Source organism: Vigna unguiculata, chromosome 2, assembly GCF_037176805.1.
Source record: "Vigna unguiculata cultivar grain cowpea cultivar isolate G323 ecotype 2 chromosome 2, ASM3717680v1, whole genome shotgun sequence".
NCBI classification, from domain to species: Eukaryota; Viridiplantae; Streptophyta; class Magnoliopsida; order Fabales; family Fabaceae; genus Vigna; species Vigna unguiculata.
Genome location: NC_140793.1, coordinates 20,777,172 through 20,921,350, shown reverse-complemented (window position 1 = coordinate 20,921,350; position 144,179 = coordinate 20,777,172). Strand labels below are relative to the sequence as shown.

The 144,179-nt window shown below is 33.0% G+C and overlaps 8 protein-coding genes and 1 pseudogene across 10 annotated transcripts; 4 read left to right on the top strand and 5 right to left on the bottom strand.

Annotated features, from left to right (window-relative positions):
* The first annotated feature begins 43,884 nt into the window (after positions 1-43,884).
* On the top strand, positions 43,885-46,869 carry LOC114168262 (phosphatidylinositol 4-kinase gamma 5-like). The gene is made up of 2 exons (XM_028053018.2): positions 43,885-44,248; positions 44,454-46,869. Exon 2 carries the CDS (start codon positions 44,617-44,619, stop codon positions 46,543-46,545), a length of 1,929 nt encoding a protein of 642 aa, XP_027908819.2. The 5' UTR covers positions 43,885-44,248; positions 44,454-44,616; the 3' UTR covers positions 46,546-46,869.
* A 16,068-nt stretch (positions 46,870-62,937) lies between these two features.
* LOC114173444 (transketolase, chloroplastic) lies at positions 62,938-66,806 on the bottom strand. Its single transcript, XM_028057853.2, has 7 exons — positions 66,248-66,806; positions 65,543-65,633; positions 65,343-65,448; positions 64,983-65,265; positions 64,629-64,777; positions 64,384-64,537; positions 62,938-64,146 (listed from the first exon to the last, which is right to left on the bottom strand). The coding sequence occupies exons 1-7, from the start codon at positions 66,695-66,697 to the stop codon at positions 63,187-63,189; spliced, it is 2,193 nt and encodes a 730-aa protein (XP_027913654.2). The 5' UTR covers positions 66,698-66,806; the 3' UTR covers positions 62,938-63,186.
* An 18,188-nt stretch (positions 66,807-84,994) lies between these two features.
* LOC114168651 (S-adenosyl-L-methionine-dependent methyltransferases superfamily protein) lies at positions 84,995-87,873 on the bottom strand. Of its 2 annotated transcripts, none has more exons than XM_028053558.2 (3): positions 87,679-87,873; positions 86,078-86,145; positions 84,995-85,971 (listed from the first exon to the last, which is right to left on the bottom strand). In XM_028053558.2, the coding sequence occupies exons 2-3, from the start codon at positions 86,078-86,080 to the stop codon at positions 85,201-85,203; spliced, it is 774 nt and encodes a 257-aa protein (XP_027909359.1). In that variant the 5' UTR covers positions 86,081-86,145; positions 87,679-87,873; the 3' UTR covers positions 84,995-85,200. The 2 variants fall into 2 exon arrangements, with proteins under 2 accessions (XP_027909359.1, XP_027909350.1); XM_028053549.2 differs by having other exon boundaries at positions 86,078-86,195; positions 87,679-87,872.
* Positions 87,874-88,597: 724 nt separating this feature from the next.
* Positions 88,598-89,258, bottom strand: LOC146888421 (pentatricopeptide repeat-containing protein At2g22410, mitochondrial-like; annotated as a pseudogene).
* A 15,847-nt stretch (positions 89,259-105,105) lies between these two features.
* LOC114173116 (GDSL esterase/lipase At2g03980) lies at positions 105,106-107,074 on the bottom strand. Of its 2 annotated transcripts, none has more exons than XM_085669687.1 (5): positions 106,741-107,074; positions 106,544-106,668; positions 106,236-106,457; positions 105,693-105,945; positions 105,106-105,476 (listed from the first exon to the last, which is right to left on the bottom strand). In XM_085669687.1, exons 1-5 carry the CDS (start codon positions 106,985-106,987, stop codon positions 105,259-105,261), a joined length of 1,065 nt encoding a protein of 354 aa, XP_085525813.1. In that variant the 5' UTR covers positions 106,988-107,074; the 3' UTR covers positions 105,106-105,258. The 2 variants fall into 2 exon arrangements, with proteins under 2 accessions (XP_085525813.1, XP_085525814.1); XM_085669688.1 differs by having other exon boundaries at positions 105,106-105,464.
* A 3,492-nt stretch (positions 107,075-110,566) lies between these two features.
* Positions 110,567-112,733, bottom strand: LOC114174534 (uncharacterized). The gene is made up of 5 exons (XM_028059370.2): positions 112,357-112,733; positions 112,170-112,227; positions 111,992-112,075; positions 111,467-111,608; positions 110,567-111,381 (listed from the first exon to the last, which is right to left on the bottom strand). Exons 1-5 carry the CDS (start codon positions 112,679-112,681, stop codon positions 111,103-111,105), a joined length of 888 nt encoding a protein of 295 aa, XP_027915171.2. The 5' UTR covers positions 112,682-112,733; the 3' UTR covers positions 110,567-111,102.
* Positions 112,734-122,288: 9,555 nt separating this feature from the next.
* Positions 122,289-124,504, top strand: LOC114178750 (uncharacterized). The gene is made up of 2 exons (XM_085670096.1): positions 122,289-122,973; positions 123,030-124,504. Exons 1-2 carry the CDS (start codon positions 122,289-122,291, stop codon positions 124,502-124,504), a joined length of 2,160 nt encoding a protein of 719 aa, XP_085526222.1.
* Positions 124,505-125,186: 682 nt separating this feature from the next.
* Positions 125,187-126,096, top strand: LOC146888420 (uncharacterized). The gene is made up of 2 exons (XM_085670095.1): positions 125,187-125,567; positions 125,662-126,096. Exons 1-2 carry the CDS (start codon positions 125,187-125,189, stop codon positions 126,094-126,096), a joined length of 816 nt encoding a protein of 271 aa, XP_085526221.1.
* Positions 126,097-137,957: 11,861 nt separating this feature from the next.
* LOC114174348 (UDP-glycosyltransferase 89A2-like) lies at positions 137,958-139,622 on the top strand. The gene has a single exon (XM_028059185.2). The coding sequence runs from the start codon at positions 138,074-138,076 to the stop codon at positions 139,457-139,459; it is 1,386 nt and encodes a 461-aa protein (XP_027914986.2). The 5' UTR covers positions 137,958-138,073; the 3' UTR covers positions 139,460-139,622.
* The last annotated feature ends 4,557 nt before the right edge of the window (positions 139,623-144,179 follow it).

The following is a 144,179-nucleotide window of genomic DNA, read 5'->3' as shown; positions in this document are numbered from 1 at the left end:
AGACATGTGAAGAGATCTCAAATCCAAGTTCTTTCATGGAAATTCACTTCATATATCTAAAATGCAATCAAAAGTTTCTTCCCTTAAACAAGGAAATTTCTTTGTGACTGAATATTTCACTAAGATCCATGTTCTTTGGGATGAGTTAAATAGTTTTCGGCCAAATTTAACTTGTGATTGTTCTGTTAAATGTTCTTGTAGTTTGACTAACACCTTTCATCAGAGAAAAATGAAGGACCATGCTATGCAATTTTTGAGAGGCCTAAACGAATAGTACAATAACATCATTTCTCATGTTTTAATGATGGATCCTATCCCTCCTATTTTGGAGATCTTCTCCTACGTGGTTCAATAGGAGAGACAGATTGGATCAAACAATTTTTTGAATGGAGCATAAATCACAATAAAAAATGTCACTATGATTTGTAGTTATTGCAAGAAAGTTGACCACATTGAATTTGTTTGCTTCAAAAAACATGGCTTTCCTAGCAACAAACACAGACGATAAGAATACAAGATAATCAAGAAGGTTTTCTCCTTTTACGATTGAAATTTTCATACCATTGACAATTATTATAAAAAGCATGGTTTTGCCCCTAAGTATAAAGCAAGTTGTAAGACTAAAACTATGAAAAATATAGATACTAGCCAATAAAGAAAAAAGACTGATTTTGTTAGTGAAGAATATGACTTTATACTGTCACAACAACAATTCCAAGCTTTAATGAGCTTACTGAAGCAGACCAATGGTAGTGACAATGATAATGTGTCAGCAAATCATGTTAGTCCTATTGTATCTTGCATCATGAAAAAAGGTAAAGTCAATCATATCTCTTTAATTAGTTTCAATAGTCATGATGATTGGATTATAAACTCGAATGCCACAGACCAATATGTTGTTCCCTTTCAAATCTGATATCTTCTCATCAAATATCACCTATAAATGTTAGTTTTCCTGATGGAACTAAAGTTCAAGCTACTCAAATAAAATCTTTCAAAATGTATACATAAAAGATGTTTTATTTGTTCCTACATTCTCATATAACCTGATGTCTATCTCTAAACTAGTCTCTCATTCCAACTGCAATCATGCTTGTACGTGATAAAAGGGTGATACTAAAGTTAGAAAAAATTCTCCTTTGCACTTTTGTAATAATGTTGTGAATCAAAATACTTGGCACATGCGACTCAGTCACCCATCCCATCAAAGGATGGCATTCTCAACAAGAGGTTTCCTCGTATATTTCTCCTTGACAATTCAAGTTGTGATGCCATTTACTAAACAATGAAAAATTATCTTTTTCCAATAGTACCTCATACGTTGTTTCTATTTTTGACTTGATACATATGGATATTTGGGGCCTGTGTTTTTTATTCCATGAATGGTGTAGGTATTTTTCTCACTATTGTTGATGATCAAGATTTACTTGGTTATATCTTATGAAAAGTAAGGTTGAGACATATGTTCACTTAGTGAGTTTTGTTTCTATGGTTAAGACTCAATTTCAGAAAAAGGATTAATATAATTAGGAAAGATAATGGTTTAGAATTTAACATGTTGCAATTCTTTAACACCGAGGAATCATTCACCAAACTAGTTTCATAGAAACGCCTGAGCAAAATGGTTTGGTTGAGAGAAAACACCGATATATCTTGAATGTTACACGTCCTTGTTGTTTCAGTCAAATGTTTCTCAAAACTTTTAGAATTATGTTATTCAGTATATTGTCACTTTGATAAACGGTTTGGCTACTCTTGTTCTTAAAAGTTCTAGTCCTTTTGAGATTTTGTGTGGTAAGTTCTTTGATATGAGTCAACCGCATGTTTTTGGATGTTTGTGCTACGTTTACCATCACTGCCAATCAAACCAAGCTTGACCCTAGGAAAGATCAAATTTATTCCTTGAAAATGTCAAAGGTTATGTCGTGTATGATTTAAAATATCACTACTTACATGTTTCTAGAAGTGTTATCTTTTATGAAAATCAGTTCCTTTTCAAGAATGAAACCATGAAAGTATTTCTAATAATGGGACAGGTATTTCAAAAACCAACCAATAGTTTCAATTTAAGCCTTGATGTCCATGTCCCATGATCTAGTATCTCCAATGATAATTCTAATGCCAAAACTGATGTTGTTCATAATCAAAGTGATAATGATCATGCTGATTTTACTGAATCCGATGTCATTACTGTTGAGAAAAATCTTGACTCTATTATAGAAGAAAATTTTCATAGGAGATCTTCTAGACACAAAATGACTCATGCTTATTTTAAAGACTTTCAAACTTCTTTTGCTATTGAAAATTAAAGAAGAAGCCTAGGTACCCCATTAATAATTATGTTTCCCTAACATGGCTTTCTCCTTCTTTCAAATATGTCATTGGCACCATTGATTCTCATGAAGAACCAGATTCTTGTGACATTGCTTCTCAACATGAGCACTAGCAGAAAGCCATGAGTGAAGAGTTGGCAACACTTGAACAAAATAAAACTTGGACTTTAAGTTCTTTGCCAAAAGAAAAACAAGCCATTTGATGTAGATGGGTATACAAGGTGAAGTACAAAGTCGATGATAGCATAGAACGCTATAAAGCACACATTGTCACTTGCAGCCAAGAAAAAAACTATCAGGGTTCTTTTATCCTTAGCTTCCATAAATAATTGGCATTTAAAACAATTAGATGTCAACAATGCATTTTTGCATGGTGAGTTAAATGAGGAAGTTTACACAAAATTATCTCTAGGTTTCAATAATCATGATAAAATCTTGTTTATCGTCTTCATAAAAGTCTTTGTATGGCCTTAAGCAAGCTAGTAGACAATGGTACTCTAAACTTTCAGAAATGCTATGTTCTCATGGATATATCAATCTTTTGCTTATCATTCTTTATACCTCAAATTTAATGAGTCCCGCATCACTACCTTGCTCATATTTGTTGATGATGTCTTCTTAGTAGGGGGCGATATAGATGAGATCAATGTCATTACTAACCTGCTCGATTGCACCTTTAGAATAAAAAATTTAGGAAACTTGACATACTTTCTTATTTTTAAGATTGCAAGGAACAGTAAAGGAATTCACATGTGTTAATGCAAATACACTCTCGACATTTTAAAAGAGGTTGGAATGCTTGGATTTGCTCCCATAACAACCCTTGTGAATTTTTCCAAACATAAGATTACAAACACAGGAGAACATCTCTCAAATCCAACTCCCTTTCGAAGTCTTGGACGTCTCATATACATCACTCACACTTGACCATATATCACCTTTGTTGTTCACCATTTAAGTTACTTCATTATAGCCCTTACAACTCTGCATCATCGTGTTTCTATGAGGATTCGTCATTATCTTAAACAACATCCAAGACAAAGGTTCTTTTTTTACTCCACTAGCAACCTTCAATTAAAAGCTTTTTGTGATTCTAATCGGGTTGGATGCCCTATCACAAGGAGATTTGTAATGGGGTTATATTATCTACAGGGGTGGTTCTCCCATTTGCTTGAAATCTAAGCAACAAACTATGTCTAGAAGTTCTTCTGAAGCAAAGTATTGTGATATTGCTTCCACAACTTACAAAATTCAATGGCTTCATCACCTTAGGCAAGATCTCAGGATTCAACATCAACAACCTTCTCTTCTATATTGTGATAGCCTTTTAGCCATACAAATAGCTTCTAATTAAGTTTTACATGCAAGGACTAATCATATAGAAATAAATTGTCATTTGGTAAGAGAAAAGATCAAACAAGGCATCATCAAGCTTCTTCATGTCAGCATTCATCATCAACAAGATAATATTCTAACTAAGGCTTTATCCCCAACTACTTTCAATAATCTTATGTCCAAGTTGGGGCTCCTTAGCATATATGCCCAGCTTAAGGGGGCTGTCAAAGTAAGCAATTAAACTCTTCGCCCGACGATCCTAATCAAACAAAGTCTCTGCTTGACTATCTTGATCAAACTAAAATCGTTATTCTTGTTTAGGTTATTTTCCTTTCAGAACATGTATATATGTCTCGTTTCTGCTTCCTTGTAACCTAAATTTTCTCTTTCAAACCCTTAATGAATACAATTGTTTCCTTTCTTCTATGTCTCTCTTTTTTGTTCATGAATCTCATCTCTGTTACACTTCAAAAAATGATAATGGCATCTTCTTGCACAAAAATCAGGTTAATTGAGAGTCATAGTATCCTACTTTTTTTTACAAGTTATGGAAATTTAGTGTTCTTTGCAAACTACCCTTCCACGTAAAATATAAATGATGATCATTCCTTCGACTATAAATGATTGAACATGAAAAAATATGATTAATAATTCAATCAATCATGTAAAAGCCAACAAGGCACATGCTAACATCTTCTTTAATGATAGTGTCATCCATTATAGAATCTTCTCACCAATACTCTAAGGAGGTGATATTTTCTAAAATGGATTGATTCATTCCAAACTTTCTCAACAAAGTTCAAGGCATGTGTTATCACACTACGCCAAATTTGGCAATAGACAGCGTTTTTTCCTTAATAGATAGCGCTTTTTAGGCGCTATCTATTGGAGCGGTATCTATTAATAGACAGCGCCTGTAAAAAAGTGTTGTCTAATGACACTTGATAGATAGCGCTTGTATGAACAATTGTTATCTATATATTTTTTAATAGATAGCACTTTCTTTAGAAAATGTTGTCTATCAAAGCTCTCATAGACAACACTTGAGATAGACAACACTTGACTCAACAAACGTTGTCTATGAGAGTAGTTTTTCATCAATAGGTACCCGCTTTTTCAATTCATTAGTAGATAGCGCTTGTTCAAATAAACATTGTCTATTTTTCATTAATGGATAATGTTCCTGCAGATAACAAACAAGATAAGTTAGGCACAAGCGTCACCTTACCCATGTAGTCCGCTATCTCTCCAGTTGGCCTCTTCTAAGTTGGTACATGTCGGTTTGGACCTAGGAGGGGTTACCTGCAGAAGGGACTCCGAAGCTCAAATGAGTCAAAACTCTCAAAAGGTCAAATCAGTGATTAATGAATGTGTACCTTTAATTACTGGGGTCCACGTGTATTTATAGAGCATTAATTGTGTCTGGTTATCCCATGGGTCGGGCCTTGGCTTGGGCTTTAGCTTGGGCTGTAAGTGGGCCTGGGCCCTAACCCAGGCCCTTAGGACCTATTGAACACGGGGGGCTTCGATTTTACTAAGTACATTGAGGTTGTCAGCCTAAATCGACTACTTTCCTTGGCGGTTTGTGTTGCTCATGTGCTGTCTTAGGCAGGTTATTCCTCTAGACGTCTAGGTTACCGATTTTGGCCGGTTAGGCCAGCCTAAGCCGATTACTTGAATGCTTTGGTATGGTGATCGTTTTATCATTATTTTGTTAAGTTGGCTTGGTGTGGTACACATAACTCTTTCAATTCATCAATAGATAACATTTTTTAAAACAAGCGATGTGTATTGGTTTGATTATTTTTTATTATAATTTATTTAATTTTTTGTTCATTCTATTCTTTGACTCACATGCCAAGGCTAAACAGTATGTCCATGAAACAATTTGGTCTAATAATCTTATCCCATCTTCTAAATTAAGATAGATAGTTTTCATAGACAACAAGAGTCTAAAGAAATTTTGGTTTTGATGAAAATAAATAATGTCTAATTTTGATGAACTAATATTTTAATTATGTTCATTATGAAAGACTATAAGATTGTCTCTATAAGAAGCTTAAATGTTGTTAAGCCTGATGGGGTGTTTCAGTAATTAGAGATGACCTAGACGATATGTCTAAAATAATCAAATCTCATAATTTATTCATGATAAACTAGCTTATATATCATAACATAGTCTTGATAAGACAATCCTATGTTTTGATCATTGCAAATGATATTAAGTTTTGACGAACTAATACTTTGTTTTAATTAGTGTTATAAACATATCATTCAACAATAGTGTAGTCATCATCAAACTATCAAACATCAGAATGTTCAAACTTCAAGCAAGATTCATGCAATGCTACATAAAAAGCTTCATTAGTCAAAGACATAATGCTCAAGATTTGCTTCAATATACAAGATATCAATTCTCTTTGAATTTGTTAAACCATGGGAGAGAAATTCATCCCTATGAAGATTATGACATAGCAAACTAGACATTTCTCTAAGAATGTTTGCTAAATTTGGTGTTACTGATAAAAAAAATAATGTTTAAAACTAAAGGTATTTCATCCATAACAAATTGAGCATATGGAATATGTTACGAAAATTGAAAGGCTATCAACTCTAGATAAAACTCTCATAGGTGTATCCAAGATCTACATGAAATGTCCCACAATCTTATTTAAGACACTTATGAATAAAAGTCTTATCATTCACAAGTAGCTAATGATCTTACACATACTTATGATATGTTTTTTTTTATTGACAAATAATTTTAATTAAATGAAGCATTTGGGATACAAAAACTATCATGATTTTTACACAGTAATTAAACATACCAAAAACGAATTTTGATCAAACTTCCTTTGCAGGAGATAGCATAACTATCATGATGTATTTATTATTCATGAACTATATTGTTTTAAGTGCCTATACTAGATCATATGATAAAGGAGTTACCTTAAAGTGATAAAATATGCACTTAAGAAATTTAAACGTAACCTATTATTATAGAATATTTGTTTTCTTTATCTTCTTATTATAATATAACTCTTTAAAGAGATAATTGGACGTAGGAACGTACCGGTTTGAAAAAGTTTTTATCATCTTCACTATTACACATTTACTTGCCCTTTGTTATCCTTTCACAATTAGTAAAATTATTTTCAAACTTTGTTTTCTAAATTAATAGACAACCCTCTCAAACTATCTATATATTATTCAAAAGGATTTCATATTTTTAAGCTTTATTCAACCTTCATTCTTTTAGAGCTAACATGTATTTTTAAGATAATTAAGTGAAAATGGGATAATATTGTTTACCCATTTACCACAACCAATGAAAATATTTTCAAACTTTATTTTCTGAACTAGCAGGAAATTCCTGACAAATTCTCTATCTATAAAATCTTTCAAAAGTATTTTATAAAGCATTTTTAAACTTTTTTTCAATCGTCCTTTTAGAGCTAATTTATTTTTTAAGGAGATGCTTTAGTGAAAATTGGATAACATTATTATTGAATTTTTACCCATTTACCGCAGCTCGTGAAGGAACATGTTATAATCTTGATGATAACAAACAATCAATTAACCTAAGGATTTTTATCAAAGAGACTGTAATTTATTATGTGTCTCTAACATTATATTTGTTTGAGATTGTAGATTCATTTCTTTATTTTGGCAAACTCTACAAGAAGATTTTGAGAAGATTAAGAATATCATCCTCAAATATATGGTCGCTTTAAAAGGATAATCCAAACACTTTAGAATTCGTTGAAAACATGTGCTTTTTTTATCATTATGAAAGTTGAGATATGATGTTATCTTCGGTAAAATTCACCTATAATAATAATAATTATAATGTTAACATCGACGTGACATTATTTAAAGTTTTGCATGAAAAAGTGTAAGAATTGTTAAGATTCATAAAATCTTTTAATAGAGTGAAAGTTATTGTGATAAAGAGATAAACAACAAAGAAAGTAAGACATATATAAGATAAGATAAAAACTTCAGTAATTAATAGAAAAAAAAAGTCATATGATAATAGAGTTATTAAGTTTGATAATAATTTTTAATTAATTAATGTTACACTATAAGAAAACTCTCGTTAAAAATTAATTTTAGTAAGAAAAAGAAAAATTAATCATTATAATGACCAATCTAATATCATTTTATAAAATAAAAAATTATTAAAATAATCACTATTATAAAGAAAAAAATTATAATTAATTATTAAATTGATTTATAAAATTTAACTATAAAAGTTTTGATTAAAATTTTTTTAATAAACATTAATTAATAAAATTTGTGTTAAAAGAAATAATTTTTAAATTAGTCTTAAATTAACTAATGATTAATGTAATAATATTATAATTTTTTTATTCATAATAATAATAATAATTATTGTAATAACTAATAATTTTTTATTTTATTAATCTATATCTATATCATAATTATTAATAAAAAATTATACGCGCACAGGATTTCTTTCAAAAAGACGAATATTTATTAGATTATTACTCGACCAATATTTATAATAATATAATAATATACTTAACTGTCATACTTCTAATCATCTGATACCATTATACCATTTTTTTTTTAATTTTACAATTTTGAATGATTTATACAATTGCATTATACATAAATTTACAAAATCTTCTTGCTGGTAAAATATCCCATATGAACTAAGTTAATAAAAGAATTATTTATGATGAAATTATTTTCTGCTAACAATCTTGTTTTGTCAGAAGGGATACAGATAATAAAAAAAAAAAAAATATGTGTACCCTTGAAATAAGACATTACTTGAAACTACAAATCATTACTACAACTTTAATTCAGAACAGTGAGTGGAGCCTACAAGGAAAATATGATGTGCTATTTCTATGTGCAAGCCATTCTAAAGGTGATAAATACCGCAATCTTCGCCCATTGGAATGAAAACAAAAAAGGTTAAAATATATTTTTAAGTAACCCAAGAACCTGCTCTGTGCCGATAAATAAATAAATAAATAAATATATGAATTGAAACTAGGTATATATACTATACTATGGAAATTTCAAATATTCTGTTGACAAGTTATGGCATAGATAGTCAACTTCACTATAGTCAGTCAAAATATTGATTGAGATATTTTGATGTTTTATTAAAGGGATTGGGCTGGTTGGTATAAGCCTTGAATAAATCATAGGGCAGAAGTATTGTTCTTGTTATATGTGTAATATTTAGATTTTAGATTTTGTTCCCATCATGAATACTTTCATTGTTTTTATAATTGACGAAAGAAAAATACGACAAAGAAAGTGAGAAAAAGACAGTTATAACAAAAAAATAGAGTGAGATAAAATACTAAAATACATATGTAATGAGTATGTGATCAGTTTTTTATAATAACAAAAAATAATAAAATATTATTATTATTATATTAGTAAAAAAAGAGATTTTGACATATTTTTAGAGTTTTATTCTAGTTCTCTAATCAAAGTACATTGAGACAAGGTAAAAAAAGTGAGGTTTTAGATTTCGATTCTTAATTGAAGAATGTCTTTGATAGATATATTTTAGTTTTGGAAGCAATCAAAATTTATATGTGATATAAAAGATTAAAATGATTTAAATACAAAAATGAGAGCATGTTTCGAATAATGGAATTCAGAAATGGGAGGCTACATGTGTATGGGTGGGTAACAAAATGAGCAATGCCTAAATAATGAAAGGAGAAGGTGTGAGCAACTAAGGTGTCAATAACGGAACAAGGCACGACCTGGACGAACTTATGACAAAAACTGAAATGTGTCATTGTGTCTCCTTTTTGCAAACAAACATTAAACATACCAAAACAAATGCAAGAAAGGGGAAAACAAACCTCCAAACAACAAGAGATGGTTCATGGCAACCAATAATAAAAATGGAGAGAAAAGGAAAATAAGATGCTTCGTGAGGAGAGGAGATGAGAACAAGATGTTTCGTGGTGACCAACAATAGCAATGGAAAAGGGTTTTGCATGGGGAGGAGACCAACCATGGCTTATTCAGTCGTAATGGAGAAGAGAGAGTGTGGGTTTTGTATGTGCTAAGGGAATACAAAGGTTCTAGAATGACCCAATGTTGTGCCGGTGAATTAACTTTTCTAAAAATTTAATCCTAGGCAGAAGAATAAGCTTTGTTTCTTTATAGAACTGAAGTCTACAGTTATGCAAATATTTTCAAAAATGTCACCACGTCATTGTAGGCTTTGATTTTTTAAAGAACCAAAGCTTATACCAATATAGACTTCGGTTATTTTAGAACCAAAACTTATAGTTGTACAAATAATTTCAAAAAAGTCACCGTGTTTTGAAAATTTTCATTTTTCTTAAAATTGAAACCTATTAGGCGAAGTTAAATCATCTTCTTGTACTAATGTATTATAATTATGAAATTAAATATAAATAGTTTTTATAATTTTATTGTAAATAATTTTTATTTATTTTATAGGTAGTTTTATAATTAAAAAAACTTTAAATACTAATTTAGTCTGTATTTTTTTTGAGTTCATTAATGTAGTCCTTTTTTTTATGAATGAAGTCCTAATTTCATTTTTATCAATGAAGTTCTAATTTTCGTTAATTTAGTCCTTTTTGGTAACGTCATTTAAATAGTTCACAGTAAAGTGAACATGGTATGTCATGCATCAATTTGTGATTTTTTAAATTTTTTCTTAATTTAAAATAAGATTGTGCATATGTCATGTCAACATGTCAGTGTCTTATAATTAATTTAGTCCTATATTTATAATTTTGATTCAATCCAATCCCATTTTTTTAAAAATGGAGCAATTTCGTACCCCTTCAATTTGATAATAAATTTAATTTTTATATAATTGTTATATTTATTTTTATATTAAAATTCACATTTTTATTAAATATTTCTAAAATTATTTTTATACCAACTCTAACTGTATTATTAGACTATAATTATTAGATTTATATTTGATATTTGCTACCTATAAAAAAATAGGGTTAGAGTTTGGTTTAGGATTAAAGTTGATTTACAATTAGAAGGAAAATTATTCATTTTTTAAACCAAGTCTAACCTTATTTTCTATGGGTAGAAAAATTCAAACATATATCTAATTATTATATTATAATACTATAGTTGTTAAGTATTTAAACGGCGATACCAAAAAAGATTAAATTGATGAAAATTGACAAAAATTAGAACTTCATTAAATAAAAAAAAAAGAGGCTACATTGAACTAATTCAATAAAAATAGAGACTAAATTAGTATTTAAGTCTTAAAATAATTGGTTAGGTTTAAAAAATAATTAAGTTAAAAAAACATTAAATTTTAAAGAAATCATAAAATTGATAAAATAATTATTTTAATTTAAAAAAACTGTTATTTAAAGGATAAATTTAGAAAATAAATGTGAACACAAAAATGATGATTCCCCTTTATATATAGGTATATATAGGTAAAATAATATATTTTGAACATAAAATGAGATGTAAAAAATTGAAAATATAAAAAGATAAGATACACACTAAAATAAAAGGTATATTAATTAAGGTAAAAATTTAAAAATTCTTAAAATGTATTTATAAATTATTTATTTACATTTCATATCAATATGTTTTATTTTTAATTTAATTTTTGTTAAAATTATAATACTATTACATCTTATTCTTATCTTTACAATAATAATAACGAAACTAATATTGTGTTATTAATTATTCTTATAAATAATTACTTTTCAAACAAAAATATATTTAATATTTTAATTTTTTAGAATAAAACATTATTTTTGTTCTCATTTATGTTTGCTCATATAAGATTAAAGTAATGTGTAATCATTATACTTATAACTCTATATACTTTAACTACTTTACATACTTTAAGTGATGTGGTGATCATTCAAGTAACTAGTCATGTAACTTAAGTGATAATTTGTAACTTAAGTGAGATAGCTTGTTGAGATGATTTTCTTTCTTCTAAAAGCATATGGCTTAAGTGTTGAGGGACATTCAAGATATGGTTTATTCTTCAAGTGTTATTTTTGAAAGCTTATGCATGACATAAAGATAGTGTACACATGTTAACAAAGATATCACAACTTCACTGTTATCTAGTAATGAATATAAGACTTCAAGTGATGAAAAAGTTGATGGAAGCTTACATCTAGATTGGTAGTAGGTGTACATAAAATTTAGTATTAGATGTTTTATGTCATTAATTAATATCAAGAATGTAAGTCAACTACAATATGGTGGATTTAGGATATGTCAAGTGTCATTCTATGGTGAAACTTGTTTATAATTGTTTCTATGTACATGTTTATGTTTCTATTTGTCTGTACATACGTATATGTTTGTGTCTATTTATGTATTTGTTTGTTTATTTGTGTTTGTCTCAATGTATGCCTATTTGTTTATTTATGTGTTTGTATTCGTTTTCTGTGTATATATTTCTATGTGTTTGTGATTTTGTCCTTGTGATTTTTATCTATCTTAAAAGATTATGAGAGTTTTTTTTTTATATCATTTCTTTAAAAGTACTACTTTATATTATCATTTTATGTCATGATACTACATACATTTTATCTCAACTACACATTAAAGAAAAACATCTTTAGTGTTTAAGAGTATTTTATTTTGAAAAAAATATTTTTTATGAGTTCTATTTAAAAAATGATAGACTTAAATTCTTTTATCTTATTTTTTTTATTCTTTTATTTGTTACCAAAGAGAAACTAAAAAAAAAAAACAAAGAGATAAAAAAACCATAATAAAAAATGGTTACATAAATATCATATATTTTTGTCAACACATTTTTGTTCTTTATTCTACTTTATATCCCATTTTAAATAAAATTAATAATTAAAATTGATTTTACAAAATTAATTGTGTATTAAATAGTTGATACAAAAAGGGAAAATATAGTAGTATATAGGGAAAATATTAAAAAGTAATATTTTTACAAAGTATAAAATATTACTGAAACTTTTATTTTTAATACTTGTATCAAGATGGTAAACTATCAGATAAAATATAAACTTATTCGTATCAATCAAATAACTATTTTTTAATATGGATAGGTTTAATAATTAAGTGTAAGAATATGAAGTGATGGTAGTATTATTTTTTGTTTTGGATGTTTGTATTTTGGGATTTGTGCAGAGAGAGAGTAGGTGAGACATTAAGGTTCAGCCATTTAATCAGAAAGAGTAGGTTTTTGCAGGAATGGTACATAATCTGATTGGAGTAGATTCTGGTCCTTTGTTCGCCATTTTCACACATTCATTGTATCTATCCATTCATACATACATACTTCATGCATCACACTAATTCTACCATGTTATTTTTTATTATACCCATACTTATCCAATTTCCAATTCTTTTGTTATTTTTATTTCAAATTTAATTACACCTATCAACATTTTTAAAATAATATTCATTGTGAATATTATTTTTAACCATTTCCAGGGTTTTTTTTCTCGGCAATTAAATAAATAAAGAATTAATTAGATATTTAACCTTTTTATAAAAAAACATATATACATGTCATAATAGCATAAATTACATAATCTAACTCTGGACCTCGTCAAACTCTTATAACTTTTACAAAAGAAAAATAATACTTTAAGAAAATTTTGTTTGACAGACTTTGATAAACGATTATTTTTAGTTAAAAAAACTCTCAAAATTTATTATTTAATTTTTGAAATTTCCATAAAAAAATGATAAATTACTTAATTTAGTAACTTTGTCAACTTTGTCAAGAAGATACACTATAAGAAAATACTTCATTAGTAATCGATTTTAAGGATCAAAAGTTGTTAGTCACTATAATGACCAATTTGGATACCAATTTACAAAATTAAAAATTATTGATTATTAAAATAGTTACTATTATAAATAAAAAAAATTATAATTGGTCGCTAATTAATTAGAGACCAATTTAGTAACTAAATCAGTTTGGTAGCCAAAAACCTAGGTAGCTAATTTTTAGTGACCAATTTCCTATGGTAGCCAAAACCATGATAACTAATTTTAAAAACCAATTTAGTGACCAATTATAATTTTTTATTTATAATATTAACTATTTTAGCAACCAATAACTTTTTACTTTGTAAATTAGTATCTAAATTAGTCATTATAGTAACTAACAATTTTTTGTCACTAAAATTGGTTACTAATAAGGCATTTTCTTGTAGTGATGTTTGTTAAAAAATCATTTTCGTTTATAAAATTTTATTATGCTTGATACACCTTTTATTACTATTATCTATGATGCACTTGTTAATAATTTTAGAATCGGTCTTCCATAGTATTGCACATGTAATCCTTTTATGGTTGTTATTATGATATTTTAGACCAAATTCTTCATCTATCATTCCTAATACATGCACACAACCAACAAAAACATAATATAACAGGGTGGTAGGCCTCTACCTCACACTGAAGCTAAATCTAAGATATAAAGTTATTTTTGAATACTTGTAATACAAGTTTTCAAGTATAGACACCAATCGGAGTATGAGAAAGTAAGTTTGAGGATTTTGTTTCTAATCCAAGCTCATGCTTTCAGTTGTTACACATGCAAATATTCCACCCCATCAACCTTTGCATTTCTAAACAAAACTTTATTTCTATGATCCTATATACTTCTCATTAAAGCCATTTAATTAACCTTCTAGATTTCCTTTTCTATTCAACCCTAGCATGTTAAAATGAGGAAAATTTTGCATGACTTTGTTGTGTAAGACTGTTATTATTCCTATCCATTTATAACAGCGACCCAAAACCGAATTTTCTACCTTACATTCAAAAATTAGATGTTGACATGACTCTTCATAGTTTGTACACAACACGCACATCTTATATGGAATTAGTATATTTATATGTTGGAGATTTTTCTTAGTTGCCACGCTACTCAAACCCACTCTCCAAATAAAATGCTTGACATTAAGGATTGCATTTGTCTTCCATATCATATAGAAGAATTCATTAGAATTTTTTATGCAAATTTTACAATGTATATCTCTAACTCATCCCCTTTCCATTTTCAAGAATCATGTCCCTTGTATCCGTGGTGCATACTTTACTAATACTTGTCTTAACATATTTACCCGTGTTAATTCTCACGCAAACCACTCCACCCTTCACCTTATTTTCCATTCCCATATATAATTGTTCCATACATCCATTTATATATATATATATATATATATATATATATATATATATATATATATATATATATATATATATATATAAACTTGAAAGCAATTGTAGCTTAATACAACTTAAACTATATCTTATAAAATCATTCTTACAATAAAGATATTTTATGTAAGGATCAAGAAAACAATAAAGAATAGTAGTGGTTTTTAAAAAATGAAATTCAATTATTTTACTATTTAAAATGTTATATTATAAATAAAATTTCTATTAATATGAGTTTTATTTTATAAAAACTACCATTTTTCTAAAACTTCTCTATGCTTTCTCTCTATATTTTTTTATCTCATCTTCATTTGTTTGAATATCAAAGACCATAGGAAAGATCTTTACAAAGAGATTTATACATCCAACTGATTAGAATTCAAAATAGAATCTCTTTGTTCCTTTTTTAGTCAGGGTATTGTTTTGAGTTGCACGTGGCTATCTGGTCCTATCTCCAAATAGCTCCAAGTAAATCTTTGTTTGTTTTTTGTCATAAGGATGTGTTCTAATCTTTGATATGTGTTTTCTTGTGTAGTTAGTTTTGGATTTGAAGTATACCCGATCAAATATGTCATGTTAGTAATGATAAAATTGTGTTTATGATTATTATTTATTTCATTGTCATATTTATTTATACCATACGATAACATCCTTGATTAAAATTAAAGATTTGTTATTATAATAAAGATTATAATAATGAGAAATAAGTCTTATATAATTTTAATTTAATTTGTTCTTGATTATATGATATTAAGGATAAGACATCGTTAATTCGAATAGATCAATATATGTGAAGTTATCTTTATTAAATAAAGATTAAAAGATCTCATTTTCTAAATTATACATATAAATTATACATATGGAGATATGACCATTGAACTGTATCAAAAGATAATTCCTAATAGTTAATATTACCTTTAAATTGTCAATGATAAATTCTTTAGAAGGAAAAGTATAACTTTCTTTGAACTTGAGATTATCATATAATTAACAAGTTGTATATTATAATTTGATATTAGATATCTAACGCTTCGTGATATTGTTTGAATGATTATTGGGTATTATTAAATTCATGTGAGATTAGTGGTTAATCAAGAAAGGATCCACCCTCAACTCTTGATAATGAATTTGAGCTCTACAAAAATAAAGACATTGGTCAAGGTGTTATGAATGAAAGAAGAATAGAAATAAATCTACAATTATACCATATTATAGAGTTAACTTAGAGTTGTAAAGATGAAAGGAAATAATATATTAATCTTCTAGTGGTTCTAAAGTAAAAAGATACTTCATGATATGAAGTCGTTAAGGAGTGTTTCTAAATGTGAACCTTGATTAGTAAATTAATGGGTTAATTTATTATCATTTTAGTAATGAATTTAGGGGGTCACACACTAACAAGTTTTCTCATCTTTGTTGGACCAGAAAATATTTTTCATTAAATTAACGAGTTTAATTTTATAAATTTTCTTTAGATGGAATGTTATCATACTTTTGCTAACACCAAAAATATAATTAATATAAAATTTGAGAATCTATAAAATTGATTAAGACCGAATCAATTAAGTTAGTAAACAAGTAAATATATTTTTAAATTAGATTTAATAAAAATACGATTTGTTAGGAAAATAACATACTTGAAAGAGAAACAAAATGAGTGAGTGGTTCCTACTGGATAGGAAAAATAAATATTAAAACATTCCAAAATTATATACCCAACCGGATATATATATATATATATATATATATATATATATATATATATATATATATATATATATATATATATATATATATATATATATATAATGTATGTATAGATAATTGCTTCTAAGAGACACAATTTATTGGCAAAAGAAGAAGATGATGGAGATTATTCTTCAAGAGTAAATTTTGATGATGTTAAAAGCAAGTCCAATAACTTAAAGTGATGGCAAAAGATATTTGAAGTTTTGTATTTTGTTTATGTATCATGATTAAGCCTTTTTAATAAGTCATATATTAGTGAATAATTTGTTTATAGGACTTAGCTTAGAAAGTCACAAAGCAACATGTACAAAGATTATTCATGAAAGTTCTTGATTGTCAAAAAGCTCTGTGATAATCGATTATCATTAATGATAATCGATTATTCAATTAAAATCGATTATTCAATTAAAATCATTAATGATAACCGATTATCACTTTCGGTAATCGATTATCATAGTGAAAAGATGTTTTTAGAAAAGCTTTTGTGACAATCCATTATCTTTTGAAATAATCGATTATCAGCGGTAGTTGTGACTTGACTCTTTATATTCTTACCTAATTTTCAAATGAGAAATTCTATATATTTTTGGAGAAACCTATTTCGAAACACTTTTCATTCAAAGGTTTAGGGTTGTGATTGTTGGAGAAACTGATTGTGTTTGTGCAAAGGGGCTTTCAAAAACCTAGTGTTTGTTGTTGCTAAGTTGTGCGACTCAAAAGAGATGTTTCATTCCTTGTGTGATTCAAAAAATGTGTCTTTCATCTCTTGTGTCTTCAAAAGAGGTATTCTCTAGACCTTAAACTCTTTCTTCTATAATTGTAAGTTTGGTTTATTTTTAATGGTTTAGTTGATCCGTCTTTAGAGAGATTAAACTAGACATATGGTCTTTTGATCATAACCAATATAAAATATTTTTATACGAATTTTCTATTCTCTACTCTCTTTATTTTACTAAAGTTATTAAAATACGAAAAAAGGTTTTAATTGAATGACAAACTTTTTAGGGAAAATTTTAGAGCACATTTTTTATTAAGAAACCAATTCAACCCCCCTCCACCCTCTTGGTTTTTTGTCCAACATAAATATTCCACTGCACGATTCTAACACAATCTTCAAAATCTCTATCAAAAGGGCTTTTATTAAATTATACAATGCTAGAAAAATTTGGGGTTCTACATGCCAAGCGTAGGCACAACAGGATCAATCTCAATATGGATACACATGTGAGAGATCCATACATTTGAAAAAGAAAATTTCTTAGAACCATCACTATCAACTAAGGTATTTTCCTTAAACATTTTTTTCTCCTTATTATTTAGTATGCATGATTTATCTAAAATAGATCATTTTTTTCTGGTGTGATGCGATTTTTTACCTTCAGTTAGAACATCTTGTAAAAACTAGAGCTTTAGGAGCAACCTTTGAATCAGGGGCTTTTATTCCAAGTAAAGGAAGCTAGTTTATTTATATTGATTAATTTATGTTTGAGGAGTTGATATTGATGATTAATTGAAACTATTGGTATATTGAAGTGGTTGTTTGTTTGAATGGAAATCTTATATGTGGAATTGGTTTGGTTATAGTGGGATTACTCAATTTGCTTTACTTGAGGTCTATTTTGAAAAAAAACATATTATTTTGAACTAAGGAAGAGATGGAATTGCCTAGATAGGCAAATTGGACAACCTATTGTATAGTAATCAAAGTTTGGATATTCGTATGGCAGTGAGTGGTACCATAAAACCGCTGAAGTACAAGTTTACATTTGAAGTCAGAGAGCTCTAATGGTCAGGATGCTTGGGCGCTACCCTGAGACCGTTGGGCGCTCACTTGACAGTGAGTGTTAGTGGTCTAGGTCACTGGGTGTCACCTTGAAACTATTGGGCACTCACTTGACAGTGAGCTCCAAAGGATTTGGCGATGAGCACCATGAGCCTTGCATTGGGTGCCATGAGCCTTGCATTAGGCACCTTGCTCTTTGCATTGGGCATCACCTGAAATTAAATTCCAGGGATTCTAAGGGCTTTGGGCGCTAGTCACCAAGGAGTTTCCACCGAGCATTACAGTTTATATAAGATTAATTTCATGTTTTAGATTGTTTTTTTATATACATATGTGTTGAATTATTGATAATAATGAATGAGTTGATATGAAATGTATGATGCATAGTTGTATGGACGATGAGAGTGTAGTGATTTCTATGGAGTAAGTGCTACACTGATATTGAGTTTAGGGTGTATTGAATGCTAATTTTATAAAGAGATTGTCTTGACTCTGATAGTATCTTACTCATAAAGAGAAATATATCTAGAGGTGAGAGTCGATCGAGGTTCCTATAACGAAATAGGTGTGAAAGAGCACCATTATGACGAGCTATAATGAATTAACCATGTCATGGTGATGAGGACAAAGGTCCTAATTTGATGAGTAAACATTGGGTAGGATTGCTAAAAATCAACTATGTAGTCAAATGATAGGTGCACAATCTTTGAGTTTACTTAATACACATGTCTTTTGGAAGTAGAGTTAAATGTCTAAGTCTTGATGATTAGTGGGTTATGATTTCATATGTATGCCATTGAAAGCAGGTTTTGTGTTATATGTTGATTAGTCAGTTATAAAGTTGAGAAATTTACCCCTGTTATAAGAAAATGTATATTGTGTATGATCTCTTATAATAACACTACCTTACCTTATTATTTGTTGTGTTGTGGTTTGTCCACTTGTTATGATCTTTACACGTGAGCAAAAGATACTTTGGGTGGGAGAGTTGTGAAGCAATAAGACTATTGATTGTCTTCTAAAGAAAGTAGTTGTTATTATTAGGTAAATAACTTTTGTATTGAATATATCTCCTAGTTGATGAAATATTAATTAAGATTTAATTGCTCGGACCGTCCCCACTTTGGTAGGGTTGTGCTAATTTGGTTCTCGCTTTTAAAAAAGTTTCAATTGCATCCCAACTTTTGAAAACATTCCTCAATCATGTCCCTTTCAAAAAAAATCATTGATGTTGTTAATGGCGTGCCACGTGCCAATATGTGATTTTTTTAATTTTAATTTTAATTTATTTTTTATTTTATTTGCAAAAAAATTTTGGTTGCCACATATCATGTCCTTGTTGTGACACATGGCACCTCAAAGCCACGTGACAGGACAATACCACGTGTCAGTATCACTACTAAATGTCATTATCTTGATTTCAATTTAGTCTTAATATATATCTCTTTGATTCAATTTAGTCCCTACTTATGTCTCTTTGATTCAATTTTTTCCCATTTTTTTAATAGTTGAAATATTTTTTTGATCCATTTTTTATAAAATTAAAACTAATTAAGTATAAATATTTTTACAAAATTAGGTATTGTTTATATTAAAATTTAATGGTAAAAAATGTTATACTAATAGATTAATATATGTTAGTTTTGAAATGGTGATTTTACCCTAGAAGGGAGGTTGAATTGGCTTTATAAAACTTTTTCAAAAGCTTAAACCTCTTTTCAATTGAATCAAATAGATTGAAAAGTTTGGATGTAAATGCAGAATGCAGAATTCGCAAATTCAACTCAAACAACAATCTTTTACATACAAGACTTGTTCCAATCAATATTTATAACAAGTATAAAGCCTCAGATTATACAAGAACACATTAAATCACACCAAAGAACGAATTGTTTGGTTTTCTTGAGTTTTTAAACAGATTCCAAGTGAGTGAGATGAGGAAGAGAGAATTGCACAATTGTTTTTATATTGGCTCACTCAATCACAAAGCTACATACAATTTACCAAGACAACATGAGCCTAGTTTCCACTATATTCAAAAGTTTTACAAATCACACACCAAGATTACACTTTCGAACAAAGAAACTCACAAGATTTTTGACTCAAAAAAATCAAGACACATACCCTGCAAGAATCACACTTACAGACCTGAAATCACATCAGGCAAACCAACCAGAGGCACAAGAACATCCAAACCTGATGGTGGTTGTCCCTAGCCAACCATACATGTGTTCTTCAAGCTACTCACAAGCCAAAATGCCTCCAAGATCTTCAAAACACGAGTTGCAGCTATGTATTGCAGAGAAAGAGAGAGTTTTCCAGAGAAGAATGACAAAGTTCCGTGCTCAAAAACTCATATTCGCACCTCTGCTCGCGAAAACACAACTTATATAGTCTGGTTTAAGTGAAAACAGTCGATTGAATTTTTTGTACAGTCAGCTGATTTCACTTGACTTAAGTGAAATCAATCGATTGAAAAATAATTCAATTAACTTAATGCATTCATACTAGAAACTATATACAACAAGTCTTTTAACTTGTTAAAACCCATTTTAACAGATTAAAAGAGACACATTAAGGCATACAAGACATCTAACCTATGTCATATAGCCTACCAACATGATATAACACAAACACATTACATTTAACATGTTATTTTCATATTTAACACACTAAAACTTAATCTTTAAGTGGATCTTCATCAATCTTCATCAAACACCTATGATCTTCATGCACATGACTTTATCAATTCTTTGCTTCAAGCTTGCTTATGCCAACAATATAGTCACCCAATTCCTTTTTTCAAAATAGATCAATATTGTCTCTCTCCAAGCACTACTACAGTTTTGACTTTTTAACTCAGCCTTTATGTCTCGGTTGTAGAGCAAACGAGGCGTATAAACACACGGTGGCAATTTTGAAATTTTTGCAACCTTTTATGCCTCGGTTATCATAATACCTGAGGCAAAACCTTACATTATGCCTCGGTTCACATAGACTCGAGGCCTAATGTCTGCCAGGATTTGTAACTCTCCCGTTATTTTTAATTTTTCAATTGAACGAAAATAGTTTTGTCTCGGTTGTCTAACTTTTTATCTGCTTCGATTTTATTTGCACTAGAGGTAGAAAGGTTAGGTTAAATAAACCAAAATCAGCAACAATCTTCGTGTTCTTCTCCGCACCGTGAGGTTCGTCTTCCTCATTTTCTTTAACATAGACCCCTCTCCAAAATCAAACCCAATCCTTTCCAAAGTTTCAAACTTTCTTTCTCCCCAACATCTTAGATCCAACATGCAATCTCAAAGGTAAGATCTTTCAATGAATGGATTCCTTTAATTCGTAAGGAGAAACCGTTCATCATTTCTCTCCTCGTCGGGGCACCTGTGTTGGACAGGGCTCTTCTTCCTTGGCCACCGTAGTAAGTTTCGGTTTCTCTACACGGCGCCACCGGGGTTCGACACTTATCACCTCTGGTTCGCCTTCATTGTCGTCTTCGCCTTCTCCATACCGTGACTGGCTGCGTCTCCTCCCTCCATTTGAGTCTGCCACAACGACGCCATCATCCTCCGTTCGAAATTCCGACTTGCCCATGACATTGTCGTGGGTGATTATTTCTTATCTATTTCTTTAGCCGTCCAATCTTCTTCTTCCTCTTTTTCTTTGTGATTTAATACAGCAGAGTATGTGTGGATAATAGAAGTTGGAAAACCCATGTGCGTGTTTTGTTGGTGACTCATGTGTGTTTTGATTCTACAGGATGTGGATGATGGTGACTCGTGTGTGTTTTGTTGTCTCTGGGAATATGACTTTGAGGTTTTGGATTGTTGGAAAATGAAGTTGAAGCTAGGTGAGATGAGGCTTGTTTTTTTTTTTTTGTGATATCTCTATGTATGCTCGATGGAGGAATTTGCTTTCGAGCATGTGAATATGTTGAATGAATGAAGTGAGGTGCGGGTTGGAGTTGATGGTGTGATTGAGAAATGATGTGAGAATGAGGGTGAATATGGTGTTTGTGTGTATTTTATGTGTGTAGGTTGAAGTGTAAAGGAGCAGTGGGTTTGGGGATTTTGTGTTGGTTATGCATGACTGGTGTTAGAGATTGAATGGTTAAGAATGATGGTAAAATGGAGACGATGGTGGTCGGGAAGATGAAGATGAGATAATGGTGAAAAAAGGTTCTGAAATGGCCCTTATTTTTGTGCTTTGGGTGCGTGGGTGTTTATGTGTAATAGACATTGAATATGATAATGGAACTGAGGTAGAAAGGTTGGGTTGTTTTAATTTTTTTTAATGTCTAATTAGGCCTCAGTTATTCTAGAATTGAGGCAGTAATGATTGAATATGCCTCAGGTGTGAACTGAGGCAGCAATGTAACATTTTTTACCTCGACAATATATGCATCAGGTCTTAAATCAAGGCCAAAAGACTAAAATAATTGCAGCAGAAACTCTCTCCTGCATTATAGTGAATTTCAGACCAAATTTATTATTTGTATAAATGTTATACTAATATTTTTTTATTTAAAATGAGTTTGTAACATATTACATTATTGTATACTATTAACTCATGTTTTGTTAATTATTACTTTTTTTCAAGATAGAACAATATTGTCTTTCTCCAATGTGAGACCAAATTTATTATTTGTATAAATGTTATACTAATATTGTTTTATTAAAAATGACATTTTTAGAAAAAATGGAACAAAATTGAATCAAAGAGACATAAGTAGAGACTAAATTGAAACAAGGAGACATACATGGAGATTAAATTGAAATAAAGACAATAACATTTTGTAGTGACACTGACATGTGACATTGCCCTGCCACGTGACAATGACAACACCACGTGTCACACTATGGACCTGACATGTGGCAACCAATTTTTTTTTGGAAAAACAAAAATTAAAAAAAAAAACACATATTGACATGTGGAACACCGTTAATAATATTAATAATTTTTTTTTTCTGAAAGGTGCCTAATTGAGACATTTTTTCAAAAATTGGGACACAATAAACATTAATTTAAAAACGTAGACAAAATTGATACTCTCGTACCAAAGTGTGAATCATCCGAGTAATTAAACCTATTAATTATATTTTAAATTTTAATTTTCTCCTAGAAAATCTGTAAATACATTATTTATGTTTTTATTAATTATGTAATGCTTTAAATTAATAAAGTGATATACTAAATTAGGGTAATACATTCCCATATATTTTAATTGTTTTTTGGATTTTTTTTTCATTATCCAAAGTTAATTACCTGCATAAGTTGATTTAATGAGTTTATAAGACACCGATGGACTTTTAGACTTTTCTTATTTTAATTGTCTATTTAGGTTAAAATTAAGATAAATTTATTGAAATCAGATAAGTCACCAAAAATTTTAATAGATACATCGATCTTTAGTCTTTGTACGGATTAAGGAATAGCAAGTAAGAGAGTTATCAAAAATTATACAAAAAAAAAAAAAAATACTATTTGAATAAAAAAAGTAAAATAAAAAGCCAATAGACAAAAATTTAATAAATTGTCGATTCGAGTGATTTGGTAGAGAGAATAAAATAATTTAATTTATAAATTACTGTATTTAAAAAATAATTAAAATTAAATTTTTTATTTATTGTTTTAAGATTTTTAATTTAAATATTATTTTATTATAATAAAACTTCAATATTATTAAAATATGATATATATATATATATATATATATATATATATATATATATATATATATAAATGTTTCCTGAATTAAACTTAATTGTAAAGAAACAAATGTTAATCAAATTAATAAAAGAAAACATTTATTTTTTCAGATAATTAATTGTAAATATTAACTTAAAATATGGAATAAAAGTTGGGTCATAAAAAAAAATAAGACGAGGGACTATGTAAGAAAAAATAAAGTTTTATCTTATAACTTTAAAAGTAATTACCCAACTTCATAATCTTGAATAAATAGAGTAATCAAAAAAGGCATAATGGTTTTGAAATTGGTGTTGGTGGGTGAGATTAATTTCATTTATGTCATTAATGCAACCTTTAATTTTGTAGGAGTTTTTTTACCAACGTAACACACTTCATTAATAACTGCTTGTAGCACACTTGATTGCATATAAGATGAAGAAAGTGTGAAATTAATAGTTAGTAGGAAGCATTTGATATGATTTAAAGAAGAAGCATTATTCATAGACAGTGATATGGCACTGACTAAGCCTAATCGGAATGGCCAAAAATATGTGGCAATGGATATAGATATAAACTTGCTTCTGTTGTATCAAAAGTAGTGACAAATGCGCATACCTAACACAGTTATCAACAAAAGAATCATGGTCATGCCAAGTTTCATCAATATTTAATAGCATTTTGGTCCCTCCACGTGTTATGCTTTTTCATGTGCAATCATGCATGCTTGTTGGTGATGCAATGTATATATTCAATAACCCTCTCCAATAGTAGTGTTCATAGCTACACTTCTTTCATATTAGGGTTGGACAAAGCAGTGATGAAAAAGTTACTATAAGATTATTGGTTTAGACTTTAGGTGTAGATTATCTCTCAAGTTAAGATGTTGTTTTCATTACTCAGTTCTGTTCCATATTTCCATCCAACACTCTGAACTCTGTATGTAATATGAAACAATCACTACTGAATTTAATTAAACGTGTATAAATAGTTACAGATATGCATGACGTCTTCGTAAACATTATTGTAAATGCATAATTTTTTTGAATGCATAATTGTAATCTTTAAAATTGTAAATGTAGATTTACTTTTTCCGTTTTCTAAAAATAATAACTTTATTTGTTATTTAGGAAACATCCTCACAAAACTTTGTGATACGCATTATCATGCTAGTTGAATATTATTGTATACATACAAAATTCATATTATTTTAAAAATTATTACATCTGATAATTTGCTCGGGATTCCACTCTTATTCGGACCAAAATGTGTTCATGTACAAATGAGATACAAACAAATAAGTAAGAGTTAGTCACTATAAGAAAAATTAATATTATCAACAGTGATAATGTTAACCACTATAAGAAAAATTAATATTATCAACGGTGATAATCTGTCGGTAATACTTAAAATTTGTCGATAAATTAAAATTATTGACAAATTTTCGAAGGTAAAAAATCTTTCGGTAATACCTTCGTAGATAAATTTTAATGATGGATAATAATTTCATCGATAATTACCGACAAAAATATTTGTCAATAAAGTCCATAATAGTTGTGGTTTACTAGTTTTTCTTTTTTTAGTACTGATTTTTTTTTGTTCAAATTTAGATTTTTTTTTCAAAATTAAACTTTTTCTTTGGGTAGAATTTATTATTTTTTTGGTTAAAATTTAGAAATTAGATTTTTTAATTGAAATTAGATTTTTTTTTCTTTTTTGGAATTTAGAATTTAGAACTTCTTTTGGTTAAAATTTATAATTATTGGAACTTTATTTGTCATAAGATGGCAAATCTTATCACTTCCATATGATTAATAGTCAACTTCATCATAAATAATTCTAGATTGCTTCACTACAAAAAATCACTTCCACAAACCACTATTTTTCTAGAAAAATAATACATACCACCTGCACAAACAATAAAAAAATGAAAAACAAAATCCACCACAATAACAACATTGTAGATCCAGAAAAAATTAAAAAAAAATACAAACAAAAACCCTCGCTCAAAACCAAGAAGAAGTCGTAGAAAACAAAAATAGAGCAGCGATGTGACGTGGTGGATGTTCACGAAGATGAAACTGATGAACAAACCCTCACTCAAGGGTGAGGCGAAATGGCGCTGGTGTGACTAGTCGACAATGCTTCCGGTCACATAGAGAAGGTGTTAGTGACGAAGGTGTGAAACATCATTGGAGAAGATGAGATCCATAAAGATGAAGAAACCTCGTGTTGTGAAAGAAAAAAAGGTATTTGCATTGGTGGCAACGTTCGAGGGATTCTCGTAGTGGTGGCGAGGACTGGGTTGGAGGGCTTCCCATGGTGGTGAGACTATGTTGGAGAAGGAAAGAAGGGGCAAGGAAGAAGTGACACAGAAGATTAAGGTTGTTTTAAAAAGGTAAGAAGTGGCAGAGTAGAAGACGGTACCTTTAGGAAGTGAAAGAGTGAATTAAGGTTTATGAGAAAGGAGAGGCAATTAGGGTTGATTTAACATGTTCACTAACATTGTAATGGGCCAACCAAATTAGCCCAATATCACACTACTCTCATTATTAAATTATTATTAATATTAATATTTTACCTTTGTAAGGATAAATTTAAATACCCATGATTTTGATTAAGTGATAAAAACTATTATGTATAAAATATGGTCATATTTTATTTGTAAGATGATAATTTTAGTTCAATAATATGTAACATGCAAGTTTTTGTCTGTCAAACAATACAATACCCATCAGCACAAAACACACAAAAAGAGGATGATCGCGTTGATCCAGCGACAACATTGTGGACCATGCTTATTGCCTATATGCAAAGCTCGTTTACGTCAGCTAAATTGGGATGAAGGTTTACTGCTTACTTAATGTTGGCTAAACCAACGAAAAAGCATAAAAAGTATAATAATAATTCTGTATGTTAGGGTCAAGCCCACAAACAATTGAAATAACTGAAAAACTTAAAACAATTTTCGTCGGCCAAGACGATGTAAATGACAAAAATTCAATGCATTTGACTAACTTTTGCATAGGCTAAGTCAACGAAAATGCATAAAAATATAAAAATAACTACTTATGTGTAGGCCAAGCCCACAAATGTTTGAAATAATTAAAATCTGAAACAACTTTTAAGTGGGTTTTGCGTGGGGTTAGCCGACGCAAATAATTTGAAATTTAATCGTTGGCGTCGGCCTATTGTGGGCTTGGCCGACGTAAATCCTATGAAGTTTGACATGAAGTATTTGTTTCCAAGCACATCCCAAAACCTACATCAAATCTCAAAACCTGCATCCACACACATTTCAAGCAATCCAACAATCCAGGATGTCATTTCATTCATTTAGAACTGAAATTGAAAACATAAAATTATGTACATTGTGACTTTAATTAGATCAAACTACAATAGTCACACAAAATCCATGAGTCTAACATCCAAGTAAGACAAGTCCTGAAATTGCCATTATAGTCACATTGGCATTTCATTGTATGTTTTACTACTTAGACTATACTACTCAACCTATAGAACCTAGTCGCAACCATATACAAGCCACAATCCACAATGGAAAAGAGAATGATTGCACTGAATCCTAAAAAAAAGAAAAACTAAAATGTAAGAGATTAATCTCTAAAGCCACTTTATGAGTATCCTATTAAATAATTAAGAAAGTAATTTTTTTGAAAATGTATACAAAATTTGAACAAAAACAAAGATGTACCATATTCAAGGAACAAGTTGATCATGCAAGTCTTCATCATAATGCAGATGCACGCGACTAATACCTCTTGAAGTGTTTGTATCCTGTTTCTCTAACATCATGGCTAATTGTTGCTTAATCAAACTTCATCAGTTCTCATAATGGCTTGTTTTACTTCTTCTAGAAGTCTCTCTATCTCAACCAACTGTCTTGGTCTTGGATGAATTGTGCGGGCTAAAATAGAAGGTTGAGTGAAGGATGACACACCATGATGAATGTTGGCAGCCAAGTCACTAGTGCCATAAACTTTGTCTCTACTTTTCCCTATAGAAACTTCTTTCCAGCATTGAATCTTTAACGTTGTTGTAGTTCCTGCAGAACTCTCTGTCTCCATGTCCCGCACACATTGATGATATGTCTCCTACTCATTCATAATATTTGAAAAGTGTTAGAATTGTATAGAACGAACAAAACTAAACCAATTATTGACCACCTACATATACTTCACATGCACATGTATCTACCTAAGCATCATCCTTCTTCTTATGAGTGATAAGTAACAACTCATCTGGATTCACAAGACGACCATGTTTTTGCTCCTAAGAAAAGTTATGCAATTTGTGAGATTATATCACCAGCCACATAAATTGATCAATAATATTGTATGTAAATTTGGCACATGTGTTATAGAAAACTTACGAGTCCCAATGCAATCTCAAGGTGAGATTTGTGTCCTATAGAGTGTAGTGTTCCACCTTTAGTTGAAGCTCTATTTGTTTTATTCTAAGAGGATATATCCTTGAACTCTTTAGTCTCCCAATTGTCATGCAATTGAGTTTAAGCTTTTTCACCCATCCAACTAGGTTTCTTCATTTTCTTCCTAGCTTTGGTGAGCATATCAGAAAGGCTTTTTCGAATTTTGCCTCATACACCTTTTGAATATGCCATTCATGGTCAAGTTCCCAAGTAATATGGGTATGCAAAAATAGAAAGTAATAAAGTGATAAGTGTTATATAATATCATAATTCATAACAATGAGGACATGCTAATTTTCCTTTTGTCCCCCAACTAGACAACATGGCCTAAGCAGGAAAAGCATTTATTGTCCACATCAACAAAGGTCACATTACAAAGTTTTCTTTTGTGGAAACATCATATGTCATGACACCTTCATTCCACAATTTATTGAGGTCATTAATAAACAGTTGCAAGTACACATCAACTTTTTTGGTTGGTTTGTTGGACCTGGTAGGAGACATGTCAAAAACAAGAAAGGTTTAGTCATACACAAATCAAGTGGTAGATTATAAGGAGTAACAAACATAAGTCAACAACAGTAAGGGAATGTTGAAGCTTGAACGTAGGGAGTGAAACCTTCAAAACATAAATTGGGTCTTATATGTCGTGGGTTAGCAGAAAAATCTGCATACACATTGTCAAAGTGTTTCCATGTTTTTTCCATCGGATGGATGTCGCAACACATCATCATATCTTCTATTTTAATAATGTCATCTTATTTGTATAGTAGTTTCCATTTATGCATATAGTCGTTGTAATCTTGGGATTAATGGCAAGTAGAACATTCTTTTTACTAAAGCACTCTTGTGTCTTCCTGTGCCACCTTTATGAGGTAAGTACCTAGAATTATGACAAAACTTGCATTCTATTAATTGGTCATCAAACTTGTAATAACATGCAACCACCTTCACAACAATCAATCTTTTCAACTTTCAACCCAAGACTTAACACAATCTTTTTTTCTTCATAGTAGTTCTTAGGTATGCAATTATCTTTGGGAGCGACATCAACAAACATTTGAATAAAATAATCTAATCATTTTTCAGTAGCATGCCAATTGGTTATGGCTGCTAGAGGTCTTATAGATATTGATAATCTTGACTCAGATGCTCTTTCATAAATGGGTTCATTTACATTATTGTGCATGTCATAAAACCTGTGTGCTTCAGATTAACATACTTTTTAGACAAGAACCAATTATTAGATTAACATGTTTCATGTCTTTCATAATTTCACTAGTCAATTACTCATTCAAAGAACATTCTGTTTTAAGGGCCAACATAAAAGCTCTCATATTTCCCATTCATCTAGATCAATTGTCAACATCAATCCTACGACTCTATCCAACCAACTCATTCAAATCTCGGTCCAAATGACTCAAACAACAAATTATTCATTATCAAAACCATACTAATAACAAACAATTCATATTCATCAAATTAAATACACTAGTGCAAAAAATACTTTTTGCATTGGTTAATTATGATTAATTACATCAGTTTTGGACCCAATGTAAATCACACCAATGTAATAAGTTCAAAGAATTTTACATCGGTTGTGGTTGAACCAGTGTGGTATATGAACTTGGAAAAGATGAAAATGAGGGAATAAGTCTACATCTGGAAAATAGAGTATTGTGTGGTAGGGAAATAAGGGATTTTTGAACCCAATATTATAGAGATTCAAAGATTAACCAATGTAATACATGTTCTTTTATTACGAAATTGCCACAACTCAATTTATCACAATGTTTCTTCAATAACTGATGTAATATCTTGTTGTAATATCTTTATTTTGCACTAGTGATATTGGGTATCAGCCCATAAAGCTCCAACAACATACAACTCAAAGCGGGTTAAACAACTCATGAGACTTTGCACCTGTCACACTTACCACCAATTTCTTCATGTTATAATCATATCCATGAACCGATGTTCCTCATCAAGTCATGAGAGGGTTAATTTCACTAACTCCCTAAGTATATCCTCTTTAATATCATATCGTATGCTTTGTGAAACCTCATTCGACTCTCACCACCTAGTAATCTTAAATCCCCTTCAATACACTTGGACTCACCTAAGATTAGAATTTCACCTTGGAAATAACTAATTTGACAACTATAACACACTAAATTTTCACAAGTATTCCTACATAATCAAACATAACTCAATATAATCATAATATAATTTGTGGCATGCAAAGAAAACTATTTAATAAAATATAAACCACATCTAGTACGTCTAACGCCATAAAGTCAAGGTCTCACTGTCTCGCTAGTGCTTGACAAGAGCTAGGCATCGCCCAACAGCGAGGCCCCTCGAACACCTCTGTTTGGAAATTTTAAAGTGGCGCCTTACGATGCTTTGTTAACTCCTAGCGATAATACATAATTAACCATTAACCACAATTTACACAATTCCTAAAACAATGTCTTTCATCGATTAAAATAAATTCAACATAACAACTAAGTTTTACTTAAATTTGTCTATGCTCGTAATCTCTATAGGCTATAACTTTCGAGAAATATAAAGGTTGTAAGTACAATCACAGTGCACATCAAAGACGTACAAATCATTCAAACATAAGGTCTTCAGTTTACTATACCATCATCAATGTAATAGTTTTAGATACTATATTTATTCAATACTTTCATCTACACTAAAGTACTATTTGCCAATCATACAACATCATTCAGATAAGAATCAATTTAAATTGTTCAACATATCAAATCCTATTCAATGATTCTCATAGTAGTGCACATTTCTTATACATGTTTAATTCCATTGAGTATACTCCATTTCAATATCATTCTTGATATAACATTTTAGCAAGCCTTAACCCTCTCAATACCATTTTCATTCTGCATTGATACATTAGTCAATATGATAAAATAGACTTTCCATTTATTCTTCAACGATTTCACAAAAATTCAACCTTTACACAGTTAACCATATACACACAATATATAAAATAGTGTAGTAAAAATCCCTAATTCACATTCAATTTAACTTCATCTTAGTTTCCATTTTCTGTAGCTATAATTATAAATTAGAAGAGCCTAAATGATTAATTTCTCTTACCTCGAGGAAGATTCCTAACATTGTTTTTCTCCTACACAACTTCAAAATGTATAGTTGCTCTATCTAGACAAACAAAAGTCCAATCAACAATCAAAGCACAATTTCATGACCACAAACAAATGGAGATCCATCTAAATGGTAGAAAAATTACATTCATCGGAAAGAAAGTCTCATGCAAGGGAGAAAACGTATTGCTTTAATAAAAATAGATAGAAATTGAACTTAGTCAAAAGATGAAATTATCACTCCAATACATTTCTTAACTCTTCAATTTCAATGTTGTAGTTAAATTTTGAAAAAGATGAGAAATGAAGAAAAAATTGAGAGTAAAAGAGAGAAAATTAAATATGGTTATGAAAATAGACTTACAGAAAAAAAAAAATATACGTACCGATGTTTCTTTTGCATTTCTTATTTTCTTTAATTTCATAATTTATTGTTATAATAAACTTCTGGACAATTTACACTATAATAAACTTAAACGAATTCTTATCAACCCAAAATCATCTCTTTTAACCATTCATTAAAAAAAAAAGGTAAACTTAAAATCCCAACATTAATAAAAGTACTTTGTAAAACCAAATTCTTACAAGTAAAACTTAATCTACGGGTACCAGCCCAAACATACAAGAAAACCAAGATAAGAACTCACATTGTGATAGGGAAAATGTTGTGGAGAAGAAAATTTCTAAGTAGTGTTGTAAGTCCCTTTTCAGTGTTATAAAGATTTGGGCCTGACCTTTTCGAAGGCCCAAGGCCAGCCCTACAGTAGAACCCCAATACCCCATTCAGTTGTCTCATTTGACTCTTGTCACCTTTTCAGAAACAACCCTCCTCTCCATCCCACAACTCAAGCAAGGAGCTCTGCTAGGGCACAGAGAAAACTCCATCTTCAAGCTAAGCTTAGTGTTCTTCTTTGGTAAGTACCCCGAATCTATTTTAGTCTTTCCTTTTTCTCCTTCCACCTTCTTCCAGTTGGCGTTTTGTTGCGGTTAGGGTTCCATTTCTTACTCTCATTGTGGGTCTTGGGGTTTCCGTTTCAGCTCACCTTTGTGGTCCGTAGAGCTGTTGTGCCAGGTTGCATTTCCTTGGATTGCTGCTCTTTTCTCGTGTCTAGAAAAGGTAAGGGGAGCTAGGTTTTTCGTCTCTTTTTGCTGCATGTGCTAGTTTCCACTACTGTTATGCATGAGATGACTGGAGGATGCGTGTATTTGTGTAAAATGGAGTTAAAATGCTTGAGGTGGTTTGTTTTTGAGGTTGCATGCGTGGAACAGTGGGGGGGGATCTGATATTCTCGCCCAAGCGGACCCGTCTCGCCTAGGCGAGAATATCAAAGGCTCGCCTAAGGTTCTGCCTCGAAAGCTCGCCTAGGCGACCAGTTCGTGTTTTGAGCGACGCCCTGTCTCGCTCAAGCGAGAAGGCCTCGCCTGGGCGAGAGTTCGTGAAATCCCCTTGTCGCATGTCTCGCCTGGGCGAGAGCCCGCTGTTTGAGTGAGGCTAGTCCCTCGCCTGAGCGAGTTCGTGAATGTGTGCTATGTTTTCTTGACTGTTTGGATGATTTGTTGCATGTATTGTTTAGATTATTCTTCCTAAATATGATGTACGTGAATATGCTTGGGTGTTTGGATTTTATGAACGAAATTGGCATGCTTGGTATGAGATTGATCATGGGTTTGTGGCTTCGTAATGTTTAACATGAAAATTGGATGAATGACCAAAAAGAGGTGGGAATTGTATGATAAACATGAAATTTGTATGTGATAGGCGTAATTCCATGAGTCTCGTGGGGAGATCTCATGGTGGTGTGTAGTGTATATATTAAGATATGGATTCAAGTAAGGATTGCATCCCGAAGCTCTAAAGGGGTCAGTGAGTCTCAAGTAGAGCAAGCTGACCCAAGTGGTGAGAGTAGCGGGAGGCCCTAGTCTCTGGCAGGATAATGGCCTTAGACGCTTAAAGGCTAACCTTGTGCGTGATAGGGTGAAACCCATTGGCAATGGCTCTGCAGAGCAGTAGAGGCCACCACGAGTGCAAGTGTCCAGTGAATCCGATCTTAGTATATGTATCCGGATAATTGAGTCATAGTGTCTTGCTTGTTTGCCATAACATGACTTATGTGTCTCTACGTTGTATGCCTGGGAATGCTTATGTACTTGTTCTTTTACACTATGATAAGTTTCACATTACACTAGCTCACCCTTGCATTTTGTGTATGTTCCTGTTGTGTTTTCTCTTTTGCGATGATCACCATTGGTGGGAGCAGATGGAAATACTCCTGGAGGTAGGCCTGATGGTGGTAGCAGTGCAGCCTAGTGGGGCCGTTGATATGGTTTTCGAAGAAATTCTATGGCCCTAGTGCCTTGTAATTCCATGCTCTTAGAGCATTTCTTTTGCATAACTGTTAAACTTTAGACTTGTTTTTTTGTTTATGGCATGGATGTATGCCCAGGTTTCCCTCTAAGTACTCATATGGATGACTGTTAAAGTACATTCTTTAACTCTTGTTTTCTTTTGTCAGCTTTGCTCCTTAATATTATAACTATGCGATGTTTTGTTTTAGTAGATTAATCTATTTAAATGGGATGTCACAAGTGTTATGTTCAAGATTTAGATTTCAAATCTAAAAGAAACATGGATATTAACCATTTATCCTTCTATTTCAAAATCATATATAAGCATTAATATTATATATATATATATATATATATATATATATATATATATATATATATATATATATATATATATATATATATATATATATATATATATATATATATATATATATATATATATATATATATAAAAGTTGTCCCTTTTAATTTAATCAAGAATGGCTTTTTCTTTTCTTTCTTTATATAAACTTTAACATATCTAACTGATGCGGTCCTTCATCCTAGTTGCATGAGTTAAAAAGGATAAAGGCACTTCATGGTTAGACAAAAGTGCAAAGTAATATTTGTTTGACCTAATTTTTTATTATGTTTTATCCTTTTCCCTTTCTTTTTACCTTCCAATTTTGTAAGTAAAAAGAAGGATCAATTATTAATTTTTTATTTTCAAGAAGAAAAAGAGAAAGTAGTTATTGCTACTACCAACATTTCAATCCCATGGGACTTGTAGTTATGGTAACATCATACACATTGTATATGCATTTAATGTGACATAGGTCACACAACCTTTTATAAGAAAATTTCAACCTTTCTCTAATATACGTGATACATTTTAATGAAACATATAACATTACAGCATTTGATTAAAAATAAAAAACAAAATTATAACATATTCAGATTCCATGTGTGCATGCTTTTATATATTTAATTTGTATGATTTAAGTTGTTAACTTTTTATTTAGTGTTGTAGTTTTACATTCTTAAGAGTTTAATTAACTGTCCAATAATAAAATTATTACATTAAAATTTGAAATAATTATTATGAAAATACCAAATTTATCACATACAAATTTGTATTAAAACGATAACACAAAAATTATTTAAAATATAAAAGCGTCTGACATTAGATTCTACTATAATTAAAAATTATCTTTTGTATCAAAAAGAAACAAAATGTAATATGTATTATTACACCATTAGCATTAAATTAAATAAAACACATCCTTAAAAGCGAAATTTTAACCTTTGTCTATATTCATATAGATGGTTATGTAGACAATATGAGTTTTTTTTTTTTTTTTATAGCATAAACAATATGATATTTAAACCTTAGTTTCGTCATCAGTCAAATTACTAGTTGTGTTTATTTTCATGTAACAAATATTGTATGTTTTCAACTGCTTTTAATTATATTTATTGGAAATAATGTTCCCATTTAGATTAATTTAAGAATATCTATTTTGAAATAATAATATTGTATATTTTTTTGAATTAATTAAATTTGATTATATTAAATTATTTTTTGTCCATATTTAATCCATAAGAAGTATTTACATCTTTTCATACTAAATGATTAAAAGAATGTCTTATTCGGTGTTGTTTTCTTTTCCTTCTTACTTTTTCTTTTCTTATCCCTTTCTTCTTTCTTCCTTTCTTTTTCTCATATAAATATGAATTATATTATTATTTATTGTACAGTGAAAGCAAAAGTGAAGCAGAAAACCAATGCACAGTGTTGTCTTCTACTTATTATAGCTTGTCTGGGCACACATGGGTTCAATCAGCCCACAGTTCATAATATTGATTCCCACACCACTTTAATAGGGTGGGTGCCACCACCAAAATCTGCTTCTTCTTATTCAAGATTCCTCCCATTTGTCTTAATTCTTTAAAACTTAAATAGATATAATTTATTTGCACCGTTATTTTTTTATACTTTAATATTATTTGTGAAATTATTTAGACTATTTTTAAAGTTGAATTAATTTAAAATTTACTTTTTAATATAAATTAAAATTATAAATTAAAGTTTATTTTAACAAAATTTATTATTTATTTAGATTTATTATTTTAATTGTTATCGAATTGAAATCAAACTACTTAATAAAACTTTTAAGTGATTTTTTTATATGATAAAATTAGCAAATATTTTTTTATAACGATTAAGTTGAATATTTTAACTTTATCATATCAAGATGGTAGTTATTAAGATAGAAATCGAGAAAATTTTAAAATTGATCTAAAAATTAGACATATTTAACAATATGTCCGTATTGAAATTAACTTACCTTAAAAGATAAGTTTAGATTCTTTCAAATTTTAACATATTGAAGATATTTTATTTCTTTATTAAAAATATTTAAATTATTGACGGAAATTATTGAAGGATGAAAATTTGTCAATAATAATTATCGATTGAAATTATGAATGAATTTTGATATTTTATGTAACAATGAAAGTTTTTGTCAATTTATGAGTTGGGTTATTGTGATTTAATTATTTGTCAGTAAATTTGATGGATAAGATTATCATAATTGTTTAAGATGCTAGACATTAATAATTGAATAGGAGAATTAAAATGAAATATCTCCAAATTCAGAGAAGGTGTTCCTCCATTCTCATGTGGAGTCTTGTCTTCCCATTCTCCTCTTTCATAAAATCTTCCATTTCCTCAAAATTCGCCTCAAATTCATGTCACACATCGTCCCAATTTCCAAGCGCATTCCCCACTCAATATTGACTTTAAAAACCCTCTTCGAGTGTGTATTTAGCATTCTGGTGCTACAACACCTCACCACCCTCGTTGTTTTCGTTGTTTGCTGGAGCGTCATCGTAAGGAGCAAATTCCGCCAGTGTAGGGAATCTTATTGTTAGAGGTAGATCTTTGTTGAGGTTTAAGGGGCCATGGCCCCCAACTTTTTTTAATATATGTAGTATATAATATAAATAAAAATTAAATTAGATGGATTTTTATTTTGTATAAAGTATAATATTTAATATTAATGGATAATAAAATATAAAATTAAATATAATAAAGAATAACAAAATTTATTGAAATAATTTTTATCTTCACCTTCATTGTTGTATAAGTTTTTCACAATATTCATCTTCCACTCTTTCATGTTTTTTTTCTTTCTTTCTTTGCTTTTTCCTAAAAAAAGGTAAAAAAATTGGATACAAAATCATTCTTTTTATTTTCATTTTTCATATGTTCTCTTTTGCTTTTTAAGATAAAAGAAGGTAACACTTTTTTATATCTTGATAATGAAATATTAGTTTAATAATTAGTATTTTTTTCATATCATTAGTTTTTTTTTGTATATTTTTAAATGAACATAGAAGGAAAAGATATGTAATATGTTTTTTCATAACCAATTTTTAGTTGTGATTTAATTATCATAAATTTTTCTTTCAGTAATTATGTTTTTCAAATTTCCATTAAATTTTGATAAATAATTTTGTAGTCTTAAACTTTTTGTTTTAAAAATAAGTATATTGATGAAGAATAAAATGATAAATTCACTTTTTTTTAAGTGATAAAAAAGAAGATATCGTGATGAAGATGAAAATAATACAAATGTACCTATTTACATATTTTCAACTTCTATACTAAGGGTCCAGTTGTTGAATTAGATGAACTCTTTCATATTAATTCTTTGAAACTTATAGCAGAAAAAATATTTTTAAATATGAGAATATCCATTTAATAAAAGACATGAAATTAGAAAAGTTTATTTAAAATAGATTTCCTATCAAATACAACTTCAAAATTATTATTTTTCTAAGGACAAACATACAACGAGATTCCAAATATATATCATATATACTTTTGTTATATTAATGATAATATTTAAATATATAAATTTTTGGTATATTATTTTGTTCTTTCAAAAATTTTGGTTAAAATCCGCTATTATTTATGTGATTTGAAATGTACAGTGATGCTCTTATTTTGTTCTTGATTTAGGATTTAAGGACTGCTATGTTGTTCATTTTCGTGTCAGGTTTTGTCTTGGAATTTAGCATTGTGATTTATGTGAAATGCAACCCATATGCATTTTCCTATTGGGTTTTTTATATTGCATTTGCTTAATAAAGTTTTTTTCTTGAATTTATGGTTTTCAATATTTCTCGTAGTCACGTAACGAAGTTGTGGATCTGTTGGTTGTAATCTACATTAATACTATTGTTGTTTGTCTGCAATTTCCTATGTTCGACATCAAACACTCAGCAAGATTTTAATTAGATATACTTCTTAAATATATATATATATATATATATATATATATATATATATATATATATATATATATATATATATATTTTGAAGAATCTAAACCAATAAAAAATCTTAATCTTCTTTGAATATGTTTCACCTTATGATGTGATATCACTTTTAAGTGACTTCAAGAATATTTTTACTAGTTTTATTTTAACAAGAAGAGTTTACGAAAACTGAAACAATAAAAAAATTATATTCATATTTCAATTTTTTTACAACTTAGAAATTAATTTATTTATTAAAATATTTTGTTAGTGTTAAGACCTAATTCTTAATTTAAGAAATATTTCAATGAGACGAGTCACTATAATAAAAGTGTGGAGTGGAAAAAATATTATTAAATTTAAGTTATCTTAGTATGTTTTCATGTCACATATTTCACTTATATATTCCATGTTATCATTGAAAACATATGTTTTATAAATATATATTTATTTTTGTAAAAAATAATAAAATTATTAACATTAATATTATTATAATTATAAAATTAAATATAAATAATTTTTACAATTTTATTATGAATATTCTTTTACTTTGTAATAATGTTTAAATTAGAAAATAATTAAATTTACAAAATTTATCAAACTAAAAAAATGTTTAAATTTAAAAGGTCACTTTAATATTTAATTTAAAAAACTTTTATTTAAAAAGATGAAATTAAAAAATAAATATAGACAATTTTTTTATGTGACATTCATTTAATAGAATTATTCTAATAAATAAAACATCAAATATTATAATATAATAGAGGAAATTACATAAAGTATATTAAAATCAACCATTATAGTCATCCAAAATATACTGAATAAACAGAAGCATCATGTGCGTAAAACAACCCAATAAACACCACTAAGAACATAACATATGTGCAAAAGGTGCTCATGAGAGCATAAAAGACAAAAACAATTCTTCAAAAGATGCTCAGAAAGGAGCAAAATCTAAAATGTCTACTATAGATAGCAGCGTCTCCACTATCCTGATGATCCACGGGTGTTTTCACATGCTTACACTAATATTGGTGATCATTGCAAAAATGAAACACAACAAGAAAACATGGCACAAAAGAAGAAGGGTAAGTTAGTGAAAACAATTTAATAGATAAATAAAAAAGTTATGAGCACAAACAACATGTAATAGCAACCAATAGAAAACTCTCTAACTTGATTACCAGGATACATGTAATGAAATCAGATTCACTAGAAACTTGTACTTGTGGTAACCTCTATGCTATGCAAAGTCGGATTTCACCCTACCACACACAAGGTTAGTCCATGATTATTTAAGGTCATTATCCTACCAAAGACTAGGACTTCCTGCTATTCTCACCACATGAATCAGTCTACTCTATTTGAGTCAGACTGATCCATTAGAGTGTCAAGATGTAACCTTAAGTCATTACATACATTACTTTATTACCAAAAGAATTTCTCCATGAAATCCTCACATACTCTACATGTTATCTCATAATAATTACCATCACAGGTTAAACACATCAAAGACAGTTCAAACTATCCCCTTATAGATGCATAAACATATACTTCATGCTTTTAAAAGGAAATTAGTCAACCACAGATTCAACATGAGAATTAAAACAAGTCTGCACCATTCTCGCTTAGGCTAGGTCTCACTCGAGCGACATGGTTCTCCCGCTCAACCTAAAAATTTCTCACTTGAGCGAGAACTCAAACAGAAAGCATAGTGAACATTTGTGAGTTCTCACTTAAACTAGACTTTCTCGCTTAGGCGAGATTGCTCTTCGCTTGGGCAAGAATTCTCGCTTAAACGACAACTCAAGCAAAAACAAAGGTGAGGCTAGATGCTCCTTGCTTAGGCGAGAACAACAGACTCTTACCTACTCACGCATGAACAACCATAATCCTAAATCAAACAACATACAACTTGAAGCCATTTGGTCAATTCATTCTGAGGAGGACTTCACAATGGTCCTAGTCCAACCTCTCTTTAAGAGGAGAAGAGGAGTGAGTTGTTTGTGGATTGAGAGAAAAGTTGAGAGAGAAGGTAAAGAGGAGTTGAAAGGGTTTGGGAGAATGGAGTGACTCTTTTCTTTTTATTTGTTTGAAGTACAAATATATTAAAAAAAAGAAAGGGTTTTACAACATTATATTATGAATCATATAAAGATAATTTCTAATTTCGATATTTTCTTAATTAGATATTTTTATATTTTATTAAATTAAAATAATTTATTATTTGATAAAAATATAATTGTTCAATCCTTTTATTTAAAGATAATAGTAAAATATTTTCAACTAAAAGAATAATGTTTAACTCTAATTTTTTCAATATTATTTATCATTTATTTTTTAAATTATATTATTTTAACATGCAGATATAGACACCAGACTAATTCAAATAATAAGATGGTTTAATTAATCGTATAGTACCCAGTTTGGGGCTAGTGTGTCAAATAGGTATCCGGTTTTAAAAAAGTGTCAATTACATCCCAACTTTTGAAAATTGCTTCAATTAGGTCCCTTTCAGACAAAGTTGACTAACGCCGTTAGTCAACGTGCCACGTGTCAATCTGTGGTTTTTTTTATTTTTTTTTAAATTTTAATTTTTTTTTAAATTTTTAATTTTTTTTTAAATTTTTAATTTTTTTTAATTTTTTTTAAAAAAAAATTAAAAAAAAAAGCCACGTGTCAAGTCCCTGTGTGTGCCACGTGGCATTGTCAGTGCCACGTGGCATTGTAATACCACGTGTCAGTGTCACTATCAGATGTCATTGTGTTGATTTCGATTTAGTCCCTATTTATGTTTTTTCGTTTCAATTTAGTACCTATTTATGTGTATTTGATTCAATTTTGACCTAATAATTTTTAATAATTAAATTTTTTTTATAAAATTAAAAGTAATTAAGTATAAAAGTTTTACAAAAATTAAGTATTTGATATTTATATTAAAATTTAGTGGTAAAAGTCATTTTATTAAGTCATTTTTAATAAAAACAAATTAGTATAACATTCATACCAATAAAAATTTTGATTTAAAATTAGTAAAACACAATATTGTTCCATTTAAAAAAAAAATTAACAAAACATGAGTACTTAATAAAAAAGTAATTAATAAAGTAATATGTTAAAAAGTCATTTTTAATAAAAAATATTAGTATAACATTTATACAAATAATAAATTTGGTCTGAAATTGAGAGAAACATTATAAATATTAGTACTTAGTTTTGTAAAACTATTTATAATTAATTAATTTTAATCTTATAAAAAATGGATTACAAAAATATTTTAATTATTAAAAAAAAATGGGACAAAATTGAATCAGATACACCTACTTAGGTACTAAATTGAAACAAAAAGACATATATGGGGACTAAATCGAGATCAACACAATGACATCTGATAGTGACACTGACATGTGGCATTACAATGCCACGTGACACTGACAATGTCACGTGTCACACACAGGGACTTGACACGTGGCATTTTAATTTTTTTTTTAAAAAAAAAATTTAAAAAAATTTAAAATTAAAAAAAAATTAATTTTTTTTTAAAAAATCAAAAAAACCACAGATTGACACGTGACACGTTGACTAACGGTGTTAGTCAACTCTGTCTGAAAAGAACCTAATTAAAACAATTTTCAATAATTGACACTTTTTTAAAACCGGGGTACCTATTTCGCACACTAACTCCAAATTGGGTACTATACGATTAATTAAATCTAATAAGATTTAAGGCAAGAACCTCATCCATGTGAAACATAACCGCCTACCCAAAATTAAATAAAGAAACCCGAGTGGCCAAAGCTAAATTTATTTATTAATTTAATTATTAATTTTTTAGTATGTATTTATTATTTTCTGAACATTATTAAATAATTAAAATTAAAAAATTTATTTTATGAGAATTTTTGGGCTTGACTCTATCATCACATCATGTTTCTTTCAATCAAGACAAAGTTTGTGCATGCCAATTCAGGAGTGAGTCAGTGCAGGGAAGCAATTCCCATCTTCTTCACATAACAGTTAGATTGAGAGCGACCTGGTCCAGAGAAACCGTCTGATCCTCTGTTAGGGTTTGATGAACTTTTCTAATTAAAATTTTATTTCAATAATATTTATTTTAATTAATTATTTATAATGTAATTTATCAAAATTAAATTTCATTTTGTTTGATTAAATAGTATACTTTTTGCACCAAAATAATATTAGAACTTTATTTAACCCGAATTAATATCGTCACCAAATTCCCTGTCAATCTGTAAATGAGATTCGATCAGTTAAAAAAAAAGAAAAAAAGTACGTGATAGATCTAGATACAATTCTTACACTTAATCTGAACCGTACAATCTTATCAAGAAACCTATGATCTAATTTTAGGACCCACAACAACATGATGTTCTTACTTTTGGTCAAACTATTTTAATTTGACTCATAATTTCTTTTCCTTTTTAACTTGAATTTGGTAATCTTATCTTTTCAATTATTTGATCTAATTAAAAATTTTCCACTTTTAAGGTTCAATCAATATGGCCCCCTACTAATTTTGTCCTGGAATTTTCACTTAACCAAGTTAATTCAAGTTGATTATACCTCCTGTTCAAATTTTATTAATTGAATAATTAAATTTATTTAAAGAGTACAGTATATTTTATATTAAATTTTAGTCTCCTCAAAATATTAAACGAAAACTGTCCTTACATGGTAGGTTATAATATTTATTTAATCAATAATTATTTTTTTAAAGATCTAAATCAGTTCATTCTACTATATTATGTGCATTAACGAAACTCTATGTAACAATCTGTATAAGAAGAATAAAAAAAGGTAAAAGGTGCAGTATGTATATATTACCGGATACACGAGTTGTATGCTACTTATGTTTTTTAGGAGTTATGGTAATTATTTCATCTCTTAAATATACTTTAATTATTTAATCTTTGAAACATATTTAAGTTATATCAAATTATTAATTTGACTTATAGATAAACTAAAGTCACATAATTATAATGAGCTATTATACAAGGTAAACATTGTATATTATAATACTAAAAAATGTATTAACATAATTAAAATGAATTATTAAGAGTGTATAATTATAATAAACAAACTAAAATGTAATAAAGCAGTAAATGAAAAATAAGTGAGATGTTGAAAGAAAAGAATTAAGTGAATGCTTATCCATAATAATGAATGAGCATTGATTAGGCGTTAATATTTGTAGGAAAGGGTAGTTTTGACATTGAAGAGGCGCACGTGCGAGAAACGCGTGAGCAAGGAGAATCGACGATGCAAAATCACCGCACAACATTGCTGAATCGCTTCCCTCCTTCGCTAACTGCATTCCTTGACGGTGACTCCTCAGTCGCACGTCACCCTCCAGTTCCTTATCTCCACGTCATTCTACCCTCACACGTGTAGTTATCGCGCGGTAAGATCCAACGGCTCTCATTCCTGGTTCTAGACCCTTCCACTCTCTCATCACACACAGACAGAGTAGTCAGCTTCTAACCATGGTTACTTTCTTAACCGGCCTCCTCTCATCGGGTTAAAGCGAGAAGAACACTTCTAGCGTGAGCAAGTGAGAGCGAGAAATACAAAGCACACGGAAAAAGAAAAATAAAAAAGAAAGACAAGAAGAGAGATATAGAAAGGGAAAGTGAGAGAGAGAGGGTTCAAAGGTTCAACAAGCTTTTTGCGTGTTGTTGAGAAGAAAACCCTCCGAGTCAACTCGGACGAGTTGCCTCATCGTACGGTTTCGTCCTCGGGCCCTGTCTTCTTCCCCTTCCTTAATCCTCATTTTTCCCTCCCGGAATCGTCGTTTGCTGGGTTTTGCACTGTTTCGCTTCGATTCGTGTTCAGATCTCGCATTGATTTCAGGGATTACGAATTCTAGTCTCAGCTGAATCGACGCTGTTCAACTTCTCTCCCTTGATAAGGGGTACTTTCATTCCTTCTGTTCAATTTGTTGTCATCTTCTAATTTTCCCTCACAGTCCTGATTCATGATGCTCTTAACATTTATGTGTTTTTTTTTTTTTATTAACAATAGCTTCCAAAGTATATTGAAGCTGATTTTTTATGATTTATTTGCACATGGGGTTTATTTATGAATTGTAATTCAGCCATTTTGTAATATATATGCAGATTTTAGGTGAAAACTTGAAGTCATGGTTTGGTTGATGTGAGAAATTAATGATCGTTGCGAGACATTGGAATAAAGCTTTCACTGTAGTTGACAACTACTTGGGAGGGAAGAGAACGAATCTTTCTTCCGCTGTTGTCTTGTGCTGTGGTTGTTGTTCTGTTGATGTCTCGGAAACTCGACAGCCCTGTGCAGACTCAGATGGCCGTGGCAGTGATAAGGAGCAGTCCGCTTGGGAGAGAGTATCATGGGAAGCAACCCGCTGGGCGAAGGCGCGTGTTTGTGCAAACAGAGAAAGGGTGTGTGTTGGGTATGGAGTTGGATCGGGGTGACAATGCACACACTGTTAAAAGGAGGTTGCAGCTTGCTTTGAATGTCCCCATTGAAGAGAGTAGTTATCTGACTTTTGGGGATATTGTGTTGAAGAATGACCTTAGTGCCGTTCGGAATGATTCTCCCCTTTTGCTCACTAGGGGGAATCACATCCATAGGAGCTCCTCCACGCCGTGTCTTTCTCCAAAGGGGAGGGACATCCAGCAAAGGGATAAGAGTGGCCCTATTGAGATATTGGGACAGTCGAATCGCCTTCATAGGATCAAACACATGATCAAGGACATTATGAAGGCGATTAAGATGGGGATTGATCCGATTCCAGTGCATAGTGGACTTGGTGGTGCATACTATTTCAGGAACAGTAAGGGGGAGAGTGTTGCAATCGTGAAGCCCACTGATGAGGAGCCTTTTGCTCCAAATAACCCAAAAGGTTTTGTTGGGAAGGCACTTGGGCAGCCTGGGCTGAAGCGATCGGTTCGGGTTGGGGAAACCGGGTTTAGGGAGGTTGCAGCATATCTTCTTGACTATGATCATTTTGCCAATGTGCCGCCGACTGCACTGGTGAAGATTACACACTCGGTGTTCAATGTGAATGATGGTGTGAATGGGAACAATTTTTGGAGGAAGAGGTTGGTTAGCAAGATTGCGTCTTTCCAGCAGTTCATTCCTCATGATTTTGACGCCAGTGATCATGGTACATCGAGCTTCCCGGTTGCTTCTGTGCATCGTATAGGGATTTTGGACATTAGGATTCTTAACACAGATAGGCATGCTGGGAACCTGTTGGTTAGAAAGCTTGATGGCATTGGGAGTTTGGGTCAGATGGAGCTGATCCCCATTGATCATGGCCTCTGCCTTCCTGAAACTTTGGAGGATCCATATTTCGAGTGGATTCATTGGCCACAGGCTTCAATACCATTTACGGAGGATGAGCTTGCCTACATTGACGATCTTGACCCTTATCGTGATTGTGACATGCTGAGAATGGAGCTTCCTATGATCCGAGAGGCGTGTCTCAGGGTGTTGGTGCTGTGCACCATTTTCCTCAAGGAGGCTGCGGCTTATGGCCTTTGTCTTGCTGAAATTGGTGAGATGATGACTAGGGAGTTCCGCAGGGGAGAGGAGGAGCCCAGTGAACTAGAGGTTGTTTGTTTGGAGGCGAGGAAGATGGTGGCGGAGCGGGAGGAACCATCTCCCAGGCCCTCTCCCAGGGCTGACATGAAAGAGGATGAGTTTCAGTTTGATATAGATTATGAAGAAGTTGGACTAGATTTTACACCAAAGATGGCAATGGATGACCCTTTAACCAGAGCAACTTTTCAGCCTGCAGTTGGGAACGGGTATGGTCGCAACCCGCTTTCCAAATTGGATGAATGCATCGAGGAGGAGGTAGAAGGTGAGGGAGAATCTCCTCAGGAATTTGTTACCTATTCTGCTGAAGAAAAAATCCCAACTGTTTCAGAACTTTCTGCCACACTGAAAAATACCATTTTAGATGGGAAAAACCAGAATCAACAGAAATATTCTGGAGGAAAGGTGGATAATGGCCATTTTTCAAATTCATCATCTGGTCATAAGAGTGCCAATGAGCAGCTTCCTGCAAGCATAAGCTTTGTGGATGTGGCAGATATGACTGATGATGAATGGACATTGTTTCTGGAGAAGTTTCAGGAGCTGCTGTATCCGGCATTTGCTAAGAGGAAATCGATAACCTTAGGTCAGAGGCAGAGACAGAGGCTTGGTACTTCGTGCCAGTTTTGAAGTTGAGCAATACAATGGTATGATAGGGAGGACCATAGACGAAGAAGAATAAGGCTTTGTAGGTTTTAGGGAAATGCATTAAGGGTTGTTAAAGATAGTTCTGGTTTATGAGATTTGAATGAGTGCTTTGGTTGGAGAGAGAACCTAGGAAAACCTGCTGTAAATATGCTTGGCATCAGCTAAGTGGTGAGCCGATTAGTTTAGTTGTTTGTATTTTGATTTCATGATTTCATTTCTTCTTTACCCCTCCTTCTCTTTGTAGGATAAAATTGTGAAATGAAACTTGTGTATATAATGAAATGGCATGTGCCCTTTTTTCCGTCATCTTGTGGATTCATTACGTGCCTATGTACTGTGACGAATTGTGCGTAAACGTGATAGATGCGGCCACAATGGTGGTCTCAAAACATTTCAAAATCTTTGATGTTGCAGACGAACTTGCGCTGATGTTTTTTTAGACCTTCATTCATGCATATGTGCATGTTTTTTTCCAAAAACCTTCATTCAGCTGATTGCATAACTATCTGCGCACTGAATTACTTGTGTTCGATGATTGAGTTGGTGAAATGAGAAATATTCTATATGGTTAAATTTTCCAAAATAGACCCGTCATGTTTGGTTCGATTGGCTTGATTTGATTAAATATCAAGTTTAGAAGTATTGACATTGAAAGAATGATTTAACAATGATTTAGATTAGGAAAACTAGTTTATACTTCAGAGTGATACTTGAAAATTTTTGTGAGAGAATCGGTTTCTTTTGGTTGATAAAATAAAGTATCTAGTGTATGTCATGTGAAATAAACTTTACTTCACATGGAAGGTAGTGATTTTTTTTACTGTAACATTAGTTGATTTACTGTGAAAGCCCCACTATTAATTACAACAAAGTATGGGGAAAAAACAGCCTACAGGACATTAATTCAATAGTCAGTTTTCTGAAAGCCAGATTCCTACTACAATATTAATATGTTTATGGACTGGTTTGCAAACAATTCAATAATCTTGTAGGGATTAATTTAATTTACTTACATACTTATCTGTATGCTTAGTCTATGGTTCAATATCCAATAATTGATTAAGAGTAACATGTTTGTAACTTTATGTTGATACAGGTTAAGAAATCATGATATCTAGATAACTTGTGTCTTAAAATTCAAAAAGTTTGATGCATTTAGTCACTTCCTTATCTTTGAGATGTTGATGACACTCGGTTTCTTTGAAAAAGACATCTTGAGTGGTGGGTGTAGAGTAAAGGAATCCAGTTTAATCAAAACCGTGGATCCTTTTGTTGCATTGTGGCATGATGCTTCCGAGACCTGCTAAACCAGACACTTTTGTCATCCAGGCACGTGAGTACCCATGCTAATGAATGGATAATTTTTGTATCTACATACTTATAAGTTCAATGTGTTTTAGTATGAAAAATCAAATTTTGAAGTAGAATTAATATTGGAGAACTTGATCCAATCTAAATAAAGTAAATTCTGGTATCATGGAAAAAAGTAAGAACGGGTTTGCACATTATGAAATTTCAATAATAATCATTAAGGTGAAAAACTGAGAGATCTCACACTGTTGAAGTCGGCTTCTTTTCTTTTTTTCAAAATGGATGTGATCAATTATCTGAATTATTTTTCTGCCGTCCCAAGTATTCGAATGTTTTAATAATCTTTTGTACGGTGCTAAGAAGACAAGAAAATAAATAAATAAAAATTTAAAACCAAATCTACCTCGGTTAATTTGTTGATATGTAACCTATTTATGGCGTGTATTGAAGTGGACACGAGTGTAACTTATATCTGGTTGTTTAGATTAATTGGTAACCAGTAAAGGCTGAAGTGGTAGAAAACAACAAAGGTTGCGTATGATGAAGCAGCAGATGATGCAGTGATATTAGCAAGTAGTAAGTAGCCACCAAACCAAACCGAACCAACGTAGGAAGATCACAAGAAATGGTCCCACTGAACCATTGGACAAGAATGTCTGCCTTTTCATTATGTCGAGAGGCTCAATCCTCCTAATCGATTTCAAGTAGTTATTAATGCAACTTAATATCTCTTCAATTCTCCTGTCTACAAGAAAAGGAGGCAATAACAAAGCTCTTTTCTCTTGTTTCCTTTTCACCAATTAAAACATTCAAGAAAGCTAAAATCACATTCTTTAGAGAAATTTATGCAAATTAGATTTAAGAATTTAATTCTAATAAACTATTAGATTAAATAAGTTTTATATTTTCACAAAATATATTTTGGTACATGTAGTAATAGTTCTACATTATTTTAAATTTGAAGATCAAAAATAATTTAAATACACTTTTCATTTTAAATTGTCTCAGATATTTACAAAATAAATTCTTAACTCTAAAATAGTCAATTATGTGATGATTAACTAATAAATCTTAAAAAACTTGAAGTCAAAACAATGACAATTCATAATTAAAGACTAATATATTTTTTGATTAAATAAATTCAATATGTTAAAATGAATATTTTCTTAAAAAAATAAAAGAGACTAAAGGTTGATTTAAACTAAATACAATATATCCTATAAATGTAGTAATAAATAATTTTTATTAAAGCTTTTGTTCCAATTTTTTTTAGTGTGTTTTCTTACTTTTTTTTCGTACTAATGTAATTTTTATTTTTGTTAAAAAAATCAATACAATCTCTTCTCTTGTGTTAAATTAATGTTAACGTGATTTAGACGAGGACGATTAGTATAAATGACATATGAATTTGTATAATTTCAATGACATCGAAATCACCTTGGTATTATGTTATTATTTATATAGTCATATAATCTTTTAATGAATGTCAACACTAATTTAATGAAATAATTAAAACACTACATTGAATAATTCCAAAAATTAGAATAAAAGAGAATAGTAAAGCTAGTAAATAATAGTAATTGGAGGTCTAAAGGCACATATAATTCTACCAACAATTCTTAAAAACGGGGTTAAGCATGTCATTTTGAGTGAGTTAGATAAGCGTAGAGAGAATTGGTGAAAGTGTTGATGAGCGACAATCTAAGTTGCAACAACTTTTGCTGTGGATCTGATAGGATTTTGCATCTCTCATAATGTTGGTAGATTAATAATAGTTGCCATTAAGGGACATAACTTAGTATTGAAATTGTAAGGAAAATATTTGTTAAGGTAGCGTTAAGAGATTTGTCTGATTGTCCAAAGTGGAAAATGACTTTTTGATGAAGTGGCATCCTAATCGGTGCCTATTTTTTCTTTTAAGTCTTCATTGCCACTTGTTCTCAGACTTCACCAATGCCAAGCATTTAATGCTTTGCATTGCATTGCAAGTTAGAATGATGCATCTAAGAGGAGGAAAAGACAACAACAAGAGTGCAACTCAGACATGTCCCATTGTCCCCTTAATCACCATCCCAAACCAAACTCATAGTAAATCAATGATTCAAACTATTATTATAATTAAGTTTAAACATGTTTTTTGTTTCACTATTACTTCTTATAATATTTCGTCTTTTTAGTTTTGATTATTACTTTTTAGCTTTCCAATATATCTATTTTATTTTACTTTTTATAACGTTTTGTTCATTTTAATTGTTTCCTTTCAAAAAATGTTTTACAGAGATTCTAAAATAAACAATCTATAACTCTAGAGACTAAAACAAAAATATATTGAAATGTAATAAAACTTTTTCACAAAATCCAACCGTTTTTAGAAGATTACAAAACAAATTATGTCTGTATTTTAGAGGGGAAAAATAGTATATATAACCCATTTTATTTTTATTGATATTAATGGTATTTTTATGGTAAAACCCTACTATTGGAGCAATAAATGGTTAGGTGATATCCAACACTTCACATTTATGAACTTTAAATAGTGAGACATATTTGGATTTTTTTTTATCTTATATTAGAATTTGATGTTTTTTTTTTCATATTAAACCTTTTTTAAAAAAAAAATATTCAATTAAGCTTTCCTCATATTTGATGTTTCTTTAATTTTTTGTTTTTGGAATGGATTTATTTTATAAACAAATTTAGCACTTAATAGCTTAAGGGGTTAGATTAGATATTTACAATTAATCCATTAAAGCAAGGCATCTTCTAGCCACACACACTTGTAAGAACAAAGAGTGATTTGTGTGAATTGTTTGTGAAGAAGGGAAAGTTAGAATACAGGTGTATGATGTAAATGTAAGTTAGAGTGAGTTAAGAGCACTTTCTGACGTGAATCACAGAAAAGAATAATGCCATAGCTGTAGGAAACAGAGCAAATGCTTCTTCTCTTTCACTCAACTTTCATCATCAACTCATGTGGTTTAATCCAATTTTTTTTAGGAAAATAATTCTTCTTTATTCCTGACACACAGGAAGATTATCACACAACGAATATCTACTTTTCTTTAACTTATAATTTAAATGAGTTTAGTTCTGAAAGTTTGATAATATCACCACATTGATCTTAAGATTTAAAGTTTTAGCTTTCAAAATAGTTTAAATTGTTCACTATAATATTATCATTATATTAACTACTGAATTTGAAGTTATCTTTTTGTAAGATATGTGCGAGTACACCAATGGTGATTGAAAATCTCTTCATGATGCACTGCAATAAAGCATGGTTTCTTATCATTATTTATGCATATTCCTATATGTGCTTTTCTTTCCAATGGGGAAAGATAATATTTTTCGAATTGTTAGTTTTGTATCTCTTTCGTGAGTTTTTAGGACATAAATATTTAACTTTAAATAGGCATTATTTTGCCCTTAATATGATTAATATTAATCTCAAAACGTTTGATATTCTTTTCCAAATTCTTTCCTCGAGTTAAAAGTACAACAAAACAAAGGATGATAAAATTATGGAACACGGGCCATTTCTTCCTGCACCTTTATAATTTCAAATTGCACCCCATAATTTTTTTTTCATTTCAAATTGTATAATTTGAAATGTAATGTTTTCATTTATTTCGAATTTTATATTTCAGCAAAATAAAAAATTTATTTTAAATTGTAAAATCTGGAATAAAAAGTATTTTAGATAGTACAACTCAAAATATAATTTTTATATTTCAGACTGTGCTTTTTGAATGTAAATTTTTTTATTCTAATTTATATATTTGGAATATAAAATAAAAAATAATTTCAGAATAAAAGATTTACATTCTGGACTACACAATGTGGAATGAAAAAGAATATATACGAAAGTGAAGGTTGAAATTATGGAGGTGCAGGAAGAAATTGTCTGGACTACATAAAGCGGCCCAAGGGATTATTTGTTCCGGACCACATGATTTCTGAACTGAGCCTTTTTCTTTTAGTTTTTGTTCCAAAAGGCATGTTTATCTTCATGGCATAAATTTTGTCTTCAATTTCTTGAAGTGGGAGTGATCTTTATTACTTCAGCCCTAGAAAAAAAAAGTTTTTAAACCATGTTTGAAACAAGTTTATAATGATACTAATTCAATGAAGTACGAAGAAATAATGAAGATTTGAAATTCTACTCTTTTGTTATGTACGGTGATGTTTTTTTTTTTTTTTATGATTGTTGTAATTTGTTTCATTGTGCTGTTAAAAGTAGCTCGAAAACAAAAAATAAAATATTTATATGGAGGAAAACGATGACGAATATAAAAAATATAAAAGATCCATTTATTTTTCTGCCCTAAATGTTTAAGGACCTACCTCAATCTGTTGGGCCTAAGGCTGGTCTATAGGGTGTCTAAAATCCCTAAAGCAGCCTAACTCTCTCATTCTCCTGTTTTCCAGAAACGAATCAGCTCCTTTTCCCCTCTTAGCAAACTGCACCCGCAAGCTCTGCTAGGGTTTGGTCTCTACCCCTTGTCAAGTTCACTCAAACTCATTTTTCTCTTCCACGTAAGTTACTTCTCCACTGTACCTTCTTTATTTCCAGCTTTGTTGTCGTGATTCTAACTAGGGTTCACCTTGGTAACCCGTTTTGAATCTGTTAAACTATTTTCTAGCTCACTAATATGCTCCTAGAGCTACTATGCTCAACTGTTTGAGTGTACGAGTCTTTTGCTAGCCTTTTTCCAGGTAAGGGAAGCTAGTGTTTTCGTATCTTCTTCATATTTGCTTGTTTTGGCTTTATTTCGTGTTTGATATGCTTAGGTGCTGTTGTGATTGTTTGGATTTTGGATAAATGTGTTGTGGTTTGCAAATGTTTGACTGTTGCACGCGAGAACAATGGTGGGTACTGGTTTCCTCGCCCAAGCAAGCATGCCTTGCCTAGGCGAGATTAACAACAACCCGGCCAGGTTTTCTGCTCGAGCTGTCGCTCAGGCGACGAGGCTTCATTTTGAGTGAGGGGTAATCTCGCTCAGGCGAGGAGGTCTTGCCTCAACGAGAAATCGCAGAAGCCATTGTTCCCCTATTCGAGCTCTCGCCTAGGCGAGAAGGGCTCGCTTGAGCGAGAGAATCTCTCTTGCCTGAGCGAGGTCTTCTAACCTAAGCGAGATTGGGGCAGGTTTGTGCTCTAGTTCTGTTTGGTTCTCTGATATGGTTGCTTGCTCGTTTGATAGAGTGTTTTACCACAAAAGCCTGATGTATGATGCCATGTACATTGCATGAGATTTAAATGAGTAAGAGATGTTGCCATGTTGGATATGAAGTGGAAAGTATGAATTGATTGGTGGGTTGGTTGAACAATTACATGAAACTTGGTATGCATGATAACTTTATGATTGGTTGGTGAAACATGATTTTGGTATGATTTAGGACGTAATTCCATGAATCTCTAGGTGAGATCCCATGGTGGTGTCTCATGGTCAGGACGTAATTCCACGAAGGTTTTGTGGTGGTGCCTCATGGTCAGGACGTAATTCCATGACCCCTGTTAGTGGGAGTTCATGGTGGTACCTCATGGTCAGGACATAATTCCACGGAGGTTTCGTGGTGGTGCCTCATTATATAATTTAGTAAGGATTGCATCCTAACACTCTAAAGAGTCACTTAGTCTCATGTAGTCCACTCCATGACAATCCTCTTTTATTACATTGTGTGATGTTTCATTTAATTATGTTATTATTTAAATGGGACGTTACAATTATCTCGTTGATTTGCAACAAAAGGTTTTATTATAATTGTCATTGATTTTCTTTATTCACATATTTCTTTTCTTTTGCTTTCAAACTACTTTTAAATGATAATAGATGTAAAAATTGTCATTGAAAGTGTCTTATGATGATATTTTATGCAACAATTGTAGTTATACCTCTTTTTTAATTGTTGTTGTACTATAAATACTTACGATGGTATTTGCTCCAATAATTGTAGTCATATTTTTTTTTTCTTTTTTTAATTGTTGTTATACTATAATTTCTTAACACTTGTATTTATAAAATAATTTTATACATATAAAAAGAAATATAAACGATGAAGATTCTTGTTTGGAAGATGATTGGATGCAACAAAATTTGAAGAGATGTCGAAAAAATGTCTTCGTTTTCCAAGCTTCTAAAAAAAACCTAAACATCTCATTCTCAAGAAAGGTTTTTCAAGGAATAAGTTTAAGGAAGAGTGTTCTCCTTTAGTAACTTTTGATTGAGAGAAAAATTTGTAAGAGTAACATTAATTATAATAGAATATAAAATTGATTACGAGGATTATTAGAAAACTATTTATAAGTGGATAGCTTTTCACTATTCTAGTCTAAATGAAACTCAAATTCAAATGCTACCTAAATACAATGTACAAAATATAATGTACGTGTATTTTGTAAGATATTCTACTCCTTATACAACTTATAAGGGAAGTTTCTAATATGATTTGCATGCTAGACTTCTAATGTGAGAACCTTCTCCTCCTTCAAGGTATCTTTCACTCCATGTTCTTCTACACGGGGCTCTTTCCTTGGCCTCAACGTAAGTAGCTTTGGTTCACTATGGTTGACCCAATTTGAGGCCCATTGTTAGCCCAATTTGAGATCCATGGTTGGTCCAATTTTGAAATCCAAATTTATTTACAAGTCTACTAAAAGATAGTTACAAATTTCAAATATTTTAACTCTAATACAATTATTTACAAAGCTAAAAAGATTTTTTTTTAATATTCTACACTCCAAATAAATAAAACCTTTTTCATTATAGATTCATCTTCTTTAATTTTCTTAGTCATTAACCTTGTTTTAGACCTATATATTCCTTCGTGAATGGTCCTCCATCAAACCTTCTTATCCCTTAAGAAAGATTTGTCCTTGGACTTAAATCATCCTCAAATTCAACCACCTCTACAAAAGGAGATAATTAATAATTATTAAAAGTACAACAATGAACAATATATTCCGAAACATGATTTAATTGATATGCATTATCATTTATCATTTTAAGAACTTGGAATGAACCATCTTATCTTGAATTGAATTTTGACGGCCTTTGAGAAAGAAACTTTTCCTTTCTCTAATAGAGCCAACTCAATCTCTTTCCTAAAAATTTAGTCCACTTCTCCATTTTTTTTGTCGTAATTAACATATTTTTTAGTTTGTTTTCAAATATGGTGTTTAACCTTCGTCTGATCCTTCTTAACAAACTCATATCTAGATACTTCTTTTTTATGTAATAAAGAATTTGTATTTGGAAGTGGAAGTAAGTCTAGAAGAGTGATAATGTTAAAATCATATATAACCTCAAAAGCAGAAAGATTAGTAGTTTTATGAACTACTCGATTATAAGCAAACAATCTATGCAGAAGATATATGATAATAGTGTCGTTGATGCAATCAAATTAATACTACTTACCTATAATAACTTTAGTATTGTTAAGAGAGTAGTCAACAAAATAGAAAGGATAAAGTCAACCATAAATCGTCTCCCAACGAACACATAATTGATTCTCTAATGTACCACACTTAGCCGGTCTCGCTAACACGTCAGCACGTATCATCCTTCACCGCCATATATATGTCGGCAAAGGCTGGGGGACTGGTGTACCACACCTAGCCAGTCCAACCAAATAACAATAAACGATCACCATATATACGCGGAGCAAATAAAGTAACCGGCCTAAGCCGACAGAAAAATAATAACGGCCTAAGCCGCTAAAAGGGTAGCCGGTCTAGACCGACCACTCTGGAAAACTCAACGAAATCAAAGCACTTCTAAGATTCAACAAGCCCACAATAATCAAACTAAAGGCCTGGGCTAAGGCCCAGGCCCACCTACAACCCAAACAAGGGCCCAGCCCATGACGTGGCCAAACATAATTAATAATCTATAAATATGCATGGACCCCACGAATTAAAGGTACGCATTCATTACTTCCTTAATCACCAGATTTGACTTTCTTAGAGATTTTGCTGACTTGAGCTTCGGAGTCCCTTCTGCAGGTAACCCCTCTCAGGTCCAAACCGATCACACCGAGATACCATAAGCGACATGTATCAACCGGGAATAAGCCTACTGAGGAGATGGCGGACCAGAGTAAGGTAATACTTGTGTCTAATGTTCTTTGCAGGAACATCTAACAAATTAGTTCTTATAAAAACTATACAAAAGAGTTAGTCAAATAATAACAATATAAGAGGATTAAAATAAACAAAATAATAAATAAAATAAATAAATAGGATTGAAAATAGATAAAAATAATAAGAAATAAAATAAGTTGATTTCACTGCTTTTTCAAAATAGGATTCATCATTGGTTTCCTACAGATTATTGTTATTGATTTCTTGTCTAAGATTTCAAATTAATCAATGTAACTTCTTAATTAATTTGTTGGCATCCTCACTTTTAACCATAGTAACTTCTCAATCAAAAGCAAAAACTTTATAGATTAATCATAGTAAATTTAACCAAAGTAACTTCTCAATTAAATATTAGGTTTAATTAGTCGGATGATACCTACTTTTGTTCGGATGTTTCAGTTTGGTCTCCGCTTTTAAAAATGTTTCAACTATGTCCAAACTTTTGAAAAAATGTCTCAATTAGGTCCCTTTTAGGAAAAAATTATTAACGCTGTTAACGACATGCCACATGTCAGTCTCTGGATTTTTTCATTTTTTTATTTTATTTTATTTTTTCTTTGAATTTTTTATTTGCCACGTGGCAAGTCCCTGATGTGACACGTGACGTTGTCAGTGCCACGTGGTAAGTTACTAACACATGTCAATGTCACTACCAAGTGTTATTGTCTTGATTTCAATTTAGTCCTCACATATGTCTATTTGTTTTAATTTAGTCCCAATTTTGTTTTTCAAAATAGAGAAATATTGTTTTTCCCTTATGAGTATAACATTTATATAAGTAATAAATAAGTTTGCTCTCAAATTTAAGAAAGAAATAATAATGCACTATTTTAAAAAAAATGAGTATAACATTTATAAAAATAATAAGTTTGCTCTATTTTGAAAATGACGTTATAACATATTATATTTTTTTAACTGTTAACCCATGTTTTGTTATTCATGACTTTTCCAACTAAATTTTAATATAAATATCAATACTTAATTTTGTAAGTCATTTTTAATAACAAATATCAATATAACATTTATGTAAATAATAAATTTCATATTAAGAGAGACAATATTTCTCTATTTTGGAAAAAAAATAGGACTAAATTAAATCAAAAGGATATATGTGGGGACTAAATTAAAACAAATAGACATATGTAGACACTAAATTGAAATCAAGACAATGACCCTTGGTGGTGAGACTGACACGTGACAGTACCTTGCCACATGGCACTAACAGTGCCACGTGTCACATTAGGGACCTGACATGTGGAAAAAAAAAATTTTAAAATTCAAAAAAATTCAGAAATCCAAAGATTGACACGTAGCATGCCGTTAACGGCGTTAATAATTTTTTTTTTTCTGAAAGTGACCTAATTGAGACACTTTTTCTAAAATTGGGACACAATTGAAACTTTTTTAAAAGCGGAGACCAAACTGAAACATCCGAACGAAAGTAGGTACTATCTGACTAATCAAGCCTAAGTATTATTATGCCTAATCATGTTTATTCTTTTACCTCTTATATCTAATTAACCAAAGTAACTTCTTCATTAATTCTAATCAAATTTTTCACCTTTAATCAAAGTAACTTCTCAATTATTAACAAAAACTCATTCAATCATATGAAAGTTTCTAAATTTAACCAAAGTAACTTCTCACTTAAAATTTAAAAACTATTTGACTCATATAATTTTTATTTTATGTAGATTTAACACTGTGCTAACTTGCTATAATATAAAAATCATTACTTTTACTAGATTAAGAACCGAAAGACATAGATGAAAATTGTTTCGGTCCAGAAAAAGGTGTAAAATAACCTTTAACCGAAACAAAAAGCAATAAGTATTTTAACCTTAGTTAATGACTCACTTAGGCCAAAATAAATATGTCCCTTGACCATGGGAGTAACATTCTTATTTATAGAAGGTAAGTCGATTACAAATATTGTAGATATACATAATTAGTTAATGCATAATAATAATCTTAGAGATAATCTAAAATATTCCCCTAATAACAACTATAATATTTTCCTAAATAATAACTAATGTTTCTTCTTTTAAATATTTTCTTAACCAAAATAATCACTTTATATAATCTAAAAGATTATATCTTCACATGCACCATGTCCTCAATCCTAGCTTCTTATAGAGAGGTCGGTCCTAGGGTGACATCCTCGTAAATCTTGAACCATCAACCAGCTACCCTCAGTGACGTCGGTCCTAGGAAGACATCCTTTTGGCTTCTTGCAATGACCTCGGCTATATGGAGACATCTTTCTGGATTCATGCAATGACCCCGGCTATATGGAGACATCTTTCTGGATTCCTGCAATGACCTCGGCTCTTTGGAGATGTCTTACAATGACCTCAGCTCTGTGGAGACATCTTTCTGACTTGAATTTTTGCCCAATTCCTTGGCCTACTGAATACCTCAGTTTATTGGAGATCTTCTCTATCTGGGAGGGAACATAGCTCTCCAACTTTTGAGCTTCTATACAATAGGAGCGAGAAAGTTGCTATTTCAGTAACCATCGTTTTCAGTTTCCCATACTTCATCATTAACTTTTACCTAACCTTGAATACGTCATCAGTTTAGTAAGCTCTCAAGATTACTCAATTTTTTGCTAAATAAGTGATCTTTTTGGTGAGCTCTTAGTATTACAACTTCTAAAATTAATTAAGCTGAGTAGGTTGGCTGCAAGACGAGCTTTCAGTATCAGATTGTTTAACATAATCGTACTGAGTAGGTCGACAAAAAGAAGAGCTCTCAGTTCTTACAATGCACTTATCATCAATTATAATAAGAGTGTCGGTTGATAAACGAGCTCTTAGTTCATGCAATACATTTATCATCAATTATAATAAGAGTGTCGACTGAGAAACGAGCTCTCAATTCCTACAATGTGTTTTTCAATTATATTAAGAATGTCGGCTGAGATACGAGCTCTCAGTTCCTACAATGTGTTTATCTCCAATTATAATAAGAGTGTCGGTTGATAAACGAGCTCTCAGTTCCTACAATGCGTTTATCTCCAATTATAATAAGAGTGTCTGTTGAGAAACGAGCTCTCAGTTCCTCCAGTTTATTACCTTCCCTATGATCATAATCCTGTTATCGAGCAATGGGTTCGGTATAGAGCATTAGGCTCATCATCAAGCAACTCAGCTTGGCATAGAGCACTTAGGGTCATCAACATCAAGCAACACGACTTGGCATTGAGTACTTAGACTCACTAATATCAAGCAACTTGGCTTGGCTTGGCATAGAACACAAAGGCTCTCATCAAGCAACCCAGCTTGGAATAGAACACGAAGGCTCTCATCAAGCAACTCGGCTTGGAATAGAACACAAAGGCTCTATAAACATCAAGCAACTTGGCTTGGCATCGGACATCGTGGCCCGGTATCGAGCATCGTGGCTCGGTTATGGTTTTGGTTATTCTACCCTTTTCTTGAACTGAAGACATCAACTTTATAGTAATAGGTGTGACATAGATCAATCTTATCCTAAGGTCGGTACTGGGAAGATCAATCTTACCTTTTACCGAGCTGAAGCTAGTCTGAATTGATTTAAACATGATGAATGAACTTTTAATATATCTACAAAATCTTTGTTAGTAATTCACATAATATGACATGTATACATTTCTTTAAAGGAAATATTAAATTTTGTAGTTTATATATATATATATATATATATATATATATATATATATATATATATATATATAACTCAACATAAATAAGTTTATTTATAGTTCAAGATAAATAATTGCTATGTAAAACATTTTATAAATATCTTCATTTTAATTAAATAATTTTCACTTGTAGAAATCATTCCAATAAGATATCATCTAAATTTTTAAGCTGATTAAAATAACATATTGTTATAAAATAATTATGTTTATTATTAGAATAAAGTAGCACCACAAAATATTTATACTAGAAAATATTCATATGTAGTAACAATAAATTTATTCTAAAGATAAGAATTAACAATATTTACTAAAACATTCACATTTTACCATATGTATCAAAATCTTAGTCTATACATTTAAACAATCTTATTTTATGATTCCAGCACCATATAAAATAATTATATTAAGATTTTGAAACAACTTTATGGTAGATTAATTCTTCCTAAATTATTCGGTTAAGAATATCTTACTTAAAACTCCTCCAAATATAAAATACCTCACACTAAAAATTATTTGTTTAATAATATTAAACAAAATATTCATGTTAAATATATATTTTAATATAAATAACCCAACGCATATTTCATTTAATATTTCAAAGGCAAACTTTAATGTAAAAGACATTTAGTTTTTTTTTTTTTTTTGTGTTGAAAAGGTCGACGAGTAATTAATTCATGAAACTTTTATTATTCATTAATTTCATTATTTTGCTCTTTTGATAATAAGGATGGTCTAAAATAAAAGGAACACATGATAACAATTATATAAATATATTTTATTGTCTTTTAGCAAATTTATTATTTATGTATGCATAATTAAGATCATATTATTCGACAATATATTTAAGTTAAAACAACATAACTATATATATATATATATATATATATATATATATATATATATATATATATTACAAAATTTAATATTTCCTTTAAAGAAATCATTCCGATCATATTACAATTTGTAAAACTATTAAACTTATGCTTGTGAACTTTAGATAATACAAGAAGAGTAGAATAATTTATGATTATGTGATTAGCAAATTGTTTAGAATTTTGGTTTGTATTTTTTCCCAATTTTATTATTAACTTTTTTTTTATGTAAAAAAATAGAAACATACCTGGAATTTTGTGTATTTTTTTTTACCTGTATTGAAAAGAGCGTAAGCTTCGATCGCAAGAATAATTGTTGATCTGTAAACGGAGATTGAGCATAGATCGATCATCTTTTCATGACTTTCATATGTAAAAAGTTTCGTGTGAGTATTGCGGAGGCGAGATCTGCTGCATTGTTGGGAGTGTTGTCGTTCTCATTCTCCTCTTGGTCGTTGGACTTGTTTTTTCTATTCCTCATGGTGGTAAGTTTCTTATGGTAAGTGTGGTTGGGATCTCGTTTTACCGAGCCCCACGATGGGCGCCAATGTTCCGGTCCAGAAAAAGGTGCAAAATAACCTTTAAGCGAAACAAAAAGAAATAAGTATTTTAACCTTAGTTAATGACTCACTTATGCCAAAATAAATTTGTCCCTTGACTATGGGAGTAACATTCTTATTTATAGAAGGTAAGTCAGTTACAAATATTGTAGATATACATAATTAGTTAATGCATAATAATAATCTTAGAGATAATCTAAAATATTCCCCTAAATAACAACTAGAATATTTCCCTAAATAATAACTAATGTTTCTTCTTTTGAATATTTTCTTAACTAAAATAATCACTTTATATAATCAAAGATTATATCTTCACATGCACCATGTCCTCAATCCTAGCTTCTTATAGAGAGGTCGGTCCTAGGGTGACATCCTTGTAAATCTTGAACCATCAACCAGCTACCCTCAGTGACGTCGGTCCTAGGAAGACATCATTTTGGCTTCTTGCAATGACCTCGGCTATATGGCGACATCTTTCTGGATTCCAACAATGACCTCAGCTATATGGAGACATCTTTCTGGATTCCTGCAATGACCTCGGCTCTATGGAGACATCTTTCTAGATTCCTGCAATGACCTCGGCTCTATGGAGGTATCTTACAATGACCTTGGCTCTGTGGAGACATCTTTTTGACTTGAATTTTTGCCCGATTTCTTGGCCTATTGAATACCTCAGTTTATTGGAGATCTTCTCTATCTGGGAGGGAACAAAAATAAATCAAACAAGAATCAAAAGAACAAACAAATTTATTCATCTAACCTCATAATCCAATTAAGAAATTAGAGTGGAACTAACCCTTAAAGTTTAGCCCTCCATGGAATGCAAAAGTAACATAAAAATAGAAGAAGAGAGGGTGGAGAGAGAGAATGAAATTAGGTCCCCCTAAAGGGTTCCAAGATTCCAAAGTTCTGAATTGGGCTCTTTATGTAGGACTTAGACTAGACTTTTTTATTGCTAAAATCTCTCAAATATTAGTAGTTGTTCCTCTTCTAGGATGAGCGCAATTAATGGTTGTTGGGCACTCCCCTGCTAGGCGGTCTAAGGCGCACATTGGGCGACACTCACTTCATGCACCTCTTCTAATGAAGCTACAACCTGCTTTTATCTGTTGATCTTTTGGATTGATTAGGATCACATCACCGTTAAGCCAAAAGCTATGACCATTAGTTAGGGTGTAACTCAACATTCCAAACACCACGATTCGATTGTGACTCAATCTACATGGCTTCTCTCGTGAGACAATTGATGCACCTTACAACATTTTTCATATATTTGATGCACACAAAGCTAAAATAGTTGCAAAATCTAGAAGTGAAAAAACATTTAGCAGAAATAAAGAAGATGGGTTCAATTATTTACTAGTTATGACTTGCATAGATATCATATGTTCGACACCTAAAAATTATGTTACACAATATAACCTTGGTGGTGAATCTACAAATTGTGAAATATCCATCAATGTTGTAAAATTGGATAGTGAATGTGTTGTTTTGTACATGGGTCATGAACTCTTCAACATATATATACAAATCTTCAACACTTCAACCCCAAAAGTTAAATAAAAGTGAACATTAATCTAATATTTAGATTAATAGTTAAACATCAGGATATCCAACAACAGAAAAAAGTTAAACAACGAGACTAATCTTTAGAAAAATAACATTACGTAACAGCTTTTTGGACTACTGTAAAGTTGGTTAAAAGGAGGTTGTTTATGTTCAGCAAAATCTAGTTATAGTTGCAGACTGATGACACTATTCATTTATAGTTGAATATCTATCGCTAAATTCATGAACATTCCAATATGAGTAATTTATATAAATATATAAAAAAAAAACTTATTCATTTAGTACATATAGTTTACAACAATTTCCCTTCCAGCTTATTAAGTAGGAACCTCTCATTGCTTTTATAAATGGCAAATTTATCAGGAGAAATCCAGTAAAAACAGTGAGTGAGTGGAAACAACGTCTCATGCCAAAACAAGCTCTCGCAAATAAAAGCAAAAGAGAAAAATGAAAAGTTTTACATGAAAAGAAAGAAACTAAACCCCTCTAGATAAGCTCTTTTGCTGCAGCAATAACAGCTTCTTTTGTAATACCGAATTCTTTGTATATTTTTCCTGCTGGAGCACTAGCTCCAAAACGATCAATTCCAATGGCTTTTCCCTTGGGTCCAACGATTTTCTCCCACCCAAATGTTGATCCTGCCTCGATGCTAACTCTGGCTGACACAGCAGCAGGCAAAACACTCTCCTTGTATGCTTCTGACTGCTCATCAAAAAGTTCCCAAGAAACAAGGGAAACAACTCTAACACTCTTCCCTTCCTTCCTCAACTCCTCACCAGCTTTAGCAGCAATTTCCAACTCAGAACCAGTTCCAATCAAAATCACATCAGGCTTGTTGCCACTGGAGTTGTCTGAAATGGTGTAACCACCCTTTTCGACGCCTTCGATGGACGATCCGGGAAGATTGGGCAGTTTCTGCCGGGAAAGGGCAAGGATGGAGGGTCTCTTCCTGTTGAGCACTGCAACTTTGTACGCGCCAGCTGTTTCATTACCATCGGCCGGACGAAGCATCAAAATGTTCGGCATTGCCCGGAAACTTGCCAGGTGCTCTATAGGTTGGTGGGTTGGACCATCCTCTCCAAGTCCTATTGAATCATGAGTCATGACATAAACCACCCCGGCCTCAGATAGCGCAGAAAGCCTTATGGCACCTCTCATGTAATCAGTGAAAACAAAGAAAGTGGCACAGTATGGTATCAGTCCAGGGCTGTGAAGAGCAATGCCGTTGCAGATTGCTCCCATTCCATGCTCTCTAACACCAAATCTAACGTTACGTTCTGCTGGAGTATCCTTTTGGAAGTCCCCAAACGTTTTTAGCAAGGTCATGTTGGAAGAAGCAAGATCTGCACTACCCCCCAGCAGACCCGGAAGAACCTTTGCAAGGGCATTGAGGTTTTGCTGAGACAGATTTCTGGTGGCATCAGCTGGGCTCTCTGGAGTGTATGTCTGATATCAAATTGAAAAGAAACTGATTTATATTCCAGACACAACTCACTGGAAATCAGTTTTTATTGCTACTTTTGAATGCAGATATGTGAAAAGGAAATTAAATAACAGGATATCAAACTGTGATACTCATTAACATCAGAGTCATAATGAAAATCTTGCACATTACATTATCTTAAAAGTTATCTTCAGACAAAGATGATGAACAAACAGTCTACAAGTTCAAATATTACTAACCGGAAGTGCTTCCTCCCATCCAGCAGGCAATTCACCATTGATTATAGATTTTAGTTCGGCGGCTTCTTCCTTGTATTTCCTTTCATACTCAGCAAACTTAATATTCCACTCAGCTTCAAGTGCAGCACCCTCAGGGATGTGGCGACTCCAATGCCTGCAGATAAACAAGCAAATCTTATTCAGTATCATTTGTATACTCAGGAGTGTAACAGGTAAAAATAAATCTCTAATCCCATCATTCATACTTTTTGACATCCTCAGGCACATGGAATGGCTCATATGGCCATCCAAGGTTCTTCCTTGTGGCATCAACTTCTTTGGCACCCAGTGCACTTCCGTGCACACTGTAGGAGTTAGCTTTGTTGGGAGAACCATAACCAATGGTTGTTGTGACCTGTTAAATAGAACTAATCAGTAAACCAAACCAGTAACACTAGATAAACTATCCATAATTTACTGCATTAGGTACAATGCAATTGAGTCTTAAGTAACAGAAATCATGTTTGAAACATTAGCTTAAAACATTCACGATAAATAATGACAGATTATGATTGTTATAATAAAACAAGTTAGACATCTATGTTGCCTATTACTCTAACCTTGATCAGTGTGGGTTTGTCTTTGACAGATTTTGCTTCCTCAATGGCAGCACGGATATCCTCATAGCCATTATTTCCATTCTTCACCCAAATAACATGCCAGCCAAGTCCCTCAAAACGACTATCAACACTCTCGGTGAATGCAATCTCTGTGTTACCATCAATAGAAATGTGATTGTCATCATAAAATGCTATCAGTTTCCCCAGTCCCCAGTGGCCAGCAAGTGAGCATGCCTCATTTGCGATACCCTCCATTTGACAACCATCACCCAGTATAACATATCTGCATAAAACCAACACCATCAGTAAATCATCACACAATTAAAGCCTCACAAGTTGCATAAGATTTAGCTATTTTACGTGTAATGATCAACAATCTCGTTATCAGGCTTGTTGAATCTCGCAGCCAAGTGCTTCTCCGCAAGGGCCAAACCAACAGCATTGGCAATCCCCTGACCAAGAGGACCTACAAAAGTTGAACATAATAGGTGGATAACTAAACAAAATCAAAAAGAAAAAGAATCACTATTCTAGTGCACAAACTCAAAACAATATCAAACCTGTTGTAACTTCAACTCCAGGAGTTTCAAAATTCTCTGGGTGTCCCGGGGTTCTGCTCCCCCATTGTCGAAATTCCCTCAAATCCTCCTCCTAAAAAGTCAAAGCACCGTCAAACGAAACAATTTCACTTCAGTAAGGATCAAAATATGCACAAAACTCATCCAGTCATCACACTTCCCACAAACAGATAAAAAAAAACAACACGCACTGAAAAACAAACACAACCCCATTACGAAAAGGAAAAAAAAAACTTTCTTTACAAACTAGCTTTCCTAGATCTGCTTGTGCCCACTAAAACCCCAAAACAAAACCATCCTAAAACCTAAATCACCCTACTTAGTTATATCAGAAATCTTTCAGATAAACCTCTAAAAGAATTAGAATTACCGGTATACGACAATGTGTGATTTGATAAAACATTTTATTGTAGAGATTACAAATGACAAACTGTCATTTCAGTTAATTTCAGTTAATTGGGATGCCGGAATCCGACATGTCTCGTTGGCTGAATATCATGAAGCTCAGAATTATGGACGGATTGAATACTACTAAATAAAAAGGAATTCACTAACAAAAAGAATATGAAAGTCTAAATATAAGTTTCTATCTCTATCCACTTCGTGAAAGTAAAAATCAATATTTTTTCCCAAAAGCATAAAACTTTAACGGATCCGATCCACCCCATATGGATTCCCCATTCCTACCTTGACACTATCGAAGCCAGCAAGGTGCAGCAATGCGTATTGGAGCATGCACCCGTGACCCGCGGACAAAACAAAGCGATCCCGGTTGAACCACTTGGGGTTTTTCGGGTTGTACTTCATGACCTCGTCATAGAGCACGTGACCCATTGGGGCGCATCCCATGGGGAGACCCGGGTGGCCGGAATTGGCCTTCTCGACGGCGTCGATGGCGAGGAAGCGGATCGTGTTGACGGATTTCTCCACGAGCGCGACGTCGGAGGTGGCCTTCTCGGCGGTCTTAACAGGAACGGAGGCGCGCACATGGGTGGCGCGGCGACGGAGGGAGAGGGGAGGTGTGGGAGGGGAGGGGCGGAGTGAGGGGGAGAGGCGGAGAGAGGGGTGGTGGGAGGAGGGGAGAGGTGTGGGGCGGAGAAGGGCTTTGGAGAGGGAGAGAGAAGAAGAGGAAGCCATGGTTTTGACCGAGGAAGAGAATGGCTAGTAGGTGTAGGTGGAGTGAGGAGGGGCGGAGACAGCAGAGTTTTCTGATGTATACGAATCTCTTTATAAACTTCTTTGCTTTCACCTACTACTATTATGTCTTTGAAACAGACATTTAAAATACATCGGCTTTAATTATGTACTCAAGAGCCACGCACAATTCCAAGTGAGGAGAAAAGAGATTTATATTATTTTATTTATTAATCATTATTAGTATATATCTATAAGAAAGATATTTTTTTTTTATTCTATCTTCTTATATTAATTTTATCTTTTATAATATAATTATTTATTAAAAATTTTAAAATTAACAGTTATTTTTATTTATCTTTTATAAACAATTTATCTTTTTCTTTTATTTATCAATAATTAATTTATTTATTTCACTTTATTTTTAATAAATATAAATTTATTTTATATATTAACTTAATAACATTACACTATTATTATTTACTAACATATTATCATTCATATTTAAAAAATGTTTACTCACTATGTGTACACTAATATATATATATATATATATATATATATATATATATATATATATATATATATATATATAATGCATTAATACTTCAGTTTGGATATGTATTTATATTTTGTATTTGGTATGATATTTTAAAATATTTTATCGATATTTATAAATGAAATATCTAATTTATAAAATAGAATTATTTTTATGATAAAAATAATTTATAATTTTTATGTTGATAATTTTAATAAATATTATTTTAATTTGGGTTTACACAATAATAATATATTTATTATATTTTTAAAAATTATTAATATTTTTTAATATATCTATATATATATATTATAATAATATATTATTTTTGAAATAAATGTATTAACATATGTTTCGTATTTAATATACGTATTATATTTGTGTATTATAAGTTATAATTATTTAGAGTGCAACCACTTTCATAAAAATTGATGGTACAAGAAGACATGATCAAATGATTATAAGATTGCTCTCTCTAAGGGGTATTGAATATTACAAAATAACGTTCACTCTTATAAATAGTTAAAGAACGCAATAATGTTATACCAAGAAACTAGATTTACACGATTAAAATTTTAAGATACTAAAATTCATAAAATCATTAATTCGTTTTAAATATAAAAGCCCTTCTTTAAAGAAATCTTCTGTATACATGTATAGAGAGATTTTTGAAATAGTTGTTGTAAATCTTTTTCTGATTGGTAAAAGGTTTGGAAAGTTGGGAGTTGTTCTCCATTATTCATAATTTAGAAAAAGTTAAATATTATTAATAAATAAAATAAAAGACTAAAAAACATGAATTTAGAACATGACATATTTATATATGTTGTAATTTAATTTAGAAAAATAAAATTATAATGATTTTTAAAATAGGAGTATGTTTATATTTTACTAAAATGTACCAGAAATAAAAATATTATTATAATATATCTTAATAAGAAATAGACTACAAACCTATTTTAATTAGTTAAATAATATAATAGGAGATGAAGTTTTGTCTTCTTTTGTGAGGCTCTACGCATAGTAGGGAACGCACATCGATGTTTGGGTATGGTTCTGCGCGTGATAACCTACTGATCAGTTTTGTTAGGTGAAGGTTGGTGAAAATCAAAGAAAACAAATTATTTTGTTTTAACATTAATTGTTTTATTACGCTAATATTTTGAAATTTTAACATTTAATGTTAATCTAAGACGTTAAAGAGAATGTCTGTACCTTCTTAACTCTAGTTATTTATCTTCATTGATAGACTTATTTATATTGAATGAATTAAAACTCTATGCATTAACTTCAAAACAAGTAAAGTAAAAAACACCATGCAGAACAAAACTTGCCTAATACAATAATTTATTTCTATTTAAATTTACTATTTATTTTATTAAATACATCACTAATTATTAAAATGAAAAATTATTTTTTAGTTGATTGAAAAACACTACTAATATTATGCATAGTATTATTTCTACTTTAAACCTATATTTTCTTTTTTAAAATATTAATTTGTATACTTTAATTCACTTCAACATATATAAGTATACTAATGGCAAAACTCTGTAAAATTAACCCAATTATACTTTTATTATTTATTTATTTGTTGCACTCAGCAGCCTCTGGTCCACACGTGGCCCATGGAGATCACAAGGGTCAGTGTAACTAACCCTTCAATTTAGCACTTTATGCCCTTAACCTTTTCCCTTCCCACTTTCACATTCATCAATAGTGCGAACAAAACAACAAATTATGACATCATCACTACGTTTTCCTTTTCATTTTCACATAATTTAATTTTCAATCATGTACCATAATGTTGTGGTTCCTGGATAATTTAATTTCATATATTGTTAAAAGTCTAACTATAACAATTGTTAAAAGAAAGAAAAAAATCACACGTCAACCCATTAGCATATAATAATGTAAAAACTTACGCAATAATGGAACGTTGAAAGTCTCTCGAATATATTCTTTGGTTATGTTTAATGGGTTTGAATAGAATAGAAAATGATAGAGCAGAAGCATAATTGGGTTTGGATTAACCTACAATTCTTGACTCCTCCTACTCCAGAAGTTGATGTTTCTTGACGAATGAGACTACTCAAATTGATCTTCCCTATGCCTTTATGTTCATCAATTATATAATATTCTTTCATTCTCAAGCATTTCTTAGGATTAGGATTGGAAATTTTTTCTTTCTTTTTTTTATCAGCATTAGAAAGTGACAGGCATAAAAAGAAATATTTGGATTAAAAATTTAAAGTTAGAAAGTAAAGGGAGAAAATTAAAGCAAAAGAAAGGATGGTTTGGATTAAGAAAAAAATATATATAGAAGTTCCGACAATTATGAAAAAGTTTAGGGTGCGGTAAAATAAAGAAAACATGTTAATTGTAGGAATTTATAAAATAAACAAATTAATCTTGTATTAAAAATCGTACTTAATTAAGTGTTAAAAAATATTTAAATACATATAACTCACTGTAGTTTTATGAGAAACTTGATGTAAATAAATAAAAAAAAGTTTTAAATTACAATGAAAATAAATTTCTGCAATACGATATAACTTTGAGAAATGGATAGGCAAAGGTAAGGAAAGAGAATGTTGATATGTGATGGATGGGTCTCACCAACTAATTGGGCACATATGGTTTCATTAATTATGCATGTACGAAGTATGGTTGGGATGGGAGGACAAATCAAATTAATATATATTTCAAATTTCACAACTTTCTAGGATGAAACAATTAAGAATTGTATCACAAGTTTTATTATACTCATCTCTATTCTTGAAAAGCGTAGTTATATTTTAAATATAGGATAGATTTGGAAAATTTTAATTAAATTTTTAATAAATTTTTGTAATTTATTGAATTCTAAAATTTTGAAAATTTTTAATTGAGTTTTACATTTAAATATTTTTTATTATTTTTGTGATAGACAGTTATTTTACATTGTTATCTTTCTTAAATATTGTCACATCATATCTTGTTACAAGAAACTCTTATAACGAGATCTTTCTCAAATATTTATTGTATTTGTATCTAAGGAAAATTGTTTTTAACTTTAATTAAAATTATAAATTTTAAAATAAAAAAATATTAAATATATAACTATAAAATTATGAATTATTAAATTACAAAAAATAAAAAAAATAAAATTTCATAATTTCATAATTTGATAATTTTGTATTTTTATAATTTCACAATTTCATAATTTTTTAATTACATAATTTTATAATTTTATATATTTTTATTTTATAATTTCGTAATTATGAAATTATATATTTTTATAATTTTATAATTTGTCAATTTTTGTAATTTTATATTTCTTAATTTTATAATTTTTTATTTCATAATTTTATAATTACATATTTTATACTTTATATTTTGGAATTTTTTAATTTATAATTTTATAGTTAAATTAAAAAAATTGTTAAATACAGTAAATATTTGGGAAAGATCTAATAATAAGATATTATGTAACAACATTCAATGAGGGTAACCCATGGCAGTCAAAATTGAGATTTAAATCATAAAATCCAAAGATCCGACCATTTTATATAGTATTTATGACTCAGATCTGATCTCACAACATAATCATAATCTTAATACAGTAAGTAGAATCTGTAGATTGTCGATCAAAATCTTGTAAAATCATGTAAATCTGTCATTTTTTTTTTCGAATTTTCTGTTGCACTACCTGTTCATATTATTTGGTGAATAATTAAAACTTTACATTGTTACATGTGTTGTCACTCACACAATCACCTTTCACCTAATTAAATTAAATAGTAATACAATTAAAATTTATTTTTCAATAAAAAATTAATATAGTTAAAGTCCGGTTGCAACGCACCAAAACACTTCCTAATTAAAATTAAAATTTAATACAGTTATAATTTTCCAATTTTGCAGTGACAATTTTGTGTAGACTAGAAGCATAATAACATTTAATATTTATTAATTATAATGTTATTATTTATTACTTCTCATATAAAGAAACATAATAACATTACTATTTATTATTTCTTGTATAAAGAAATTTATTTCTTCTTTTGATTTATATTCTCTCTATTATTTTATTTTAAATCTTTTTGTATTTCCATATTTTATTACATTAATATTTTCATACATGTTATTTAAAATTTCAAAGAATAAGATTGCATTGATTTCTACTCCTAGTAAAATTGAATAATTATTTTCATATATATACATTTGTAGGCATGTTAAGTTTATCGTTTAGATTTGTATTGAGCTACATCAAGACTTGGTTATCAACTCTTATTTCTCTTTTTGGTTTAGATACACTGTTATTGTAATTTCTTCTCTTGTAGTGGGATTAAAATGAAATAGTGACATGTCTAGTGCCTTCCTCCTTGCTTGCTATAATAATAATAATAAAGAATTTCAAAGGATTTGCAAGATTGGTTAGTATTTTAATTGTTTAGGTTGTTTTTGTAAATTGATTTGTTTCATAGTTAGATTTTACCCTTTTAAACTTGTTAGGATAGTCTCTTTATAGTTTCTTAGGTTAGTTTAGTGTAATTACAATTTCTTGGCCAGTCTAACATAGTTCTTTATGTTTAAGTAGTGAATTTTAGAAGTCTATTTAGGAGTTAATTTTTGAGTAATTTTTTTGCCATTCTTAGTCCGTTAGAACTTGTGAAGACAATTTATATCTTAAAAACTATTTTAAAGATTTTTTGTGATTTTTAATTGCTAAAATATGATATATTTTGAAGCGGTTTTTAACCATAAAAAATTATATATTTTGTGGTGATTTTTAACTGTAAAAAATATTATATTTTGTGACGGTTTTTAACAATAAAAAATAATATACTTTTTGGCATTTTTTAATCGTCAAAATATAATGTATTTTGTATTTTTCATAGTCAAAATATGATAAAATATCATAAAATAAAAATAAATTTTATAGCGGTTTTTAATCATTGGTAATTTTTTTTTCTTTGTTGACAGCAATACCAGCGGTTAAAATTTTACTAACACAAACTGTTTTTGACATGTGTAATTTTGACAGTTTGAAAAAATGTCAAAAATTTTATTTGTGACAATTTTTTAGCACTACAACTTGTAATTTTAACCTCCACAAATGTCCACTTTTTTGTAGTGCTTTAATATTATATTATTAAGTCAAACTATCGAGAATTAACCATATAATGAAGTTAATATATGGTGTAACAAAATCCTTTGTTAGGTTGAGTAGGTACACAAGCCCTTCAAACTTGGAAGTTTTACATGCATGTGGAATGAACTTGCTACGACTGTAGATGGTCGTTGGCCATGTTGTAGTCGGCTTATGTATGCAGGGAGATTGAGTTGTTGTGACTATTGGTCGTCTTTAACCATGATGTAGTCGACTTTTTGACGTAGGTGGATTGAGTATATATTTGTGCCCGTACCCATACCAGCTTTCTTACTATTTTAGTATCCATTAACTATTTTTTATAAAATAATAAAAAGTTACGCAAAAGAACATAATATCATCAAATATTCAATATCAAAATAAGGGTATTCTCGTTTCTTCAATATCAAATATTTAGAAAAAATTTATAATTATATACATTTCAAATTAGAATACCAAATTAAATTTTATGAGAACTAAAACATTTATTAAATTTAAAAATGTTAATGAAACTTAACTGATAAAATTTAAAAATATTTTTAAAAAAATATAAAAAGAAAAACTTATTCAAATTAAAAATATTTTAAATGTCTCTTACATCAATCTTTTAAATTCTAAGGAAATTTATTTTTTTTATACACTAATAAAAATTATAAATCATCATTTGATCAAAATCACAAGAAAAAACAAAGATTAAACTAATAATAATTGAAATTTAACATAATTTTTTCATCTTTTGAACTTCAATATATGTTGGGTGGTGACAAAAAAGATTCATGACAATTACATTAAATTATTATATTATAGTAAATAGAATTTATTTATACAATCATAGTAATAAAATCACACTTATGGTAATGAGTTAGAAATTAGGTTAAAATACCTTTTTGGTCCTAATTTTCGTCAAGTTTTGTTAAATCAATCCTACTTTTGTTTTTATGCTCAAATAGGTCCCAATTTTTATCAATTTTGTTCAATTTGATTATTTTTTGCTAACATCGTTTAAATCATTTACAATATTTCGCATTTTGCGGGTCAAGTGCGGACCGGGCCTAAATGGGCCGAGATTAGGGGTGGCAAAACGGGCTGGGCCCAACGGGCCAGCCCGTCAGCCCGTGCTAAAAGGAACGGGCTGGGTTGAAGATTTCAACCCGTCAGCCCGTTCTGGCCCGTCCCGTCCAGCCCGTCAACTTGACGGGCCAAAGTACGGGCTGGCCCGTCCTGGCCCGTCCTGGCCCGTTTTAAAAAAATAAAATAAAATAAAAATAATTAAAAAGATTAACTTTTTAGATTATATATTTTAAATGTAGAAATATATAATAGTATTGTAATTTAAATCATCAACACCTACAAATTAAGTTTGAATTATTAGTTATAATTGAATAATTTAATATGTAAATTTAATAATTATTTTAACTTATCTAATTAAAAACATTAACTAATCAATTAAAATTTAAAATAATATTTTATTTGATTAAATATGACTTTAATAATAATTTATATGTATATATAAACAAATTTAAAAAATAAAACAAATTAAAAAATTTGAAAACTAATTAAAAAAATTTTTAAAAAAAAAAAAAAACTAGACGGGCCAGCCCGGCCCGCCCGTTAGCCCGTCCTATACGGGACGGGTTGTGATTATTGGCCCGTTTCTATTTGACGGGCTGGCCCGTCCCGGCCCGTTTTTTGACGGGCCACATACGGGCCGGGCCAAAACGGGCCGGGCTGGCCCGTTTGCCACCCCTAGCCGAGATGGCCCGTATGGCCACCCATACTTATAAGGTTGATCCATATCATCTAAGGCTGTAACACCCCATTCAGGATGTCACTTAAAATTTATAAATCGCCAATACTTCCAAAAACATAACTTTGATACTATCACTTGAAAGTGAACATTTTTAAAACTTAATTTCTATAAAGTAAATCAACATTTAAAATCAAACAAAATCGATATAAATCATAATAGAAAACTTAATACAAATTCTTCCAACTCAAAACAAACTTCTAAAATAGTCAAACTATTACATTTTATTCCAAAACATTTCCTAATGCTTTCCAAAAAAAAAAAAAAAAAAAAAACTCCTAAAGGCTTCCCCAAAGAGTCTCCTCATAACTATGCTTCTCCAACTGCATTTGTATCAACATCTGCTCTCGTATAACACAAGTTATACGATCATCACAGGTGAAAACAACAACCACCAACATGCAAGGATGAGCCAACTAGATAAAACATATCACATAACAATATATTGCCAACATACAACTCACCTAGCATGATCACATATGTTCATAAACTCAACTAATTCATATTATCACCAAGTAATATTAAATGATATGTCATTCTCTCATAACCAACCAATTACATTCCATGCACACCAATGCCTCTTGGAAAGGGCTTTCCCATGTTTTTCATAAGACTTACAAGCAACAATTCTGCCTGCTCAACAAAGCCTTAGGTTTGTTAAGCTCATACAAAGCCTTATGCCTGAAAGAAACTTTTCTACCCGACTCACCAAAGCCTTTTGGGTAAAAGAATCAACCTGGCTTTACAGTTATAAGAGAATTCACACCCCATCATCACATACACATATACATACATATATACATGCATATATAGATGTATATAACATTATCATATGATCAATAATATTTCAACTCATCATGTGAATTCATCATAAATGACTTAGCATATCACTTCATACATATATCATCACCATAGAACTTGCAATCACATTCAGAATAAGCAAAACACACCTAACAAACAACCTGACGTTCAAAATGCCCAAAAATAGGTATCAACACACAAAATTCCAATCACCCAGTGACCACTTTGTATCGCAAGAATACTCGCTCAGCGACCATGTTGTTATCCCAACGACCATGTAAGACCTGGGAAAATTAAATAAATAAATAAATAAATATTTATTTAATAAACATGGGGGAGGAATCGATAAATTAATTAATGTAGTGAGTTATGACAAAGGAATAGTACTAGCTTAAGTGGTTGATGTTAGGTTTACAGAGTGGGTTTCACTGGAGAGATACAACACCAATGAGACCTGAGCCTAACCACATAAGGCATTGACACCACTCTCAACCCAAAACCTTAAGGCGATGAGTTTATGGGTCTTTATTCTTATATAGTGCTCTATTTTCTCATTTCTAACCAATGTGGAACTTAGACTCACTTGGATTCCTAACAATCTCCCCCTCAAGGGTGAGTCCCTTCAACCACATTGGTACACTCCCCCTCCAACGGAAGCATTCCCAACCACAAGTACTCCTTTTCTACTTTTTTTGCACCGTCGTTCTTCTTAACAGGACACGCTTACCTGGAACCCTTGCTAGGAAGACTTTCGATACAAGGACCATACTGCACTCGTTTGAATCAGTTTTAACCATCGGCTCTGATACCACTTATTAGGTTTACAAAGGGGGTTTCATTGGGAAGATACAACACGAATGAGACTTTAACCCAACCACATAAGGCATTTAAAATAACACAAAATTGGCACACACATAGGACTTGAACCTAAGTCCTTTCACACAATCAAGTACTCTCACTAAACCAAAGATTCCTCAAACAACAAAATACCTATATGAGCAAAATGCTCATGAAAGACCATGGGTGGTAATACCTTAGTGAGAGGATCTTTCATTTTTGGAGTTTCTCCCTTATTGTTCTATTGAAAATTGTTCACTCTATACCTTATTGTTGTTAGAATACAACACAACTGATTTATTGTCACAATGTAACTTAATTGGTCTTTCAATTACTTCATAATGCACAACCCTATGACAAAATCCCTCAGCCATATTCCTTATTTGATGCCTCATAGCATCTTGCAAAATACTAAGTCAAAATACCTAATGATCTTTTACTAATCTGACTCCCTGTATGTGAGCATATAAACTCTTGTACTTTGTAAATACATCAAACCTCTTTTGGCTGCTTTCCAAATGATATTGCTTAAATATCTGCCTAATAACTCAACTATACATGCTATATTTGGATGCGTACATATTTGGATATACATCAAACTCTCTATAGCTGCATTTCCTAAATTTCTAAATTTCCTTTTGGACATTGAATGAGATTGAGCTGAAATTGCTCCCACTGAACTTGTGATACACATAATTATCAACATCATTCATCTCGAAACTAAATGAGAGAATCACTTGATGAAATTTGTGGTACCATTGACGAGATGCTTGTTTTAGCCTATAAATGGATTCTGTCGAATTATAAACCATACTCTCAGAGTCTCCTAATACAAAGTTTTCTGGTTCCACCATATAATTCGTCTCATCAATGTTGCCTTTGAGAAATGTCGTCTTGACATCCATTTGATGAAGCTCCTTTCTTTTTTAGTATGACCCTTTGCCACAAGACAAGCCTTCTACCTCTCCATATTACCTTTGGAATCCCTCTTGGTCTTAAAAAACCACTTGTCTTAAAAAACCACTTACAACCAATGGGTTTCACACATTATGATAATGGGACAAGTTCCCAAACCTTACTGTCTTGCATGGACTTATACTCCTAATTTATTGTTTCAATTCATTTTTCCGAATTAGGATCTTGCAATGATCTTTGCAAAGATATTGGCTCATGAAGCACGAGTTCTTGAGGATCTTGAGTTTGTTCTTGAAGATATGAACTTGCTTCATCACAAGCAACTATATGAATCAGTGGAATTGTCATCTATTCTTCCTCAAAGACAAAGTCTCTAACCTTATTCTTCCCCACAAACTCATTATCCTCAAAGAACATGACCGTTCTCGTCTCAAAACTTGTCTTTAATTTGGGATTACAAAACTCAGCCTCTGATCTCGTTGATTTGCTCTGTTTACCTTTAATGCATTCAACAAAAACATTAATGTTTGTGATGTCAATGGAATCCAAGATCCCATTTGACACAAGTCGTTCAACTATATGCTTAGAGGTGTGACCTAGGCATTTTCCTAAATCAATATTTACAATTTTATGCTTAGTACCACATCATTCCATATCGATGGATTCACTATAAGAAGGTCACCTAACAAGCATATACATATTATCTTTACCTAAAAGTGAACTGGTTCCAATTATATTTGAATGTAAAGACTACCTGAATTCATTATTTCCAAATGAATACAAAATCAATTGACTTCCGGTAGCTTATGTAACCCTTCATTGAAACACTGATGTTTAGTTGTTAAACTAAAGCTGACCACTAACTATCTCTTGAGTTATGGCTTGGGTTGACGAGTGTTGTCGTTGTGAGTGTGCGAGTTGTGACTCGTATGGATTAGTCCAGATAGATTGCCCTCCTCAGTATTAAGCTGATGAGTTTGATAGTCTTGGGATGTTACTAACTATGTTCTTATTGAAAATTCCACTTGGCGTTACAGAGTATGGTTTGTAACTGGTTTCTCGCACGTGCTCTACAAGTTGTGGCTTGTAGGTGTGGCAACAAGACATCTTGAGATATTCGTCTAAAGACGTAGACCATGGATGACATGGTGGTGGCCATGTGATACGGAATCAAAGGATGTAATTCCTTTTGTGTGTTTGTATGTATATATGTTTTATGTATATGTTGTTTAACTGTTAGCTCACCTTATCTGCTTGTGTTTTACGATGATCGTGTACACGGTACACGGGAGCAGAGGATGTTGCAGGTGGATTTGGTGAGGCCTAGAGCCGGAGCAGGGCTAGTCTGGGAGAAAGATTTATCAGAGTTTTTATTATGTCTTTGAATCAATTGTAAACTTTTATATTATCAGAATGAATATTTTATGTGATTTTTATAAGTATGGATTTGAATTTAGTTTACAATGAACTAAAGTTTAATTTTTCCGGCGTTTTGAGAAAAGTCAAGATAATAAATGATTTTTAATTATTATTTCTATTTCATTTTATTAAAAATCCATAATATTCGAACGAGATGTTACATGCGGGATTGAAGTTTTGTTGGTGGTTACCTTATTTTATGTAGGGATAATGAGATAATAGGTAAAACATGTAATGGTTGTGGGTTAATACATGGAAGATGATGGTTTATTGATGTTAAATTTGAATTTAGTTTGAGTTTTTGGGATGAATGAAGTGTTGTAGCTACTGTTTGGAGGTAAGTTTAATGTGGCGTGAGTTAGAAGCATGGTTAGGTTCTGTTGTGAGTTTCCAGGAGCTTGGATGTTCTTTTGGTTTAGTGACATGTTGTGAATTGCTTTATTGTTGAACACTTGTGTATCCATATTGATGAATGGGATGTGCAGGAAGTTGTAGTTGTGCAAATGAGTCCTATTGAGCTTTTTGAATGTGATTTGAGGTTCATTTCACGTCTAATTGTGAGTCCTAAGGTGAGTATGATAATTGGGTGTATAATCAAATTTAAGGGTGCCAATTGTGAATGTTTAAGTGCTCCTTGATGAGTAATTTCTCTTATTTGTGGTTGTGCTAATTGAGGGGTGTTAAATTATAACAAGATGGAGTTAATGTTCTTGATGTGTGTCGGTGATGCATTGGTGTGTTAGTAATGATTTTGCATTGCCTAAACCAGTAAAATCCTTTTTACTGGTGTAGTGCCTGGCAGGGTGGACTGGACCACCAGGCGATAACTATAAAAGAGGGTGTCCCTGGAGCATGTGGTGCCTGACAGTGAGGATTGATTCTCCAGGTGATAGCCACAAACCAGAGGGTCTTGAAACACGTGGCGCCTAGTGGTGTATGGTGGCCGCTAGGCGGTCTGCAACACCATTTTCCTAGTGGCGCTTAGGCTGCGTCAGGCGATAACATAAGGGCAGAGGGTTGTATGTGGATGTTTTACGTGGTTTACAAGATTTTAGGGTGATGGCTTTGGGCATAAGACATGCTGAGACCACAGGCGATGATTCGTAATGATTTGTGAACACATGGTGATCACGAGTGGGAGGCCGATGATGTTGGAAATCCTATGTGAGCATACGAGTCGGAGGCTCGTATTGGTTAGCTCCACTTTATTGTCACTCACGGGTGGTAGGTCGATGATGTTGGTAATCCTATGTAAGAATACGAGTGATGGTTCGTATTGTTAGCTCAACTTGATTATTACAAGCAGTGGTTCATACTAGGATATTTCCATGCGTGTGGTCTACGAGCATTAAGTTCGTAGAGGTTGGATCACGAGTGGCAGGTTCATGGCAGCATGTGTTAACTTTAAGGTCATGGCCAAAGTGTGTAGAATCTGGATGAACATGGTGGGAGGCCATGATTTCTAATGCATAAAGAAAAGTCACTAGTGCAGTTTGGACATTTTACAGCGCCCAATATGCCTCGGTTTAGAAGACAACCGAGACATATATCTCCCAAAATTTTATTTTCCCGCTTTTTTTAAAATTTTAAATTGATGCAACATTTTATGCCTTGGGTCTATGCCTAACCGAGGCGGATAGTCTATTTTGAGTGGTATATGCCTCGGTTTAAAATCAACCGATGCAATATTGCTTTTTAGGGTTAAAAACCCATATCGCGCCACTGTTGAAGCATCGTCTTGTTCGAGTTTGGAGCGAGTAGCAGTCGCATTTGGAGAGGAGCAGCATTTGCAGCGTGGAGGATAAACCTTTAGAGTGCCCTTCCTCAACGCAGAACACAGGTTTCAAGTTCCCTTCTTCCACACAGTCACAGTTCGTCCCTCCACCGTTGGTCCGTCGTTGCGACGCCGTACCTCCATTGTGGCGGTTCAATTTGACTTGTACGGTATGTACTTGTCCCTGGCTTTGAAAAGTAGAGTTAAGAAAGCATAAAATATATGTAGGTGGAGACATTATTCTAGGTTTTACTATACTTTGGTTTTGCATATTCTTTGGCTCTACTATGAGCTGCCATTTTCCCGCGAAGACACGAACGAGTGCGAGAGAGTGAGCACGACAAGGATGAGCTCCACCCCTTGCTGTAGACCCAAAGCTCCGACAAATTCTTCTCCATGACCCATTTTTCTTAATCCTTAGTGGATATTGAGAAACCCCATTTCTCGAAGGAATATTCCAATGTAATACGTTACAAATTCTGACGTAGTTGATACAAAACTGGTCCAATTGGCCATAGTATACGAATTGGTTTATGTAGTGTTAATGTGCAAATGTGATATTGCAATATGTAAGAATCATGTAGGTTCATGTTTCTGAACATGGTTTTGTTCATATGTACATTCAAAAAATTATAATACTTTGTAAAATTGTAATTACATAACTTGGTAACGTTTTAATTAGCATTACTGATTAGTTATTATGGTTAATTGTTATTTATGTTAGCATATCCATAACCCATACTTTGCTGCAGCTACTCATCATCTCCTTTTCCTTTTCCTTTCTTTAATCAAAAGTTTTACATAATTAATTTATTATGGTATTACGACATTCAAATTGAAACATGTGGAGATTGTATTCAAAGGACCTCGAGTCTTTTGAGTTTTGTCTCGATTTTAAACCGACCCCAATGGTAGAGGTGGATGGATCATGAAGTTGATTCTTTGGACTACTTAAATAAAGTGTTAAATAATTATTATAAGTTACAAACTATTCATGTTCATAAGCTTCGCTAACAATTGTTATAAAGTTGTTCTTATCTTTTTCAAATTGTGGACCTGGTATAATAACCATGATGCAATTTCAACTTGGGGTACACTATTAAATTAAACACGTCAACATTATAAACCAACTTTTCAGTTTGACTAACGATTTAAATTAATAAGATTTTGGAGGTAAGCCTTGGCATTATCCTGCAATTGATTATATTCAAAATAGTCACTTTTTAACTCTCTTTATGCCTCGGTTGGAGTCAGACCCGAGGCAGAAAGTACATTCAATTTTTTTTTTTAAATTTTTTATGCTCATTAGGTCTCGATTCTTTTTAGAACTGAGGTAGTAACCTTCGCATATGCCTTGGTTTATAACCGAGGCATAAACATGTCACCTTTTTACCTCGTCAGTATATGCCTCGGTTTTAAAACAGAAGCTAAAAGGCCTAAATAACCGCAGCAAAAACCCTTTCCTGCACTAGTGAGTTCTCAAAAGGGATTTTGGACTAAGTTAAAATGATTTGGGTGAAGGTTTATGATATGCCTTTTCATGTGTGTTTAATTACATTGAACTCACCCTTTCTATGTGTGTTTGGCGATGATCATGTAACTTGTTACACATGAACAAATGATGTTTTAGGTGGCGCTAGTGATGTTTAGAGCTGGAGTGGGGGCTAGCGGTTGGGGTTCCTTTGAGGAGTTGTTTTGACTAGTTTGTAATTTCTAATTAAGTCAGTGTTGGAACATGGTTTTTTGTAATGAATTAACTTTGGATTTTGAATTATGGTGCGATTAATAAAGTTTTGATTTTCCTGTGCTTAAAAAGACTCTAAAATGCTGAGTTATTAATATTACTATTTTCTTTTATTTAAATTAGTAATATGCACCTAGGATATTACAGACCACACTAGTTGTTACCCAACGATCACCAATCACCCAACAGCCACTTCATGTCATAATTTTCTCTCACCCAGCTACTACACCACTTGCCTAGTGACCCCTTTGCCTTGCAAAATTGGGTCGCCAACAACCAACCTTGTCCCCCAATGTCCAGACATGTACAAAACCATGAAAAACAATGCCCAAACACCTATTTGGTTAACTCTAAAGCACAAAACTTAGAAGCACCTAGTAACATTTTACCAATTTAAAGTTTCACTTAATCCTTCACAAGAACTCTCTTTCTGACCTTTCAACCGTCCAAAGTATGCAAAAGAAAATCATAGAACCTCCACCCAAAAGACATGTACATTAAGTGATAAAACTCCACCAAAACCTCATTGTTTCGTGAACCAATACACCACAATTCCATCAACTCTTTTCATGTGAATAACTAAAATGACTAAAAGCAAAATAAAAAAATGATCATCACAGTATCTCTCTTTACCTAAAAAACTTCAACCTAATGTTGTATTTCACATTTCCTTCATGTATTCATCCATAAAAAAATTATCATAATCTATCACCAAGAAGAACCTTAGTATTTCAAACCTTTAAATTTTCTCCACCCATAATCACAATAATAAATAAAAGTTTTGTTCCCTTTACCTGGAATTCTTGAAACAACATTGTCTTGACCTTACTTTAGCTTCCGTACATACCACAAAATGCTAAAAATAAAACTATGCACACAATAAGAATCAAAACATGACCTCCAACCCATAACAAGGTTCTAACCAACTGTGCTACTCTTCGCTTTGATATAAATTATTATTTATGAATTTAAATAATACCTCCTATGTCCAACTTACCCTTTATGAAATTTTAATTATTTTCCTTAGGTCTTACAAAGGCCATTATCTTGCCTTAAATTAGGACCTCCTGTTATTCTCACCACATGAATCATTCTACTCTATATGAGTTTGAATGATCATTAAAATGTTAGGATGTGACCTTACTTGAATCCATAAATCACTACATACATTATATTACAACCAAAAGAATTTCCTATGAATTTTCCTTTATCATTCTCCTATGAGCTTAGAATCACTCACATATATAAATATATATCAAATATGATCTTAGTATACTATCATCAATCATACACAATCATAGCAGTAGTTGAAAAGATCAAAGACACAATATTATAGTAAATGGCGCTCAACGGTGGTGCTCAACCCTAGAGCTCTTGTAAACCGCAACGCTCAATGGTGAAAAGTTAGTGCTTAGCACCATGGAGCTAGAGCTAAAGCTCCAGATCTACAGAGTCTCACTTGACGCTCAACGTTAACATTCAACGCCAAAGCTCTCGTAAACCGCAACGCTTAGCGATAAAGAGCCAATGCTCAACGGTACACTATAAACTAGCAGTTTAGAAAATTTAGAACCTATGTAAATGACCAATTGGGCACCTTTCTTGTAGCGTTTTTTATTCAAAATATTTTAGAGAGTTTAAAATTAGTACCCAATTGCTCAAAACGACATATTCCCATTTTTACTCAAACTATGGCCAACTCAAATCAATTTCAAAGCAATTCAACATGCATACCTCAATTCAACATACCACATCACAATTAAATACCAAAATGATCATTTTAATTTGAAATCCAATAAAAACCCAGCTTCCCTTGCCTCTAATGCAACCGAAGTTTGAAACATAAAACCCCAAGACGATTTGGGCACGAAAAACCCAAATTCAACCTAGAGAAGCTAAAACAAAGGCATATATAGAGGGATGAGGATTTGGTCAGAATCAAAGTAGAATCAATGTCCCAAGACCCACATGCATTCAAAATGCAACAACCCCAACTGAAAGAGAAGGAAAAGGTTGAATTTTCAACTTACGTAGATGAAAAAATTGTTCAGGTGGATTCGAAGAGGACTTTATCACAGTCCAAAATCTGGTCTCTAATTCATGAGAAGATGAGGATAAAATGAGAAAGAGTAAGATGAGTTGCTTAATAGATGAGCAAATAAGAAAAGATGGGAAAAAAAAAGAAAATTGAGAGTGTTTTTTATTACTAAAACTGACTGAAAGAGAAAAGGTGAATTTTACAATATAAATTTTAAATTTTTTAATTTTATTTTAATTTCTTAACTGTAAAAAAAAATTAATCTTATTAGATAAAATTTAATTTCATTAATTTATTTTAATTCAATTAATGGTTAGATTAATTAAATATTTGTTTAATATTTAATAATTGTTACTTGTTTTAATTAAAAGGAAAATACATATTAATATGAAAATTAATTGAAAAAAGTTTTTTAAGATTAAATAAGTGTTTAGTAATATTAACTATTAATAAATTTAAATAAAAACATATTGAGATTGTGCTTTTTGTTATTATACTAGAAACAAATTGTATTAATATTCATTGTATTAAAAATAAACTATATCAATATTTATTAGTCAAGTGACTATTTACCCTTTTAAATTTATTTCACATTCTCAATATCTTTAGTCAAAATAATGATTTAAGTGTTTTATGTAAATCACAAGTACAATAATTTCTAAAGATATGAAAGAATTCTAAACTTCAGCTAAAGAATTATAAGAGATTTGAAAGTCATAACGAGATCGAATGATATGTCTATAGCTTTAAGAACTGTAAATAATTTTAATTATCCATAAGTATTTGTGTGTAGTCTTAAATTGCTTAATGCTATCTTTGTATTTTCTTTTTCAATTTATTCAATTGCTTTAAAATTATTGAAATGCTTTGCCAAGCGTTACGCATGGTTAGAAGTTTGTAAGTAATAGAAATCTAATTTAAAAAAAAAAAAAACTTATTTTAGTGCTTATTCTAAAAAAAATCAACCGATAAATTTGTCTTTTATCTAGACTACGAGAATTAATTACTTTTACTTTTGTACAATTAAAAAATAAATCTTTTAAATTACTGAATAAATAGGTACCTGTATTTGCTAATATGAGTAGGTAAAAATCTAGTATACCTCAGGATATTAACACAAATGACTAGTTTTAAATCAACATTAACAATTTTTAGGTTCTGGCCTAGAGAACCATTGGATCTTGAACAAATGTCAAAATAGAGAGTTATAGAAAGTAAAGATAAGTATATCAATTGGAAAACAATCTAATTAAATGGAATGAAATAAGCAAAGAAAATATTAGAAGAAACTACTAAGAAAAACCTTGCTAAAAGTGGTTTTTAGTGAAGATTTAGTTTTTCACAATGTTTTGAAGCTAGTCAATTGATCCACAAAGCTGACCTCAGCTAACAGGAGGAATTGGTCGCTGTATTTCTAAGCATTCTGAATGCCATGGCAATGCAAACATAACAGTTGCCAGACAAAACATCCTAGTATCAGAAATCATTTGTTTTCTCAATCAACACTTGTTGTCACTATTGGTGCCTCTCCAAAGTGAAAACAAAGGAATATGTGTAAGCAAGGAGCCTATGAACCCAGAAGCAGATTGGTTTGGTTCATCCTTTTCAATATCAAAATCCCGCCAGAACTTGATGATATGGAGACTTTCTTCCTCTGTGGATCTTTGGACAACAATCTTAGAGCCATAGCCTTTCTTTCTCATTTGTTGGCATATCTCAGAAGGATTGTTTGCAGTGAGGGTCACCATGTATAGCCATCCCTTTTCTGACAAAAGGCGGTCTGCAACCGGCAAAATCTTATCGATCACACTCCGGCCATTCTCCCCACCGGCCCAAGATGAGGTAATACCTTCAACACCAACTTCATCTTCAGGGGTAGGCACATAAGGAGGGTTCACAACCATAACATCAACCAACCCTGCCAAACGCTCCTCTAGTCCAGCTGCAATATCTGTTACTACCAACTCAACACCAACCCCATGTGCTACCATAGTCTTTCGGGTCACCTCCACTGCATGAGGGTTGATATCGGTCGCAATATAGTTCACACCATAACCTTCCTGCCCCAGAATAAGAGCAAGGGAAGTGATGACATATCCACTTCCACAGCCTATCTCCATGCACAGTGATGGATGATGTTCCAGCAGGTTATTGCGATCAGCTAGAAGAGCATCAACCAGTGCAAAAGAATCATCACATGGTTCATAAACCTCCTGATGGGAACTCACAAGGCGAATTTGAGCAGTTCTTGGTAATTCTTTGTATGAAGCCTACCATTGAACAGATAACTGTCAGTAAACCTCAAATGTTCAATCCAATTCACAAGTAAAAAGGGTCTGGGGAAGTAGCAGCAACAAAAGATTTTGCCCACCATACCATTTTACCGGTGTTCACTTTGGCATTGATACACGGATGACCTTTGTTGAATCCAGCTCTGACTGGCACTGCTCAATTTCAAGACAAAATTTACAATATCAATTTCTTCCTACTCCTCCTGAGCCAGAAACGGCAGAATAATTTAGTTGTTGATATTAATATTAAAATAAAAGTGACATGAAGCAGTAGAAAAAATAAACTAAAAAATGAAAAATGAAGGGAAGTAAACGTGTTGTGAATCTTGTTGATGCAGTATATTGATCAGATATAATCATATGCTTTCAAATGCAAGCATGATCAGAATCCAATATACAAGAGCCAAGGGTTCTATATATAAGCATTCAGAATTTCTTTAAATTGACCTCTTCATCCAGTAGAGTCTAGAAGCAGAACTGACACATGAAATCATTTAACGTAGGAGTCCAAGACCCCAATCTATGCTAGTATTCTCCAAAATTACATGGCATCATTCGAACCAATGTTCTAACTAATGATTACAATAGTTGGTTCTGGTTCTGTACCATACAATTGTTTTTTGGCAGGGAGAATCATAAATTTTAGTCTTGAACAATCTTATATTAGAAATCATATCAGTAGATCAATCATTGATCACGTTAAATATTTGAAACAATAACAGATCACAACCAAGCCATGAGTTGCATCCAAGAGTTGACCATCATAAGGAGCAAGGACAATAACTAGGGGGGAAACAAGATATTAAAATCAATTTCCACATAGTGTTTAATCTCCAAAGACACAACAATGGAGCTTGAACATTTCACACTTTTCTTTTGTGATAATGTCTTCTTCAAAGTAGAATGCTTAATGAAAAGTAAAAGAAAAGGGGAACTCGTGCAACTTCCAACAATGGGAGAGAGTGAAGTAAATCCAATGCATTCAAAAACACATTATTGTTTAGCAATGTGTAATATTTGACACAATTTAGTGGAAGGGCTGGTGTCTTTAACATGATGCCAGCAGTTTGAACCAATCCTAATTAAATCCGTACATGTGAAGAGAATGCAGTGAACATGTGGGTGGCTAACAAAGAATATTTGATGAGGTAGATAACAAGTCTTCAAGTTTTCCAATTAAGACACTGAAGTGGAGCCACAAACAATAATCAAAAACCCACTCCGTAATAAACTTACAAGTTATATGGAGAGGCATAAGAAGATTGAAAAAACCAGTGAAAAGACGCGTAACAGGAGAAATATGTCTTCATATTATTTACATATATTTTCTAAGGTAGGACACCCTTGATAGAACGAACAATAGGTACAAACTATCCAGGGAAGAGTGTAAAATAAAGAAATAGAGAAAACAGAGTGGCAAGTTAAGGGAAAAAAAATTATCTCCATAAGCAGGAATGTGACATGTAAATACAAGACACTCCAGTTGCGTGGTCGATGAAACCAGGAATTCATAAATCCGTTCAGACTGTGGATGTAACACACATCCTTCACCACAAACTCATGCCTAATGCTATTGATTTCAATTGAGCTGCAACCAAGAGTCCTTTGATGCAAACAATGAATATTCAAATAGGGTAAGAAAAGAACAACATGGACATGTGGATAAAGTGGGCGTAACAAACTCACCGGCGGTCGCCGCCTTCGCACTCGCCGTCCTCGCGATTCTCCGCAATCGCAGCCCTCGCTGTTGCCGGGGCTCTTCGTCCTCGCCGTCGACGCTCGCCGCCCTCGCTGATGCCGGCGCTCTCCACCACGCTGCCCTTGCTGCTGCCTTTTGTTATTCTACTCCTTTTTCTGTTCGTGCCTACGTTGCTTTTACTATTGTGCTTTCTATCTCGAGTATAATTAGAATTTGAAGAAAAAGGATTTTTGCCTTTTTTTTTCATTCTATTTAGGGTTTATTTAGAATTTGAAGAAAAAAAAAATGGAATTACCATTTTTTCTAAATTTTTTAGTTGTTTCATACATGAATATTTTATGAATTACCAATCCTTTTATAATTATATTATGAACCCATTTTATAAATTATATATAAGTTATTTTTATAATTTATATTATTTTTAATAATATTTTTATTTACAGACTTAATTTTTCATCTATTTATGATTTTCAAGAGTCGATTACAGTCTTTGAGTTAATAAAGTCCATGAGTTAGGATTTTTTATTCGTGAGTTAGAATTTTTTTTACCTTTTCGGTCCTTGTATGGTTTCTGAGTTTGATAACATTAGTTAAATTTAATTTTTTAATATGGTACCAAAATGATTTAGAGGTTAATTATAACTAGATTTGTTGCTTATCGAATCTATTTTACACGCTTCTATCATTCTGATATCAAATTAATTACAAATATTTAGCCTAATGTATATATTTCGACCCAAGAAAAGTCTCTTAGAAATAAAAATTCATGTTAATTAAATATTTTAAGTATATAAGTGAATGCAAATTCTATTTTACGAACCACTTTTATAAAATTAAATTGAAAAAAATTCCACTACTCAATACATGTCAACTAGTGCAGTACTAAACGCCTAAATACTATGTCCTTTAAAAAAAATGGTGAATCTGCATTCCTACATTAAATGCTCGTAGTTGTGAACATGTAGACTAGCATTTAACCATGATAACTTCATCTAAGTTTGATATTCTCAATTTGCATTTCATGGAACAAAGCCGGGTCCATTTACTATTCTTAGCTTGAACAACTACTAATGATTGCATTCCAAGGCACAACAACCTTCTCTGGAATTTTATACAAAAGCTCTTGGGAGACATAAAAAAATCAAATATGACATATCCCAAAACCATTGTAGTCCTTTAAGCAAAGGCCTTATGTATCATGTTATCAAATAGACTTTGTGTAGCCAAGAGGCCTCTACATTTGACATGCATGTCCATGTAAATGAAGTTTTCAATCGAGATTCAAATCATGTAGTTGAGAATAAGAAATCATCCCAATCATTGTACTATTATTTGGTTTCACTTTATCAGCCACCATTTCCCTATAGAGATTCCCTTATAAGCCATTTCTAACACATCTCACAATCATAGTAAATGTTACTAGAACATAACCATTATTGAACACATTATACACTGCCTTCAACTCTCCATATGAGAGTAGCACAATTATTGATACATGGTGCACAAATATATCAAATTTAAAACCAACTTTAACACATGCCCAAGTACAATATAGCCAACAATTCATAGATAAGAAAGAGAAAGCCTTCAGCAAGAAAGGATAAGCATGGATATTGTGGTTTTATAATACCACATTCGAACATTCTCTTGTACACCAAAATAGGTCCCTCTAAGTCCAGCTTTACACAAATCCCCTAATTATGAGAGACTACTTTAAAGATTCATTCAACTTAGTTTTGATAAGGTTAGTTAGGCACGGTGAATATGAGATCTTTCAAAAGTTGTGTTCTGTAACATCCTTGCCGGATATTACGGGTTTAAATAATAAAATAAAATAAGAAAATAAAATCTCATTAATTATAAATTCATTTCCCAAAAATGCGGGAAATTTCAAACTTTTATTAATTATCAAATAGTCCAGTATTACCAATAATTACAACTTATTTGAACTCATAAAGACAATGTAAAAACTCTGAGAAAAACTCCCCAAGACTAGCCCCGCTCCGGCTCTATGTCTCACTAGATCCACCTGCAACACCATCTGCTCACGTATATCGCGTATACAATCATCGCCAAACACAAGCAGATAGGGTGAGCTAACAAAATAAACATATATATATATATATATATATATATATATATATATATAGTACAATTATATATATATATATATATATATATATATGTATATATATATATATATAATACAATCACACCAAAGGAGTTTCGTCCTTTGATTTCACATCACATGGCCACAACCATGTGAACCGTGTTCTACGTAATCTAGTGATTACCTCAAGATGAACTGGTGCCATACCTATCGGCCACAACTGATAGAGCACGTGCAGGAAACCATTGCTACGGATCATACACCGTAACGCCAGGTGGAGTTTCCATATACGAACATAATTCGTAACGTCCAAAGACTACTAAACTCGTCAGTCAACTACTGAGGAGGGCAATCTATCTGGACCCATCCGTACTGGCCACAACCAGCACACTCATACCGGTAACACTCGCTAACCCGAGCTCAACTCAAGGAACATCAGCAAGCCGACCTTTAAGATATCCTAGAAGCCTTGTAGATCACGCACATCATAGCAAGCATAACAGCAATCTGCTGCAGCAAAATTGTCTGGCAGAGGACACGTACCGCCAGGCGCTGCCACTTCCAAATCGTCTGGCGGGGGACACGTACCGCCAGGCACTAAGCGCCTTAGTCTTCACTGCCACTACAACTATCGCCTAGAGGGACTTTCTCTGTCACCAGGCGCCACACGCCTGAACTGCAGACTCCGCCTGACGCACCCCTCCTTGTCGCCAGGCGCTACACTAGTACTTGCACAATACTGGTTTTAGTTCAGGTTCAAGCACACTTCACACAGGTTGCTCTCATTTGCTCTCATTCTAGAGTACCCCTAATGGAAATCATTGCCATCTATAATGTTCCAGGCCTTATAGCATCTCACATGTGCATTCATCCCCTAGTCATATAGACCATCCCAAGCAAGCTTAAACAAAATATAAGCAGCAACACTCTATGAATTTTAAGCACATGATCTTATGCACCAATGCAATTTAATATTGACACCCATGCCTTCACCAAACCAATTCTCCATATGTGACTAACCCCAAGGAACATTCAAATTGATAGAGACTTACCACATAACTCAATCATGCTTCATTAGAAGTTACTAGGAATTATCAAGAGGTTATTCATGCATTCTAACGACTCCAAAATCAGTAATATTGAGTGACTTATATCTCTAGGTACTGACTTCGAAATCCAATCTCCACCGTTCAAAGTCAAGAACCACATGTTATGGACCACATGTCAAAATTTCACCTAAATCGGACGGTTAACGAACATGGAAATGAAGTTTTACGAAAACTGCACGATCTAGGAAAAAACGGTAGCGCCTAGCGCCCAAAATCAGGAGCCTGGCGCCTGGCGGTACAAAGCCAGCGCTGGGCAATCCCTGTTCCGCAAAAAATACGAAAAACAACATTTTTCATGAATTAGAGCACCCCTCGCATCTCTGATATGGCGCCTGGCGGTAACTAATGTGCCGTCAAGCGGTTCTTGTTGTTCCAGGAACCCCAACCTTCTTCTCTACACCTATGAGCTTTAACCAATCCCCAACTACTTTGTTTTCCATTGATTTTTCGATTCAAAGGCTACACTCACAGGTTTAAGATCATGGTTCGTTCCTATGGCTCCCAATATACGAAAACCCCTTACCTTATTCCGCTTAACTTAATGTCAAAACAACAATCTCAACCCTAAATAATATTAATTCGATTTTCATCCAATTTGACTGTCACTCACATGTAATTCAATTATGTATGATGCCCAAACACTGAGAATCAATAAGGACTTCCCATTTCCTCAATCAGAATCACTCCAGAACGCGTAAAAATATCAAAATCAAATGAACAGGTTCACGTTGCCTGGCGGGTGTTCATCACCGCTAGGCACTTCATCAGAAAAACCCAAAGAATGGATTATGAGCTTGCATCGCCTGACGGTCCGCAACATGCTGCCAGGCGGTTCTTGTTAGGAACCCAGAAACAACCTAGAAAAGTATGTGGCGCCTGGCGACTATGAATAGCCCGCCAGGCGGTTTATGGAAAATTCCCAAAAACGCAAATTTTAATAGAACAAATGGAGGTTCATGCATAATTATCACATACTCATTATACAATTCATGCACAAATATAAAAATTAACGTGTAGAGCTCCCCTAACTTGGTTCCCTTGGCTTAAATTTTGGAATTGTTGTGAATTCTCTCTTGATCCTCAATGATCTCCCTTTGGCTTTCTCTCCCAATTCAGCTTCAAAGCTTCACTCCAACCTTACTACTCTCAAAATTCGTGTTCTATTTTCTGAGTACATTCACAACTTGCCAAAACCCTTCTTCTTACCTCACATTGGCCTTTTAAAGGTGCCTTAAAGCTAGATAATTACCAAAAACGAATTTAAGGTTTAATGGCAATGTTTATTATCATTCATTGATTCTTTATGGTCCGTTTTTCAGCCTTCCTTGGCTGCCCATGCATCTAGGGTTTCCCTTAACCCTTCAAATTCAAGCCAAAACCCAAAATAGCAAAAATAAAGTTTAATTTAGGTTCTCCAAGGCTTAAACCCCTAACCATACAAATGCCAAATAAATGTTCAACCATTTAACCAATTCATGTTTCATGATGACTAATATAATTAAATGGTTATATCATTTCATAATCATGCTCAACATATATTTAAAAATAAAAACAAATAAATAACACACAATTGGCATACATGGGACTTGAACTCAAGTCCTTTCACACAATTAAAGTAGTTTCAACCACTTAAGCTAGTACTTTTCCACATCATAGCAATCCGCATTAAATGCCTTAAAGGCTCATACTGCCCACATTTATTAAATAATTATTTAAATTTCTCGGGTCTTACATGTTCTAATTTCCTGTGATGATTGTTAAGTAGTTTTTAGGACTTTAATTTATGTACTATGTAAACAAGTTTGAACTTATTTTATTGTTATCAACCATGATTCTTTCTTATGTTTTTAAATCTATTTTGTGATTGAAATATGTGAGCTTGGTTATGAAAAAGATTTGTCACATTTTCACTATATAAAGATTACTTAATGATTATAATAAAGATTTTTGTTTCAACATTATTTATATAGAAAAAATCTCAGAGACATCATTCATTCATAATTTTTAGTTTTGTTAAAGCGAGAGTAACATATGTCTAAGCACGTAATATGGTAATATGGTAACGAGGGTAATATGGTAATCTCATATCTTATCCTCAAATCACCCCACTTCAAGTGAGATTAAAAAATGGTGCATCATGCAAATTTGTTCCTTCTCTCGTCGTTAAATCGGCGAAAATGAGCACAAACCAACCTTGCAAATCTGCGCTCTCAATCCTTATGAGTAGTAAATCTACCTAAGAGAACACATCATAAATCTTCGACGACGACTCATCATCCAAATGGTCTCACTGATGGCCATGCCAGCAACAACCACACCACCATCATCTTTTGTTCCTAAACTCAAACTGAAAATCCCAATGCTTCACCGTCACACTCATTTTTGAACTGCAATCCCCTTCACACTATTGCCAGCTCTCGCCACCGTCAATCGCCGACGAGGATGCCACTAGATACGCTGATGAGTTCATCAATGTTAATGTTCTTTCCTCACCTTTGATTTGTAAGATCCGAGAAAATTAAATAAATAAATAAATATTTATTAATATAAATGTGAGAAAAATGATCTCTGAGAAAATTCATGCAGAGAGTTATGACGAGTAATAGTACTAACTCAAGTGGTTGAGAGTACTTGGTTATGTTAAGAGGACTTAGGTTCGAGTCTTGCATATGTTTGGCTAGTGTGAAATAGTTCTTTTTGCGTTCATATTATTTTGGCTATGAGAGGAGATGCTATTCACCTTGTAATTTAATTTTCGTTTTGTTTATCATTATTTTTTTAAGAGCTGGAAAAGAGAGGTGAAAGGGGAAATTAGGGAGGAGAACGAAAATAGTGGATACGATTGCGAAGGGGATTGTTTTGAGTGGATCAAAATCTGACCCAAGGAGTACTCAAAGGATTAGGAAGAGTGCTTTGTGAGAGAGGGAAGGAATTGGGTCATGTTTGGGATCAAGAAAGGACTAGGATTGCAATTGGAGTAAAGAATCCAAGTAAGGGGAGATGTTTTATGTGTTTAATTTTTTAATTGCATGTTTGTGTGGTTTGTTGAATGCATTGAAGCCTTTTTTTTCCCTTCGTTTTCGCGTTGAACATCACCTTTATGGGTTTTTTCCCAAAAACAGACTAGCGGTATTCATTGCTTGCCAGGCAACTATTACAACGCGTGCTAAATTTTTGGGTTTTGCTAGAAATCGTTTTGTGACACGCAAGGCCCGCCAGGCGACGCGAGGCCTGGTAATCTATTTTTTGCGTTTTGGATGGATTTTGTGATACTATGGGATCTTTGTACATTTCCTAATTCATGTTTAATTGCATGAAGGCATAAATTATTGGTATTTTCCATGTTTGATGTTACTTGGATGATTTTATGATTGTACAATCATGGGGGTTTAATTAGGATTTGAGAATGAACTGGGAAATTGATTGAATGTCCAAAGTTGTAATGATTTTAGGTTAATATGTGATCATTGAATATGCACAAATTCTGGATACATGATTGTAATGCATTCCTCGTGAAATTGGATGATTTGATTAAATTTTGGGTTCTTGTAGGTGTAGAAATAAGAGTTTTGCCCAGGAACTCTGATGCACCGCCTAGCGACAATTATACACCTTTAGGCGATGCCCATAAAACGTGGCAGAATAGATGGTTGTTGTGTGCTGTTGTGGGCGAGGTGCTTAGGCGAATGATTATGTACAGATGCATGTATTAAAGATATAAAATGGACATTATGCTATTACATTTTTTTCTAAGTGATGACATAGTTTAAGTGGGGAATATATGTGGATATAAATATGCTAGTGAGGCATGTGAGGAATGGATTTTGAGTCATGTTGAATGATCTATATGTAACTTGTCATTTTGTAATGTGCTTGTGATGATTTGAGTGTGCTAAAAATATGTTCTATAGTGCCTAAACTAGTAAAAACTCGTACTAGTGTAGTTCCTAGCGGTGGGGACTGGACCGCCAGGCAATGGCTACAAAATAGAGAGTTCTTGGAGCGTGTAGCGCCGGACGATGTAGTTTGAGCTACCAAGCGATAGCCACAAACCAGTGGGTCCTAGAATGCTTGAGCTGGGTGGTGAGTTGTGACCACCAAGCAGTCTGCAACACCATTTTGCCAAGCGGCCCTTAGGCTGCGCCAAGCAATAATGTAGGGGTAGTGGACTGTTGTGTGGTGTTTTGCATGGTTTGGGGTGATGGTCTTGGTTTGGAAGGTGCTTGGATCCTTTTACGAGCGGTGGTTCGTAATGAATTGTGAACACGTCACGATCTCGGGCGAGAGTTTCATTGTAAGATCCGCTAAGTTTAATTATTAAATAATTAATTAATTAATTAATAAATGCGGGCATTAGGAGCCTTTGTGACATTTAATTCTGACATGTATGACGTGGAATAATACTAGCTCAAGTGGTTGAAAGTACTTGGTTGTGTGTGAGGACTTGGGTTCAAGTCTTATGTATGCCATTTATGTGCTTTTTAATTTATAATTATTTTAATTATGTAATTGTTTTATATAATATGTTATTTGTGGTGTGTGATATTATATTCTTAAATGAGTAAGAATTATCATGAAACATGAATTGGTTGAATGTTTATGAATTGGTTTGACATTGGCATGGTTATGGGTTCGAACTTTGGTAAATCTAAATTAAATTTCCTTTTTGCTAAAATTAGTTTTGGCATGAAGGTGAAAGGGTAGAGAAAACCCTAGCTGAATGACCAGCCAAGAGAGGCTGGAAAAACAGTCCATAATGACTAATTGAATGGCAATTATCATGAACATTAAGCCATTTTCGTTTTAACACATTAAACTACCATTAAGGCACCATTAAAAGTCAAATTTTGAGTGAGAAGGAAGGTTTTCTGTGTTGCCATTGTTGCTTAGTGAAAGGAGTACGAAATTGGAAAGTGTTCTGTGATAATTGAGTGAGAAGGGGAGCTAACGTGGGAAAACAATGGGCGTCCATTCTGGTCAAAGAAGAAACCAAGAACCCCAAGTTTAAGCGAAGGAATCCATGTTAGGGGAGCTTTACGCGCTAATATTATGTTTAAGTCTGATTGACATGTAAATATAGTGTGATTATGCTTGAAATTATTTTATTCCGTTTAATCTAGTGTTTTTGGAAATTTCTAGAAACTGTCTGGTCGGCGATGAACTGCCACCAGATGACCCTTTCCTTTTCCAGGCCATTCTGGGTTCCTGCAGAGGAACAGCCTGCCAAATATAATGTAAAATAGTCAATTTGACAAACTTTGAACCGTCCTTGCCCACAATTGACTAGTTGACCAATTTGGACTCCTTGACTATCCATTGATAGGCTACCACGTGTCAGAGTAGTCTCTCTCAAATCAAAAATATCTTCCCTCCATTAGGGTTTCACTGCCATGAGTGGTTGCGTGAAGGTTACGGTGGTTGTCGTAGTGGTTGCAGAAAAAGCCGGAGGTGCTGGGTTCGCGGCTGTTACGGAAAGCTGGTGATAGGTTCGCGTTCCAGAGCTGCGGTGGTGGTTGCACAAATGGCTCGCGGTTGCAGGTCACGATGGTGCTGCCATTGAAGGATTGACCAGCAACGCAATGATTTGGAGGGGACAAAGCTGCGAGGACGACGCAACGGAGCTCCACTTTGGTGGTTGCAGGTTGCGAGCAGTCTTAGCGCAATAGTGTGGTTTCGGCATGAGCATGACGGTGGTGGCAGCGTGATGAACGGGGAGGACGAGGCACAAGTGCAGTTGTTGTTAGAGGTTCTCGTGTTGGAGGTTTCGTGCGAGAAGATGGTGGCAGCGTTGGTGCAGGGGCTGCTGGAGGTTCTCATGGCAAAGGTTTCATGCGAGAAGATGGTGGGTGGCGTGGAGGAGGCAGGTCGACGGCGGTGCGGTGACAGCTGGCATCAAGTGCGGCAGCTGCGGCATGAGCATGACGGTGGTGGCAGCGTGATGAACGGAGAGGACGAGGCACAAGTGCAGTGGTTTCGGCATGAGCATGACGGTGGTGGCAGCGTGATGAACGGGGAGGACGAGGCACAAGTGCAGGTGTTGTTAGAGGTTCTCGTGTTGGAGGTTTCGTGCGAGAAGATGGTGGCAGCGTTGGTGCAGGGGCTACTGGAGGTTCTCATGGCAAAGGTTTCGTGCGAGAAGATGGTGGGTGGCGTGGAGGAGGCAGGTCGACGGCGGTGCGATGACAGTTGGCATCAAGTGCGGTAGCTGCGGCATGGGGTGAGTGAGAGAGAAGGAAGCTTAGGGTTAGGGTTTCTGATTGTGTGAAGAAGAGAAGGTGATGAGGTGTCAAGTTGTAATTGGTAATTTTAGTGAGTGGAGGATTGAGGACGTGACAAGTTTTAATTGGTTATTTTAGTGACTAGAGGATTGATGACGTGACAATTTTTAAGTGGTTATTTTAGTGAGTGGAGGATTGCCACATGACGTAATCTGGTTGAATGGAGAGTGTAAAAAGTAGGGGTGTAGAACAGAGTTAGATGACACAATTGTAGGATGGGTGTGTAAAATAAAAACTAGAGGTTAGAGTTGTCAAAATGGGTTGGAACCCGCGAGTCAACCCGACTCACTACGGGTTCGGGCTGGGTTGCGTTGAAATTATTTTACAAATTTCAATACGGGTTGATTTTTGACCCGGCTCATCCGGGTTGAACCGTGGTGAGCCGGGTTGGCTCATCAACCCACAGATAAAAGGTCACACAAGTGTATTAAAGTTTATTTAGATTTTAATTAGAATTACAATTTAGTTTTGATTGAAAAAAATAAAAAAATAATATTTTTTTTAATTATGTAAACCTGTGAGCCAACCTGTTTAACTCGCCAACCCGTGGTGGGCCGGGCCGGGTTTGAATTTTTTTGGCTTGCTAAAAAGTGAGTCGGGTGGGGTTGGCTCACTAAATCATCAACCTGTGGTGGGTCGAGCCGGGTCGGGCCAGGTTACCCGTTTTAACAGCTCTACTGGAGGTGCATTTAGCTCCTGAAATCTTCTTTTCCAGAATTAGATGGCCCAATTGTGAAAGGGGTGTGTAAAAATGAAAACTGGGGGTATATTTAGCTCCTGAATTATTCCTCTGCAAAATTCTGATTTTGGGACTTATTTTGTATCTTGAAATATTCTAAATTCACACTCTTAAGGATCTAAATTAAATTCCAGTTGCATTATTAAACGTTAAGAATATCCAATAAAATATTATGCGACTAAAATCAATTTTTAAGCGCAAAAATGATATTAAATCCCCAAAATTTAAACATTTAATGAGGGCAAAAGTTTGAACTCACCACACCCGTCAGGCGGTCTGGAAGCGGGTTTCGCATGGCAGTCTCATGAGCAGCGCCAGGCGATATTGTTGTAGCAAAATCATGTTTTGCTCGTTTGATTTACATGGTCTACAAGGCTTCTAGGATATCTTAAAGGTTGACTTGCTGGTGTTCCTTGAGTGGTGGCTCGGAACATATCCCTTGAGTTATGGCTCGAAATAACATCTCTTGAGTTGTGGCTCGGGATGGCGGATGAACACGAGGAACTCTTGAGTTGTGGCTCAGGTTGGCGAGTGTTGCCAGTGTGAGTGTGCACGTAGCGGTGTGGACGAATGGGTCTAGTTAGATTGTCCTCCTCAGTAATTAACTAACGAGTTTGGGAGTCTTGGGACGTTATAAATGTTATTCGTATTGGGAACTCCACCTAGCGTTACGGTGTGTGATCCGTAGCATGGTTTCCTGCACGTGCTCTATCAGTTGTGGCATATAGGTGTGGCAACAAGACATCTTAAGGTACTCACTAGAAGATGTAGAACAGGGTTGACATGGTAATGGCCATGTGTGGGAAATCAAAGGATGAATTTTCTTTGGTGTAGTTGTGATATATGTATATGCTTGTATATATATGCTTATATTATTGTTAGTTCACCCTATCTGCTTGTGTTTGGCGATGATCGTGTACACGGTATACGTGAGCAGATGATGTTGAAGGTGGATCTGGTGAGGCTTAGAGCCAAAGCGGGGATAACTTGGGAATTTATCAGAGTTTTAATATGCTTTTGAATTAGTTGTAAACTTTTAAATTATCAGACTTGAGTTTTGTAATTGGATTTATAATTATGGATTTTTATGTTTGAGTTATAGTATAGGTTTTGAGATTATTTATTACTACAATAAAGTTTTAAATTTCCCGCATTTTTGGGGAAATGATATTCAATAAATGAAGTTATTATTTATTTCTTTATTTTATTTATTTAAATCCGTAATTATCCGGTCGAGATGTTACATTCATTACATTGGGAATCTTGTGTGAAAATACAGGTGGGAGGCTCGTATTGATTAACTCCACTTGATTGTTACGAGGGACAACTTCATAACAAGATGATTCCACACGTGTTGGACTACAAGCGGGAAGTTCGTAGAGGTTGAACCACGTGCGGCAGGTTCGTGGAAGCATTAGAATTCCTATAACCAAGATTGAGTGTGTGCTCGTCTCATATAGGTTATGAGACCGCGGTGGCGTGGTATAAGGGATTTTGAAATTTACATAAGAAAATGGTAAGTTATTTTGGGTGAGGGTTATTTACTTTCTTTATGTATGTTTTAATTATGAGCTTACCCTTTTTATGTGTTTGCCAATGATCGTGAAACTTTTTACACGAGAGCATACAATGTTTAAGGTAGTGCTGGTGATCCTTAGACTGAAGTGAAGGCTAGTGGTTGGGGTTCCTTTTAGGATCTGTTTTGACTAATTTTTAATTTTTAATTAAATCTATTTTGGAACATGGATTTTGTAATGTGTTACATTGTGGATTTTAAACTTGCGCGCGATTTATAAAGTTTTAATTTTTCCGCGCTTTGGGAAAGACATTTAAATGCTGAGTTTTTTAAATTATTATTTTCTTTTATCTACTAAATTAGTAATATCTGCCTAGGATGTTACACGAATCCCCTCACACTGTTGCCAGCTCTCGCCACCGTCAATCGCTGACGACAATACCACTAGAGACACTAACAACTTCACTAATGTTAATGTTCTTTCCTCTTCTTTGTTCTCATGCAAGGTTCAAACAGAAGCCATTAGTTCTCACTGTAGCCGCCCTTGCAAACCTAATCCACCTATAAGTCTTGTTGCTTCAATCGTCGACAGTGAAGTCGCCATAATCGTCGACATCTTCTTCTTCTCCAACTCTTTGCAAAAACACCAGTGCCTTAGCCATATCATTTTCTCTCAAATGAAACAGAAAAGCACCAGCCAATGCTCCTTCTTCGTGTTGCTCATACTAGATTGCCACGAGTCTTGCACGTTGCCAACGGTAATCGATTTGCCATCATCGCTACTACCTACTAAAGTTCGAAGCCGAAGCTTTCATCTATTTCATTGGTTCTCACCAAAAGTTGGAGTTTGGAACTACTACTCCATTGTTCTTGCCAAAGAAAGTTGGTGCTCATATTTTTCTTCTTTTCAAAATTACTAATAATCTATCTCTTTTTTTCCTTTGATTTTATCTTAATGAGATTTTTTTTTTGTTTTTGTTGTTAACTTTCCATAGAACATAAAATGGATGAATATCTTGAGATGTGAATGGTCACCGCCCTTAAGCATTTATCCACGATGTATTCGCAAATCCCCAAGGGTACTACAAGATCTTCTTGGATTTCTCTAAGGATACAAAACTAGCAAGAACTACTATGTTAATAGAGTAGAAAATAAATAAACCCAAGTTTATAAAATAATACGAGAAGGGATAAGAGAGCTGAAACGATTAAGAACGGTGAATTTTTCCAGTGTATTACCTTTGGAATGAGAAAGAGGCTTTCTATATAGAGAAAGGAAAGGTTTGTTCCGTAAGGCAACAAGCTAATAGAACACAACAACCCTTTTGGCCAACAAAGAAACTCTGCCATGTTCTCCTTAATATTAGGAATTGGTGGAAGTGACATGATATAGGATAATCTTGATTCCTTTCAATATTAGGAAATATGGTGAGGGTGGATTAAGAAAGCCAAGTGAAAATTCCCATTAGACATTAAGATACCAAGCTATCTAGATGTGAATGTGCATTTCACAAGGCTCTAGAGAATAAGAGAAATGGATGAGCTCAAAATCAAACTAAATGTGCGAGAACAAAGTAGAAACCAAATTGAAACATAAAAAGAAAAAAAACATAAAATAGAAAGACAAGAAAGGGAGAATGTGAGAAGCACACCACTACAAGGCTAGGTTAGAAGCCATGGTAACCTTGAAGATAAGTGGAAACTGCCGCAACTTGAGTCTAGGCTCAAGATAAGGCTTAAAAGTATTCACTTTCAAGGGAGGAAACTCTTACAAGGTTAAACACAAAGGGGTCTTTAAGTTCCCAAAATCATCAGCCCTTTTACAAGTAGTAGAGTACCCCTTTTATAGATGTTTCTAGAACTCTTCAAGGTGGATTCTTGACCAAGTCATGTGGTCCCTCATTCTAGATGCTTATAGAATGCTTTGCTCCTTCTCTCTCTTCTTCATGTGCTCTACAAAATGCACCACCTATGCCACCTTCTTTAGGATATTAAATGCCCTATAAAACAAGTAAATATGGATTAGCATGTTGGCTTAAGTTAATCTTAAGTCAACAAGTCAAACTTAGACCAAGGTCAACAAGTCCAATAAGGAAAGTCAACAAAGCCAACATTAGGGAATTCAAAGTAAGGAATAAAAAGAAATGGAAGGGATTAAGGAACTTCCTTTCTTCTAAGCATATGCCATGGACTGTCATCCTTGGTAGGGGTCAAGCCTTCATCATGACGTGCAACTTTGGAAAATGTGGGCATTGCTCCAAAACATGTTCAATTGCAACAAGGAAAAACCTTTTGCAATATATACCTTATTTTACAACAATCCCCCACATATTGCAAAAGGTAAGAAAAGAGAGACGAAAATTCAAGGTCTCATATAAGATGTAATGCATTAGATTTGGTATAACAAGCTGCAGGAACTAGTTATAGACTAAGAAACTTAACACACAATGTAGTTGGTATATCAAGCTACATAAACAAAAACACTTGATATGCATGAGCGGTTTATCAATCACAGTACACCTCCACAATTCTTGTTGTTATCACTGTGTTACGCTTATTAGGCCATATGCGTGCTCTATATTCATGAGTGCTCAAGAGATATGTTAATATCTCATGCAAGCGGCCCCACTCGTCACTCATATAGGTGATTTTATCAAGTGTATGCTATAAATCATACACCACTCGTAAAGGATATGAAAATCATTAATTACAAAGTCCACTAGCTCAAGTCATCTCGACATCTAGCCTTGGCCAACTCGGCTCGATTTTGAGCACGAATCACCTTGACTCGACCTCCGGTCTAAGCCTAGTCAACTTGAACTTCAGTGTGAGCCTACTCAACTTGACCTTCCACTTACTGACTCATCTTGAACGTCGACCAGGGTCGACTCATTGAAACTTTGACCTGGATTGACTTGTCTCGACCTTCAGCTAGGGTTGACTCATCTTGAGCTTTTGTTAGGCCAACTCAACTTGATCTTCGACTTGGGTCAGCTTGGATTGAGCTTCAGTCAAGGCCAACTTGTTTAGACCTCTAACCAACACCGAGTTGTCTCAAACTTCGACCAGGTTTGACTCGTCTCAACCTTTGGTCGGGGCGTCTCGGTTAGACATTCAACTTGAGTCGCTTCGCGTGATCTGAGGTTCGACATTTAACTAGGGCCCATTTAGCTTGACCTTTTGTCTATGTTGATTCTTCTTGACCTTCGTCCTAGTCTGACTCATCTTAATGGTCGACTTGTGTTGATCTTCGATCAAAGCCAACTTATCTCGACCTTCGGTCAGGGTTAACTCTTCTCGACCTTCGACTATGGCTAACTAGTCTCAACCTCTAGCTAGAGCGACTAGTCTCAAATTTTGGGACCTTCAGTCAAGGTTAACTTTTCTTGACCTTCGATTATGGCTGACTAGTCTTAACCTCTAGTTAGGGTCGATTAGTCTCATCTTTTGGTCAAGGCCGATTAGTCTCAACCTTTGGCCAATGCCAACTTGACTAGACCTTCCGCTTGAGTTGACTCGCACTAGTCCAAAAGTGATATATAACGTCTATTATTTAGGATATATTAACTAATGAGGCCAGCATCGCTGTTAATCGGCAGAATCTTGCTCCAACTGATGGTGAATCACCTGAACGACCTTTAGATGTCGATTTGTTCGGTGAAATCGACTGAATATGTAGCGGAAGACTCATACGAGTTCCAGTGGGGAATTCTCACTCGAAACTCTCATTGTTCTGGTACAACCCGACGAGGTGAAAACCTAGTCTAGGGTTTACGGTTGAGCTAAGACGAAAGGAGAAAAATAAACCACTCTCATTCATCAAAGTTGCAATTACAATAGATGGCTGACCTTTTATAGTAAGAAGACCATCATGAGAGATTTAACGGAAGGAAGAAAAGAGAACGCCGTCTAATAAAGGACCTAACGGCAGGAAGGGTGATTGGACAAGAACCCTATCGGCTAAGGGTTCGGATGCTGGTTGAAAACCTAACAAGGGCAAGTGTTGAGACGTATGAAGAGGAAACAGACGCCTAACATCTGGTATGATGAAAGGAACCCTAGCATTAAGAGGCGCAACCTTCTTTGAAGAGAAACCCTAACGTCATATGATGAAGCATGAAGAGTAAAGCGACATCATGAACCACGCATGATTGGATTAAATGTTGGGCTGCTCGTGAAAGGTTGGCCCAATAGTGGGTGACGTTGAACATATGGCCTTCCCACGTGATGCGCTCATTGGTGAATCATGGAAGAAAACGTGGCTGAATATGATGCTAAGGTTATTGCAGATTGGGCCTAAGCCCAATGACATCACGCATGTCTTTTTGAAGACAAGCTGGATCACGAAAGTAGTCTTTATCTAAGTGATGCGCTGCTGGTAGATATTGGGCTGCATTTTAAAAAAAAGGACCAATTTAGAACAAACATTTATTTAATTAAAACAAACGAATAAAAGAAATGGACCTAGACATTGGCCCAAACTATAAGCCTCGTTGGGATTACATCATTAACTGATATACATACAACCGATATAATAAATTAAACATATTTTACATCGGTTAATTGACAACTGATGTAATATATTAAGTGATGTAGATACAAATTATGTTCGTCGATGCTATACCATCTCATTATCACTAAAATCACCAGAGTGTTTGGCGTGGAGGTTAGAGACACGAAGCTGTTGGAGCACAAAGGTTAATGCCCACTAACATTGTAGGTGCGAAGGCTAGACACAAGAGGTTGGAGATTAGAGCAAATCTACAACGACGAACCACTACATCTGTAACAATGCAAACTTTATTTATTAATATCCATCTATATTTATAATTTCATAATTCAATATAATCTTTACTTTTAATAATAAAACATGAGCTGAAGTGAACATGTTGAATTTCGAAGTGAATGTGCTGAAGTTCGAAGTTTATGTGCTGAAAATCCAAGTTCTGTTTTAAAAGTATCAAAGTAAATGGAAAAAGATGTTGGAAAAGGTTTGGAAGTGAAGTGAATGTGCTCGGAATAAAGTGATTTTGGAAAAGACGGGCCATGTACTTTGACAAAAAAAGTAAAGAGGGACACAAAAATTAGAAATTGGAGAACGATCGATTTCACAATGAAAAAATAAATTCTTAAAAAATGACATTTCTAAATGATATATTTTTTTAATAATGTCACGACAATTAATAATATGACACTTAAAAACATGATATTATATATGTAAAGTATGACAGTTATGAAAATGTTATATTATATTACAAAAATAACACGAAACCACAGTATTTAAAACGCTATTATATATATATATATATATATATATATATATATATATATATATATATATATAATTTTTTTAAAATACCCAATAATTTCCAAATATCCTTTGAGTTTGGTGCACATATATATGGGTAAATAGTTTGTCACTTTTAAAAAAAATGCCAAGGAGATGGTTTTTGCAACCTTCAAGACCAATACTAAACTCCTCGTTGATCTTGAAAAATATATCCCTATTAATGCCAAAATAGTGGGAGCAGGCTTAAAGGCAAATTATAAGCATTGTGTAAAGTTTAGGCAAACATCTTCTTTCTTAGAAACTTTACCATTTGTTCTCACTGTGTTTGATATAATGACAAGGAGTAATCAAGAAATCCCAAGACCACTGAAATAGTTTGTAAGACATGTTTTTTAGTAAACAATCCATATTTTTTGAAACAAATAATTCTATAATTTCAAGTGACGGATTGTTATAAATCTTTTTATTTGATAATTATATTTTATGCACAATCTCCTTGTACTTTCTATCATCTAGTAGTGCTTGCTAGAACAGTTTGAGACCCCAGGGCTTGCAAATAATCTTCTCATTGAAGCAGAGCCGCGCATATTCTTGGTTTGCGATTTGGGAAGGGTGGTTTTGATCAAAGAAAAGATGAGTGTTTCTGTTTGAACAAGGAACACTGCTGGGCTGACATTTCAGATCACCATAAATGGTATTGGGGCAACAAGGTTTCCATGTTTCCACTATCCCTGCAAATAAAACTAAATATCAGTTATTCAAGTGTTATATATATTATAAATCGACCTAAATTCACCTTACATATTAAACTATATCTTACATATTAATTTATTCACAAGTTAGTTTTAATTTTTTTTTAAATTGATTTTTTTTCTTGAATTTTTGCATATTGAAAATGTTTGTGAAGATTTCTCCAACAAACTTATGTTGATGATGAATGCATTTTGGTTTCTTCTTACCATAGTAACTTCCGTTCAGTCGCATTTTCTTAAGGAACCCATAGAGATCTGCATGTATAAAGGTGAAGCCAGGAAGCTTTGATTGGAGCTGATGCAGTACTTCATGCAACCTCTTATTATAAAAGGTGATTCCTTTGTTTATTTTCCCATCACATTTTCCTATTGGTCTTGTGTGGATAGCTTTCGACGGAAAGCAACCAGCTGGGGGAATGTTGTTTACTAAAAATTTTCTTGCTCCTAGGCTATACATTCTCTGCAACAAAACAAAGACATGAAATATGAAGAAATGGTCGGAAGTTACATGCTACTAAATCATATATTTATTTCGATCTTATCTTATAAATGAATTTTGTGAAATTGATATAGAAATTAGGGTTCATTGAAGTTATTATCTCATCATTATTGAGTTCTTTACACCGCTTAAAATCTAATTCTATATTCAACATGTTCATTCTTGCCGGAAAAGTTATGAAAAAAAGCAATCAGAGATAATATTTTTAGTAACTTCGTTGTCAACTCTGTAACTCATGAAATATTATTTACCTTGATGCGCAGGGTGATTTCACGTAGAAGGAAAAAGGCAAAGCTCTTGTTGCCGCGGAAGGTTCCGTTGTGGAAGTAATCATTCACACCCGTAGAGACAAAAAACAAGGATTCAGAAATATGCTTCTCTAATTCTTCATTCTCGGTGAACGTCTTTGGCAAATTATGCTTAATAGTCCTATGGAAGAACTTAATTTGTTTGTCTAGTGTCAAAGACGTATCCTGCAACCAAAAGGGGTACATCATGTTAAAGACAAAAAGTACCTGAATGATGATGAACTTCAAACACAGGAGCCACATTAACTTACGTTGTTGGTATCTGGCAGAACACCAGACCCAGCAGATGCATAATTAATGCCCGTTCTTACTTTGTTCCTGTGATGCTTCGAAAGTCCCAAGTAAGGAGGGGTTAAGGGTAGTCCTAGATGTATAGCTGCATAAAAAGTCATAACTTAGAAAGATTAAAGATGGTTAATATATTACTAAAATGGCAGAGTAATGTTACCAAGGAAATCAGCGACAGTTTTTCCATTTGTGGCTCGGCCTGTAGGTTTGCCATGCATGAAGTCTATACCATAAGGCAGAAAAGAAGGTCCAGCAGTTGGAAGATGGTTGTTGTTTCCACAATCAACGAGAGAGTCACCAAAAACATACAAAGCAGGAGTGTGTTTTGTGGGATATGATGGTGCTGTTGATGATAAGGGTAAGACCGAAGCTAACACAAAGCAAAGATTGAGATAACAGGTTTTCATCTTGAGGCCACCAGATCTGGAACGGTGCTCCACAGTAACGATGAGCCACCGGTTTGGGCGAATTTTGTACAAATACCTTCTTTCGTTCTTCCATACCTGAATTTTATATATTATATGGTTTTCTTTTAATTTTTTTAAACAACAGAAAGTCTTTTTTAATTTATTTATATAATAAAGTTAGAAAAAAATATTTTGATTGTTAGGAAATTTATTTATATTTTCAAGAAAAAAGTTATAGTAAGGTTTTAACATTAAGTGTATGTTTTTTGTTGTTACAATGATACTTTGTAAATAGAGGTTGAATGTAGTAATTCAAGAAAACTTTATACAATTACATTAATTAAATTAATTAATATCCATGAATTAATATTAATGAACATTTAATAAAGAATGATAAAAAAGGTAACATAGGAAAAAAAAAGTATGTTACGTCATTAATTATGGTGTAAATAAAATGAATTTCGTATTGAAGTAACCAATCTAGAATTTTGTTTCTATAATTCAGTCAGAATAAAAGTTAAATTCCTGGACCCACGTCATAGTTATGTAAGAAACTGAACTTGTTTGTTGTTTCAAGGTAGGAATTCGATTTGCTGGAATCTGAATCATAAATAGCATATCCAAACTTTTTCCCTTTGATCTATATCCAGGTTATCTTTTGTTTTACAAATAATGTTTTTAAAATTTAATTTATTTAATTAATATATAAATATTTTCAGTTGTTAAAATATATATGTAAAATATTTATTTATGGAAGTCAATGACAGATAAAAAAAATTCGAAGGGACAAAAATTATATATTTAATTATTATTATTATTATAATAAAAATATTAATAATTGAATAATGAAAAAAATTGTACTTGAAAATTATTATTAACTTTAATTTTTAATTTTTAATAAATTTGTTATTAATTAGAAGTGTATTATTCAAAAAATTTAAAATATATTACAAGTATAATCATAGATGATAAAAATTTGAAATATTGGAATATAATGAGAAAATATTAGAGTTCTTATATTTAAAAAGAAACATTGAGGTTATTATTACATCACTCATGGTTTTAATGAAAATAGTATGTATTTTTTATATAAAAATCACCCAAATAGGTAAATTTAAAAAAATTATCAAAATGATAAATTACGGTGGAAAACACAAGTATACTTTTGAATACATTATTTCTTGAATTTTAGTGAAAAAGACATGTATGAAAACATGAAATTAACTTTTTTAAAATGGACAAATTTTGTGTCCTCATGCATGATTTCTCAGCCTTGATTCATCCAATGGTTACATAATGGTCAAAACCTACATCGACATTTCAATTTATATAACGCAGTGTATCGATATTGATATTTTAAAATATTTCACTGATACTTATTAATAAAAAATTTAATATAAAAATTAATAATACTTTTATGGACAAAATTTAGAAATTTTTATATTGAAAATTTTTAATATTTTTAATTTCAATTTAGATCGACAAGTAATCATATATTTATCATGTTTTTAAAAAAATTTGTACATTTTTTAAGATGTATATATCACGTATCATATTTATATATTATTTTCAAAACATAATATATATATTTGATACACGGGCATCATAGGTTGAAACTATTGGCTACATGGCTCTAATAAATTGTTCATATTTTTCTATAATTTTGGTTTGTGTCTTTATCAAATTTTACGCAGAACAGTTTGAAAAAGTGACTTTTATTAAATTTAAAAGATAAATATAAACAAGAGTTATATATCGAAGCAAAGTTTCTTAACTTTGACATTTTATTCTAACACAGCTTGTCTATTTTGGTTATTTAAAAAAAATTACCATTTTTATAGAAAGAACCTAAGCAATGAGCCATTATATTCTTACCCATAGTGATGGACAGTGATGGCTAACAATATTTGTGGATACAACAAGATTATGTTTCCTCTTGGTTTTAGTAACAAATATGCAATTTTGCTCTTAGTATGAAAACAAAAAGATATAGAGATGTTGGATCTTAAGTAGCTATGAAGCCACCGTGATAAAAACTCCTTCAGTTAGTAACTTTTTAAGGGAATAATTAATTTTTCACGCCACATGCAAATTGTAGTGTATAAGCTTGTTGGACTTTTAAAAAAAATATGACTATTATATCTAGTTTTAAATGTTTATTGATTCATATCAAACCAAAACAGTTATGTTTGGAATTTTTCTTTTAAGATTATTTGATTTGAGCTGTTTTTACATAGCCGAAATATATTCATTCAACACGCATGTTTACCTTGTTCCAGACTATATCTCTCCTTCTTTAGAGTTGCAATGTCCTCGGTTAGTCGGTTCGAGTAGTTTTTGTCACTTGATCTTGTTAATATTTGGTTGGTGAGTCTGCATAGCTATTCTCACACTCAAGTCAACAATATATAATAGGCAATAAATGTTGTAATGATTGGATCAAATGTCATATCTTGTTAATAATGTGTATTTAAAGTTCCTAGGCTTTTGTCCTTCATGGGTCTAGGTTTCATAGGTATGTCCTGTATTAGAGTTTCTTAAGTAGTCATTAGTTACCTTGATCTTCTATTAATCATCTTTGATTTAGGGAATCTGAGATTACACCCTCCTATTTTGATTTTGGAGCCGGAATCATCTCATGACGAACAAACGTTATATGTAGACGAGACAAAGTAGATGTTAGGTATAGACGATATAAATGAGTTAGAATAGACAATATAAATGAAATTTTATTATTTTATTATTAAAAAACTCGAGTTATAAAAAGAAAACTAAGTAATCGAGTTTCATTTTATAAATACTACCTTCTCTAAACATACTCTTCTCTTTCTCTTGATTCTTTGTAAGTTTTGACTGAGTTGTTCATTCGTTTGAAGCTTCGAGAGTATAGAAGTTTTGGTGTAGATGACTATCATTCAAATTAATCAAAGACTAAATTCATGTAAGTTTGTTTGATTAATTCAACCGTGAATCAACTGAAGAATCAATCTTCTTCTTTAATTATTTTATTCTCATTCTTTTTAGCATCATCTACAACAACCCCTTTTACTTTATTATGATTTCTATTTTATCATTCTTCAATCATCCTCGAAATCTGGTTTTATGTGATTATAATTGAATTCATTTAAGAGGCAACTTTGGGTTGACTAATCTTATCTATACATAAAATTTGTTGACATTTTATGCTTTAGACAACTAAGGACCTCAAATTGGACAATCTATTCTTCTATTAGATGATATCGAAAACGATAGCGATCAAACACATGGATACATTTCGAAACATTGCACATATTCGTTAATCATGAGTCTCTCTTTGTGGTGATGATCTTAGATATAGATATGAAAAAAGATGTTTGTCTTTTTATAAGGACTCTCGAGAGAAGAGGTTGTTCAAGATTGCAAATATTCGACAAGTATTGTCATTTCTCTGCGCTATATATAAATAACAATCTATTCAATTTCCCTTTGAGTTTAGTTAGGTTCTGAAATCATGTTATGTTGATGAAACTAGTTTGCTTTAGTAATATAGAAATCATATATAAAAAGATTTAGAGATAATGAAAAAGCAGACTAAAAATCAAAACAAGATCATGTTCATTTACTAATTGGTTCGATTCACTTACCAAACCAAACATGTAATGTACAACAACCAAGGCTTCAACACTCACTCTCATCATCACTCAAATTCAATGGCAAGCAAGCAACCCTCTTCCATTTATTGACAATGGCAAAGCTTGACTTGATCACCGTGGAAATAAGAGAACGAAAACTGACCCCAAAACCCAAAGAAAAAAAAAGGGACTGCAAAGCATGCATATTGTTTTTCCTACAAAAACTTAATAGCTGATGATACAAAACAAAGAGAGTACAAATTGTGCAAGTAAACTGCTGAATGTTACAAAGAGAAACACCAAAACACATTGTTTAACACACTCTTTACATTCCTTATTATTGATAGAATTCTTTTGTAAATCACAAAATTGTAAGTCTCACTTTATATATATGTAATGAGTCTTACTTGTAAATTTGTGTTTTTGAATAAAATTGAACCAATAATAGAAATTGTTCTATAAAGAGTATGTTAAAAAGTGTGTAGTTAACACTCCTCGAATATGTTACAAATGTCTCCAAGGCCTTTGTGCAAGCCTTACACATTCACTGTGCCTATGACAATCCACAAGATGATCAATTGTCAAACCCGCAGCTTGCATAAAAGAATAAACAATCACAGGACCCAAAAATTGGAAGCCACGCTTTATTAAGTCCTTACTGATCGTATCTGCTTTTGAAGTCCTTAGAGGAACATCTCTTGGGAATTTGAATCTGTTAATCACTGGTTTGTGATTTACATAACCCCATATATAGCAGCTGAATGATCCACATTCCCTCACAATCTGTGGGGTAAAATATATGATTAAGTCACAGAAAATCCAATCACAAAAAATTTGATGTACATCAGATTAGTGATTTTGTTCTTACCGTCATTATGCATTTCGCATTGTCTACTATGCACCTTACTCTGCAATCGGGTAACAGAATTTCTTTGTTTGATGCTATTTCCATGATTTCTTTCTCCTCCATTTTGGCCACAACAGTAGGATCAAATCCACCAAAAACTTGTCTGTGTCATCATCATGCATAACATTTTAGAGATATATCAATGAATACAAATGGAATTTTTTCTCACACAATATGTTGTCAAGATACGAATACAATACGGACATGAAAATACGACTAAATTGTAAAAATATAGGACACAGGATACAATGTGTATATACATGTTAATTTGAAATTGTCAACTAACACATCATTAACTAACACAAAAATAAGTTTAATCTATCTATCTAATATCCAAAAAGCGAGAAATAATGATCGTATCAGATTTATTCCATATTTTAATCATTAAAATCATGTCAAATACAAAATTATCTTTTAAATTAAACATAAACATACTCTGTCCTACAAATATAGTACATGTCCGATACGTGTCAGAGCATTATTTACCTTAGAATTTTCTTTCTTTTCAGAATTTCTGTCCAGTTGTAATCTATCAGCAATCCTGACAGCGTAAGAAGCTCGAACAATTTTCTGTTTCATGAATCAAACCACAGTGTTGGATCGTGCTTACGATAATTATCTCGATACTAGAGCTTATTTTACACAGTAAAGAAATGTTACTTACTTGTCATCATAGGCTGGGACCCCCCAACACTCATCGTGAAATTCTATGTAAGCTTTATCTGCGCAAGTTTTATATATCAATTCTGAATATTGTCAAAAGTCAAATCATACAGTGCTGGAAATAGAAAAGTGACACTTTTCATTGGTTTTGTATTGAATGTCTGCAATGCAAAAGAAATTGATCATACCACAGTTTTTTGTGATCCAATTGCATCTTCTGAATTCACCAGTTTGTTGTTGGTGAGGAGCATTAGTAATAGTAACTGCTGGTTCTCTTCTTTGATCACGAGGTGAAATCAAATTCAATGCAAATTGAAAATTGTCATCTGCTAGATTCAAAGAATCTGTTAGGGAAGAGTCATCTGAGTTTTGTGAGAATGATGATGATAAGGAGGATATGGAGGAAGTTGAAGAGCTTCTGTGTAGTCTAATAGGGTACACTTTGTTGAGTTGCTTGGAGAAAAAGATTTGGCTCAATTTTCGTGACTCTTGGGAACTAGTTTTTTTCTCCATAGCATGCCTTCTTAGACGAGGAAAAAGTGTATAGTTATAAATGGGAATGATGTCAAAACGGGTTGGTGCTCATAACAGTGAGAGATTCAAAAGGAGATGGATGGCAAGTACGAACAATTGTTTAGTTGGTTGGTGAAATGTGAGTTTCAAGTTTTTGAAATGTTTGGGCTTCTTAGATTTTAAGAAATATTTAAGCCTGTAGCAGAACCCATTTTCATAAAATTAATAAAAGACACTTCTGTGTTTGGCAACATTTGTAATCAAACTATTAACATCGTACCATTCTCACTTACCAAATCTTTTGAATTACTAGTATGAATATTACTCTCAATTATAAACAGATTACAAGGCATGTGATTAATTTATCGGCAAGTGTGATAAATAATATAAGATATTATTGAAGAAGATGATCACCACTAAGTCATTGAATATTAATATTTTTAAAAGGGTTTTGTTTGGTTACTCGAAATGATAGCATAGAGAGGTTAACTAGTTGAAAGGTAATGAGAAGACAGAAGAGTGACAGTAGTTGTGGAGTTTGTCTCAGAGCAATTCATTCTTAACTCTTACTCATAATAGGCCTTTTAAGTCTGATACATACTTGTTGCCAATAAAGACAGAGATATGTCATCCTTTTTCTAATTTCACTTAAAACAAATATAGCGTTCTTAAAAAAAAATAAATAAATAAATTAGCAAGACACGAAGCGACTGCGTTTGACATGTTGCTCGCTTGAACGGTAGGTAACCTTGGATTCTTGACCAGTGAATGTATGTTGTACTGGAACTCCTTTTCTGACGTATCATTCACATTTTATCACGGCCTTTTCGAGTACTTTATATTTTGTCATTTTCGTGGGTTGAGTTATTTATAACTAATTCAATATATTGTTAATACTTGAAGTTTCACACTCAGAATTTTGAGAATATAAATTGCATAATATATATATATACACTAGCGAACACACATGCGTTTGTGTATCCGATTTTTTAATTTTTATAAAATTAATAATATTTATTTTTAAAATATATATAATAAATTTTAAAATAGTTGTTAAATAAAATAATTGTTTGAAAAGCTTTTTAGAGGTCAAAATAAAAAAGATTTAAAAAAAACGGTTACAGAAAAAATAATTATAAAATAATTAATTTTTAAAATAGTAATTAAGGATAAAATTGAAAAATGAAAAGTGGACACAAAAAGAGGAATCCCCTTTATATATTGTTATGGATATTGAATTATTAAATAATTGTTTTATGTCAATAGGTTTTCAAATTATCATTATTATTTATTTGAATGAATTATGTTATATAATCTATGCAGGTTTAGTTCTTAAATCAATTTATTGTTAATTAATCCAGTTGACTTGTTCTATATTAAAACAAATTAAAAACATATATAACTAACATATTTTGATTTATTTATACTTTAAATTTAATTTATATTATTATTAAATAATTTATGTAAATAAAAAAATTAAATACATTTTTTGTCTCTCTCCTGGTGAAAATTAAAATTCGTTACTCTTCAAAGCTTTGAATCAATTGAATCTCATATTTGAAAATTTGTTGTGTGAATTTAAATTTTTTAACTATATATTGTTAACTTTATTTGATGTTTCAAATATATTTCTAAACTAATATGAAATATAAATATTTCGAACCGTATAAAAAACTCAAATATGCTAATTTGAATCTTGAAAACATGTTTAAAATATTAGATAAACTTTAGATTAAAAACTAAATTCACACATTTTTTAAATTGAAAAATTAAATTAAATCAAAATTTCAAATAGAAACTAATTTCAATTTTTACTTAAAATTAAAAAATTAAAAACATATTTAACTCAAATAAAAATAATTTTAAAATAATACTAATCAAAATATATATATATATATATATATATATATATATATATATATATATATATATATATATATATATATATATATATATATATATATATATTACTTTGCAAATAAATACAAACTAAGTATTGATAGCGCACTCCTCAGATGTTAAGTTTTCCTCCATCCAGGACAAAGGTTTGAATCTAGCCCATTCCTTTCACTTGTTCTTTACCTTCTTTTAAAACAAAAACAAAAACTAATATTATTAGAGACCTTTAGGCGCGTTTAGAATTGAATTAATAAAATAATCGACAAGTAAATCCACATATTCTTGAATGGAATTGAATACTTTTTTTTTCCCAAAACTGAGTGGTTGAGTTCAAATTATATTTTGACACTTATTTATTATTTTGTTATTGAGAAGAAATATGTTATGGTGAATTAATATTATGATGAAGTAATTTATTGAGTTCAAGTAAAAAAATAATATTGTGATGAATTAATATAGGGGGACTCGATATTTATGCCTTAAATTTCTCACAATATTGTACGCATGTGTATGTGTGTAGATGACTTATTAAACTTATTCTTAAACTTATTAGAAGTAGTTCATGTAAGGCTAGATGGTATGACTATAATAGCCATTGTTTTGACAATTAAATAAATGTACAGATGGGGTTATCTAGAGCTAGGTTGTTTGTTATATAAGAAATTAATAGAAAATAGTATAAATTTGGGTTAAGCTAACCGAAATCATTTCCTACAAATTTAGTCAAAAATTTCAACTAAAATAATTTATTAAAAAAATGTTAGAAACATAAAACAATAACATGGAGGATTTTAAAAATAGTAAATGATATAATGAAATAAAATAAATATAAAAGACATGTCGATTATCTAGTTCTTCTATAGTTAAATTCTTTATTATGTATCATATGATTAACTAAATAAGCATCAAATAATTTTTTTAGACTCTAAATTGCTCCACCATCTTCAGATCAAACAAAAGTCCTACTCTTTCCTTTTATTTTAGTAGTTAAGTAAACAATTATGTAAGTTTGAATTGACCATCCCAACATTAATTAATTCGTTTTAGTTTCTCACTCATTCCATCATAAGTGAAATTCTAATCACACTTCACTCATTTTAACGTCTATGAATGAAATATTATTTATACCTCACATGTCCCAATGTCTACACGTGAAGTGCTCAACAAAAGGTTATCAGAAAATTGATAAAAAATTTGAACAAAAGACATAAGATTGATTTATAAACAAATGTATTTTTAGATATTTGAAAAGAACTACTAATGTTGGTCTTTACTACAATAACAAATAAAGTTTTTCTTTGCAAGGATATTGTGATGCAATTTGCGTGGGGGGCAAAATAAAAAGAAAGAGCACTAGAAAAGGATGTCTCTTTATTGGAGGGAACATAATCTCATGATGGAGAAAAAGCAAGGAAGAATACCACTATCAAATGCAAAATCATAATACATTTTAGCTCCCAATTGCAGCTCACAAATCATATGGATTAAAAATCTATTGGAAGACAACAACGTCCATGAGAGTAACATCCCTATCCTTTGTGATAATAGTGTTGTAATCAATTTAACAAAGAACCCCATTTTACATTTTAAGACAAAGCATATTTAAATTAAACATTGTTTTATGAGATTTTATGTAAAGAGATTTGTTAAAAGATGCATTTAATGTAACAAAGTTGCCTCTTTCTTGTTATGAGTCTCCTTTGAATACAAGAGGATTACCTGTTCTAGCAACATTTAATGTGCTTATGATAGTTTTTAGGATGAAACTATATTTAGTTTATTATGGATTTTGAGTAATTATTAAGTTGTAATCACATTTCAATTTTAATTACTTTTAGGTTATTATGGTGATTTTGAGAATGAAATGTTTTAATGATATATATTTGAGTACTTTGGTAAAAGTTTGTCATGTCTTTTGTCACAACTAAAGTATTTGAAGGAAATTTATAAATAAATATTGTTGACACAAAAATATAAACACCTCAAATGGTGATATACATTGTCATGTAGAGGAGTTTTTAATTACTAACAAATTATTGTATTTAAGATATTAGAAATAACACAAGCAAAATAAAATAGTAAACCCTAAAAATAAATAATATAAATAAGAGGGGTTTAAATCTTCTACGATATGATCTCCAAAATGAGAAGGCTATTAATCCCACAAAATAACTTGAAAAGAATGGAGGTTTTAAATCCATGCAATAAAATAGTTACAAATAAAGGATATTTCAAGTCTATTAAATAATAGTCATCCATAGGAGAGGTTAAACCCTCCACACACAAAAATCTCCATAGTATACTTGGAGAGCTGTTGCGAGTATACTTGCGGAAGTTTAAAAAGTCCCCACAAATTAATTTGCATAGGATAGAAACTCTCACAAATTGAAATAAAAAACTTTGTAGAATAATTTTTGTTGTTGTAGTGAAATATGTTTAGAAAGGTATAATTGATTTTAAATTTACACCAATAAATAATCAAATTGTTGATATATTTACAAAACCTCTCATAGAAGACATATGAAAACCTTACTAGACATAACTCTTGTAAATAAATGATTAATTCACACTAAGCATGGCACATATCCACTAAGAGTAAACATTAGACACTATTGTGCACATTAAACATACACATGCTTGATTGATTGACGCAATATAATATATTTGTGAATGCAAAATTATTTTTAAAATTACAATATATAATATTTTAAGATATTAATTTTTAATATATTTTTTAGTATTATATATATTTTACCGTAATTTGAAAAAAACTTCTTGATTTAAAAATTCTCTTAAAATATTATTGTATAAAATCTTCTTATAATTTCAAAAGTTTTTATTAAAACTAGTTGAAGACACCAAACCTCTCCTGGTGTGTGTTCATCTTGAGAGGAAGAGCTGAAGTCGCGATATATTTAATGACTTCCAATTGTTTTCAAACACCAGTAGTGGAAGCGCAGGGTCATGATCATGACTTCAAATTTTGCGTGTGTGTTCATCTTAAAAGGAAGAGCTGAAGTCGTGACCTGGTTAACGACTTACAATTGTTTTTTGATAGTATTTTGAGGTTGTGAAAGGAATAGTTGATGAGATAGAGAAAATTGTGGAGATAGTAGAATGTGGAAGTTGTAGTTGGAAGGAGTATGTAGTTGTATTAGTGAGTGGTGTGTTAGATGTGGTCTTAGTTCTTGTCATACATCAAATGATTAGGTACAAAGGTATTTATAGACCTATAGACTATTCTAGAAAGTACTAACCACAACTTGTGTGGAATATTCTAGATTTTTGCCTATGTAGAATGTTCTTAATATTTTCTTCCTATCTTAGACTTTTCTACTTTGTTCTAGAACTTTCATTACATTTCAATACTTTTATCTTAAGATTTTCTAAATTCTTCTAGAATTTGCATTACACTTTAATATTTTCGAACACCATGAGTGGAAATGTAGGGTCATGGTCATGACTTCCAATTTTGGTTCTCATGACTTCTATTTTTGAATTATTCCTCTCAAAGCGACCGTAATAGAAATGGGAGAGGGTGAGAGAAAGAGTTTTTGAGCTTCTCCGATAGATTTTGCATGAAATCGTATTCATCAAGAGGTGTTGCAGGCTTCTTGTAGAGTATACCCTTGTGGATATAGTGCATAGACAACGTCACAATATCCCAAGGTGTTAAATTGCATATTTAGTTGGAGACATGTTGGAAGGGTGGGACTCCACAGCATATTCTGAAATTCGTTGGCCAGAGTACCCATACACACTGCCAATATTTGTGTTGCAGAGTGCTTAAAGATTAGCTGTTTGTCGCCTTTTAAATAAAGAAAACCGTATTTATACATACAACCGTTTCTCTTATTAAAAACAAAAATTTATAATTACAAAAAATTAAAACTATTTAATAATTGTAAAATTTAAGTGGAAATTTAAAATTACATTGTCTTTTTAATATAAATATTAAATAAATAAATAATACTAATTAATTAATTTACAATAAATGTACCTAAGGGTCGAAATAAGTGTAGAGTAAACATTCGCTTAATCCGCATTTTGATCTTGGAAGTTTTGTTAGGATTCGAACTTATGAAGTTTTATAAGTCATATTAAAATATGAAATATTAGGGGTTTTATAATTACAATGTCAAATGTTATGAGTGTTGGAAATTTGTAGGGATTATGAAAATATAAGAGATATGTTACAACATAAATTTGTTATTTTATGTTATTCATATGAGTGAGTTAAAAGATTCTCCTTAGTTATCATCAGATCAGTTAAATTAAGCTAAGGGTATGTTCTTCATCTTTCGTTGCATCTTATACAATGGTCAATCGATAACCACATGTGAACGAATTGAAAATAATTGTCACATAACTTTACATGGTCTTTTCTGATAATAAAGTCACAAAATTATTGATCCGAGAATTTTCCCTTTCCAAATGTGGATTTAAGCGGGATGCAAAAGTAAGCAAATGTTTACTGTACAATATTACTATTATTAGAAAGCAAGGTTGATCCCCACTTCTCCTTTGCTTAGGCACGTCGAAAAATTAAGTTAAAATTGGAAATTGTGACTCTGATGTACAACTTCAACTTTCCTTGTATTCAAAACTCATTATACTAATGCACGAGTTTTAATTTGAAAAAAAATTAAAAAATAAATTGGGAAGTCATAGTACTATGGTACACTTGGCTTCTTCCTCCTTTACTATATCTTCATCAAAGTCATGCATCATGGAGACTATTGTGCTTGCTGGACAGTGTCTTTCATCATCTTCATGAGGTGCGAGCAAGGAACAGAGAAACAAGAGGGAGAAAGTGTAAGACCCGTGGAAATTAATTAATTAAATAATTAATTAATTAATAAATGTGGGAGGGGGAAACTTTAATGACATTAAACGTAATTGTAATGACGTGGAAAAGTACTAGCTCAAATGGTTGAGAGTACTTTAATGATGTGAGAGGATTTGGGATCGAGTCCTAGGTATGCCATTTGTGTGTTATTTGATTTAATATTATTTTGATAATATATATATAGAGAGAGAGAGAGAGAATTTTTTGTTTGAGTATTTTACTTTCACGACCCAATAGATGATATTAAGCAATAGGGCCAGGTCGGTAAATCTCGTCAATATGATTGTGATCTAATATCCCTTGATACTAAATATTTACAAGATATTTAGTATATCTGGTAAGGTGTCACATTATGATTATTGTTATTATTTGTTCAAGGTAAGTTGTTATTTTACTATTTTATCACACGAGTCCAAGGCCCAACAAGGTACCATAAATACACCTAGTATCCTCCAAGAAATACTCACTCTAATTCATACTCTCATATATACTCATACTCACTCTTATACGAGATCTTTACTCTCTTACTGACTTAAGCGTTAAAGAGTATTTTGCAGGTGGATCTTCCCTTGTGTCTCAACCCTTGGAAGCACCTTATCAAGGTTTGTCAAAGTCATCCCAATCTTGCCACTTGTGTGAAGGCTCACCTCAAGATCTCGGTAAGAACATTTGGCACCTACTATGGGACCGATAAAATTTTGCACTAACCTCATATGTTATGGCATTACTGGGAGCCAAACTTAGTTCTCGCACGAGATGGAATCAAACCCAATGACAATTCTACAAGGTCAAATCCAAAATCTGATTAAAGACATCCCCATACCTAGTCATTGTGGGGATGAGTATTATGGCATGTATGGGGATGGGGACTAGACGGATATGTACATCCCCATACCTAGTCATTGTGGGGATTTCTAATCAAAATGGGGATTCAGGCAATACCCACGGGACAGGTTTAGTTGCCATCCCTATTTACTATCTTTTTTTTTTTAAATTTTTGAAAATAATTTCTATTCACCTAGACAAAATTCGATGTTGACAATCATATTTAAATCAGTAAAGATGAGGTTGGCTATCAAGATTGGTCATCAATCTCGAAGCTCCACTCAGAAAGAAAAATGAAGCACTAAAGTTGTTCGTAGATAAGGTCAAGCAAATAAAAGACAAGCATGGACAGGTAAATCCATAATAGAGCAAGACATGATAAGCAACTTTACAACAATGGAGAATGAAAATGATGTGTACCTGGAATGGAAGAGTAGAAGAACGAAGGCAAGATAGGAAAATGTTGGAGAAAAGAAAGAGGAAGTTGAAGGCACAAGTAATATCAAAAGAATAAATGATTCTAGGAAGCAAAAGCAGTTTAAAGGTGATTTTGTGAAATTGCGTTGTGAAAAGACTTTGAAGAATCTCATCCGTTAGAAACCTACAAAGTACCTAGATTTCAGGTGTGTGGCAAAAGTAGGTGAAATGTAATGATAGGGCATGGGAAAATACAAATGACAGTTTTAAAAGAAAGCAACCTTCTCGTTCCAAGGAAATGGAAGCTCAAAGGTTGGAGGATTATGTACTATCTAGGTCGATTTATGACAATGAGCCGATTTAATGTTGAAGACCAGAAGAGTTGAAAAGGAAAATGGATCAGGAAGGCAGCTTTCCTATGGGTTGAGCTATAAAGGAAGAGTATAATGGATCAAGAAGGCATATCTATGATGGATCGAGCTATGAAAAAAAGAGTGTAATGGATTAGTAAAGCATATCAACATCATCTTGGAGCTAACCAATTTAAAGCGGATCAACGTTGGAGTTGATCAACTTAAGGATAGATACATGGGCAAGGTCTAATTATTTTTATGATATTTAGTTATTATTGTAACCTGATATCCATTAATTACTATAAGTTGATATTTGGTAGTGTATTGGGATAATTAGCTCGGACATCTAGCTCGGACTCCGACCTAGTTTCGTTATGCTCTGAGATAAAGCTAGCTCGGACACCGACCTAGCTCCGCCATGTACTAAGGTGGGACGAGCTCGGGTCCCGAACTAACTTTGAGTACAAAAGCTAGCTCGGATCAGGGTACCCGTTATTAGGCCCAACGGGCCCACTATATAGCGATTTCCTAAATTATAGGAAGTAGAGGCAATTGAGGCAGTTTCCCGAAACCTAGGCCCGAATCCAGAGGCTATCGAAATGCACAGGTGGTTACTTGGCTGGTTCCCTGAATAAACGCCATAAAGATAGGCAGTTCCTTATCAATCGGGATCGGAGGTTATTGGAAGGGATATAAAGAGACAGAAAGGGATAACTAAGGAGGGATGAGGTGAAGAGAAAGAGAGAGAGTGTTGAGTACTAGAAACTGGTCTGGTAGCTGATTGTATCTGAATTTGCATACCGGAACATTGGCACCCACCGTGGGGCCCGGTAAAACTCGAAACCGGTACCACAAAACAACAGTAAAATAAAAGCAGGAAACAATGGCGATCACGGCAACGGAAAGCAACAACAATGATCGGGTTGCTTTAGAACAGATCATGCGGCAAATTGATACCTTAAGACAAGAGAACGAAATCGTCCGAAAAGAATCAGAAGAAGCTAGGCAAAGATTGGAGGAGTCTATGCGTCAACAAGAACAACTGCGAAAAAGTAACGACGAATTGCGGACTTGGATGAGAAACCGTAGCCATTTCCAAGACACCAACCTTCCTGGGAGAGGAACGGTCGAGCAGGACGATAACCATCCATTGGCTAGGGCAATCGTAGAAGAGATCATCCCGCCCCATTTCATCATCCCAAAAATGACACCCTTCACTGGTGAAGGCGACCCAGAAGCGCACCTAAAGGCCTTCTGAGCGTAAATGCTAATATCAGGAGGAAGCGACGCGGTGCGGTGCAAGATGTTCGTAGGCACTCTATCGAGCACAGCGTTAAAATGGTTTAGCAAAATTCCCCACACCACCATCACTTCTTTTAACGTCTTTGCTCGCCTATTTATGGAAAGATTCGTAGTAAACCGCCCCAAGAAACTACAAATAGCAGACATGTTCGATATCAAGCAACGTCAGGAGGAGACTTTGAAGCAATTTCTTAACAGGTTTTGTGATGTCAGCATGGGACTCACAAATCCTAGCGAGGAGATGCTAGTTGGAGCATTCGTGAAAGGATTGCGAGCTCATTCCTTTAGCGAGTCTCTCATTCGGACACCCGCGATGACGCTTGCTGAAATCAGGAGCAGAGCAACCATCTATATCGAAACAGAAAAAGCCATGCAAAGGAAGAGGACAGAAGAGAGACGACCTCAGTCCGAGCACAAAGGTAGGGACATCCGACGTCAAGTTATGGAGACCTCCTCCCCGTACAAAAAAGCTAGCCGCAAATTCACTCCCTACAGTCCGCGTCACCTTTCAGATAAAAGGGCCTTCAAATCTTCGTGTCCTCCTTTTTCTGAATCCAAAACTCGAATCTTACAAGATGAGGGGATCAAGAAATACTTGCATTTTCCTATGGAAACCGGACGACTCCTCGGAAAAAAACCTCAGCCTGGTGTGAATTTCACAAGACCCACGGTCACGATACTGAGGACTGTTTTCCTCTTATAGGGCAACTGGCAAATTTAGCTCGAAGGGGCCTCGTGGACAAATATATCAAAAATGATGATACAAAGACGAAACCCGCCAGACAATTCTCCGACGATGTTGCCGGACCTCATGAAATTCCCATACTCGGAGATTTCAACACTATAGTAGGTGGATTCGCAGGAGGGGGTCCGACCAAGTCAGCAAGGAAGCGATATGCGCGGAGTGTCATGTCGGCAACTGTTTTAGAACTTTCAACGCCCACACCCAATATCACTTTTTCAACAGAGGACGCCAAAGATATTGTACCTCATGAGGACGATCCTGTGGTTCTCTCAATAATTATGATGGGTCGAAATGTGCATCGTGTGTTGATCGACCAAGGCAGCTCGGCGGACGTCATGTTCTATGACGCGTTCGTTGGCCTTCAGATTCCCAGAGACCAGCTTCTGCCTTTCGATGGGGTCCTCGTCGGCTTTTCAGGCGAACAGGTAGAGGTTCGGGGGTACGTCAACCTGAGGACCACATTTTCTGACGAGCACGCAGCAAAGACCATAGTAGTCAAATATATTATGGTCAATGCCCCCTCATCTTATAACGTGTTGCTCGGGAGGCCATCCCTCAACAAACTCGGCGCGGTCGTCTCTACTACACATTTGAAGATGAAATTTCCGGCTGAGGGAAAGGTAGTCACGTTGAAAGTCGACCAAGAAATGGCACGAAAGTGTTACGAAAAAAGCTTACGAACTCGACGAGATACCTACAACCTGACTCAGATCCCAAGCTTAATAGATCGGTCAGATTCCGAGCTCGATCCACGACCACCAACTGATCAAGGACCGCAACCCATTGGTGAACTCAAAGAGTTAGAAATACTCCCTGGGAAGAAAATAAGAATCGGAGCCGACCTCGACCAGGCCACGGAAACGGCGATACGACGAGTCTTGCAAGCAAATATGTCCATGTTCGCATGGTCAGCCCGAGATATGCCTGGGATTGATCCAGACATACTTTGTCATCGTTTGAACATCAACCCACAGGTAAAACCGCGAGTTCAAAGGCGTAGGAGACTCAACGACGAGAAGGAGAAGGCCGCGACGGAAGAAATAAAAAAATTGGTGGAAGCCGGACACATTAAAGAAATACAGTACCCGGAATGGCTCGCCAATGTGGTCATGGTTAAGAAAGCAAATGGAAAGTGGAGGATGTGTGTCGACTACACCGACCTCAACCTGGCATGTCCCAAAGACTCCTACCCTTTGCCGAATATAGATATTATGGTAGATCGCGTCTCGGGCTGCAGTCTGCTGAGCTTCATGGATGCGTACTCAGGGTACAACCAAATCCGCATGCATCCGGCGGACGAAGACAAGACTGCCTTCATGGGAGTAAAGGCCAATTTTTGCTATAAAGTGATGCCCTTTGGTCTAAAGAATGCCGGGGCCACTTATCAGAGAATGATGGATAGGATCTCCAACCTCTACTTGGTCGAAGTGTAGAATCTTACGTAGACGACATGGTGGTCACTTCCACAAGAAACGATGCTCACGCCCCTGACATACAAGAACTTTTCGACACCATCAACAAGTATCAATTGAAGCTAAACCCAGAAAAATGTGTATTTGGGGTTAAGGCAGGAAAATTCCTAGGCTTTATGTTGACAGAACGAGGTATCAAAGCCAACCCAGATAAATGTCAAGCAATCATCAACATGAAGAGTCCGAGCTGTATGAAAGAGGTTCAGAAATTAACAGGAAGGATGGCCGCCCTGTCTAGGTTCCTCGCCCGGAGCGGGGATAGAGGCCACCCCTATTTTCAGTGCCTAAAGAAGAACGAAAAGTTCCAGTGGACATTAGAGTGTGAAAATTCTTTCCTCCAACTCAAAGAGTATCTAAGCCAACCGCCAGTGCTCAGTTGACCACAGAAAGCGCATCCTTTGCAACTATACATTACAGTGACCGAACATGCCATAAGTTCCGTGTTAGTACAAGACCGAGAAAGCAATACCCGGTCTATTTTGTTAGCCGATTGCTACATGGCGCAGAAAAACGATACCCAACCCTCGAAAAGGCGGCCCTAGCTGTCGTCATTTCTGCCAGGAAACTTAGACATTACTTCCAGAGTTTCAGCGTTCAAATCAAAACCGATCTTCCCGTAAAGCAAATTCTCAAACGACCAGATATGACGGGACGTATGGTGAAATGGGCCATAGAATTAGCAGAGTACGACATAACCTACGAGCAGCGAGGACCGATCAAAGCTCAAGCGTTGGTTGATTTCCTGGCTGAACTCACTTTGCCTACATCACCAAGCTCGGGCGAAGCTCCCGACAACTCAGCCACGCCCGAGTGGATCCTATCCGTCGACGGCGCATCGAATCAAAAGGAAAGCGGAGCAGGAGTCGTTCTCGAGGGACCGGGTGGAATCCTAATTGAGCAATCCCTAAGGTTCTCGTTCAAAGCCAGTAATAACCAAGCCGAATACGAAGCTCTGATTGCAGGCATGCTGTTAGCCAAGGGGATCAGAGCGAAGAGATTGTCAGCCTGCAGTGACTCTCTACTAGTCAAGGGGTCAATTCAACGAAGAATTCTCAGCGAAGGATCCCCAATTAGCAAAATACTTGGAATACGTGAAGTTGTTAGCAAAAACTTTCCAGGTTTTTCATCTTGATCACGTTCCTCGACAAGACAATAGCAGAGCAGACCTTTTGTCCAAACTTGCTAGTTTCACCAAACCTGGCCAACACAGGTCGGTGATCAAGGAAACACTCGCTTCGCCCAGAGTAGATTCATCTAGCAAAACCAGAATAATGAGTCTAAATAGGGCCTCTCTATCTGAGTCATGGATAAATCCTATCAGATGCTACATAGCTGATGGGACCCTGCCTGTTAACTCGGACGAAGCGCAACGCGTGAAGAGAAGCTCATCTCGTTACACCCTTGTAGACGACCACCTCTTTCGTTTAGGGTTCTCAAGACTAATACTAACGTGTGTAGAGAACGCAGAAGCTCGAAGAATCATGTCTGAGCTACACGAAGGAATCTGCGGCAGCCATATTGGAGGACGAGCCCTGCTGTTGAGAATCCTTTGAGCCGGTTACTTTTGGCCCACTATGAGGAAGGACTGCATAGAACATGTCAAGCATTGCGATCCTTGTCAAAGACAAAGCGACATCCGCCGAGCTCCCCCGGAAATATTGCATTCCATACACGCTCCTTGGCCTTTCCATACATGGGGGATAGACATCCTTGGACCTTTCCCTCTAGCGAAACGCCAGTTAAAATACCTCATCGTAGCAGTAGAATATCTAACGAAATCGATAGAGGCAGAACCGGTAGCCACCATCGCTGCATCTAAAGTGGAAAAATTTATATGGAAGAACCTCGTATGCCGATTTGGTGTACCTCGTCGTCTCATATCCGACAATGGAACTCAATTCTCCAGCTCTCAAGTGCGACGCACATGCCAGAAATTGGGGATAACCCAACGTTTTTCTTCCATAGAGCATCCACAGACTAATGGACAAGCGGAAGCAGCTAACAAGGTAATACTCAAAGCTCTCAAGAGAAGGGTTTTGGCTAGTAAATCATCCTGGCCCGAGGAGATTCCCAGAATTCTATGGGCCTACCATACAACACCACAGTCGACCACCCATGAAACCCTGTTCAGCCTGGTATATGGAACGGACGCACTATTGCCAATCGAGATCGGAAATCCAACAGAAGGCAGGAGAGAACTAACGTCGGAATCAAATGAACAAGGAGTACGAGCGAACTTGGACACCTTGGAAGAAGTCCGAGAACTAGCAAGGATTACTGGAGAAGCTACGAAACAACGTGTAGAGCGGAGATATCGAACCAAGGTAATTCCTCGGGACTTCAAAGTGAACGATCTAGTCCTAAGAAGAGCACATCTGACCGAGGTCGAGCACAAATTGTCACCTAAGTGGATCGGACCTTTTCGAGTGAAAGAAGTCCTACATGGGGAAGCATACAGAGTAGAAACACTGGATGGCGCTACCATTCCTAGGACATGGAACGCCTCAAATCTGCGTTTTTATTTCAGTTAGCAGTTCTTTAAACTATTTACTTTTCGACTTGTAATTCTCCCTTCAAATAAAACCCCACACTCTTTTTCCCTACCTAATTGGAGGGTTTTTTAATGAGGTGGGCATCAAAACTTTATATACTTTATACAAAACTTCTCTTTTTTCAGATTTTCGCGTACTTGGTCCGACCTAGCTACGAGCTAGACATAAAAAATCTCAGCATGCTGAGGGCTAACTCGGTCTGACCTAGCTACGAGCTAGACATAAAATCTCAGCACGCTGAGGGCTAACTCGGTCCGACCTAGTTACGAGCTAGACATAAAACCTCAGCATGCTGAGGGCTAACTCGGTCTGACCTAGCTACGAGCTAGACATAAAACCTCAGCACGCTGAGGGCTAACTCGGTCCGACCTAGTTACGAGCTAGACATAAAACCTCAACACACTAAGGGCTAACTCGGTCCGACCTAGCTACGAGCTAGACATAAAACCTCAGCACGCTGAGGGCTAACTCGGTCCGACCTAGTTACGAGCTAGACATAAAACCTCAGCACGCTGAGGGCTAACTCGGTCCGACCTAACTACGAGCTAGACATAAAACCTCAGCACGCTGAGGGCTAACTCGGTCCGACCTAGTTACGAGCTAGACATAAAACCTCAGCACGCTGAGGGTTAACTCGGTCCGACCTAGCTACGAGCTAGACATAAAAATTCAACACGCTGAGGGCTTACTACCAAATCCGACTTGAGTACAACTTAAGTTTAAACACAATGATTCGCGTGATCCAATCATAAGAAAAGTTTAGTTGAGACATAGCACAAAAGTCATCTTCTTTAGGCGAGTATTACACTGAAGTTCTTCTAACATAAGCAAAAAAACAAGCTAATCGAAAATATACATCATTCGTAAAGTACCCTACAACTAAAACCCTCAGAAAATCTAACTAAGCTCAATCAATTGACCATCTACTATCTCTTTAGTGATGTCAGCTGCAGATATGTCAATGTCAGGATGAAGGATTTTCACTTGGTCTAGGGCAAGCTGGAAGCCTTCCTTCAAAGTCGAGCATAATTGATCAGCGAGTTCTTCTTTCTCGCCCTCCAACGCTTGGCACCGAGCAGACAGACTCTCAGCCTTTGGTTTCAACTCCTCCATTTCTGCTTTCAAAACAGTCAGCTCAGCCTCTTTGTCTTCAAGAGTTTTCTTCAACTTCGCAAAGTCCACCAAATCAACTCGGAGTTGCTCGATTTCCTTATTGGCAGCGATCAAATCAGATACGGCTTTCGACTCTTTCCGCTCAGATGCCTCGAGACGATTCACAAGAAACAATGAAGAGGCCTCAACTTGATGGATACCACGAAGAAGTCCTTCTTGGACCGAGGAAAGCTGACGACCTGAAAGCAATTTATCATCAGTCGGAAAATAATTGTTAGCTCGACCATATGCCAAGTGAGCAAACTTCTCATCCCAGAAACTCTTTTTAAAGATTAAAGCACTAAGCGGGATGTTATCAGTGGAATCTGAAGCCTCCGAGATCAGGGGATCGTTCCTCTTTCTTTTTAACTTGGGGTCACTTTGTGTGGTTTCTGGCTCGCTCTCTAGAACTACAGCTTTGGAGGAGGAATCCTTCGTCCTCGAGCTCGCCCCGACCTTGTTCGACTCTTGCTGTTTGATCCTACGAAGCAATTCCCTCTGTGATAGAGCCATCTGGCGTTCTGATAAAGTCAGACAAAGTAAACATCAGTATTAAGCATAAGAGATAATTTGGAACTTAGAGTATAGAGGGCATGGTTGGGCAAATACCGATGAACAACTTTAAGTCTACTTTGCGATACTCGAGGTCTAGTATTTTATGAATATCAAAGACGACCTCTAAACCCTCCAATCTAGCACAGCTCTCCCTTTCAGTCAGTGTTAGCTCCTCCATCTGGCGAGCACCTTGTGGAGTGGGGAGCCTAGTCCAGTACAAGGGAAATCCCTCCAGTAAGGTAGTGTTATGCTCAGGAGCGAGAATTTTCAGGAAAGCACCCTTACCACCCTTATACGAGGATTGAAACAGGGTGAGGAGACCTCGACCACTGACGCTATTCAGAGAAGTCCAAAACTGTTTAGGGCAGCTCTGTTTTAACTCGAAAAAATAAAGAAACATAGGAGTAATGGGGACGATATCTAAACCAGCACAGAGAATCTGAAAAGCTCGGACAAAAGCCCAGCTGTTCGGGTGAAGTTGGGCAGGAGCGACATTTAACATGGTCAGCAAATCCTTCTCAAAATCACTAAAGGGTAATCGGAACCCAAGCCTCTCGAAAAGGGTAGCGTAAACAAAGGTGAACCTTTAGATAGGTGGAAGGGTGCCATCTCTACACACAGGCTCATCCAGATCACAAGTCCCTACAACCACATCTTTCTCGTCATCTTTACACAGTGCTTGCCTATCCCTAAAAGCCTTAATCCTCTTTGCCGTACACAAACTAGTACATTCCCTCTTTAAACTCAAAGAAGCCCAGGGGTATTGCGAATCATAGGAAGTCATCTCAAACCCTAAAAAAATCCTAAAACACTTTCGCCCAGAAAACAAACGCAAGGAGAAAGCAGAAGGCCAAATCTGAAACAGGAGAAACAGGCCAAACTGAAACAAGCAGGACAACGAAAACGAATTTGGGGGAAGCAAAATCAACTACGTTTTCTCTGGGTGAAGGCTATGAAAAGAAAACCCTGGCGAAATCACTAAGGAAGATAGAGGACTGGAGATGTAGATGTAAAGCGGCTTGCAAGATTTTTTTCGCTTATCAAACGCAATACCAGAATAGCCAAAGATAAAGACAATGCAAACTACGCTGATGAAGAAAAAGAAAAGGGGAAATGGAAGGAGTACCTGGAAGAAGACTGACAATGCGCGCAAAGACTGGTTAGAAAAGCAAAATCCCGCTGGAAGAACACACACGAAAGTGAATATGTTAGAAGGTAAAGGGTCTAAAAACAGTTACCTTTTAAATTCAAGGAGAGCCACAAGATTTAAAGCCCCGCCCGGTCGATGATTGACACGTGTAGCGGTTAGGTACAGGATAATAAATGCTGTCAGGATGTCTAATCAAAGTACAGGGTGCGACCCTTAGCCTAGCAAGCTCGACGAAGGGTCGGAGGGCTGTGTACTGGGATAATTAGCTCGGACATCTAGCCCGGACTCCGACCTAGTTTCGTTATGCTCTGAGATAAAGCTAGCTCGGACACCGACCTAGCTCCGCCATGTACTAAGGTGGGACGAGCTCGGATCCCGAACTAACTTTGAGTACAAAAGCTAGCTCGGATCAGGGTACCCTTTATTAGGCCCAACGGGCCCACTATATAGCGATTTCCTAAATTATAGGAAGCAGAGGCAGTTGAGGCAGTTTCCCGAAACCTAGGCCCGAATCCAGAGGCTATCGAAATGCACAGGTGGTTACTTGGCTGGTTCCCTGAATAAACGCCATAAAGATAGGCAGTTCCTTATCAATCGAGATTGGAGGTTATTGGAAGGGATATAAAGAGACAGAAAGGGATAACTAAGGGGGGATGAGGTGAAGAGAAAGAGAGAGAGTGTTGAGTACTAGAAACTGGTCTGGTAGCTGATTGTATCTGAATTTGCATACCGGTAGTTATTAATTCTTGGGGTAATTATTATTTCTTAGTGGTTATTATCTTAGAAGATATTATGAAAAGATGATTTGATATGTTAGTTCCAAAGTAATTTGACTTTAAATAAAATACTAACTTCCACGATAACAAAATTTTGAGCCAAGTGTGTCATTTAGTGAATCTCGAAAAATTATTTATCATTTATTTTCGGTTTAAGGCCTACATATTCTTATATATAGAATTAAGAAAATAAAAATATACAAATAATTTAAATAATTAATATATACAACTTAATACATTTGAATAATTATTGTCTATGCTCCCAACACAACCAGTCCTTCTCGTTCCTTTATTTTTCTCCTTATCTTTTACAACCCAGTTTCTATTTCTTTAAAATTCACATACCCAATTACTGCTTTTTCTTCCTCTGCGTGGGATGGCTTGCACAGTGGGATGAGAATCGAATCTATCAAAAAAAATATAGAGAGAACACGTCTTGCAGAATGCAAAACTAAGCCTTTATTTGATGGCCAAATTGTAATTTCTTATACAAGGTGAGGTGACTTTCTTTTGTTAGCCCTTTTCAGAATCCTACAAAACACGTCTTTGTATTTGTCTCCAAATTAGTGAATCCAAATAGGTGACTCCCTAGCGTAAAAGATATTGGGAAGGGGATTTCTCTTGTGCCAAATTGTGGACTTTTTATAAAAAAATATTTAGTGAAAAAAAAATTAGATCAAACTTTTTATAGGTGTATGTGTCCCTAAAGATAGTTTTGATACTTGCTTTATAAGACCATCTATGTCTTTGGACAAGTTCGTCTCTTTAGTAGAATCAATCATATGATTCAATTTTCTAGAAACTTCTTCTAGAAGAGCTATTATAGTGTTATTTTGTCCTATAATGACTGTGTGTACAGGGTCTACTTCTGAAGTAGGTTTTTTATAACCTACAGGAGGAGAGTTTGTAATTTTTTCAACAACAGTTAGAGCTGATTTGTAGTCGGGGCCTAAGAATGGTTGTATGTTATCCATTAAAGAAAATTTTAAACAGGAAAACAAGAAAGCAGTGTAGTGGCAGCAAAACAATAGTAAGTAGGCAAAGCGGAAAAGCAGTAGTAGGAGATAAGAGGCAGGAATCTACGAAATACACTGTAGAGTAATACTTATAAAAGAATATAAATAATCATAAGGCTCAAAAACTCTTTTTTTTTTTTAATTATAGACAAGAAAATATATATGTAAAGAGTGTCGCAATATGCAAAGTATTCCTTAACCCTCAGAGGCAGATCAAATGGGACTTATGGCTCTGTTGGCTCTTCTGGCCATAACCTGCCCGATCTACAAAGGGTATCCTAGCGAATACAAGCCACTTCAATCACATAAATATTCAAAAGGTATCCAAGGATTTCTCGCTCTGATACCAGGAAAAATAAGCCAGAAAAATAGAGAATCCTGGAAAAACGATGAGGTAACTCCCATGTTAAATAACCTCTCAATAAGAATACAACATATTATGAAAATAATGGAAGACACTTGTACACATATTGCAATACAAAAACAATTAAAAAATTCTGATTCTGGAATTTGTAAACAAATATACACTCCACAACAATACAATCAAAATAAAAAATATATGCCCAGAAGAAAACCTAGACATAGCCAACTTTATAGTTATAAGTCTCAATCGACTGTACAAAGACCAACCAATTCTAGAAAAACTTATACTATAAGATCCTCAAATTCTAGGAAACCAACTCTAAATCCTAACAGACACGTTAGAAAATTTAGAGAAAATAAAAATTACAAACTGGACAACTGGACATTTCTCAAGAGATTGTCCAAACATAGCAAATCTTTATACAAAAGAAGTAGAGCTTATCAAATCTTGTCATATGAATCTTCTTCCTATCGACGAAGATGTATCTACTGATTCTGAAATATTATCAGTAGTTAGTATAACAGAATTCAATGATGAAATTAATTTAGAAAAACAACCCAAAAATTATGACTTAATAAATGATTTCACAAATAATGAATTTATCCAAATTTACCCTAAAGAATATGATTTCGAATTAAATGACAAATATAATGAATTAGGCGAAATATTAGATGATTCTGGATATTATCTAATGAATATAACTGAAACAAATATATGTCCTCATACATTACAATACTTTTCAGGACCAACATCCATTCCCTGCCAATATTGTGATAGATATTTTCATAAATCACAAAGGGCTCATTGTCCGTTATGCTACAAAAATTTTTGTATAAAATGTATTACAACACATCTAAAAATACAAGAAATACCAATTTTTTTAGAACAAAAAGAAAACACAAAAGATAAAAACATAATTGATACTAGGACTTCAATTTTAGAAACCAGAATAAATAACCTTGAAGAAAAAATTCTTCGTCTAGAACAAATAATCCAAGATTCTGGAACAAGCACCATCTCAAAAAACATACAAAATAACATGATGGGAACCACAGAATGTATCCCATTAGTTTGCAATGAAAAACAACTAATATCTGTTAAAGTGTTAGTAAAATTAAATTTTCCAAAACAAAACAAAAACCCTGCTAAGGAAGAAATCACACAGGCCCTCTTAGACACAGGATGTTCTGAGACAGTCGTCTGCAAAACAAAAGTACCTTCATATATGATTACTAAAAGTAAACATATACAAAAAACAAGAACTATGTCTGGAATAGTAATGATAAACGATGAAGAAATAAACAATATTTCTCTTCAATTTAGTATAAATTGTGACCTATTTGGCCAAAAAATACATCTTAAAACCATGCGTGTAGAAAATTTAGTCCCTTCAAAACAAAGCATGATTATTGGTTTAGATTTTATTTTAGGCCATAATAGAACTATCACTATAAACAAGGATTATGTCATTATTAGTGATAAAACACAAATGTCACCCATAATTAGTGGAGACAGCTATACAAAACCATCCTCTGATGAATGTTCATGTACAAACACTAAATCCTCAGAAAAATATGACTGTATGAAAGAAGATTTAGAATCCATAGATTACTGTCCAGATGACACTATGGACTCTTTTTCATCCATAAAAATATCTAAAACAATCACTTTTGATAATATCCAACAGATTTTGGATAGGTTAAATAAAACTAGCATAATAGGAGAAGATCCCACTAAATTTTGGGATCGTGATCCTATTACTTGTAAATTAAACATAATTAACCCTGATTTAATTATAAAGACTAAAGATATACAGTTCAATAATTGGGAGCAGGAAGAATGTCGAATGCATATTGACCACCTTCTAAAATTAAAAGTAATAGCTTCAAGTGAAAGTCCTCACAGGAGTCCTGCTTTCATAGTAAATAAATCTTCTGAACAAAAAAGAGGTAAATCTAGAATGGTTTACAATTATAAACGTTTAAACGATAATACAATTGAAGATGGATATACAATTCCATCTAAAGAAATTCTTATAAATCGTATTCAAAATGCAAAATGGTTTTCAAAATTTGATCTCAAAAGTGGATTCCATCAAGTAAAAATGGAACCAGAATCTATAAAATGGATAGCCTTCTCCTGTTCTGAAGGATTATACGAATGGCATGTAATGCCTTTTGGTCTTAAAAATGCTCCTGCAATTTTTCAAAGAAAAATGGATAACATTTTCAATGACTTAAAAACTTTTACATGTGTCTATATAGACGATATACTAGTTTTTTTCAAAACAAAAGAAGATCATTATCCCCACCTAAAACAAGTATTATACAAACTTGAAAAATATGGCTTAATTATATCAAAAGGAAAAATGGAAATTTGTAAAAATTTCATAGAATTCCTTGGAACAGAAATAGGTAATGGAACCATAAAACTCCAACCTCACATTTCTAAGAAAATTCAAGACTTTCCTGATAAAATGGAAGACATAAAAACCCTAAGATCTTTTTTAGGACTTTTAAATTATGCCAGGAGTTTTATCCCAGATTTGGGAAAATACACTGCCCCTTTATACAATAAAACTTCTCTAAAAGGAGAAAGAAAGTTTAATTCTGAAGATATAAAATTGGTTCAAAACATAAAACAAAAGGTAAATAAATTACCTACCCTACAATTACCATTAGATTCAGATTATTTAGTACTTGAATGTGATGGATGTGAATTAGGATGGGGAGCTATCCTAAAAAGGAAGAAAAATAAATACCTGTCAAAAGATAATGAACAAATATGCAGATATGCTTCTGGAAAATATATTGTGAAACCACAAGTTTATCAGACCAGTACTGATTATGAGGTCAATGCAATTATACACGCCTTAGAAGCATTTAAATTATTTTTGATAAATAAACCGGAAATAACCATTAGAACTGATTGTGAAGCAATCGTTTCCTATGGGAAAAACCAAATAAATAATGACAAAAAACCTCACAGACGATGGTTACTTTTTAGAGACTACATAAATTCCGGAAAAATTATAAATTTTGAACATATTAAAGGATCTGACAATATGTTTGCTGATATATATCCTTTCCAGGTACATCATACAAAAGTAAGACTCAAAGAGTTTTCTATACAATCATATACATGAATATGTTACACATTGAAGATCCTGAAATCCCTCCTGGATTCCAGGTCAGGGTCAGAATACAACCATTACAGCCAAGAGGGATTAGTCCTAATTCTGCCATCGAAATATCTAAACAAATAAAAAGGTTTAAAAGAAAGTTAGCCAAATTAAGGCAAAGAAGAAATGAACTATTCCCACACAATCCTTTCCAATATGCTTTTACACTTGCCTCGTACAAGGGCAACATCATGGTTTTAGAACAACACCTACAAAGGCTTAAACATTTTATTGCTTAACCCGTGTGCTTCTATATTGCAGGTACAAATATTCCAAAATGGAATTTATACAAAACACAAAGAAAGGGCCTTCAGGTCCTAAACCAGTCAAGTCCCCCTTTGTGGTGGAACAATACACAAAGTATGGCAAACAAGAATTGCCAATACTCATAAATACCTACCATTATCCTGGTAGAGACAATACAAATGTCAAATTAAATGTTTTAATTGACAACATATGGAATATTCCAAAATACACAGTTCAAAATGAACACCAAGTCACTAAGGTGAAACAAAGCATCATTAGCGCACTATACAATTTCTGCAATGTAGATAACAAAGGAGTTCTGTTAACTTCACCAGCCTCCCCTTCTGGGAAAGGATTTACACATTATGCCCTAATTACAGGGTCAAACAAAGGAGTTTACTTCCTTCAAAGACCTCTCTGAGGCAAAACAAGACCAATTTTGGTCTACTTACAAAGGCTTTAATTCTTTAGAAGAAGTCCAAATGGCTTTAAAGCTGGAAATCATTGATGAAGAAAAAATAAAAACAGGGTTGACATTTGAACCAAGAACCCAAACACATACCTATGTTGCCTCTTGTAGCCTCTCACCACAAATGAACCCAAACATTTTCCTTGCAAAATTCAAAGTCATACAAGAATTCTTGTTTGAAGTTCATGCAGAAACACAAAATTACAATGGATTATTTGTAAAACCCTAGACTTATTTTGACACAAAAACACCATGCCAAGAGTCTTCAGACTATTGCAAAACAGTAACCACAAAATGCACATGCCAAATAAAATTCATTTTTAGAAAGGCTCAAATTGATTTAAAAACTTTTAAAAATCAATTATATAGGGACATAGTCATATGTCCTTCACTATTATTAGAGGCAGGATGTCTCCAAACACTTCTTATCTCACCTACCGAAAAGTTCAACTCTCTAACCCAGGAGATAAACTCGGTAGTAAATGAAATACAGGCAGAATATATGACTAATATCTGTTTACAAATCACCTCATCCCCAAAAAGCGCCACAACCCCTGATAGTGTGGCAACACATGTCATAAAACTATTCACAGAATCAAACCCAGAGGCCCATGTCCATCTAGAACACGGTCCCTTGAAAGGTTTATCACTCAACAAAGAAAAGTTATACCAGTACCAACTTTGGAAAGCTTACGTTGAAGGGTCAAATTGAAATTTCTCCAGAAAGGATAATACCGAATATATCCTTTTAAAAGAAACCATAAATACCAAAATATACTGGAAAAAGTTTATAGGAAATAAATTTCATCCTTTCCCTATAGAAGCCAGTCCAATACTGGTTAAAAGATTCGAAAAAGAAAGGATATATAGAGAAATTTATGAAGAAACAGGAAGCCACGGACAAGGAACTCCTGGATCTTCTTTCCCTTCTGACAATGAAGACTCAGACCAAATACTTGAGGAAGATTCCGAAGACATGATTTCTACGGTAGTCTCCAAAAGAGGACAGTAAAGTGTTCTTACCTGTGACACAGTAATTTTACTCATAACTGGGTAATAGACTGAAGGGTAAAAACACACAGCGTCCAAATACAGACCAACAGCGTCCAAATACAGACCACTTCACTATGACTTAGACTCTAGGTAACCGGTCACTTAAAAACCGGTTCAATAAGTTACAGGTTTCCAAGTTTTTCTATAAAAGAGTCTTTAAGTCCCTTATGCTGGGCAAGAGCTCTGAACCTCTCTCTCTTAACCCTTCTCTCTACCTCTGCCTTCTCTCTACCTATGTCCCGCTTGTCTCTCCTCACCTTTCCTCTCTTGTATACTTGCAATCATAAATAAACGAGGAATTTCAGATCTCTCTCCCCTCCCTCTGGCCTTTCCTCTCTTGTATACTTGCAATCATAAATAAACGAGGAATTTCAGATCTCTCTCCCCTCCCTCTGGCCTTTCCTCTCTTGTATACTTGCAATCATAAATAAACGAGGAATTTCAGATCTCTCTCCCCTCCCTCTGGAATCTAAGTAAGTTTCTATGGAGTAGTTTCTTTTTAGGCATCTACAGATGCCTTGAGTAATATTAAAAGATGAGTAATATTAAAAGATGCAGTAATCATTTAAAGGCTTAAAAACATTTTATGTACAAAATTTTATCTTTCTGAGAGAATATCTAACCGGCACTGCCAGATTTATATTCTCATAATATTATATTTTTTCCTTATTTTTCCTCATTTTTCTGGCTTATTTTTTCTGGTATCAGAGCATCTTAAAGATAAAATATTCTCAAATAACTTATCTTAAAGATAAAATATTCCTCATGTCCGGCTATTATAACTTAAAGATAAAATATTCTCAAATAATATATTATTTAAATTTTGATTAATAACTAATTTATAAGAATTTTGAAGAGAAAATATTTTATGACACGAAATAAATGTTGTGGTTGAAGAGACATGAGTCAACGTCAAGAAGTGATAGAGGCTTTTCGTCAAAAAGCTTATCCCCATAACTCTTCTTCTCAACAAAGCTTCTACTTTCTTACTGGTTCCACTCTTCAAATCTAACACAATGTCCAAACTTCACATCCTGGTATTCCCATACCCAGCGCAGGGTCACATTCTTGCACTCCTGGATCTCACTCACCACCTGGCCCTAGCAGGCATAACAATCACCATCATTATCACTCCCAAAAACCTTCCCATTCTCAACCCTCTCTTATCCTCCCATCCAAACACCATCCAAACCCTCGTCCTCCCATTCCCGCCGCACCCCAAAATCCCCGCCGCTGCAGAAAACGTTCGTGAGGTCGGCAACACCGGAAACTACCCCTTCATCAATGCCCTCTCCAAACTCCAACCCCAAATAATCCACTGGTTCACCACCCACCCTAACCCCCCTGCAGCCCTCATCTCCGATTTCTTCCTCGGCTGGACTCACCAACTCGCCGCGCAACTCACCATCCCCAGGATCGCGTTTTACTCCGTCGCTGCCTTCTTCAACAACGTCTTCACGCGCTGCTGGCACAATTCAAACTTACTGACTGATAATAACGATATTCACTTTCACGGAATTCCCGGAACGCCGTCGTTTAAGCGGGACCACCTTCCTTCAGTGTTCCTCCGCTACAGGGAATCAGACCCGGACTCGGAGTTCGTAAAGGAGAGTTTTCTTTCCAACGATGCTGCCTGGGCCTGCGTCTTCAACACGTTCCGCACGCTGGAGGCTCCTTATTTGGATCACATCAGGGCCGAGCTCGGCCATTCGAGGGTCTACGCGGTTGGGCCGTTGGGCACTAACCGGTCCGAAAACTCAACCACGGGATCCGAGGTTCTAAGTTGGCTCGACGCGTTCGAGGAAGAGGGTTCGGTGTTGTACGTGTGTTTCGGGAGTCAGAAGTTGTTAAAGAAGAAACAAATAGAGGCGTTAGCGATGGGGTTGGAGAAATCCCAAACGCGATTCGTTTGGGTTGCGCCGACGCCAAACAAGGAACAAATGGAGCAGGGGTACGGGTTGGTTCCGGATGGATTTGTCGATCGGGTTTCGGGTCGAGGAATGGTGGTTACGGGTTGGGCCCCACAGGTGGCGATACTAAGGCACCCGGTTGTGGGGGGATTTGTGAGCCACTGCGGGTGGAACTCGGTATCGGAGGCGATGGTGAGTGGGGTTGTGATTATAGGGTGGCCGATGGAGGCTGATCAATTTTTGAACGCGAGACTGTTGGTGGAGGAAACAGGGGTGGCGGTTCGAGTGTGTGAGGGGGCGGATTCTGTGCCCGATCCAAATGAGTTGAGTCGGGTTGTGAAGAGGGTTATGAGTGGGGAGAGTCCCGAAAAGCGAAGAGCGAAGTTAATGGGAGAGGAAAGTGTTAGGGCTGTGAGTGAAGGTGGGGATTCTTCCATGCAAGTGGATCAGCTCATTGAAGCGCTGCTGCAGCTTGGAGATAAACAAGGATGATGGAAACAAATTGTTAACTTATGTTTTGAAGAATAATATTTGAATCGGTCTAAATTAGTCTTGATTTGTTTCCTACTGATATTTAGGAACAATTCGTTTTGTTTTTCAGTTGTATTTTATCCGTTCTGTAGGCTTAAGAAATGTGAATTGTTTGTTTTTGTTATTCTTGTAAGGCTAATGGTAGTCTTGAATAAAACTGTGGGATAACATTTATTAGTAAGAAATGGTAAGATATAACGTGCAGAACGCCGAGGCTTTGAGAAGAAGTATGAGGTATTAAGCATGAATGAGGAAGTATTTTACGCTGACTGACACCTAAGTACTATCAATATGGTGTGTTTGATTGAAGAATTAAAAAAATTGGATTTGATGAGTATTGATGAGTAGTACATAAGCAACGTACGAGGAAGAGGCAGGGCTAACTTCAACCAATCAATTGTTGAATGTTATAATTTTCATAAGCTGCGTCATTTTGCAGAGATCCATAGGCAAATTATACTGTACGAACACTTTTTTACCCAAATACCATGGTTTGCTTTTAATTTTACCCACATAGCACACTGTACATATTTTTTTTTTCATTGTACAAAAATATTATGCAAACAGCATGGTTTTGCTTTTCGTGTGAGAATTTTGTTCAGAACTCGAATTCTATTGTTTTATTTATTTTTTCCTTTCCCATTCAGAATTCGGTTTTAGATATCCGAATTCTAACATTGGTTTTTTATTTTTTCGTTTTTGTTAAAAATGAATTAGAATTTGGATATTTGAATTTAAAAAAAAAAAAGATTTAGGTGTTATTTTTTATTTTTGTTTTTGTAAAAATTGGTTGAATTGGAGGTTAACTTTTTTTTTTAATTTCTTTAGTTCAAAAAATATATTAAAAATAGATTTCTTATTACATATTAAATTATTTTAGGTATAATTTAAAAATATATGAAAGTAAATGTAATTTATTTATTTTTGAATTTGTTGAGTTTAATTGCTTTTAAAAAAATATTTAGTATTGTGTATTAAGCTATTTTAGATATTATTTGGAAAAATATGAAAGTAAATGTAATTAAACTTTTTATTGAATTTTTTGAGTTAAAAAAATAATTTAAAAATAATTTAGTGTTGTGTATTAAATTATTTTAGGTGTAATTTAGAAATATAAAAGTGAATTTAATTTAAAAGTTTATTTTTTAATTTGTGTAGTATTAATTTATTTTAATAGATGTTTATAAATATTAAAATTATAGTTTTCTTTTCATTTTTGGTGATTTTTAAAAATTTTATATTAAAATGTTACAAAAAATAATTTGATTTGGATACTTAGTTTGTTCATATAGTAAGAATTTTTGTTGTAATAATTTGTAATGTAGCATTTTTTTTAAAGCAAATAAATTTCAAAATGTAGATTGATTAAAAAATTGTTAAACAATATTATTTTGAAAATAAAGACAATTATATTGAAAATAATTGTAATTAAAAAATTAAGAAAAAATATAAATATTTAATAAAATAGAATTATGTACAAGAAGTGAAGAAAAAACATTTTAAATTTGTAAAAAATAATTTAAAAATTACTAAAATTACTAAAATTCGGTCCTTAAGGATCCGAATTCCCAGTACAAAATAAAAAATATGCTATTTCTATAAATTTTGTCTACAGTATACTACTAATATAAAATGCAAACTGTGCTATTTGCTTAAAAAATCAAATGTCCTAGCAGCTTGCCATGGCCTACATATAAAGTGATTCTTTTTCTTTTTCTTTTAAAGCATTTGGGTGCAACGAAAATGCATTCCCTTTTCCTTTTTCTTATTTCTTGAGTGGTGATTTGACTTTGGTATAGTTGTGGTAGACCATCTTGCACATTTTCTATTTGAAAATGGAAAATTAACAAATAAAATTTTGACAAACTTAACAAAGTTTTTAAAAGCAGAATTAAAGTTGATTAATTTTTTATTTTTTAACTAAAATAAAATAATAAATAATATTTTTTACCTAAATAGGAAAAACTGTCAAAACTTTGTTAAAAATACTCTGTTAACAAATCATAGCTCTTTCCATTTTCTCTTATTTTTTTTAAAAAATAATTTTTTGACTACTAAATTTTAACAATTTTCTCTTATAATTTTAGGTGACATCTTTTAAGTAGTTTTTCATTTTCTTTATTTTTTTATTTTCAATATTTCAACACCACTTAAAAAATATTATCTCATATCGTAAAAAAAAATATCAAAATTTAATAATCAAAAATATCATTATGATTTATCTTTAAACCTGAATGTAAAGCATAACATTCATGGGTGTGTCCGTGAGTTTTGGTGGATAACCATGGCGCACACATATTTCATAATTTTGTTTTCTCTCTCTTACATTTTAGTTGGATGGGACCACATACAAACTTTTGTTTCTTTATGACTTTCATTCCACATATTTCTCTCATTTGTACACTACTACTACTTTGACATGTGCAATGCACGCGGAATATTTTTTAAGAAAAAATTAAGTAAATATCATATTTAATATAGCAATTAGAATTAATTTAATAATTTTAAACTTTATATTGCACTATAACAATGAATCAACAACAATCTTATCATAACAGGATAATAAATAACATAAACTATTATTTGAAGAAGTTGTCAGTGATTTGTTGATCATGTATAAAAGATATTTATCTTCCATAATCTGTATTGCATTTTTTATAAATTAGGTAAGAACATGAATGAGGTACATATAAAGAAATTAAATGAGTTAGGTAAAAATATGTTACCTCTTATAGATTTTTGAATTTTTTTTAGATAATACTTGTAGTTGAATTGCTTAATTGGCCATCTTCATCCATAATGAGTATTTTCAATTCTTTCTTTGTTTTGACTCTAGATATTGTAATATATAATTGTCCATGTATAAATACCGAACGTGAAAGATAAAGTTTAACTTTAGAGAGAGATTGACTTTAATTCTTATTTATTGTCATTGCAAAATATAAATATATCGAAAACTGCCTCCTTTGAAACTTCAAAGGCAAACCATAATCAGAAGGGACCAAGTTCATTCTTGAAATGAATATTTTATCACCAATATTTTTCCCTTTAATTACTATAACAGATATAACATTTTTTTCCCCAAATAGTTGACTTGTAACCTTATACCATTACACAAACCATTTGCTTGATCAATATTTCTTAATAGCATGATGGGTACATCCACTTTCAACTTAAGTTTATGATTGGGAATCCCTGAGCATTTAATATCATTTAAAAAATATGGTGTAAACCATTCAATCTGAATTTATTGATCTTCATCAGATTGGCAAGGTGTGTCAAAGCTTAAATAAATTTCTTCTTCACTAGGTATCAAAGATAGAATGAATTCATTCACAAGTTCAACAGAGTCAGTTATAGGACAAAGTATTGCACCATCATAAAAAAAGTTTGGATTTCTCATATTAAGTAAAAACTCTGGATAAACAAAATTGACCAATGATTGTAAAGCTGAATCATTGTCATCAATAAGAAGTTCTTTTGGGATTTCAATATTTCCTTCACCATTTTCATTAAAATTCATGTGTCCATCCCCAATCTTTAAAATCCGGTCAGCAAAATCTTTTATAGCTTTTGCATTGTCATTTGATTTTGCAATGTTTAATCTCATATTTTGTGCAAGCTTTAGAACTTAACAATGATTCCATAACTATGGATGACTTCACAATATCATATCTTGATCCCTTCCTCACTACAGAGGGAATTTGTCAAAAATCACCTCCCAACACAACAACTTTTCTACCAAACGATTTTTTAGCATTATCTTCATTTTTAGCTCTCATAATATCTCTCAAAGTTCTATCCAAAGCTTCAAAATACAATCTATTCATCATGGGTGTTTCATCCCATATTATCAATTTTGTTTCTATCAAGAGTTTAGCATGAAGAGTTCATTGACTTATGTTGCAAGTAGAGTCATCATTTATTGACAATGGTATGCAAAAAGTAGAATGTGTAGTTTTACCTCCAGGAAGTAGTAAAGAAGTTATTCCACTTTAGGCCACATTTAAAACAATCATTCCCTTTGATCTCATATCACCATTTAAAACAATTATTGCTTTTATTTTGTTATAATTTTTCATTTATAATCATTTTTGTTTTTCTTGTTTCATGTTTGATGTCGTTTTATGAATGTTTGAAAAACTTTTATTGAACAACTTGTTTAAGAATTTAATAATAATGCAACAAAACATATTTGTCCTTAATTTGAATTTTGAGTCAAATGAAGCTTACCAGAAAATCTCAACTCATAATATGTATATTGTTTCCATCTAATCATTGACTTATAACTCATATCCAAGAAATTTTCATTTGGAAGATTAATAATATGAAAAATATTTTGAATCTCGATTTGGTTTTATAACTACGTTGAACTTTATCCTTATTTGCAAGCTATTACCGACTAATGCTACATTTCCTTTTTCATTCTTTCAAATTTGAAATCATTTTCATCAATATATGGTTCTAATGTTCAAAATGAAGACCAATTCATTGAACAATAATGGATCTTTTAAATGATATTAACCAAATACACTTATATGAGCATATTGTGTTACCTGAAGTGTTGCTTTTATTTGTTGTATTCGATGATTGATTTTGATCCACAATTGGAACAATTAATTTCCATCAAGCATATTAAATACAATATAAAATACCATATAACAATACTACATGTCAAATG

Excerpts from the sequence above, each read along its gene's own strand:
- LOC114168262 (XM_028053018.2), top strand. The coding sequence starts at position 44,617 with ATGTCTCGGAAACTCGACAGCCCTGTGCAGACTCAGATGGCCGTGGCA.
- LOC114173444 (XM_028057853.2), bottom strand. The coding sequence starts at position 66,697 with ATGGCTTCCTCTTCTTCTCTCTCCCTCTCCAAAGCCCTTCTCCGCCCC. Across the intron at positions 65,634-66,247 it reads CTGGCTTCGATAGTGTCAAG|GAGGAGGATTTGAGGGAATT; the intron begins GTAGGAATGGGG and ends TTGACTTTTTAG. Across the intron at positions 64,147-64,383 it reads GATGGGAGGAAGCACTTCCG|ACATACACTCCAGAGAGCCC; the intron begins GTTAGTAATATT and ends ATTTGATATCAG.
- LOC114173116 (XM_085669687.1), bottom strand. The coding sequence starts at position 106,987 with ATGAAAACCTGTTATCTCAATCTTTGCTTTGTGTTAGCTTCGGTCTTA. Across the intron at positions 106,458-106,543 it reads TTCTGCCAGATACCAACAAC|GATACGTCTTTGACACTAGA; the intron begins GTAAGTTAATGT and ends TTTTGGTTGCAG. Across the intron at positions 105,946-106,235 it reads AAATCACCCTGCGCATCAAG|AGAATGTATAGCCTAGGAGC; the intron begins GTAAATAATATT and ends GTTTTGTTGCAG.
- LOC114174534 (XM_028059370.2), bottom strand. The coding sequence starts at position 112,681 with ATGGAGAAAAAAACTAGTTCCCAAGAGTCACGAAAATTGAGCCAAATC. Across the intron at positions 112,228-112,356 it reads TTGGATCACAAAAAACTGTG|ATAAAGCTTACATAGAATTT; the intron begins GTATGATCAATT and ends AAACTTGCGCAG. Across the intron at positions 111,382-111,466 it reads ATGCGAAATGCATAATGACG|ATTGTGAGGGAATGTGGATC; the intron begins GTAAGAACAAAA and ends TTTACCCCACAG.
- LOC114178750 (XM_085670096.1), top strand. The coding sequence starts at position 122,289 with ATGCTAATATCAGGAGGAAGCGACGCGGTGCGGTGCAAGATGTTCGTA. Across the intron at positions 122,974-123,029 it reads CGGAAAAAAACCTCAGCCTG|GGCAACTGGCAAATTTAGCT; the intron begins GTGTGAATTTCA and ends TTCCTCTTATAG.
- LOC146888420 (XM_085670095.1), top strand. The coding sequence starts at position 125,187 with ATGACGGGACGTATGGTGAAATGGGCCATAGAATTAGCAGAGTACGAC. Across the intron at positions 125,568-125,661 it reads CCTGCAGTGACTCTCTACTA|GTTTTTCATCTTGATCACGT; the intron begins GTCAAGGGGTCA and ends AAAACTTTCCAG.
- LOC114174348 (XM_028059185.2), top strand. The coding sequence starts at position 138,074 with ATGTCCAAACTTCACATCCTGGTATTCCCATACCCAGCGCAGGGTCAC.